We start from the raw sequence: 144,179 nt of genomic DNA on the forward strand, positions 1-144,179 counted from the left end.
AAAGAAGAAAAATCACATGAAAATTTCCAGAGAAGCAGTGAAAAAGCATTGCAGAAAATCAACAATCATTCAGGATTTTAAAAAACTTTGAAAAACTTGAAAATAAAAAATGAATAAGAAAAACTATACTAACACCAAAAGAATGGACAGCCCTTCTCATCCAATTAAAGCTTTACTTTTAACATCAGCAATGCCCACTCTCACCACTGCTCTTAAGACAGGAAAAGAAAAAAAGTGTAAGTGATGAAAATAAACAAAATTGTCATGATTTTCAGATGATATGCTTGTCCTAAAAGAATTTCTGCACAATTTATTGGAATAAGACTTTATTACAGAAAAAAAAAATCATGCCCTCCCCTTTCCACTCTCTGTCCTTTTAATCACATTTTGGTTTTCTTCACAGCACCTACGGGTAGCTGAAGCATCATGTGTGCAGGACAGTCCACCTTCCCCGCTGAGAGTAAACTCCTGCAAGCACTGGGCCGGGTCTGGTCCCCAGGCTGCTCCAGTGCCCGCACAGTGGCCAGGGCACAGGGTATTCATGTTTGTTCAATAAGCTAACCTGCAGTCTCATTATGGTTTAAAATATAATCATTTACCATCCCCTCCCCTCAAAACACCCACACATCATTTGCCCATAGCAACTCTACCCCTGTGTACCCAAGAGAAGTGAAAATATATGTCTACCTAAGAACTTAGAGATGAATGTATACTGCAGAATCATTCACAACAGACAACAGACAAAAACTGGAGACATTCCAAAAGTCCATAATCCAGTGAAGCCATCCAAGTAATTACTGTTTGATGACAAAAGGCAACATAAGTACTTCTCCTGGTAATAACATGGATGAATCTCAAAATACTATATGAAAACACTAGGTAAAAAATTTTTTGGAATGATGAAAATGTTCTAAAATGGGACTGTGGTGATGACTGCACAACTCTGTAAATCTGCAGTGAACTGAACATTTAAATTTTATACTATGTTGATATAGTCGTTTTAAAGTAGAAAACAAGGGACAGCCTCCTGTTGCTTGCTGTTTGGTCAATTTTTAAAAAACCAGTATGGTATAAAGAGTGGGATGAGCATTTTAAAGGAGTTTGTTAACATGAATTAATGAAGTCCAAACTGCAAGATGTGGGACCCTGACAGCAGCAGCTGCAGTCTCAAACTCTCTCCCTAAGCCCGGCCCCTCCAGTCTGCCTTAAAGGGAATTCTCAGAGTCTGTACTGGACCCCACCACCAGCATCCCCCCAGCAGCCAGGCAGGAGGCTCTGGGAGTACTCGGGCTTGGAAATACAAATCCATCAGTGCCAGCACTAAATGCAAACTACAGCGAAAAAGTTTGAATTTGTGTAGAAGATTCTGACTGGTTGAAAAAAAAAACTTAACTTTCTGGGTTAGGATGTGCCACCAACTTTTTTATTTCTCAACCATAGTTTTACATCTTACAACAGATTATGTAATTCTTAAATAGGGGGGACAATCATATTACAGCTTCAGAGTCTCAAAATTATTTTATGGGGCATATGTAACAAAAAGAAAAGTATCTGCTAACTCCAGGAACTGCTCAGAGGTGGTTTAATCTTCATTTAATAACGATAAAAAGAATAACCCACTTTAAAAATAGGTTTGTGCATGAGCCACCTTTATCAGTTTTCCAAAGGCAGAAAAATAGGCAGTCACTTAAAATTAAATGACTTATGAATAACCTCTGAAAAAAAAGTACCTTAGACCTGTGTTTGTGATAAGTGCTATAACAAAGAGAAATAAAAGGAAACTCTTTAGAAGGAACCTAAAGCCAAGGCCTGACCAAGCCTTTTTAATCCTCTCTCCAAGCCAAGCATCCACCGACCACGAGCTGCCTCGGGACCTGGTGTTTTTTTCACTGAAGTAGCTGAACACCTAGTCTGTGTACTAGTGCACACACATACCACTTGCTGAATTAATTAGTAACTGGGAAGCCCAGGTGGAGTTAGCAGCTCTGTCCAGAATGATCTCCTATCAGTGTTTTCACAGAGTGACGCAGTAATCTATTTCCTTATCAGTCTGTCTCCAACAGGGCCTGCAGCATCCCTCAGGGAGGCCGGGAACGGGACCAGGGCCTGGCAGAGAAGATGCTCTGACTGTTAAATCTCACCAGGAGAGGGGGCTGCCCTAGACCACACAACTGTGTGACCCAAGTCTAGCAGTCTCACTTCCGCAGACTCTGCTTTGCACTCCAGGATAATGTCCAAGAGACAGGTGATGGACCCCGGCTCCGCCGGGCCAGCTCACTTCCAGGGAATGATGACCAGAGCACTAGCCCGAGGCTAAGGGCTCAGCTCACCTACGTGTTTCACCCAATCCTCCCAACCCTGAGGTGGGTATCGCTACCCTCTCTCTACAGGACAGAAAAACAAGCTCAGGTCACAGACAGGTGTCCAGAGCCCACACTCTTACCTGCTGTACTGTACAGACTCCCAGCCATGGCCTCAGATAATCTGCTCTGAACTCAGTCAGTGTGTGGTGGGTTCTTGGGTGTTTACTGTTAGGCTGCATAACTCAGATGTTACATATGTATCCAATATTCAATGAATTGTAAAGAATGCCACCCAGTTTGGCTGCCACGCCCACACTGCCAGAGACAGGAAGGCAGAAGGGCCCTAAAACCAACCCAAAGCCCCTCTCCTGCCTAAACGACTTTGCCCTCCCCTTCTTTCCTCCCCCCCCCCCCAGTGCCCAACAGCAGGCCTCGGCCCAGCACAAGAAGAGCAGGGGAAGCAGCACCAAGAACTAACCTGGTAAGTCAGAGGTCAGCGGGAGACAGCTCATGACCACCCCCACCTCACTGCGCCACCTTAGAGAGGCCCAGCCTTATCAAATGATGCCACCTGGGCCTCCGGTGCTCAGACCAGTGGTGGACACTGGCCCAAGCTGGATCAGATTCTCTCCCCCAGGAGTCAGAGTGCTCTGAAGACACATACCTCTGGGCAGCTAGGGTCAGCTCTCTTCTGCCAAGTGCATGGGGATGTGGTAAAAGAGAAGAAAACAGCTGTGCAGAGATGCAGGATGCAAGAAGATTTTGTAAATGTAAAGACGGAGGGGAGTAGCTGCCTTGGTCTAGTTTTCAGTTCCTGGTTACATCCATACCTGAAGCTTTAACTGCTCTTCCTGTCCCTGCAACACCATGAGAAATATCCCTGGATCTTAATCACAGACTCCCCGATTTCTACAGCCCATTTTCTACAAGTCGTGCCTGAAATGCTTTACCACCCTTCCCCACCTTTCACCCAGCTAGCCCCACGTCATTCTCCAGGTCCCAGCTTAAACAGTACTTCCTCCAGGAATCCCTCCCAGACTACTCTTCAATCCTTTGTTCTACCTTTGATGGGTATAAAAGGGAGCACTCTGCACCTCGTCATATTGAGTAAATGGGATTACTTTCCTGTTAGGCTCTAAACACCAAAGTGTAAAAACTACTTCAATCCTACTGCTTAGCACATACGTCAGGTACACGCTCAATAACGTTACGAAGTGAATGAAGCTCAAGAAACTGGTGGAGAACATAGGAGGAGTGAGAAGGATAAACACTGATGAACACCGTTCTGATAAAAATGAAGCTGCTTTGACCCTACCTCCCTCACCCCTTCCAAGTTTCTAGTTCCTCCCTCTTCCATCTCCACAACAGGCCCAAGTTGGTCATGACAATCATCATTTTATACTTTGGTGCCAACACATTCAGGAACCCAGGCTGGTGGAAGCACATTTCAAGGTAACTTGCTGTAATAGAGGAAAGTCTACAGTAGTTCAGGAAAAAAAAATTACATGTTTTGAGGTCTAGACAAATCTCAGTTCTGCTATACATTTACTGGCTGTGAACCTTAGACAAGGCACCTGAGACCTGGTTTCCTTATCTGTAAGGTTAAAAAAAAAAACACAAACCTCAAAGATGAGGATGAAAATGACCCTGAAACCATAGCATCTAAGGCAAGCCTGCAACTGTTAGTCAGCTGGTCTGCACCCCACCCCCAGCTCCTACCAGCCACGGCCGGCTTCAGAGCCCAGAGCCTGCCCTAAGACTGCCCATCTGAGGGACCCTGGAGAACATCTATCCTGCTGGCTTTCCAGTGTATGGGAGCCCCAAGAAGTGAAAGAGAAAAGACAAACAAAAAGGAAGACAAAGCATCTCAGGGTTAGGAGGTGGGTGGGCAGAGCGGGCTGGACACGGGGTGGGGTAGCTCGAGATGTTTCTTGGGGAATCGGTTGTTTTCTACTTAGTAGGTACATTACTGTGAGCAAAGTGAGAAATAAACTATATGTAGTTCCCGGAAAATTCAACTTGGCCGCTTTTCATAAAAATCTTTTTATTAATGCTTGAGAATTGAGAACATACAAATTAAATTCAGCAGAATGGCATATCAATTACAGCCAATTATAGCCAACCACCAGGAGTACATTACTAGGGATGTTATTAACATCAAAATGAATTTTGTTTGCATTTTACTTGTGCTCAAAACTGTTCAGAGACTCTGGATTTTCTGTTGCTCATATAAGATGGTCCTCACATCTTTGAGCTCCAAAAACCAAACAAGAGGCTTCTTTATTAAAAGTTACATTAACTGTTAAGCCAGCACAACTAGGAATCTGGTCTGGAGCGTCTGTAGAGGATTTATACTACTGCTGGTCCTGCCTTCCAAACAGGTGGTACCAAAACCCAGCAAAGTTCCAGGGAGTGGTGGGGAGAGTGCTAGAGCCGAGAGTAATAAGGACAAGGTCATGGAGGAGATGAAACTCAGAAGGAGGCAGGACCAGCCCAGGGCCCAGCCTTTCTTGAGAATGGGCTGGAGGGAAACACCACTGGCATCTTAACAGGATGCTCCTCGGGTGCAGGGACTGACTGTGTGGCATGCGCACTGCATGCGGGTCATTTGGCACGTCCACCTCCACCACATACACACCGAAGGCCAATAACACCTCCAATCAATGTAACAGCAAAAAGCAAAACAAAACCCACATACATTTTAAAATGCCCCTGGAGATAGGGAAAAAAATCACACCCACTGTGTACCCTTAAATAAACAGAAAGAAGAGAGAACAAGCACGGTAGGTAGGAAGTCAATGAGAGATGAGGGAAACACAAAATTTGATGAGGAACCAGCAGAAAAAAGGCATCCTTCAATGACCTTCACCTACCAGGTCAAGTCCCAGCTGCTTAGAAAACAAAGTCCTTCAGAACTCAGCCCGGCCCATCCCAGCTGCCTCCCCTCCAGCCCTCTCCCCAAGGTGCCCACCCACACCCTCCCTTCCCAGACAACTCTTGGTTTCCCTGACCGGATGTGCCGCACTCAGACCTCCGTGCCTTGTCATGTGCATTCTCCTCTACCTGGTGTGCACTTCTTAAGGCAAACTCCCAGTCATACATCCACACCCAGCGCCAAGGTTTGCGAAGCCAGACACAGGCAGCCCCACACCAGCCCAGCCTTTTGTCCCCAAAGCACTCCCCACGGGCCTTCTGTGCTCCCACCCAACTGCACCCCACTGTCTGTAGCAGGAGCTACTGAAGGGCAGGCGCCCCTTGAGTCCTCGCAGGGAACTGGCGCTCAATGAATTCTAAGTGAATGACCCTGCATGAAAGGTTCTTGTAAAAGGCTAACAAAGCAAATCACACAGAAAGCAGACAATAGATATTTTCTACTATTGAAAGCATGTATTTTCTAAACTCTGATCTTTGGTTGAGTATCACTCAGGAACCAGACAGAGATGCTCTACCACTTCCTAGCTTGGTATCTGTGGGCAAATGAAGTAACCTCACTGTGTCTCAAATTTCCACTTAGTGAAAGGAAACATCCCTGCAGTGTGGGTAAGAGGACTAATTGACATGCTTAAAAAAAAAAAAAAAGAGGAAGTGTGCGCTAAATGGCAGTTCTGACTAGCCTGCCGCAATCACAGACACCTTAACAGGACTGGATACTCTACCAGGAATGTGAGTACAACGAAATTTTGGTTAAAACTATGTTTTTAGGAGAGCTGAAAGTCAACAAATCCAACAGCTTGTCCTCCAGCTGCGCTGTGCTCTCTACAGTTCTCAGTACAGATCCCTAGTGACCACTATGTCCCCTGGCTCCACTGACAATGTGGACTCCCGGGTCTCTGGTCTCTGACCACACCTCCTCCTCTAGCTTGCCCATCATGGACACCTGAAGTCAGGCATTCCTTCGGCTCAGCTCACACATTTTTTCTCATCTTGTGCCCTCTCAAGGCTTCAATTAAGATCTCTATGGAGATGACCCCACGACTTCTCAGTCACAGTCAGAAAATGTTTCAAGCTGAATTTATCCAACATACTTACCTTAATTAGGTCATGAAGCATACAGCTTCAGCTTCTCTCATACCATTTTTTTTCCTTTTCTCCTGAGTCTTATACATCACACCAGTCCTCAGCTTCCTCTTCTTTGCCCACCTCTTAAAACTACTTGCTTGTCATGGTTCCTCCTTTGCTCTTTCTGTTCTGTCTCCCTGGTTCTTAAACTCTCTGGGATAATGAATGCTTTGAAAATCTACTAAATGCTATGGATTATTTACTAAAAAGATAAACACACAGAATATATGCATGCAATTTCACCTAACCAATGACCTCAAATAAGAATCTGTGTTCATCCACATGAGACTACCACTTACACAGATTTTCATCTAGATGCTATATCCCTTTCATTTTCAGGATACTTCTAGATATAGCCTAAAGGGCCTCATAAACTAGCATCATAAACTTAACGAGTCCAAACCAGAACGCAGTATTTCTCCTTAACAAACCTCCTCTGCCTACAGTATTCCTTCCACCATGCCCCCAAGCTAGAAGCCTTGGAATTAACAACCTTCCTCATACCACACAACCACGTCCTGTCTCAGGATCTCTCCCAAATCCAAATCCCACCTCTTCAGCCTCTTACCCTGTAAGACCTCATCATCCTTTGCTTCATCCCATACCTGCCATGATGAAAAGTCCACCACTCCTCTGATAGCCCCTCACTGACTCTAACATCTCCATTTCCCATGCCACTACATCACTTCACCTCTAGAAGGTCACACAGTCTGATTCTTCACCTCAGTTTTCTCATTTCCACCAGTGTTTATCTAGATTCTCCAAATATCTCAAAACTGATCGTGTGCCTGCCTCTTTTCAAATACTCTGATGCTTCTCCATTGCACAAATATAAAATTGAACTCTGTTCTGCCTACAGAGTCCTCCACAATTTGCCACCTAATGCCTTTTCCAGGATTGGATTCCACAGCTTAGACTGTCACTTGCACCTGTCTTCATATCAAAACCACACCCACTGGTAAAGGCTCAATTCAAACTCCACTCTTTATATCCTCTATGTAACGATTAGGAAAGGACTTTGCACAGAAAAGGCAAAATTCCTAATGAAAAGGTTCAGAAAATGAAAAAAAAATTCTTCCTTAAAATCGTTAAGTCTTTCGAGAAACATTAAGCTTTAAAAAATATCAGCTCCAGAAGTCTCCATAAGCACAAAATACCACAGGTAGCTGGTTCTAGTAAAAACAAAAAACAAAAAACAACACCCTCCCCGCATTCCATGAACTTTTCTGAGGGATCTGAAGCCAGACAAGGGAGCCTGCATGCGGTTCTGCAAGAACTCCATCAAGGCTGCATACATACTAAGCACTAAAGCAGTAACTGGAAAAGTCCACAGTCACGGTGCTAAAGCGTCTGAGTGCCCTTATGCTAGTACTGGAGCTCACGTGGGGCACAAGGGGAAAAAAGTCAAATTAGGCCCAACTCCAAATGACCCCTTAAGAAATCATGACAGGAATACCAACTCATCCTTCCTGAAACGGGAATAGTACCAAAGTCCACTTTAAAACTTCAAGATTTAAACATTTCACACCAACACTGGTGCCGCTCATGCTTAGAAAGGCTGCGCAGGAGAGCAGCCCTGGCAGCACAGAAGGGGCTGAAGCAAAGCCGGCAGCGGAAAACGCAGGCGACGGGGGCAAACGAGATGATGATTTCGGGGCTGTGCACACACGCCGCTGCCGACCGCTTTCCAGACCACGGCCCCGCCCCGAGTATCTGAAGGACTTCGCAACTTCAGAGTCGGACGTCAAGGGAAGGCCGCGAGGGGAGCGCCCGGGGATTGGGGCCCTGTTACCGTTCTGGGGGTCCCTGAGTGCCCGGGTCCCGGCCTCCACCTCCCCCACTTCCCAATCCCCCACTCCCCGCGCCCAGCGACGGCCGGCCCGGGAAGTGCCGCGAGCATCGCCCCAGCGCGAGCCGCCCGGCCCCGCCCGAGACCCCCGGTGCGCGGACGGCGGGGCAGCCCTGCTGGGGTCGGCGCCGGGCTCGGGGTTGGGGTCGCGGGTCCGCGGGCCGACGCCGCAGCTGCGCCCGCCGAGGCCGGACGGGGGGCCGCGCGGGAGGGCGCGGGCGGCACGCGGGGCGCGGACACTCACCACACCACGCCGGGGGAGCCCTCGCCGGTGTAGCAGCTTGCTGGAGCGCCGCCCACGTCGAACACCTGCCCGCGGACCATCTCGGGGCCGCGCCGCTGCCGCCGCCGCGCTGAACAAGAAGCTCCGCGGCCGCCGCTCGGCCAGCGCCGCTCCTCCTGAACGGACTGCGCTGCCGCCGCTGCCGCCGCTGCAGCTGGCTGGGGGGAGAAGGGCCGGCGCCGCTCGGGAGAACCGCAGAACCGCCAGCTGCTCCGACAGCCTGCCGCCTGACTGCCTGACAAGCTGACCTTCAGGGGGTCAGAGGGAGGCGCTGGGCGGAGCGGAGGAGGGCGCCGGGGCGGGGCCTGGAAGCGTGCGCGCGGATTGGCTCTCGTGGCCTCGGGGGCGGGTCTGGTGTCCCCATAGATTTGGAGTATTTTTGCCTATCAGAAATTTTTTTTTGGAGGGGCGCTAGTGATTTGTTTTATTTTTACAGTGATCACCTATCAAATTGTTTTACTTTGATATTATAGCCCCAAACTAGAGTACAATAGTCCTAGACAGACAGTGGTCTAAGAACTGCAGTTCTTGAGTCCAACCTCCTGAAAAAGTGAAGTATAAAACTCTGGCTCCAAATGCTTGTTCCGGTACTTGTTGACAATGTCGGTGATTTTCTGTTTTCGGCAGACAAGTGGTGGACTGTAGGAGTCACTCTCCAGTCTCTTTCTTCTACAAATGTTAATTGCAGTCTGCATCACCAGAAAACCGAGTGCTCGCCTACTGACAATCATGCCATCCACAAGAGGGATGCCCATGCTAAATTTTCCAGTGGCTCCTTGAATTTTTATCCAGAATAATCCAGTGTTTAAAGGGTGGATGAAGATGACAGGAACTTCTTTTTCAACAGTAGTAGATCCAGAGAAGTGCTACCATTTGCAGTAGTTTCCACGCCAGTACTGATTTCTGTCATCAGGTCTGAGAGGGGAAAGTTTTCTGTATCATCATAGCTTTCCACCCAGACTACAGAAACTCTTGTCTCACGTCCAAGGGGAGGCACAGGGCGACCCTGAGGCAGCCTCTTCATTCTGGAACTGGGACTGAGCCTCTGTGAGGAATTATGATTTGGGAAAAGCTCAAGTGTTAGGGATGGCTGTTTCAGAATTCCTGGCATAAGATCCATATTTGAATCACTGTCTTACTCTGAGATGTTACTTTCCAATGAATCAGTTAATGACTCCACTGGAGAAGGAACCACAAAAGCTATTTTTGTAAGGGCATCACCATAATACAGCACCTTCTTCTGTCCATTGAGAATGCTAGCCCCAACATCTTCAGAGGAGATCACTTCATCTTGTTCAGATCCTTCACCATCGTCACAACTGTTAATAGACCAACTGGTAGAAACATGACCAGTCCAACCAGGGTGTCTGCCCACATCTACTGACCAGCCAAGGGAAAGCAAAAATTCTAGGAAATGTGGCAGAACATTTCTGGAAGACTCCACATTCTTTAAAATTTCCTGGTTTGTTTTCTGACCTGGCTTCATATAGAAAATAAAAACTGTGTCAAAGGGATGACATGGCAAGAGATCCAGATATCCAATGTCATCAAAAAATTCAGGTATCGTAGAATCAAGTGCAATAAAGTGAGGAGGTAGACGACTATTTGCAGGTTCCTTCAAAGCTTCCAAGGACAAAAATCCAAAATGTGAAAGAAAAAGACGTGCTGTTTGGAATTCCTGGGCAGGATGTGGGGGCTTACAGTCTGTAACTGGATCAGGAAAACTTCTCTTCTGCAATTCCTCCTCACTTTGTTGTTCAAGGTGTGTTTCATAAGCAATTTGCTGGGCCATGCCATTCCTTAATTTTTTGTAGTCTTTTTTCCTATTAGGATTAATTCTGCTGTGAACATTTGTATATAAGTTTTTTTAAAACCAAAATTGTTCATTGTAATTCTACTTGAACTTCATAGAAGAAAAAAACTAAAACAAAACTGGAGGAATTACCACATTTCAAATAAATATACCTTTGTCATGGGAAATATTTTTGCATAAAAGATCTCTATAAGGTACAAGAAGAGTTAGTGATAAATAAATAAACAAACAAATAGATAGATAAATAAGTAAATAAATGAAATTATGAAATGCATTAAGAGGTTGTGAAATAAATTAAAGACATTATGTGTTTTCTAAACTCTGTGTTTCCAATTTAGTCATTATCTATTGAGTCTGTTTTGAAAATTTACAGATTCTCTTCTACCACTGTTCTTCCCAACTCATATTTTGAATTGTTACATATATTTTAAAAACATTGTTCATGTTTACAATATTTCAAGTCTAGTTGGTGACTATAATTCCTATGGTTTCTAAAAATTTGTTTCAAGTTTAGAACACATTCACAATTTAAAGTTAAAATAACAAAATACTGTGCATTGAGAAGTTTCACTTCCACCCTTACGACACCTTAGTTCCCCTACCATCATTAGATAACTACTTCATTTCTTATATGATATTTCCAATGTTTCAGATACAAGCAAAAATGAAAATATACTTTATTTCCCACTGTTCTCACAATTATGTATTATATCATAAGGTTCTGCTGTGAACATTTGTATACAAGTTTTTGTGCAGAAATATGTTTTCATTTCTCATAGCTATATACCTGAGATTGTCACGGCTGGGTTCTGATTCTTGAAGTAGTGAGAGGGCAAGGTTTACTTATTCAAGATTGCCTCCCTGCAGGAGGAAGGCTGGCCTTCCTCAAGACTTCATGGGCACGGACCACAGCCGAGGCTCACAGCTGTCAAGGCTGGTAAGTGCTGCCCATTGACTCAGCCATGGGTCGGCTGAGCATTACAGTGGCGACCACAGCTTGTGCCAGCCCTGACCAGCAGGAGAGAGGCTGGTGCTTCCCTCATCTGGAGTGCTCATCCCGTGGAGAAGCTGGACCTGGGGCCTGCGTGTCACAGTGCTGGTTCCAGCCCCTGCCCACACTGGGCCTGGGCTTCTCTGATCATACCAAAGCGCCTGCCTGCTTCTCCAATTCTCAGGGCAGTGGTTTGCCCTGTGACCTCAGTCCTCTGATGGGTCTAGGAAGAGTTGTTTCTTTTTGGTCTGTTCATCTTTTCTTGTTTTGAGGATGGGAGGGATGACTTCCAAGCTCCTCGCACCCTAGACTAGAAACCAGAAGCCTATGATTTCTGTTAGTTTCTTCTCCCCTCCGTAGCTTGTCTGTGTTTGACTTTGGCAATGAGCACCAGCAGCTCATGCCAGGGCACCATTTGGGAGGGCAGCGAGTCCCTGAAGACAGACCTTTCAAGTCTCTCTCCCCACCAGTGACTTCAGTGACAGTCTAGGCCCCACTCCCAGGCTCACTGGCTCCTTCTGTCCCCTGCTTAGTCCTTTCCCTCCACCCCTACCTTAGTCTCTCTGTTCAGTAGTGGGCATCTGGGGTTTGCTCTTGGGACAGGTTAGAGTAAGCCTTCCCCAGGTGATGAGGGGAAGTCAGACAGGGTAACAGGCATCTGGGTACAACATGCAGGAGTGAGAAGGACAAAGACGTTCAAGTTCTCTCAAGAGAGATCAAGTTTTGAATTCCTGTTCCACTGCTTCCTACCTATGTCACCTCTGAAAAGCTACTTAAAACCTACTAGGCTTCAGTTTATCTTAAAAAAAAAAAAAAAAAAAAAAAACTAAACCAGGATAATAATACTAAGCACTAAGTTGGTTCCAGGCAATGGGGAAACTGACTGGGCTGGAGCTGAAGTTTGGTCAGTGTGTTTTGCAGATAAGATATATATTGGGATCCCTTGGTTAGAGGCTAGAGCATACAGGATGGGCAGAGAATCACCTAACTTCAGGAATAGGGTATATGAAGGCCAGGCCCCCAGTGCACAGCCAGCCCAGGTCTGCTGTGGTTGGGTGCAGAATAGGAGTTTAGGGCCAGTGGAATAGCTACTACTGCAGCTGAACTGCCTGAGCTCCCCCGATCCAGTGGAGAGCATGGGTGAACAAATGTCATCTCAGTAATTCACTGACATCCAGGGCCTGAACAACCCAGCCTGAGACCCCTATAACTGAGTTTACCACCAAGGGAGAGAATGTTTGTCTTCCCCCTTCCAGAGACACTTAGCTCTTAAGGACAGATGCTGGTGGTGGGCACATAGCTAGTCATAGTGGTACCTCAGTGGTAGAGCTCCAACTAGACAGATGGCCAGAGATAGGACTGCTGGCAATGCCTAGATGGGTGTGGACACTGGGAAACCACTTTCTTGAGGCCTCCCAAGATTATCTTGGGAAGGGGGTTCCTGTGCACATTCCTGCTCAAGCCGGTGAGATCCCGGTGTCAATGTGCATGTGCGTCCATTTGTGCCCACCTGCCAGTGAGGGTCTAGGACACCTGGGCAATGCCAGGACTGGAAGGAATCTGCACTGAATTGTTTGAATGTCATCTGGTCCATACTGGATATGTGCTAAATGGGGACTTTGCCACATTATCATGGTTTCTAAGGGCTGGAATGAGTGCACTGAGGCCTCCTGGGATCTTCTTTTATTGTTTGTGTATATGTATATACATACATACATACACACACACATATTATTGAAGGATAGTCAGTTCACAATGTTGTGTCAATTTCTGGTGTACAGCACAATGCTTCAGTCATATATGAACATACATATATTTGTTTTCATATTCTTTTTCATCATAAGTTACTGCAATGTATCAGATATAGTTCCCTGCGAGATACAGCATGAAATTGTTGTTTATCTATTCTATATGTATCAGTTAGTATCTGCAAATCTCTAGTTCCCAATTAATCCCTTCCCACCCCACCTCCCCCATGATAACCACGTTTGTTCTCTATGTCTGAGAGTCTGTTTCTGTTTTGCAAATAACTTCATTTGTCTTTTTTTTTTTTTTTTTAAGATTCCACATATAAGTGATATCATATGGTATTTTTCTCTTTCTGGCTTATTTCTCTTATAATGACATTCTCCGGGTCCATCCCTCTTGCTGCAAATGGCATTATTTTATCACTTTTTATGGCTGAGTAGTATTCCATTGTATAAACATACCACCTCTTCTTTATCCAGTCATCTGTCAATGGACACTTTGGTTGTTTCCATGTCATGACTATTGTAAATAGTGCTGCTATGAACATTGAGGTGAATGTATCTTTTTGAATTAAGGTTCCCTCTGGATATATGCCCCAATGATTTCTGGATCATAAGGAAAGTCTATTTTTAGTCTTTTGAGGAATCTCCATACTGTTTTCTATAAGAGCTACACCAAATGACATTCCACCAACAGCATAGGAGGGTTCCCTTTTCTCCGCAGCCTCTCCAGGATTTATCCTTTGTGTACTCCTGAATAACAGCCCTTCTGACTAGTGTGAGGTGATATCTCATTGTAGTTTTGATTTGCTTTTCTCTAATAATTAATGATGTTGAGCATTTTTTTCATGTGCCTATTGGCTATTTGTATATGTTCATTGGAGACTTGCTTGTTTAGGTCTTCTGCCCATTTTTGTATTGGGTTGTTTGTTTTTTTCTTACTAAGTTATATGAGCTGTTTATATATTCTGGAGATTAGGCCCTTGTCAGTCTCATGTTTTGCAAATATTTTCTCCCATTCTGCAGGTTGTCTTTTTGTTTTGCTTATGGTTTCCTTTGCCTTGTGAAAGCTTATAAGTTTAATCAGGTCCCATTTGTTTATTTTTGCTTTGTTTTTCTATTGCCTGGGTAGACTGCCCAAGGAGAACATTGCTGAGATTTGTGTCAGAGAATGTTTTGCCTATGTTTTCTTCTAAGAGGTTCATAGTGTCCTGTCTTATGTTTAAGTCTTTAAGCTATTTTGAGTTTATATTTGTGTATGGCATGGGGGAATGTTCTAACTTCATTGATGTGCATACAGCTGTCCAGTTTTCCCAACACCATTTGCTGAAGAGACTGTCTTTACGCCACTGTATGTATTTGACTCATTTGTCAAAGATTAATTGACCAAAAATTTGTGGATTTATTTCTGGGCTCTCTCTTCTGTTCCACTGATCCATATGTCTGGTTTTGTACCAATACCATGCTGTTTTGATGACTGTAGCTCTATAGTATTTTCTGAAGTCTGGGAGTTATTCCTACAGCTTCGTTCTTTTTCTTCAGTATTGCTTTGGCAATTCTGGGTCTTTTGTGATTCCATTTAAATTTTAGGATAAATTATTCTAGTTCTGTGAAAAGTGTCCTGGGTAATTTAATATGAATGGCATTAAAACTGTAGATTGCTTTGTGTAGTATGGCCATCTTAACAATATTAATCCTTCCAATCTAAGAACATGGGATACTGTTCCATTTCTTTAAGTCATATTTAATTTCCTTAGTCAGTGTTTTGTACTTCTCCACATATGTCTTTCACTTCCTTGGTCAGATTTATTGCTAAATTTTTTTTTTTTGAATGCAATTTTAAAAGGGATTGTTTCTTTACTTTCCTTTTCTGATATTTCATTGTTAGTGTAAAGAAATATCACTGATTTCTGTATGTTACTCTTGTATCCTGCTACTTTGCTGAATTCTTTCATCAGCTCTAGTAGTTTTTGTGTGGAGCCTTGAGGGTTTTCTCTATATAGTATCATGTCATCTGCATATAATGACAATTTTACCCATCTCTTCCAATTTGGATCCCTTTCATCCTTTCATTGCTTTCTTTCTCTCTCTCTCTTTTTTTTTTTTTTTTTTTTGTCTAATTGCTGTGGCCAGGACTTGCAATACTATATTGAATAGAAGTGGTGAGAGTGGGCATCCTTGTCTTCTTCCAGATGTTAGCAGGAAGGCGTTCAGCTTTTCACCATGGAGTGTTATGCTGGCAGTAGGTTTGTCATGAATAGCTTTCATTATGTTGAGATATGTTCCCTCTATACCCACTTTGGTTAGTTTTTTAATCATAAGTGGGTGTTCAATTTTATCAAATGGCTTTTCTGCACCTATTGAGATGCTCATGTGATTTTTGTCCTTTCTCTGTGGTGTTCACATTGATTCATTCGCGTATTTTGAACTATCCTTGTGTCCCGGGGATGCACCCAACTTGATCATGGTGTATGACCTTCTTTGTGTGTTGTTGGATTCTGTCTGCTAATTTTTCATTGAGGATTTCTGCATCTATGTACATCAATGATATTGGCCTATAGCTTTCTTTTTAGGTAGTGTCTTGGTCTGGCTTTGGTATCAGGGTGATGGTGGCTTCACAGAATGAGCTTGGAAGCATTCCCTCCTTTTCAACCTTTTGGAAGAGTTTGGGAAGGATTGGTATGAGCTCTTCTTGGTATGTTTGTTAAAATTCCCCAGTGAAGCCATCTGGTCCTGGACTTTTGTTTGCAGGGAGGTGTTTTATTGTTGATTCTATTTCACTTCTAGTGATCAGTCTGTTCAAATGATCTATATGTCCTTGGTTCAGTTTTGGTGGACAGTTTGTTTCTAGAAACTTGTCCATTTCTTCTAAGTTGTCCAGTTTTTTTTAATTGCCATACAGGTGTTCATCTGGGATCCTTCTGGCTGCACAAGGACTGTGTGTCAGGCAGATGGGCAGGGAGAATGAGAACATTGCTTCAAGGCTTATTGCCAGGTTGCTAAGTTCTGAGTCAGCTAAGTAGAAAAGGAGAAATGAGGCTCCAACTCCTGGAGGTGTGTGAACAACTTGGGGGAGGATGACTTGGGTCCTTGGACAGAAGGGAGAAGGGTCAGGTGGGGCTGGGAGCTAGGAAGGTGGGCAGTGAGTTGGGCCCCTTCAGACAGGGGAGAGCAGGGCCATGAGGGCAGGTGAGGAAGGTGCTAGGAGTCAACTCTAGGAGCAGAGGTCTGAGGACTGCCAGCCTGAACCCCAGCTCACAGCCTGGCCTTGGGCCTCCGCTGTCTGTTCCCACGCCATCTCCCAGACCCCTTCCATTCAAGAGCCCTCTACGCTGCAGGGTGGAGCCCTCTTCCTCACGGGCCGGGTCACGCACTCCAGTCCAGCTCAGTGGTCCTGCACCCTGGGAATCTCCCTCTACCTCTACAGGCAGTTGTTCTTACCTTTGCTAAACACCAGGGGTAATGTTTCTTTACTGTGAGAAAGCTGTTACTCCCCTGCACTGTAGTCACCTGGCAAAATGTCCAACTTCCTGTTATGGGCTGAATTGTGTCCCCCTAAATTCATATTCTGAAGTCCTAACCCCCAGTACTTCAGAATGTGACTTTATTTGGAGTAGAGCTTTTAAAGAGATAACTGAGTTAAAATGAGGTCGCTTGGGTGGGCCCTAATCCATTATGACTGGTGTCCTTATAAAAGGGGGTAATTTGGACACAGATATGCACAGAGGGAAAATGATGTGAGGACACGGGGGAAGATGACTGTCTATAAGCCAAGGAGCGAGGCCTCAGGGGGAATCATCCCTGCCTGCACCTTAATCTCAGACTTCTGGGCCCCATCTGGAACTATGAGATGATAAATTCCTGTTGTTTAAGCCACATTGCCCGTGGTATTTGTTATAGTGGCTGGAGCTGACTGATACACTTCCTCTGAAGGCCTGTGCATTCCCATGGTAGGAGTGGAGTCTGCAAATGAACACATCATTCTCCTTCCCCAGCTGAACTCCTTCAGCATCCTCACCCCTGTCTTCCTCCTGGGACAGTCTCTCTGCCAAGTCCTGCTTCTTTGTCCAGGGAGCCAGACAACAGACCTCAAGGGAAGGGGTGAGTGCTGAGGATCGGGGGGGCAGCAGGGCCAAAAGACAGGAGCAGGATAAGTCTTTCATTTGTTTTTATTTGATTTTTCAGGCTTGGTTTGGGGAGTGGCAGCTGTTGGACTGGAAAGCCAAGAAGGATCCACTGAAAGCTGATGGGGCTGGGGGAGGGGAGGGGTGGAAAATTCCAGCAAGGAGACTGGGGTCTGAGACAGAAGGAAGGAGCAGAGGGGCTTAGTGGGTCACCACAGGGCCTGCCGCGGGGCCTGGAGCAGGAACAGCAGCAGGGGCCAGGGCTGTGGGGGCACAAAGCCTGTGCCAGGCCCCAGTGAGCCAGCAGCTTGCAGAGGCTGGTGTGGAAACTGGGTCTGAGGAGGAGCAGACATGGTATCAGGGAGCGGTGTGAGCCTCTGGATCTCATCGATCCAGTCAATGAAGTAGGAGACATTGGTGAAGACGCTGGGGTAGATGGGATGTCGGCAGTCCAAGCCCCAGCTGGCCAGCCCCACCAGAACCCAGACGTCGGTGAGGTCACAGACAAGGGGTCCCCCGGAATCACCCTAGGAAAGAGAGGGGAGTCAGTGTGGGCGGCTGGGCCAGCGCTGAGAAGACCAGGTAGCAAGGCCGGGCTCATGAGTGTGTGGCATCCAGGCTCACTGAGGTGGACCTCTTTGAAAGTCCAAACACCAGTGTCCCCCTGCAGCCATAGTCATGCAGGCAGGCGCTGGCATCACACTTCAGGAAGCTCCTGACTGACCCCCAGGATGGCTGTGGATTGAAATCTACAACACGTGGACACTTGCACCTAGGGAGGCCACTGTGGTCCAGGACAAGGCCGAGAAGGGACAGCTGCCCCAACAGGGCCCAGGAGGACTGGTCTGTGAGTGGAGCCTGGTCAGGTCAAGCCACTTCAGACCCCAGTTCTTGCAAAACCCTGTCCTGCAGCAACACATCCCCACCTGGATCCTCCCCCTTTTCATTCATTTAGGCCTTTGGCTTTCTCTCAACCTCTTGAGAGAAAAGAGAGATGCTCTTTCTGAGCAGCCTCAGAAAATGCTCGCACCCAGGCCTGGCGGGGGCAGCCTGCATTGCTCAGGGAGTGGGAGGGGGTCCCCAGAAATCTGCTGGGAATCACTGGAGTCCCAAAATACTGTCAGGGCAGGACCATCTGGTTGAAAATCCTCTCATGTCATCACCCAAAGGGAGGGTCTCACCCTTGGGCATGGGGGGAGTGGAGCGGGGCCACAGCCATGCCTGCCACTCTTCCGCTCACCTGTCCACATGCACGTCAAGCATCCAGGGCAGCCTCTGCCCCCGGGCATGGGGGTGAAAGGACAAGGCCCCTCCCCCATGGCACTTCTGTCACTAAGCCAGCTAGCCTGCTGTGGTCAGATGTGACGTGTAGAAATAAGCCATGGAAGGGACAGGACAGGCAGGGTGGGGGCACAAAGACTTCCTGAGCTGAGACTCTAAACAGGAAACAACCTACTGTCTGATGCAGGAGCAGAGGGACCGGTAAGTGCAGGCAAGGAGAAGAGGGATGGGCCAGATGGCAGATGCGGGGAGCGGGCTGTGGGGCTGGGAAGGTGGATGGCTCTCATCTGACTGCTCGCTTTGATGTTCTCAGTGAAATAAGAAGCAAGACCTCTAGCTGAGAGGGAGGGTGGGGGAAGCAGTGGCTTGAAGGAGAGAGAGGGGTACATCACGTGGCCAGCCGAAAATAACCCTCAGAGATGCCCATCTCTAGAGCCTGTGGTTATGTCACTTTATGTGGCAAAGGGACTCTGCAGATGTGGTGGGGTTGGGCATCTTGAAGTAGGAAGCTCATCTTGGATTACCTGGGTGGGCCCAAGGTAGTCCCAAGGGTCCTCATGGGGAAGGAGGGAGGTGGGAGTCCAGAGTCACATGAGGAGATGTGATGACAGAAGCAGAGTTTGGAGCGATGTGCTTTGAGGCTGGAGGAAGGGGCCATGAACCAAGGAATGTGGGCGGCCCCTAAAAAGCCAGAAGAAAGGACACATTCTCCCCTAGAGCCTCCAGAAGAAACGTGCCTGGCCAGCACCTATGCTTTAGACCTTTGACCACCAGAAACCTAAGATAACAAATTACTGTCATTTTAACCACCCACTTTGAGGTGGTTTGTCTCAGCAGCCCCAAGAAGTCATACATGGGGCTCCTTGGAGACAGGGAATGTGTTGTCATCCTCTCAGCTCCTCCCCCTGTCGTCCCTGCCTGGAGTGCCCTCGGCCTCCCCACCGTGTACCCACTCCTAGTTGCTCAAGGTCAGAAGAAGGCCTGGTCCTTGTCCACTGCAGGCCTTGAGGATTCACGCAGATGAGCCATGTGGTTGCCAATATTATGATGGGTTCTGGGCCAGTCTAGAGGAGATGAGAAGGGCTCCAATAGCCTCCTGGCCCTTAGGGAGCTCTCAGAAGGCAGAGGGAACCCCAACACTAGTATTTCCCATGAGAAGTGAGCTGTGGTTTGCACTGCTGTAAAGACAGAGCCAACTGTGTGTGTGTGTGTGCATGCACAGACACACCTGCACGTGTGTGTTGAGTGGGGCCAGGCAGTGGAATCCACCTTGAGAGGAAGGTCTAAGACAGGCCCAGAACAGGTACAATTAAGATAGAGGTGGGCAGACCAGGCCAGGAGAATGAAAGCCAGCACTTGTCAAGCACCTACTGAGTGCCAGACACAGCTCTCAAATTGTTATAGGAACCTTATTAAGTGGAGGCTGTTAGCGACCCCATTTCATGGGTGAGGAAACTGAGCTGAGGCCACAATCCCCGTAAACAACAGATTAATGCCTGGAACCAGGTCTGTCCTGCCCCACAGTCTGAGTGCTGAGTGCCCCTGTGGCCCTTCTCTCCTCAGACCTGTTTCTGGGGGCCCTGTGCAGGGGGAGGGACACTTTAGGGGAGAGAAGAGAGCCCCCTGTTGGAGGGTGGGGGCCAGAGCAGGTGACATGGCAGAAGATGAATCTAGATGGAATCTCTCAGATGGGCTTGGGTGACTGAAAGGCTGAGAGAGGCAGGAGGGGGTCATCTGCTGGGACTCCTGGGTGTCCAGCTCAGTGGTGTCCTCAAGCTGGGGGGAGGGGGACTAGAGGTCAAGGGCACTGTGCATGTCCGGTGGGCAAGCAAAGGGCTCCAGCCCTGTGCTCAATGGGCATGACCTCTGCAGGGGAGGGCAGGTGGAGAACAAGGCTGGAAGTGGGGTCGAGTGACAGCCAGATGGGGACTTGGGAGGATGTGGGCTGAGCCCTTTGTTTCACCTCTGGGTGCAGCTGACTCTGTGAGAAGGACGGGCCAGGCCAGACAGTCAGAAAGTCCACACCATTGATTAGGGCCTGGGAACCGGGAAACCTGGGTCCACCTCCTACCAAGGGGGCAGGTGGCCAAGCTTCCCCCCTCGGGCTCAGCAGCTCACTGGGCCGTCATGGAACCTGCCATCAGCGCGGCCCTCCCATGGGCCAGGCGCACCTCACCCCTCCCGTGCAGGTCTCCTGGGGCACCACAGCATATCACCCCAAACTGAGTGACTCTGCAAACAACAGAAATGTGTCCCCTCACGGTTCCAGGAGCCAGAAGTCTGACATCGAGCATCTCTGTGTCTGTCTCTGTTCCTATAAGGACACAAGTCATTGGATTCAGGGCCCACGGTAAATTCAGAATGGTGTCATCTTGAGATTCTTATCTAGTCACATCTGCAAAGCCTCTATTCCCAATTAAGGTCATATTCTGAGATTCCAAGTGGATACAAATTTAGGGGACACTATCCAACCCACTACACCATCCTTTCCACAACGCCATGAAGGAGGCCTCAGAGTCCCACACTGCAAATGAGGACACAGGCTCAGGGGGTGAAAAGACCGCCAGAGGTCACAGGGCAGGGACACGTGGCAGAGCAGTGTCTCTAACTCGAGCCCAACACTCTCCCCTCCACCCCACGGTGCCATCTGTGTGAAAGATGTGATGTCTGCTTGGGAGGCTGGGCCCTGCGGGGGAGGCAGTGGGTTTGGAGTCAGGTTGTACTGCCTTATATTAGGGTACAGCTTTCCCTCTCCGGGCCTGTCTGCCCACTTACAACATGGGGCACGACAAAGAGCAGAAAGAGAGCTCCACACTCCATATACCCAACAGCGGCCTCATATCTGGAATATAGAAAAATATACAAATATACCAAGAGCCCCTCAAGGAAAAGACAGACAACCCAAGAGGAAGATGAGAGGGGAAAGAACTGGGAGGGAAGCTTTACAGAAGAAGAGATCCAATGACAATAAACATATGAAAATACATTTAATTTGTCATCAGGAAAATGAAGATTAAAACCACAATAAGACATCAAAATGAGAAAAGATGGAAAGTGCCAAGTGTGGGCGAGGACACAGAGCCTCACCCACGACTTGAACGGGGGCGTGTGGTGAGCAGTTTGGGGGCGTCTGGTAGCATCTGCGAGAGCTGAACACACACATAACTTTTAATCCAACAGTTCTCCTCATGGGCTTGTATGAAATAGACTATGAAACATTTGGAAGCGAAATGAAACAGAAAGCTTGGGAACTGCTATAATACCCATCAAAAGCAGAATGGACCACAGAACTCAGTGCCTCCAGCAGAGTCCTGGGAGGCGACGAGGATGAACAAACTCACTACAGGCGGCAGCAGGGATGCAGCTCACACACAGAAAGCGAGGCCACAGACTGACAACTGGAAATAAATTCTACTTACAGAAAACCCATGATCTAAACTGAGGGGTTGCAAGTGAAGGTGGCGGTTTCCCCTGAGTGCTGGTGATGGGAAAGGGACACGAGTGGGGCCCCGGGGTGTTGGTCACATGTTGTGTCACTATGTGAAGATTCGTCCACCCCACACCTATGAAAACACTATGAATATACTTTTTTGTAAGTATGTTACACCTCAATCAAAACTGTAAAATATGCCTCAAAAACAGACGCTGTCTGAGGTCCTGCCAGTAAGGCTCTCAGGGACAATGGGCTTAGGAAGGGGCAGCTGGGGGGACGCTGCCAAGGGCTGGAGTCCGGGAAGACACAGAGAGGGAGGAAGCAGGACATCCCAGGGGTCTCCACAAGGAGAGCAGAGGCAACACCCCCGCCCCCCCCAGGAAGCTGAGGCCCTGAAAACACACAAGGGAGGAACAGAAATGGCCTCACTCACGTGGCAGATGGCCTTTCCTGTCGAGAAGTCCCCAGCACACAGCATCTCATCGTGCACAGAGTAGTTCCTGCCTTGGCCAACTCTTTGTTCATATAACATATTGCAGAACTTGTTCTCAATGAGGCCCACCTTTCCCTCCTGGAGACGGAAGGGCTCGAGCAGAGGCCCTGCGAGGACGAGGAGGACACGAGTGAAGTGCACTGCAGCTCAGCCCCGGGCCGCTCCGCGCTCCCCGCTCCTCTGCCCTGCTCGCCGCTGCTCCCCGAGCCCGGGGTTGTCTCGGCACAGCTGCACTGCAGCGCTGTTCCAGTTCTACCTCTGCCTAAGAAGCCCCCTCCTGTTTGCTGAACTCCTCCAAACTCATCCTATTCCCTCCACCTCTCTCATGGCAACAGACCACACCTCTTTTATTCCGCAAATCCCACTGGCACATACCCTACACGGGTGCTCAGCAACCATCCACCAGCCTGCCTGCCCTTTCACTAACCATCCCATCCATTCTCCACTTGTCTATCATTAACCTTTCCTTCCACCCACCAATCCTCCCTCCGTCTACCTAGCTCTCCTTTTGTCCTATTCACCCACTCACCCTTCCATCCATTTGCCCATCCACCCATCTTTTGACCCATCTCTCCATTCTCCCCTCCACCTACTGATGTGTCCACTCACTCCCATCTGTCTGCCCACCATCCTCTCACCTACGCACCCCCATCTTCCCTTCCCCTCACTCATCCTTCCCCTCCCCAATCGATCCTCTCATCTGCTCACTTACTTATTCATCTGTCCTTGTGTTTAGTGTCTTTTAGACACTAGTGATACAGGGAACATACTCAGTTGGGGGAGACAGGGAAGTGAAGTGAATAGTAGAATGATTTTAGATCTAGTAAGTGGTGTAAAGGCAACAGGGAGCTGTGGTGTTAGGGGTTGTCTGTTTTAGCTCATGTGATCCAGTAAAACTTCTCAGAGGAGGAGCTGAATTGTTCATGTAAAGAAATGAGACCTGCCAAGATGAGCAAGTCGTGCCCAGGAGAGCAGGCAGAGCAAGCAAGGCCGGGAGCCCAGCCACAGCGGCCGGCGGCCCGAGGCGGGTGGGGGTGCAGCACATTCACAGCAGGAAGGAGGCCGGTGGCTGGGCAGGCATGAGTGAGGGACGCAGCAGGAGATAAGCACAGAGGGATGGAGGCTGTTATGCAGAGCCGAGGTAGGGCATCTGGACTTTTTTCAAAGCATAAGTGAGAAGGCACTGAGGGTAGTGAGCAGGGGACTGGCACTACCTCTGCTCTGAAGCACACATCCAGCTGTGTGGGGACTAAAGCAGAGCACACAGGGTGGAGCTGGGAGACCGGTCTGCAGGTGCAGGCAAGAAGTGACGGGCTCCAGGACCTGGGGGCAGCAGCAGAGCACCTGCCAGGGGCCAGGCCCTGGGCACAGGCTGGGATATTAAACCAGCAAGACAGGGTCCCTGCCCTCAAGGAGAAAGCAGTCTCTGTGTGTGTATCTGCGGGTGTGAGTGTGGTGTGTTGTGTCAGTGTGAGTAATTCCTCTGTGTGTGTGTGAGTGTGTGTGGGGGGTGTGGGAATACTGGGGACCTGGTTGTCCTATGACAGGGAGACTAACTGACACACTAGCAGGTGCATCCTACCCAGTGAAGATAGGGTCCATCCAAAATGCCTGCAGCACCTCTGCTGAGAAACACTGTACCAAATAATTACAAATATATATGCTTCTTCCACCTAATTTTGCACCATAAGCATTTCCCCAAACCATAAACATTCATTTCTTTAATAAAGACTTTTGCTCATAAGTCTTTGCCTACACTTCTCCTTTTTCAATCCTAAAAAACACAAACTTTTTCCCGTATTATTCAGTTCACAGAATAAGCCTACAAAGTAGATAGTTGACCTTGGTGGGGAGAAGAGCACAGTGAGCTCAGAGAGGTCAAACACTCTCAAGTCATAATTATTCTAACTTGATCCTGCAGGCTCAAAGGTCAGAGGTCAGAGTTCATAAATGTGTTTTCTCTCCACTTTTCCCAAGTTCCTCCCATGGCAATGGGAAATGGGGTTATTTGTCAGTGGCCTGGAATGGACCAGGCCCCAACCATGACTTCTGAGTTGAATCAAGTCATCTGACATCCATGGTTGATTAAAATCCTGGAGTCAAGCCTTAGAAAGACTCCAAGAACCCAATTCTTGAGTCCAAAAGTCAAAGATTCCCAGACTTGCGGAGATCTGTACTCAGGGAGCACTGAAACTTTAGGATCACACACTTTCAGAACTAGAACTAGACTAGCCCAGTCCTCTGGAAACGAGGCACAGCTAGCCAAGGTCCAGCGGCCACTTTGCCTGGGGACCCCTCTGTCCTCCTCCCCTCCCTGCCCCTCCTCCCTGCCCTCATCCACCCTCCAGGTTCTCCCGTGCCCTCTTACTTTCCTCACTGATCATCCCCCAGCCCGTTATCCAGCAGGACGAGTTACTGGGCAGCTGCATGCCAGGAGCTGGGAGGCAGGCGGGGATGATGTAGGAGGTGAAGTTCACAGGAAAGAGCAGCTGCAACATGGCTATGTCATTCCCAAAGGGATGAAATTTATCAAAGTCTGGGTACATGATAATCCGGCTCACAGGTATCTTCTGGGTGTGCCTGGTGTGCTGGTACAGCTGGGTGTTTCCTAACAAAACCCGGTAGTTCTCCAGGACGTGAGATTTTCTGGAGGAGGAAGGAGGCGTAGTCACCATCATCTCTGAGTGTGAGCCAGCTCTCTTTCCCTGTATCCTCATCTTACTGCCCACACCCCTCTGGACCCCTCTGCCCACCATGATGCCAGGCAGCTTTTGTCTCCCCATTTCTAATGGTCAGGAGCCCTTCTTTCTTGAGGCTAATTGATACTCTACTTACAATGTCAGCATATGGCTTCTCCATCACACCCATGAATTGGAGGCGCATTGAATCCTAGTGCTGGATGGTGGGGTAGGGGGGTCATCAAATGAAGGCCTTGTGATTGTACACAGGAGGAGTTCTGGTTCAGTCCCAGCTCTAACTTGACCCTTCCCAAGGCTCCCTGCAGCCCACCTTCTGGCCCCCGCACCTTTCCCGACCCCTCTTTAAGCATCTTCCTGCCCGAGGGCTGCTTATCCACTAGTTATAAGCGCTCACAAAAGACTGTTAAATGAGCAAATGAGTGCAGGGAATGGAACCTTGCCTTGTTCCCTGAGTATGGGTGGTGAAACTTCCCACCTCCCTGACCTTGAGTGGATGGCTCATCCACCCGGACACCCTCCCCCTCCCCCCCCTCCAGCAAGCCCCTCCCTCTCCACGCCCACTGGAGCACGGAGCTTCTCACTTGCCCCCCCACCATGTGGTCTGCTCTTCTTACCCAGGTTGGGCTTTCTCTTTGGACAAGATAGAGACACGGTGAGGTGGGGTCTTACCACCCCTGATGCCACAGAGGGGCGTGCATACAGCGTGGCACAGAGTAGGTGCCGACAGGACTCTGGGTTCTCAAAGCTCCAGCTCCTGGCCCTGGGCTGTGATGCCCCTGCTCCCTGGAGACCCCTCCTCATGTGTTCAGAAGCTGGGAACTGGGCCAGGCCCAGGAGGGGCAGTGAGTTAGACTCCTCCACAGTCATGTCACTCTCCCAGGGAGCCCCATCTCCCACCTATGCAGCCTGGCAGCAGGGGTCCCCCCGCTCACACCAGTGACCACAGCTCCTCCTGGGAACTCAGTTTTGCACAAGTGAGCAGAATGGCCCAACTGATGGCCATACACACAGTTCTAGTTCCTGCCTAGAGTCTGACACCCAGGAATGTGGGGACACTGAGAAAAAGCTCTGGTCTGAGGTTGGTCCACACCACATGGCAGCCAGGACCAACACTGCCACTCTCCTGGGGCACATCTGTGTTAGGGGACAGGCACAAGGGCTGAGGGCAGAGCATGAGGATCAGACAGGTGAACAAGGAGGACAGTCCAGGTGGAGGGTACGCAGGTCAAAGGCAGGGATGACATGCGTTTGAAGGCCACAGACCGCCCCAGAGAAAAGCCCAGAGGACTGCTGTGGGATACCCATCACCCCTTTTCTCCCTCTCTCCTGCACCCCCCTCCCCAGCCAGCACCTCTGCTGGCAGCCAAGGCAGGAGGACTCACTTGAGAAAGCAGTGGGCAGCAGAAACCAGCCAACGGGAGTTGATGAGGGTGGCTCCACAGACATGCGTGCCCTGGTACAGCAGGCTGGCTTGCCATGGCCACTGGCCTGCCACCACGTCCCGGCCACCGTAGATCTTCCCTATCACCTTGGGTTTCCCACATACAGTGGAGACGCCCCTGCCTCCTATGACAGAGACACAGGTAGTGCCCAGGTGCCACTGCCAGGGAGGCCCCGTCCACTTCATAGATGGGAAAAACCAAGGCCAAGCTTCCAGAGGCCTAGCAAAATGACAGGGTGCCACTGAGAACTGGACAGCAGAGCACAACCCAGCAAGCCCTGTGGGGATGAGGGCTCAGTGGTCTGGTGGGTGGGTGGGGAGAACAAGGGCAGCCACAGCAGGTGACAGCAGCATCTCCAGGGTGACAGACATCCCTGAGTGAGCCTGCCAAGGTCTGGGCTGTCACAGCCATTACTCCCTCACTTAGCACTCCTCAGTGCCTGCTCTGCAGAGCCAAGAACTGCAGGCCTCAGAAGCTGCCAATGTTATTTTTTCACAATCATGGTTGCTAAGGGCTTGTGCCCCCTCCACGTCATCCCAGTATCTCAGGGAAATAGGTTCACAGGCAGAGCTCTGTGGTGTTGTGTGACCTGAGGAAAGTCACTCCCCCTCTCTGACAGGATCCTCCATTTCTAAAGAGGGAGTGGACTAATGAAGACAGCCCTGGCTTTAGGACCCACACTTGGGAGGGCAGGGGTGTGCCCAGGCCCCCTGAGAGTGGGGATGCCGGTCCAGGGCCTGTGCTCCCAGGGCCTCATGGAGGGAAGTGAGACCCCTGGGCCCCACACTAAGGGCCACTTATTCAGCAGTCCCGGTGCTTCCTTCCAGACAGCCTCCCAGCTGTCTGTCAGGGCCAGACCCTGCTACCTGCCCAGTTCACAGCCCCACAAAGCTCCTGGGTCGGTTCCCACCCAGAGACCCCACTGTGGGGGCCTCTGACCCACCTGTGTTGAGGTGATCTCTGGGCTGCCTGGCTGGAGGGAAGGGCAACAGAAGACGAGGCCCCCAGGCCCTGGTCACAGCCGCGCCCCCCTGAGGCCCTCCTGTGTAACCCAACCCAGCCCCGCACTGAGGCCTCAACGCACCTGCGGCCCCCGGAGCCAACGGCTGCGCGTCAGGGGTCAGAGCGCCGCCGTCCTCCGGCCGCACCGCGCCTGGGGCCCGGCCGGGCGCCACCGAGGCCCTGGCGGAGGACCCCCGCAGCTCTAGGGTGGCTGTTGGCGGCAGCAGCAGCAGCAGCCAGAGGAGGGCCGCAGGCTGGCCTCGGCCTTCGGGGAGCCACGCCCCCGTGCCCATTGTCAAGGTTGCTGACCCCCGCCTGACCCCTGTCTGACCCCCCACCTGACCCTGCCCTGACCCAGCCCTGAGTGGCCCCTGAGCCTGGGCCCTGACCCTGCCCGAGTCCATCCCTGATCCCATTCTGCCCTTATTAACTTTAAAGAGCTCTACTGAGTTGTTATTTATTTATTTATTAACACTTTTTATTGATTTATAATCATTTTACAATGTTGTATCAAATTCCAGTGTACAGCACAATTTTTCAGTTATACATGAACATATATATATTCATTGTCACATTTTTTCTCTGTGAGCTACCATAAGATTTTGTATAAATTTCCCTGTGCTATATACAGTATAATCCTGTTTACCTATTCTACAATTTTGAAATCCCAGTCTCTCTTCCCACCCCCCCACCCCCTTGGCAACCACAAGTTTGTATTCTATGTCTGTGAGTCTATTTCTGTTTTGTATTTATGCTTTGTTTGTTTTTGGTTTTGTTTTTGTTTTTAGATTCCACATATGAGCGATCTCATATGGTATTTTTCTTTCTCTTTCTGGCTAACTTCACTTAGAATGAAAGTCTCCAGGAACAACCATGTTGCTGCAAATGGCGTTATGTTGTTGGTTTTTATGGCTGAGTAGTATTCCATTGTATAAACATACCACATCTTCTTTATCCAGTCATCTGTTGATGGACATTTAGGCAGTTTCCACGTCTTGGCTATTGTAAATAATGCTGCTATGAACACTGGGGTGCAGGTGTCATCCTGAAGTAGGGTTCCTTCTGGATATATGCCCAGGATTCAGAAAGGTAGCAGATTACAAGATTAACATTCAAAAGTCAGTTGCATTTCTTTACACTAATGATGAATCAACAGAAAAAAAGTAAAGAAACAATCCCCTTTAAAATAGCACCCAAAGTAATAAAGTACCTAGGAATAAATCTAACCAAGGAGATGAAAGAATTATACACAGAAAACTATAAACCATTGATGAAGGAAATTAAAGAAGACTTTAAAAAATGGAAAGATATCCCATGCTCTTGGATTGGAAGAATCAATATTGTTAAAACGGTCACACTGCCCAAGGCAATCTACAGATTTAATGCAATCCCTATCAAATTACCCAGGACATATTTCACAGAACTAGAACAAATCACAATAAAATTTATATGGAACCATCAAAGACCTAGAATTGCCAAAGCATTACTGAAGAGAAAGAAAGAGGCTGGAGGAATAACTCTCCCAGACTTCAGAAAATACTATAGAGCTACAGTCATCAAGACAGCATGGTATTGGTACAAGAACAGGCATATAGACCAATGGAACAGAAAATAGAGCCCAGAAATGAACCCACAAACTTTTGATCAACTAATCTTTGACAAAGGAGGCAAGAATATACAATGGAATAAAGACAGTCTATTCAGCAAATGGTGTTGGGAAAACTGAACAGCAGCATGTAAAAGAATGAAGCTAGAACACTCCCTTACACCATACACAAAAAAACTCAAAATGGATCAAAGACTTAAACATAAGACAAGATACAATAAACCTCCTAGAGGAAAATACAGGCAAAACATTATCTGACATCTCAAAAATGTTCTCCTAGAACAGTCTACTCAAGCAATAGAAATAAAAGCAGGAATAAACAAATGGGACCTAATGAAACTTACAAGCTTCTACAAAGCAAAGGAAACCATAAGTAAAACAAAAAGACAACCTACAGAATGGGAGAAAATTTTTTCAAATGAAACTGACAAAGGCTTGATCTCCAGAATATATAAGCAGCTCATATGACTTAATACTGAGGTGTTATTTATATACCATGAAGCTCACTTATTACAAAGGACAATTCAGTGATTTTCAGTACATTTTTATTTCCTTCTTTATTTTTATTTAAATACACTTTTTATTTTAGAATAGTTTGAGATACATGAAAAAGTTGCAAAGACAATGCAAAGAGTTCCCATATCCCTCTCACCCAGTTTCCCCTAATGTTAAGATCTTATATTACTATAGCCCATTGGTGAGCCAATAGTGACACATTAATATTAACTGAAGTCCATTCTTCCTCTCTTTTTCATTTTTTAAGGTTTGAAGTTTACATTGATGGAGAAATCAACAGCTTCACAGATAAACAAAAACTAAAATATTTCAGCGCCACCAAACCAGCTTTACAACAAATGTTAAAGGATCTTCTCTAGTCATCAAGCCATCAAAAAAGAGAACAAAAAAAGAAAGAGTAAAAAACAAGACCTACAAAAGATTGCTTTGGCTGTTTGGGATCTTTTGTGGTTCCTTGTGAATTTTGGAATTGTTTGTTCTAGTTCTGTGAGGAATGTCGTGAGTATTTTGATGGGGGTTGCGTTGGATCTGTGGGTTGCTTTGGGTGGTGTGGCCATTATGATAGTGCTGATTCTTCCAATCCAAGAGCACAAGAAATCTTTCCATTTCTTTGTGTCATTTTGGTTTTCAGAGTACAGGTAACCTCCTTGGTTAAGTTTATTTCTAGGTATTTTGCTGTTTTCCATGTAATGGAAATGTTTATGCCGGTTATAAAATTCTGGTTTTTGAAGTGAAAAAAAAAAAGTGAAAGAAGGGCAGCAAATGGCAAAATATCCTTCTTTCTTACGGGTGAGCTGTATTCCATTACATATATGTATGCTGCATCTTCACTATCTGTTCAACTATTGACATGCACTTAGGATGCTTCCATATCTTGGCAATTATAAATAATGCTGCTGTTAATAGCAGGGTGTATGTATCTTTTTTTAATTAATTCTTATTTTGTGGTTGGCTTTATTCCTTTGATAACTATGTAAGCTTAAAAAGAGAAAGTTCTAAACGTTCTTAGAAACAGTGAACAGTACATAGATGTAAATTTAAAAAATATATATGCAGTAAAAAGAAAAAGAAATGAGCTACCAAATCATGAAAGACATGGAAGAAACTTAAAAGATGTATTACTGAATGAAAGAAGCCAGTCTGAAGAGGCTACAAACTGTACGATTCCAACCAAATGACCTTCTGGAAAAGGCACAGCTACAGGAACAATAAAAAGATCGTGGTTTCCAGGGGTTTGAGGAGAAGGAGGAAGAAATGAATAGATGGAGCACAATGGATTTTAGGGCAATGAAATTATTCTGTATGATACTATAGTGGTGGCTACATGTCATTATGCATTTGTCAAAACCCATAGAATGTACAACATCAAGAGTGAACCCTAATGTAAACTATGGACTTTGGTTGATAATAATGTGCCCATGTTGGTTCATCAGTTTTACCTAATATGCCACACTGATAAGAGATGCTGAGGGTAGGGGAGTATATATGTGTGGGAGGGGAGGGCTATGTGCAAACTCTGTATTTTCTGCTCAATTCTTCTGTGAACCTAAAACTGCTCTAAAATAATTCATCTATTAATAAATTTTTTTTAAAAGTTTAAGGTGTACAGCATAATGGGTTGACTTACATACATCATGAAATGATCATCACAATAAATTTAATGAACATCCATCAACTTGTATAGATACAAAATTAAAAAAAGAAAAGAATTCCTTGTGATAAGAACTCTTAGGATTTACTCTGACAAGTCTCATATGTAACATACAGTAGTGTTAATTATGTTTATCACATTATACATTACATCTGTAATAATTATCTTATAACTGGGGAGTGTGTACCTTTGACTGCCATCATCCAGTTCCCTGCCCCCCCAGCCCCTGCCTCTGGTAACCACAAATCTAATCTCTTTTTCTATGTATTTGTTTTTGAAGTATAATTGACCTACAATGCTATGTTAGTTCCTGTTACACAGCAGAGTGATTCGGTATTTCTGTACATTTCAAAATGGTAACTGCAGTTATCATGTGTCACCACACAAATCTATCACATAGTGATTGACTATACTCCCCACACTGTACACTTCATACTCATTTGTTTTGCAACTGGAAGTTTGTACCTCTTAATTCTTCCTCACCTGTTGCTTTCCTCCTCCCAAAACTCTCCCTTCTGGCAATCACGTGTTTGTTCTCTGTATCTATAACTCTGCTTCTGTTTTGTTATATTTGTTCATTTGTTTTATTTTTTTAGATTCTGCAAATATGTGTAATCACACAGTATGTCTTTTCTGTTTTATTTCACTTAGTGTAATATCCTCTAGGTCTAGTCATGATGTTGCAAATTACAAGATTTTATTCTTTATCAGATACGTGATTTGCAGGATTTTCTCCAAGTCTGTGGCTTGTCTTTTCATTCTTTTAACAGGGATTTTGAAGAGCAAGAGTTTTTAATTTTGATCAAGTCTAATTTACCAATTTTTTTTCTTGTATACATCATGCTTTTGATGTTATATTAAGAGGTTATGGAGATTTTCTCCTATGTTTCCTTTGAGAAATGTAAAGTTGTTTTTTACATCTGGATCTATGATCAAGTTTTAGTTCATTTTTTTCTAGTCTGATATAAGTTTCTATTTCTTTGGGGTTGTGTGTGTGTGTGTGTGTGTGTGTGTGTGTGTGTGTGTGTGTGTGTTGTTGCTTTTCTTGTGGGTGTCCATTTACTCCAGCACCTTTTCTTGATTAAAAAAAAAAGGTTAGTCTTCCCATTGAATTGTCTTGGGACCATTGTTAAAAATAAATTCATAATAAAAAGTAAGGTTCTATTTCTGGATTTTTAATTCTTCACCATTGAACTGTGCTCCTATCCTTTTCCAAGAAGCCCAATGTTTAGATTAATACGTGTTACAGTAAAATTTGAAATCAGGTAGTGAAAGTTCTCCAGCTTTATTCTTTTGCCAAACCGCTTAGACTATTATGCATCCTTTGCATTTCCATATGAATTTTAGGATCAGTGGTCAGTTTCTACCCAAAAGAAATCGGCTAGAAGTTTTATAAGGACTGCATTGAACTTTTAGATCAGTTTGAGGAAAGTTGCCTTCTTGATAATATGAAATCTCTTGATCCATGAAAATCTATTTCTCCATTTATTTAGATCTCTAATTTCTCTTAGCAATATTTTATAGTTTTTGGTATATAGATCTTACACATCTTTATTCAGTTTATTTCTAAGTATTTTATTCTTTTAAAAAGCTATTGTGAATGAAATTATTTTGGTAATTTCCTTTTCATATTTTTGTACCTAATATATAGAAATGCAATTGATTTTCATAAGAAATATTGCTTCTTATTACCTTCCTAAACTTGTTTATTAGTTCTAGTCTGTTTTGCTATCTGCCTTGCACAGGCTTTTATTCATATTTGTATACCCATGTCCAGTTTTCTATCAGTATGTACCAAATAAAGGAGACACTCTGCAAGAGTTAAAGGTTTGCACAAACTCTGGATTTTGCTGAATTTCAAACAGAAGGGATTGCCTTTGAATGTATATAGTCTGCAGACTTTTAACCAATTGAGTAATAATTCTTTGAGAGCTGGAAAAATGTCCCCTAGCCCAGTAGAAATACAATTTCTGCGGCTTCAAGGAACCGCCTATGATATATGAAAAGAAAAATACCTAAATGATGTTCATCATGGTCTTCACATGTAATAAAAAAAAAAAAACTAGCAACAGATTAAGAGTCCAACATTGAAAGTATGATTTTAAAACTATCGTACACCCAAAAAAGAACTCATCAACCTTTAACAACCATTAATGTAGAAGAATGTTTATGATGTAGTGTTAACTGAAAAAAAATTCAACAGTTCAAAAATACAGATAAAACTTTGGAAAGATAGTCCTCAAAGTATTGAAAGTGATTGTTGTTGGTATGTATTTCCTAATTCTTTTTTGTTTGTATTTTTTATTTTTCTAAAATGAACCTGGGTATTATCATATTGAGAAAACTTAACGTTAAAAAAATTATTTCACCAAAAAAGCTTGTGTGGAAGGGTAATCAGTACTATCTAGGGTAGTTGCTGACATATAAACATTCAGTAAATACTTAAGAATAAATATTTATTCAATATTGGCATTGTTAATAGAATATAACACTTACATAATATTCAGAATATTTCTTCACTCTGGAATGATAGGTAAATAAATTGGGTTCTGGTTTGGAAACCCTAAAAATATACTGAATATATAAATGGATGAATCTTAAGTCTGATAATAGTTTAAGGAAAACAATAAGTAGCAAGAAAAGCAATAAATAAAATTGCCTCCAAAATGGCAACTGTCTTTTTTAACATACACATTAATACTGTGAATGAGTCTGTCTTATGAGCATATGAAAACTGTATGAGAATCTTGTAAGGAAAATTATAGAGGAAAGACAGAGGAAAGGAGGGAGAGGAAACAGAATGTCTGAATCCACTAATCTAACAGCAGGGACAGAGAAACAGATATTGAGCAAGATCTAGAGGAGAGACAAGCTACAGAAAAGACAGGCTAGGCTGCCTGGAAACTGAGCTGTGGGGACATTAGCTGGGTTAGGCAGGGAGCAGTGCTTAAACGATGGCCAAATGACAAAGGTCTGTTCTTCAAATACTAACAGGCTAAAACAAAGAGCTAGTTCTGGAATTGATGGCATAATGTAGGATTAATGTACTGGTAAGGGAGTAAGTTGGAGAGTCAGGCAAGCCTCGTGCAGGCTCAAAAACTTACTAGTCGTGTGAATGTAGGCAAGTTATCTAACTTCTTTGAAATTAGCTTTCTCATCTTTCTGTTATTATCCCAATTTTATATTTGTGTAATGTTCTTATAATGATGCCATAAGAGTTAAATGAGACAGTGCATGTAGGGTGTTTAATACAGTGCCTGACATATAGTGAGCTCTGCGTTCATGTGTTAGGTATTCTAATCCGGAAGAATGTGCAACTAAGGTTCAGAGCCTCATTGGAGAAAGGGCAATCTAATGGCTTTTTAATAAAGAGGAGGATAAGGTGAGCAGTGTCAAGAACACACTAGAAGGAATTACCGCTTTAACCATGTTCCCAGATACACAATGCTACAATTTAAAGCCATGTTAGTGTTATGTCTCAAATATGCCAATACATACCATTTATACCTAAAATTCCCTCTGTTGGATTTGGTGTGCTAGAACAGGACATGCTATGCTGAATAGAGTGGAGAAAAGAGATGCTGCCAGAGGACAAAAGATGCCAAAGAGACAGGACTCTCTTAACATTTGGGCCTTGAATGGGGGAACGGGGTGGGAAGGGGTAAGTTGGGAGTTTGAGAGATTCGCAGATACTAACTAATATATATAAATTAGATAAACAACAAGCTTATACTGTATAGGCACAGGGAACTATATTCAATATCTTGCAGTAACTTATTGTGACAAGGAATATGAAAACAAATATATGTATGTTCATGTATAACTGAAGCACTGTGCTGTACACCAGAAATTGACACAACATTGTAAACTGACTATATACTTCAGTTAAAAAAAAAATATATATATATATATATATACACAAAAAATGAAGAGACATTTCACTGAAGAAGTTATACAGAAGGCAAATTAGCACATCAAAAGATGTTCAAAAGCATTAGCCCTTAGAGAAATAGAAGCCAAAACTATGATGAGATATCACTTCACACCTAGCAGAACGGCTAAAATAACAAATAATGATAACACCAAATGCCGGTAAAGATACAGAGAAAATATATCACCCATACATTGCTGGTGGAAATGTGGTACAGAGGAGTTTGTAGATCAAAAGCCCTGAGAATGGCTGCGTTAGGAAAGAACTATTTTCCTTGAAAAACAAAAGCACGTGCATAGTAGTTGTATTTCTCTGAAACTATTGCTCCAAAGTATATGGTTGCAATCATTTGTATTAACAGTAACTTTTAACCAAAATAGCTTTTATTTCACAAAAAACTAGAGGGTAAGTAATTGTGAATTTTATGATATACACTGACTTTTTAGCAGATGAGCAAAGTTTATGAATGCATGTAACACAACTTTCTACAGCTTCTAAGGGCTTCTCAAAGTTGCAAAAATAAGCACATTAATTAACAGACCCAAAGAAATAGCCTCTTTTTAGCATTTAAAATATAAAACAAAAGCATATAAACTGAAAAGTATGCTTAGTAACCAATGTTTCATTGTCATATCTTAGAAATGATTTAGGCATCCAATGAATACCCGAGAATTAATTTAAGTCTAAGGTTTAAGTTACCTAAATATAGTCTTCAAGCTAACAAACTATAAAATGTAACTACTCTTGGAAATCAGAATAATAATTCGATTTGGTTGAGCACAAATTTACACTTTTTATAATCGTAAACATTCAATGGAGTTAATACTAGCTTATTTGCTCAATAAGCCAGTATACATTTAGGAAGAACATTCCCAACTAGAGTGAGATACAGGCTTGCATTACTCTTAACACTGGGAAGTCAGGGCCACTAGTTCCAAGAACAGTTACCTAGGTCCACCTTTTGAGCAGGAGCCAGGATGGGAGTGGTGGATGCAAAACATTGACTGGCATCTCCAGCACATGTCTACGGTCTATTTATACAACAGAAAATAAAACTTCTCATAGTAAAATCTATAAATGTTTCCATTCAACCACCACAATCCTTTTAATTTTCAATCACACTTTAAATTTCATCAAAGGTGTCGATTCTAAGCTCAGTGGCCCTGGAAATACATTCAGCTAAACTGTATTTGAAGTATGTTTTTGTGAGAGCTGGAGGTTAATTTCACCTATTTGAAAATTAGATTCTTACTTTTTAAATTATGCAGTTATTTTTCTATAATAACTCATCATGAAAGAAGATAGGAACTTAGTATCTTATTATTTCTAAAAAAAATTCTTTTCAGTTTTTGGCTTCTCTCTGAATAGACGCTCTGTGCCAAGTGTTGACCTTATCTCTGTCTAGATTAAATGCCCCAGAGGGCACTTAAGGGGGGATAACCTGTGACTCTGTTGCTAGTCAGGAGACCTACTGAGTGGGATTTTTAAAATAGTACAACTTTTGTGTGTGCCCTAGGAAGATGGGCCACTTCAGATCTAGCTAGAGGAAAGAAGTGGGGATTTTCTAAGTCTCATATTCAGACATAAAAAAGAACGACAGAAATCAAAGGAGGCTTCCAATTACTTATTATTTTGTAAGAGAATCACGAATTAAAACACAGGGACCTGGAAATAAGAACTTTGTAAGACTTTGTAATCTTTGCAGGTCACTCCTGCTTGTGATTTTTGTTGCTCCGTAAAATCTTTTTTTAATTATTATTTTTGTGGGGGAGTGTGATTAGGTTTATTTTATTCTTTTTTTGTCTGCCTATTCTTTTTGTTTTTACTTTTTTAAATTGAGTTATAGTCATTTTATAATGTTGTGTCAAACTCCAGTGTAGAGCACAATTTTTCAGTTATACATGAACATACATATATTCATTGTCGCATTTTTTTTTACTGTGAGCTACCACAAGATCTTGTATATATTTCCCTGTGCTATACAGTATAATCTTGTTTATCTATTCTACATACACCTGCCAGTATCTACAAATATCGAACTTTCAGTCTGTCCCTTCCCACCCCACTCCCCCTTGGCAATCACAAGTTTGTATTCTATATCTATGAGTCTGTTTCTACACATATCAGTCCTGCAAACCTGAGGCAGCAGAGGCTGCCCCCAAGCCAGGCCACTGGGGAGATGGGAGTACACACAAGGACCTGCACAGGACAGCCCCACTCCTGCCACTGCTGCCCCCACCCGCTTACCACACCACGCCAGCCTCCTGGGAGCACACTGACCTAAAGACATGGGTGCACTGAACCTGGGGCAGCAGAGGCCACTCCCAGGTCAGGCCATGGGGAAGATGGGAGCAAATGACTGGCTCCCAAGGGGCAGCCCTCCTCCTCCCACCACTGCTACCTCTACCTTCGTCCCAAGCCCCCTGACCACATGAGCCCAAGTTCTTACTAAAGTGGGTAGAGATGGAACATATCTCAACATAATAAAAGCTATTTATGACAAACTTACAGCCAGCATAACACTCCTCAGCAAAAAGCTGAAAGTCTTTCCGCTAAAATTGGGAACAAGACAAGGATGGCCTCTCTCATCACTTCTATTCAACATAGAAAGTAGTGGAAGTCCTAGCCACAGCAATTAGACAACAGAAGGAAATATAAAGGGATCTAAATTGGAAGAGAAGAGGTAACATTGTCATTATATGTGGATGACATGAAACTATATATAGAAAACCCTAAAGCCTCTGCATAAAAACAACTAGAGCTAATCGAACAACTCAGCCAGGCAGCAGAAGACAGTATCAACATAAAGAAATCAGTGGCATTTCTTTACACGAAAGTAATAATCCCTTTTAAAACCGCATCCAAAAAATAAAATACTTAAGAATACATCTGGCCCAGGAAGTGAAAGAATTCTTATGTGGAGACCCACAAAACCCTGACTAAGGAAATGAAAGAGGACTTAAAGAAATGGAAAGACATCCCGTGTTCTTGCACTGGAAGAATCCATAATGTCAAAATGGCCACGCTGCCCAAAGCGACCTACAGACTTAATGCTATCCCTATCACATTACCCAGGACATTTTTTCACAGAACTACAACAAACCATCCTAAAATTTATATGGAATCACAGAAGACCTGAAGTTACCAAAGCATTATTGAAGAAAAAGAACGAAGCTGGAGGAATAACCCTCCCAGGCTTCAGACAATACTACAGAGTTATAATCAAAACAGCACGTTATTGGTACAAAAACAGACATATGGGATCAATGGAACAGGATAGAAAGTCCAGAAATAAACCCACACACGTGTGGTCAATTAACCCATGATGAAGGAGGCAAGAACACACAGTGGAGGAAAGACAGTCTCTTCAATAAGTGGTGCTGGGAAAGCCAGACAGCTACCTGTAAAAGACTGACATTAGAACATTCTCCAACATCATGTACAAAAGTAAACTCAAAATGGATTAAAGACCTCAATGTACAACCAGATACTGTAAAACTCCTAGGGGAAAACAAAGGCACAACACTCGTGGACATACATTAATGCAGTGTATTTTTTAAACCAGCTCCTGGACTACTGGAAATAAAAGCAAAAATAAGCAAGTGGGATCTAATTAAACTCAGACTTCTGTACAACTAAGGATACCATCCACGAAACGAAAAGACAACCTACAGAATGGGAGAAAACCTTTGCAAATGATGTGACTGACAGGAGACCAATTTTCAAAACATACGAACAGCTCATACACCTTCATAGCAAAGAAACAAGCAACCCAATCCAAAAATGGGCAGAAGACCTAAACAAACAATTCGCCACAGAAGACATTCAAATGGCCAATAGGGCACATGAAAAAAAATGCTCAGCATCACTCATTGTCAGAGAAATGCAGATCAAAACTACAATGCGATATCACCTTACACCAGCCAGAATGGCCACCATTGAGAAGTCTACAAGTGACAGATGCTGAAGAGGGGGTGGAGAAAAGGGAACCCTTCGACACTGTGGGTGTGAGTGTAGATTGGTGCAGCCACATTGGAGGACAGTATGGAGGTTCCTTAAAAAAATGAAAACAGACCTACCACATTATCCAGCAATCCCACTCCTGGGAACATATCCAGAGAAAAATAAAATTCAATAACACACATGCACCCCAATGTTCACAGCAGCACTATTTACGACAGCCAAGACATGGAAACAACCCAAATGTCCATCGACAGATGCCTAGATAAAGAAACCGTGGTACATATATACAATGGAACACTACTCAGCCATAAAACCATGCCACTTGCAGCAACATGGATGGACCTGAAGACTGTCATTCTAAGTGAAGTGGGCCGGAAAGAGAAAGAAAAATGCCATATGTTATTATTTATATGAGGAATCAAAACAATTATAACAATAATAATAAGGCTACAAATGGACTAGTTTTCATTTTGATTTCTTCAATATGTGTAAGCACATCTGACTGTCCTTTATGATCGTATTACCATATTCTGTTGATTCTTATTTTGAGTTGGCTTTAGTCCTTTGATAAATATGCAAGTTGAAAAACCTAATCTCTTCTTAGAAATGGTAAGTAGTACATTTATGTAAACTAAAAAAAAAAAAGTGCAGTATACTGTATATACATATCTATATGCAATATAACGTGTATGTGCAGTTGCACTGTAATAATTCTACCTAATAAAACTGGAAAAGTTGGGGGGGCGGTGAGGGAACAGACATCGGATCAAGGGAACAGAATATAGGGTCCAGAGAGAAAACCCACAAACTTCTGGTCAATTCATCTTCGATAAACAAGGCAGGAACAACATAGAGTGGAGTAAAGACAGTCTCTTCAGCAAATGACACAGGGGAAACGGGACAGCTGCATGGAAATCAATGAAATTAGGAGACTCCCTCACACCGTGCACAAAAATAAATTCAAAATCGCTTTAGGACTTAAACATAAGACAAGACATTACACGCCTCTTTCAAGAACACATACGCAAAACATCTGACACACACGTCAGCAACACTCTCCTAGGGCAGTCCACCCCAGCAAACAGACATGAAGGCACAGATACACAAACCAATGGGACCAAACTGAATTCATCAGCTTTTGCACAGCAAAGGAAACCATAAGCAACACAAAAGGACAACCTATGAGATGGGAGAAAATATTCGCAAAAGATGAGACTGACAAGGGGTTAATTTCCAGAATATATAAACAGCTCATACAACTGAATAACCAAACATCAACCCAATCCAAAAATGGTCAGAACTAAACACACCTTTCTCCAGTGAAGACATACAAATGGTCAACAGGCATATGAAAAAAAATCCTCAGTATCACTACTTATCAGAGAAATGCAAATCAAAACTACAACGAAGTACATCACCTCGCACCAGTCAGAAAGGCTGTCATTCAAAAGTCCACAAAGGAGAAATGCTGGAGAGGCTGCGGAGAAAAGGAAGCCTCTGACACTGCTGCTGGGAATGCAGTTTGGTGCAGCCATTGTGGGAAACAGTAGGGGCATTCCTCAAAAGACTAAAAATAGACTTCTCAAAAGCTTTTGATCTTGGTGGCAGGGTGACCAGCTCCCAAAGGCCCAGGCCTCACCCCTTATTCTGCCTCAGGTCAACTGTGACACAGAAGGTCCAGGGTGGCCTCCACCGGCCAGGCTGGTCCACCTACACAGGAAGGCCACAACCTGAGGGCCAGTGGGAGGTGCTCCCTGGCTGTATGGCGGCCTCTCACCTCCAGAAGTTGCACCCGCTTTCCCAAACCCGGGTATAAGTGGCAGCAAAGACTACTAATGAGGGGGCTGGGGCACCACGAACCAGGGCGGGGGACCGGACCCGCCTCAGGGTCCTAACAAGACATGCGGCCTGGATCTCACCCACACACCCCTCCCTGTGCGTCTCCCCAGCTGCACAGCCCAGGCCTCACCCGTAGGCTCCCTGACCTGCACGCCCCCACCAGCGCCCCCTTACCTGCTGGGTGAAGGCAGCAGAGGCCACAGAAAGAGGCGGCCCAGATCCGAGGCCGTGTTCCTCCATGGGTAGCTGGTCCAGGAGAACCGGGCTCCTGCCCAGTTTCCACTGCTCTGGGTGGGCTCAGACGTCCAGGCTTGCATGCCTGCCCCGCCTCTGCTGGACCACAGAGGGGAAGCTCAGGCTGGGGTTCCTGCAGTGTGGGACAAGGAGAGTGGGGCTGGGTGGGGCCGGGCGGGGAGGGCTGGTGGGGAGGGGCGACCCTGTGGCCCACCCCTCCAGGTCCCCACCAACCCTAATGCCCCCACCAGCCATCGACTGGGTCCTGATACTCAACCAGTACCACCACGGGCCCTGGACCAGACCACACCCCCAGCCGCACCCCCCTGATTGCAGTGCCCCACCCAGTGACTGCCTCCCCACCTCTGGCCAGGCCTGGTCCCTGACCTGGACCCCCAAGACAAAGCTCCTTCTCCTTACATTGAGGTCCCTGCCCTCACACTCCCCACACACCAAACTGACCCCTCATGCCCCACCCGGGGTCCCCTCCACCATCTCAAGATGGTCCCCCTCACCTTTCACCCTGGGACTACCGCCCACCCCTCAGTGGGGTCCCCTCACTCCCAGCAGCCCTTCACCTCTCAGCCTTTCCCCCCTCACCCCGAGTGCACCCCTAACCCAAGCTGACCCTCTCACCCCTCACCCCGCGCGGGCAGGGCAGTCCAGCTCCAATCACCATGGTGACAGCCACCAAACAAGGATCCTGAGCGTGTGCGCGGTGCGCAGTCAGCTGTCCCAGGCTTAGGGCGCGGGCAGGCGGGGCTGGAGGCAGCTGCAATTCCTCAGCTTGCAAAGCACTTCTCCCTGTCAGCCTGCTCCTGAGAGGCAGGCGTGGGGCGGTTTAGGGGACTTGGCAGTGGCAACAGCAGGATTGGGGCTGCCACACGCTATAGTAGGTATCTGCTCCCATTTCTCGCGTCACCGCTGCAGCCCCCAAACACTGAATGCACAGTGCCCACCCCTCAGGAGCAGCATGACCTTAGGACAAGCCTCCAGGGAACCTGGGGCAGCAGAGGCCACCACCAGGCCAGGCCCCTGGGAAGATGGGAGCAAACCCACAGGGAGGCACAGGGCAGCCCCCTTCTCCCGCCACTGAAGCTGCCGCCTCTGTCTTCCTCGCTCCCTAACCAAACTTCACAGGCCTCCAGAGAGCAGGCTGACCTATACATGTGAGTCCTGCAAACCTGGGGCAGCAGAGGCTGCCCCTAGGCCAGGCCACAGGGAAATGGCACTAAATCCAAGGGCTTGCAGGGGGAAGCCACCCTCCCACCACCCCCGTCCCCTGACCACACCATGTCAGCCTCCTAGGAGGTGACTCACCTAAAGATGAGGGTCCAGTGAACCTGGGGCAGCAGAGGCCGCACCCAGCCCCGGCCACAGGGGAGATGGGAGCAAATGACTGGCTCCCGAGGGGCAGCCCCTCTCCTCCCACTGCCGCCGTTACCTCTGCTACCATTATCCTAGCCCCCTGAACACACTGAGCCCATGGTCTTACCAAAGTGGGTATACAGGAAACATATCTCAACATAATAAAAGCTATTTATAATAAACCCACAGCCAGCATAATACTCTACCAAAATACTCAACCAAGAAAAGCTGAAAACCTTGCCACTAAAATCTGGAACAAGACAAAGATGCCCACTCTCACTACTTCTATTCAATGTAGTATTGGAAGTCCTAGCCAGAGCAATAAGACAACAATAAGAACAACAACAAAAAAGAAATAAAAGGGATCTAAATTGGAAGAGAAGAGGTAAAACTGTCATATGTGTGGATGACATGATACTATATATAGAAAACCCTAAAGGCTCCAAACAAAAATGACTAGAGCTAATAAAACAATTCAGCAAGGTAGCAGGACACAACATCAACATACAGAGACCAGTGACATTCCTTACACGAAAGAAATAATTCCTTTTAAAACTGCATTCAAAAAAAATAAAATACTTAGGAATAAATCTGGCCCAGGAAGTGAAAGACATAGGCAGAGACCTACAAACCACTAACTAAGGAAATTAAAGAAGACCTAAAGAAATGGAAAGCTACCCCATGTTCTTGCACTGGAAAAATTAATATGGTTAAAACGGCCATACTACTCGAAGCATTCTACAGATTTAATGTGATCCCTATCAAACCACCCAGGACATTTTTCACAGAATTAGAACAAATCATCCTAAAATTTATATGGATCACAAAAGACCCAGAATTACCAAAGCATAACTGAAGAAAAAGAATAAAGCTGGAGGAATAACCCTCCCAGACTTCAACAACACTACACAGCTACAATCAGAACAGCATGTACTGGTACAAAAACAGACCTACAGGATCCATGGAACAGAATAGAGAGCCCAGAAGTAAACCCACAAACTTCTGGTCAATTAATCTTTGACGAAGGAAGCAAGAATATACAATGGAGTAAAGACAGTCTCTTCAGCAAATGGTGTAGGGAAAACTGGACAGCAGCATGTAAGTAAATGAAGTTAGAATACTTCCTCCCACCTTACACAGAAATAAATTCAAAATGGCTTAAAGACTTAAACATGTAGACAACACTATAAACCTCTTAGAAGAAAACAAAGGCAAAACATTACCTCACATACTTCTCAGTAATCTTCTCCTAGGGCACTCTACTCAAGCAACAGAAACAAAAGCACAAATAAACAAACAAATGGGACCTAACTGAGCTTATTTACAAGCTTTTGCACAGCAAAGGAAACCATAAGCAAAACAAAACGACAAACTACAGAATGGGAGAAAACATTTGTAAATGATTCAACTGACAAAGACTTAATTTCCAGATTATATAATCAGCTCATAAAGCTTAATAACAAAAAACAAAGAATCCAATCCAACAATGGGCAGAAGATCTAAAAAAGCATTTCTCCAATGAAGACATACGAATGACCAATAGGCACATGAAAAAATGCTCAGTATCACTAATTATCAGAGAAATGCAAATCAAAACTACAATGAGGTATCTCCTCACATCAGTCAGAATGTCCATCACTTAAAAGTTCATGAAGATAAATGCTGGAGAGGGTGTGGAGAAAAGGGAACCCTCTTACACTGCTGGTGGGAATGTAGTTTGGTGTAGCCATTATGGGAAACAGTATGGAAATTCCTCAAAAAACTAAAAATAGACTTACCCTATGATCCAGCAATTCCATTTCTGCTATATATCCAGAGGGAACTCAAATACAAAAAGATACCTGCACCATCATATACAATAGCCAAGACATGGAAGCAACTTAACTGAATTTTCAGCAACAGATGACTGGATATAGATGTGGTATATTTATCCAATGGAATACTGCTCTGCCATAAAAAGGGATAAAATAATGCCATTTGCAGCAACATGGTTTGACCTAGAGATCATCATTCTAATTGAAGTGAGCCAGAAACAGAAAGAAAAATACTGTATGGTATCAGTTGTATGTGCAATCTAAAAAAAAGACACTATGAACTCACCTACAAAACAGAAGCAGAGTTGCAGAGTTAGTAAACAATCTTACACTTACCAGGGAAAGGGGTGGGGGGAGGATAAATGTGGAAGTTTGAGATTTACAAATGTTAGTCACAGAAACCTACGTTCAGTATCTGATAATAACCTCTAATGGAAAAGCCACTACAGCCACCAACTGAGGAAGCAAGAGAAGAAAGGTGAGTGAGCTATCCTGGGCTATAGCCCAGTACTCCTAAAGTCCTGGGCCCGCTGCTGCACTGCCCCCCGACCACACGGCGCCCTCCTCCCAGGAGCAGATTGACGTGAAGATATGCGTCCTGCCAACCTGCGGCAGCACAGCCCGCCCCCAGGAGAGATGGGAGGAAGTCCACCTGCCCCATGGGGGCAGCCCCCCTCCCCGCCGCCTCCTAACCGCACCGCCACTGCTTCCTGGGAGCCCACTGTCCTGGAAACCAGTGTCCCAGGAACCTGGGGCAGCTGCAAGGAGAGGCGCGCTACCCCTGGTGAGCTGGGCGATTTGCCCCCATCTCCCCTGCGGCATGGCCTGGGCTCAGCCTCTGCTGCCCCAGGTTCCCGGGACTCAAGTTACAGGTCATCCTGCTCCAGGAAGGCAGGCGCCCTGCCGTCAGAGGGCTACTGAAGTGATGGCGGGATTGGGGCTGCCCCGTGCAAGTGCGGGGATTTGCTCCCATTTCTCGCTGTCGCTGCTGCCGCCCCCGCACACTGACCACACCGAGCCTGCCTCCCAGGAGCAGACTGACCTGTCACCTGTGACCCGCGAACCTGGGGGAGCAGAGGCAGCCCTCAGGCCATGGGGGAGATGGGAGCAAATCCACAGGATCCCAGGGACAGACCCCTCTCCCCGCTGTTGCAGATGATGATGCCGCCCCCGCCCCCGCCCCCACCCCCAGATAGCAAGCGTCTGCCTCCCAGGGGCAGGCTGACCACCAGACGTGCACCCTGTGAACATGGGGAAGCAGAGGCCGCCCCAGTCCAGGCCGCGGGGAAATAGGGAAGAAAATCCAGGGGCTTGCACAGGGCAGCCCTCATGCCACCATGGCCACCGCCGGGACCCGCGACAGCAACGCATCCTCCTCCCAGGAGCTGGCCGTGGCCTGAAGGCCAGTCGGAGATGCTCCCTGGCCGTCCAGAGCCCTCACCTCCCGGAGCTTCACCTGCTTTCCCAAACCCGGGTGTAAGAGGCAGTGAAGACGCGGCGTTCAGGGATGACTAATGTGGGGAGGCGGGGGGGGGACACCACGAACCAGGACAGCGGCCCCTGACCCGCCTCAGGGTCCTAACGGGGCGCGTGGCCTGGGCCTCACCTCCGCACCCCTCCCTGTGCGCCTCCCCAACGGCACAGCCCAGGCCTCACCCGCTGGCTCCCCGACCTGCGCGCCCCCACCAGCGCCCCCTTACCTGCCTGGCGGCGGGAGCAGAAGTGAAGGCACGAGGCGGCCCAGACCCCAGGCCGCGTTCCTCCTCGGGGAGTTGGTCCAGGAGCACTCGGCTCCCACCCAGCTTCCCACGCTTTGGGCGCGCTCCTCCCCCTCCCGCCCGCAGCGCGGATGCTTGGCTGCGGCTCCTGCAGTAGGGACGCTGCCAGTGGGGCCGGGCGCTGGGGCGGCAGGGCGGCGGGGCTGGCCAACCTGGTGGACCAGGCCGGCTGGGTCCCCAACCCCAACGCCCCCACCCTGCCACCCACAGGGTTCGGGCACCCAACTAGAACCACCACAGGAAGCTAATAAAGTTCCAATAACGAACACCAAATAAATGAAGATCTATCAATTGTCAGGCAAAGAATTCAGAATAGGTGTCCACTTACAGAAGTTTAGTGAACTACAAGAACACACAGGCAGACAGCTAAATAAATCAGGAAAACAATGCATAAATAAAATGAGACATTCAACAAAGTAATTTTAAAAAACTACAAAGAACTATATGTAGAGTTACGTATATAACTATAGAATTTAACAAAGCAAGAAAAAGTAAACCATAGAAAGTATATTTAAAGCAATAATGGCTCAAAACTTATTGGGGAGAGAAATGGACATCTAGACCTATGAGGCCCAAATAGCTTGAACCCAGATGGGCCTACATCAAGACCTCTTACAATTAAACTGTCAAAAGTAAAAGACAAGGAAAAAAATTTGAAAGCAACAAGGAAAAACATGAGAAACAACATGTGAAGAGACCCCGTAAGACTATCAGTGGATTTCTCAAGGGAAACATTTTAGGCCAGGGGTGATATATTCAACACATTGAAAGAAAAAAATAGTGAACCAAGAATTTTACACCTGGCAAAGCAGTCCTTCAGAAATGAAAAAGTAACAAAGCCCTTGTCATTCTAAAACCATTAAAACTGAAGGAGTTTATCACAACCAGACCTGCCTTACAAAAAATGCTGAGATTTCTTTGTGTGGAGGTAAAAAGATGGTAATAAAATTTGTGAAAACGTAAGAAAGGATAAAACTTACTGTCAATAGTAAATACATATTCAAAATCAGAATCTGTAATATAGTAATGGTGATGTGCAATTCACTTACAACTCGTCTAAAAGCTAAAAACCAAACATAGTAAAACATTCATAACTACAATGTTATTAGTTATAAAATATAAAATAATTGTAACATCAATAATTAAAATGTGAGAACAAGAAGAAATAAAAGTATAAAGTTTAGTAATGCTATTGAAAAGTTAGGTTTTCATCAATTCAAAATAGAGTGTTATAATTTTAAGATATTTTATGTAATAATTAGGGGAAAACCTGTAGTAATTAAACAAAAGAAGATGATACATCAGTCAAACAACGTTAATACCAAAAAACATCAGAAGACAAAAAAGCAATAGAATACAAAATAAGTAACAATACATTTGCAAAGCAGCCAGAAATCATTTAACAAAATGACAGTAGAATGTCCTTATCTATCAATAATTCTTTTAAATGTAAATAGATTAATTGTTTCAATCAAAAGTCATAAAATAGCTGAACGGATTAAAGAAAAAAACAAGTTTTAATGATACACTCCCCATGAGAACTTGCTTTAGCCTTAAAGACATGCATAGAGTGAAAGGAAGGAAAAGATATTTTAATTAAATGACACCTCAAGAAAAGTGGAAGTAGCTATACTTAAATCAAACAAAATATATTTTAAACAAAAATGATATGAAGAGAGATGGTCACTGAATAATAACAAAGAGGTCAATCCATGAAGAAGGTATCACACTTGTACGTATTTATGCACCTAACGCTGAAGTGCTCCAACATATGCAGCAGAACTAATGGAGCTAAAAGGAGAAATAACAGCAAAACAGTACCAGCTAAGAACTCTAATACCCCACCCTCAGCAACGGACAGATCATCTGGACAGGTAATCAGTGAGAAAACAGCAGATTTCAACCAAAAAGACATATAAAGAACTTTCTATCTGACAATGGCAGAATATAAATTCTTCTTAAGCAAAATGAAACATTATCTATGACAGACCATACACTGGGTCACAAAACAACTCTTAGCAAATTCAAGAGGGTTGAAATCATACTAAGTATCTTCTCTGACTACAATGGTATGAAAGTAGAAATAAATATCTTAAGGAATTAAAAAAAGAAAAAAAACTGAGTCAAAAGTAAGGGAAGGAAGGAAATAATAAAAATTAGAGCACAAATAAGTGAAATAGAGAACAGGAAAACAATTTTAAAAGATTAACAAAACGAATAGATTCTTAAAAAGTTAAACAAAATTGACAAATCTTTAGCTAGACTAAACTAGCCAAGGAAAAAAGAGAGAGGGCCCAAATCATTTTAAATGAAGGAGATATTTCAACTGATACCATAAACATAAAAAGGATAATAAGAAGCTACTTTGAACAATGATATTCTGGACAACCTAGAAGAAGTGGAAAAATTCTTAGAAATACACATTTCAAAACTGAATCAGGAAGAAATACAGCATCTATCTGGCTAAATACTAGCAAGCAGACTGAATCAGTGATCAGAAATCTCCCAACGAAGGAAAGCCCAGGACCAAGTGATTTCACATTTTTTTATTTTACAAAACATTAAAAGAAAAAGTTAATGTCAACTCTTCGCAAAAAAGCCCAGAGGAGAGAAGACTCCAAAACTCATTCTACAAGGTCAGCATTTCCCTGATAGCAAAGCCAGAAAAGGCCATTACCAGCAAGGTAAACACAGGCCAATATTCCTGATGATGGTAGATGCAAAAATTATCAATAAAATAGAGAAAAAATGTGATGATGAATATATATATGTTCATTTATAACTGAAAAATTGCGCTCTACACTGGAATATGACACAACATAGTAAAATGATTGTAAATCAATAAAAAATGTTAAAAAAATTATCAATAAAATACTTTCAAATCAAATTCAGCAGCACATTAAAAAGATCACTTACCATGATCACGTGAGATTTATCCCAGAGAATCCAGGATGGTTCAACATATGCAAATCAATTTTGTGATAAATTACATTAATAAAATGAATTTAAAAATCGTATAATCATCTCAATAGATGCAGAAAAAGTAGCTGACAAAATTCAAAATCTGTTTAAATAAGCACTTTCAACAAACTAGGTATTGAAGGAACACACCTAACTACAATAAAGGCCATAGTGATAAGTCTACAGCTAACATCATACTTAATGGTGAAAAGTTGAAATCTCTTCTTCTAAAATCAGGAAAAAGACAAACATGTCCATTCTCACCACTCCTATTCAACACAGTACTTGAAGTTCCAGCTAGATCAATCAAGAAAGAAGAAATAAGCCCCAGAATTGGAAAGGAAGAAGTTGTAAATTGCCTGTATTTGCAGAGGGCATAATTTAATATATAGAAAACCCTAAAGACCTACCAAGAAACTTAAATCTAATCAACAAATTTAGTAAAGTTGCAGGATACAAAATTAACATTCAAAAATCAGTAGCATTCCCATACACTAACAGTGAATTATCTGAAAAACAAATAAAGAAAACAATTTCATTTATATTAGCATCAAAACAAACAAAAAGACTCAAGAACAAATTGAATCAAGGAGGTGAAATCTCTCTACACTGAAAACTATAAGACATTGATGAAATAAATGGAAAAAGACACAGATATATGCAAAAGTATTCTATGTTCATGGATTAGAAGAATTAGAGGAGTTTTAAAATGTTTATTCTGCCAAAAGTAATCTGTAGAGTCAGTGCAAACCCTATCAAGGTTCTAAAGACATCTTTACATCCTAAAATGTATATGGAACTACAAAGACCTCAAATGGTTAAAGCAACCCTGGGAAAGGATGAAGTAGAAGACATCACATTTCCTGATTCCAGGCTATTTTACAAAAATATAGTGATCAAAACAGTATGGTACTGGCATGAAAACAGACATAGTCCAATGGAACAAAATTGAAAGCCTAGAACTAAATCCATGCATACAGCCAACTAATATTTGACAAGGGAGCCAATAATACTCAATGGAGAAAAGACAGTATCTTCAATAATTGGTGTTGGGAAAAGTGGATATTTACATGCAAAGGAGTAATACTAGACTGATATCTTATACCACGACCAAAACTTAACTTGAAATGGGTTAAAACATGTAAATGTAAGATCACAAGTCCTAGAGGAAAACAGAAGAGAACAAGCTCCTTGACATGGGTTGTGGCAATTTTTTGGATGTGACACCTAAAGCATAAGCAACAAAATTTAAAATAAACAAGTAACACTATGTCAACTGAAAAAAACTCTACACAACACAACAAAAAATCAATGAAATGAAAAGACAAAATATGGGATGGGAAATATGTGCAAACCATGTATCTCATAAGGGGTTAATATCTAAAATATATAAAGAACTCATCATACAAATCAATACCAAAACATCACAAATAATCCAGTTTAAAAATGGACAAAGGACCCACAAAGGTATTTTTCTAAAGGAGTAATATGAATAGCTGACAGGTACACAAAAAATGTGCTCAACATCACTAATCGTTAGAGAAAGGCAAATTAAAACCACAGTGAGATATCACTTCATACCTGTTGAAATGGCTAGTGTCAAAAAGACATGAGATAACAAATGCTGGTGAGAACTTGAAAAAAAAAAGGAACTGCTGTGCACTGGTGGTGGGACCATATACCAGCACAACCACTATGGAAAATAGTATAAAAGTTCCTCAAAAAATTAAAAATAGAACAACCATATGATCTGGTTATTCCACTTCTGGAGTATGTATCTGAAGGAAATGAAAACACTATGTCAAAGAGATATCTGTACCCCGATGTTTATTGTAGCATTACTTACCAGAGCCAAGACATGGAAATGACCTAAGTGTCCATCAAAAGATGAAAGAATGAAGAAGTGGTGATATCCATCTATGTATCTATCATCTATCTATCTATCTATCTACCTAATGGAATATTAATCAACCATCAAAAAGGAGGAAATCCTGCATTTGTGACAACTTGGATGGACCTTGAGAGCACTGTGATAAGTGAAATAGGTCAGACAGAAAATGACAAATACTGCATTAATTTTCTTACATGTGGAATCTAAAACAAATGAATTAACTCATTAAAAAAAAAAAAAAAAAAAGAGATCATACTTGTGGTTACCAGAGGCCATGTGTGAAGGAAAGGAAGAAATGAATGAACTTGGTTAAAAATAAACTTTCAGTTATAAGATGAATAAGAACTAGGAATGTAATTTACAACATGATGAGTATAGTTAACACTTTTGTGTGGTATGTATGAAAGTTTTTAAGATCATAAATTCTGAGTTCTCATCAAAAGGAAAATTATTTTTTTTCTTCTTTGTATCTATATGAGATGAAGGACATTAAATTTGCTGTGTTATTCCATGATACATGTAAGTCAAATCATTATGTTGTAGATCTTAAGTTTATATAGTGGTGTTTGCCAATTATACCTCAATAAAACTGGGGGAAATATTTACATCAAAAAAAGAGTGAAAAGAAGCAACAAATTTGGAGTACAAAGATTTCAAACTCAGAATAAATAAAGAATTCTCATAAATCCATAAGAAAAGGACATCCAATCCAATAGAAAAAATGGCAGATGTCTATTAGTCATTGCCTTAATAATATTGCACAACAAGCAGGTGTCAGACCTCAGTGGCACACAAGAATAAGTGCTTATTTCTCACTCATGTCTGCGGGTCAGCTGGGGCAACTCTACACTATGTGTTTCATTCTAGGGTCCAAGCTGGTAAATAGTATAAAGAATGGCTACTTGGAGTTTTTAATCTCATGGCTTGGCCAAATGCTCTAGTGGGCCAGCCCAGACACACAAGCACACTTCAAGTTGTTATTCACATTACTTTCATTTATATACCACTGGCCAAAACAAATGGCTGACCAAGCCCACCAGCTAGAGGAAGTAAACCACACCCCTTCCAGCAGAATGCTGTACTCATCTAACAAGGACATCTGTAACAATATTACAGGGGAGTAAAAAAATCAGTCAGCTACATACAAGAAAAGGAATTTTACAAATTAACAAATCAAATGATGAGGAAATACATGAAAATTTGCTCAAAACCATTAGCATCAGGAAAGAGGAAATTCAAAATCAAAATAAAGTATCAACTTACATCTATTAATTTAGCAAAAAATGAAAAGTTCAATGCCAACTGCTGGCAAGGATGAAGAACAATGGAAATTCTTGTAAAGTTTTTCAACGTTAGGAAAGCAAATTGTCTTTATCTACTGAAGTTCAGGGGGCACATATTCTACATTCCAGCAGTTATACCTCTGGGTATAGAAAGTCTTGGCACATATCCCTATAAACATATACTGTAAGAAATGTTATAGTTGTGTTTATGTCATACACACACACAAACACAAAGCAAACCAGAAATACTGGGAACACACGAGGTGCTCATCATGGAAGAATAGGTGGATGGATAAATACACTATGGAAGATTCATACAACATTCCATTCAGGAAGTGAAAATGGAAAACTACTTCTACATATTCCAACATGGATGTAACTCACTAAGATAATGCTGAATAATGAAGTGATAAAATAACATAATTTCCAGCTACAGTTAAAAGATAGAAAAGTAAAGAGTCCATCATTTAGGAATATATGAAGTGAAGTGTTTCACATATTTTTTTTTACACACGGAGTAAAATATAATAAGATATATATGATACTGAATACATAGAGCAATTCTTAGTCTAGAGGTAAGAAACACAAAAACCAAGTGGGAACTGAAACACAATCAGGGAGAGGCACGTGGTGGATGTGTGGGGATGTTCATTTTCATTGATCAGGGGTATACATGCCTATCACCACTGCTATTATTGATACATTTATTTGTATCTTGTGTGTATATATGTCATAAATCTTCATTTGTGTCTTATAATTTAAAATATATAAATAATATGAAATAGTGATTAAGGATGTCTAATTCATTTGTCCCTTTAAAGGAAACCTAAAAGTTATTTTTTAAAGAGTTCTTTTGAATTCGTTTCTATTTTTACAAATTATTCCATGTAAAATCAAATAGAAGTAGATTGAAATAGAAATATACATTGAAATAAAATATAAATAGAAATATACTGATTGAAATGGAAACATACATCTAATACACTAATAATTAGAGTTAAAATTCCACTCATAAATAATCTAATGCAAGTATCAACTCAATTCATTATGTATTTCAAGTGACATGCTTCAATTCTGTAATTTAAGGAGTCCTGGTTATTCCTCTGTGCCCATTGCCACAGTCCCTGGTTACAGCCACCTCTTCCTTTCTTTGATGGGCTTTGATTTCTTTAATGGGCTCTGGGCTTTAATTTAGGCCAGATGTGTCCTTCTATCCTTTCCCAGCAGATCTTTAGTCCCGTGGGTAAGTTGCTTCTCTTGTGTGAACTACGTTTCCAGAGGCCTCAATGCTCCTTAATGGGCTTGTAGGACCAGTCATTTCATAAGAGGGCAGCAAGCCCATTAGGGAAGGAGAATCGTTCCTAGTGCTGGATTGAGGGTCGAAATTTATAGTCTGTTTTACAGGTCACAGATTCATCATCCCATACACACACTATCCTCTCTCCCAGAGTTTGATTATCCTCCAGGGCATTTCGCTCAGAGCTTCAGTCTTCCAAAGTGCACCCGTCACATCAGGCCTTGGTCTATCAGCTTCAAACCAAAATCTTGTGAGGTTTATCTAGCGTTTCCTTTTTATTCTTACTGTGTAATTACTATAAATAAACTTTCATGTGGAAAAGAAAATAATTAATGGTATAGTATTCATTGCTAAGAAAGGAAAAAAAATCTTCAAACAACACATTGGACATGCTTGTAGATGAATACCAGGCAAGCCAGAGACCAAAAAGTACTTCCAGAAAATTTCTTTCAGCATAGCTTTATATTGAAAAGAGTGAGCAATGCAAAAGTGCATTTGCTTTGCTGTGCTCAAACTTTCTTTGAAGATTTATTGTTATATAAATGAACTGGAAGTTCTTGAACATGTAAGATCTCATGAAAATGCATTAATGAACATACATGCAAAACTGTTTAAGTGAGAGTCACATTATACATTTCTAAGTTGCTCCAGGTCAACTTTTCCACTGAAACAGCAACTGGATCTTGAAAATTTGTCCAAAGATTAGTAGAGGAATAAAGCTAATTCTGTACCCTAAAGAGAAAAAACAAAGGTGCTCGTCTACTAGGAATGTTGTGAGGGACCAATAAGCACATAGCCTGTTTTATCATATTGATATTTTTAGTGATCAGCCATCATCAAGGAATCTACAATGGTTTTTCTTCTAATTAGTGAAAGTGACTACCTTTCCCTAAGCACATTCTAGAGTTTTCTCTTAGGATTCAACTAATCAGTCACAGTGCTGTGACTGTCACCCTGTCCTCAGTGTTCTCAGGAACAATATCCCACACATCCTTGGATAGAGAAGACTACAGAATGCGGTTGGGGGAAACAGTCTCTTTAGAAAAATGGTTCTGAACTTCAGTCCTGTGCTTAAAGAGGGGACACTAAGAGAGATTACAAATCCATGTTCTTCAAGTTTGACTAGCAGAGGATAAGGTCAATTTAAATTTCCCCTTGGTGGGAAGTGCACATTTAGGGAAAGCACAAATACTAAAACTGGAAAGATACATTAGCATGGCCCCTGAGCAGGATGCACACATATTCATGAAGCGATCCAGCATCAGACCTAAAATCATAAAAACTCCTACAATAAAACTTAAGCATAAACAACTTGACTTCAGTCCTGATGATGATATTTAATGTAAAACACTGCAAAGCAAAGGCAACAAAAGCAAAAATAAACAGCTGGGGTTACATCAAACTAAAAGGCTTCTGTACAGCAAAGGAGACCATCAGCAAAATAAAAGCAACCTACTGAATGGGAGAAATGATTGGCAAATCCTATTTCTGACAAGGAGTGAATATTCAAAATACATAAAGAACTCATGCAACTTCATAGGGAAAACAAGCAATCTGATTTACAAATTGATGGAAAATCTGAATACCCATTTTTCCAAAAGAGACATGCAGACAGCTAACAGGGACGTGAAAAGGGACAAAACATCACTATCATCAGAGAAATGCAAATCAGAACCACAATGAGAGATCACCTCACACATGTCAGAACGGCTGTCAGCAAAACAACAAGAAATAATAAGACTTGGCAAGGATGTGGAGAAAAGGGAACCCTGGTGCACTATTCATAGGAATGTAAATTCGTGTAGCCATGATGGAAATATGGAGAGTTCTTAAAAAATTAAAATAGATCCATGGGATCCAGCAATTCCACTTCTGAGTATTTGTCCAAAGGACATAAAAACACTATGAAGTGATAACTGCACCGCATGTTCATTGCAGCATTATTGACAATAGCCGAGATACGAAAATAACCTGAGTGTCCATCAGTGGATGAATGGATAACAAATGTGATTCTCACACAAACACACACACACACACAGAGGAATATTATTCAGCCATAATAATTCAGCCACTTTCCCAAACCCACATATGAGCTGCAGCAAGAAAGACGCAGGATTCAGTGATTACCAATCTGGGGGAGGGGGGGACCCCAACCAGAGCAGTGGCCTGGGACCTGCCTCAGGGTCCGCATGGGGACACGGGGCCTGGACCTCACCTAAGCACCACTCCCTGTGCGCCTCCCCAGCTGCACAGCCCAGGCCTCACCCGCCGGCTCCCTGACCTGCGCGCCCCCACCAGCGCCCCCTTAACTGCCCGGCAGCGGCAGCAGAAGCGACAGCAAGTGGAGGCCCAGACCCCAGGCCGCGTTCCTCCTCCGGGAGCTGGTCCAGGAGCTCCCGGCTCCCACCCAGCGTCCACATTCTCTGGGCGCGCTCCTGCGTCCTATGACAAAGGAGGCAAAAATATACAATGGAGAAGAGACAGTCTCTTCAACAAATGGTGCTGGGAAACTGGACAGCTGCCTCTAGATCAATGAAGTTAGAATACCCCTTCACGCCCTACACAGAAATAAATTGAAAATGGCTTAAAGACAAACATGGAGACAAGACACTATACACCACTTGGAAGAAAACATAGGCAAAACATTACCCGACATACATCTCAGCAATGTTCTCCCAGGGCAGTCTACCCCAGCAATAGAAATAAAAGCACAAATAAACAAGTGGGACCTAAGTGAACTTATAAGCTTTTGCATAGTAAAGGAAACCATAAGCAAAACAAAATGACACCCTGTGGAATGGGAGAAAATATGTGTAAATGTTTGACTGACAAAGGCTTAATTTCCCAAATATATAAACAGCTCATAAAATTTAATAACAAAAAACAAACAACCAAAAATGGCAGAAGATCTAAACAAGCATTTCTCCAATGAATACTACAAATGCACAATAGGCACTTGAAAAAACGCTCAGTATCACTAATTATCAAAAGAAATGGAAATCAAAACTACAAAACACCAGTCAGAATGCACATCACTCAAAAGTTCATGAATGATAAATGCTGGAGAGGGTGTGGAGGAAAGGGAACCCTCTTACCCCACTGGTGGGAAGGTAGTTTGGTGTAGCCATTATGGAAAACAGTAAGGAAATTCCTCAAAAAACTGAAAATAGATTACCCTATGATACAGCAATCCCACTCTTGGACATATATCCACATGAAACTCTAATTCAAAGAGATACATGCACCCCAGTGTTCATAGCAGCACTATTTACAATAGTCAGGACATGGAAGCAACCATCCATCGACATATCAATGGGTAAAGAAAATGCTGTATACGTACACAATGGAATATTACTCAGGCATAACATGGAATGAAATAATGCCATTTACAGCAACATAGATGGACCTAGAGATTATCATACTAAGTAAATTAACTCAGACAAAGACAAATATCATATGATATCACTTATATCTGGAATCTAAAAGAATAACACAAATAAACTCATTTGCAATACAGAAAGAGACTCAGAGATGTAGAAAACAAACACGGTTATCGGGGAGAAGGCAGAGGGAGGGTTAAATTGGCAGTTACACATAGGTGGTGTTACTAGACACAAGATAGAAATCTTAGGCACAGTGTTCTGTCAGAGAAATATTCTTATGCTCAGAGGGTCATGCATCTGCTAAATATTTAATAGATTTGTAAAAAGCTGTTTTCTTAGGTTTCTTTAAGCTTGTCTATAACCACTGTTCTAAGACAAAATAGAGAATCCCTTTCACTATGCATGTAAAGTCTTCCTTCTGTGTCAGGGACACATAAATACATATGGCTGTTGCTACTAGTTATGTGAAAGAAACTTTAAACTTTAGTCAGAGTGTTCCTGCACTCTGGAAAGGAAGTTACACTCAGTAAGTGAGGCAGGCAGTCAACTGATAAAAGGACGTGTAGAAGTAGTGTTTGTTAGGGAACTTAGACATTTTTCTGCACCTTGTATTCTAACACTTCATAGATGAGGAAGCCTGCCCAGATGCATGTAAACCCTTGTTCCCATGTAGATAGATAGATAGATGATAGATAGATAATCATACTTCTTAAACGATCTATAAAAGTAGTTTTAGACACAGTGTTTCTTTCAGTGACAGAAAGTTACACACAATAAGTGAGGCGAGGATTAAGTAGTGTAACAGACCTGTAGAGTTAGGTTTTCTCAGCCTACTTGGAAGCTGAGTCATATCAAAACCTTTTAACAGTGAATGGATGTAAAGGCCTTTCATAGTATGTATAAAAAGTCCCGTTGAAATGTTGATTATATACAGATGTTGTCTTGAGCCCCATGATAGAAATGGGAGACAGTGTTCTTTCAGAGCTATATGGCTGTACAGAATGAGTCATGCACCTGTAAATTAAGAAATCTCTGGACACTCCTTTCCAAGGCTTCTGTACGCTTTGCTATACATGGTGTTCTAAGAAGCAGAGAATGAGAGCGTCCTTCTCTCTGCATGAAAAGTCTTGTTTCCACACTAGGTATATATAAAGAGATACAGATGTATAGCTGCTGTAACTAACCATATGAAAGAACATTTAGGCACAAGGTTCTTTCAGGGAGAAGCTGTACCCAGTAAGTGATGCATGTAGTTTTAACAGTGAATGGAGACGAAAGTCTTCCTGTGTGAACGTAAAACAAGATAGACAGAAAACTTAGACACAACGAAAGTCTTCCTGTGTGAACGTAAAACAACAAGATAGACAGAAAACTTAGACACAACGTTCTTTTGGAGAAACACTGTTACACATAGTCATCCCCGAGGTGAATCACTTAACATTATTTATAGAATCTGATTTTACAGACGTCTCCAAGCTTTGCCATATGCAGTGTTCTTACGGACAATAGGTGTGAGCTCCATCACTCTGCATGCGAGGTCTGTCTTTCATGCTACATAGACAGGCACACCTGTTGTAACTAACTGTAGGAAAGAAATTTTAGGTGCAGTGTTCTTGTAGTGAATGAATCAAATAACCAGCGAGTGATACACACAGTCGAGTGAGTGAAGGACCGGCGGCTGTAGGTCTTCTCCTGCTACATAGAGGCTATGCTACATCCAGGTTGTTAAGCAGCCTTGGATGACAAAGCCCTTCATCTGCATGTAAAAAACTGTACCTGGATTAGATATGTGGCCTTAGTGGGACTTTACAGAACAAGTCTGGACATGGCGTTCCTTCAGCAGAGCTAGTGTCAGTGAGTGATGCTGGTAGTGACGTGTTTGGCAGACTTGTCCAACTACTGCTTCTCGGGTTTCCTGGAAGCTGAGTCAGAGCCAGGTTTTAACGGTGAAGATAAGCAAGAGCCTCTCAGGAAAGTCTTGCTTGAATGTACCTTATACACACATGCTGTCACTAGCTATGCAGTAAAAGTACAGGCACAGTGTCCTTTCAGAGAGACGCTGTTGTATCCAGAGTGTCTCGCATGCAGTGAGTATTTAAACAGATTTATAGAAGCTGTTTTCCTGGGTTTCTTCACACTGCTATTCTGTGTTCTAACAAAAAATAGGTGAGAGCACCTTCCAACCTGCATCTAAAATCTTACTCCCATATTAGATACAAATAGCTGTCCTTAGTGTCTCCATGACACAGACCTTAGGCAGAGTTTTCTTTCAGTGGAAGGAAGTTTGCCCAGTGAGTGAAGCATGAGGTGAGTGAATAAAGGGCCTGTGGCAGCATTTCTTTCCTTGCTACGCAGGCGCGTCCCGCTGCCCAGGGCTCTAACAGCCCTGACATGAGCAAGCCTTTCCATGTGCGTGTAAAGCCGTGCTATCACATTCAGTGTAAGTACAGAGTTGCTAATAGTCCATGAATGTAGGTTTAGACAGTCTCCTTTTGGTGAAAAAAAGGACAAAAATGCGCAGGCTGACAGCGAGTGGTTCAACAGGCCTGTGGGATCACTGATGCCCACGCTGCCTGGGCGCTGGCTCACGCCTAGAACTCTGCCCCTGGGTGGGCGGCAGGGACGGTCTGAGTCCGTGTAAACTCCCGCTCCTGTGTTCCTTATACTTAGAGGTTCTTACCTGCTGGCTTGCAGAAATCCTAGGCACAGAGTCCTTCCAGAGAACTACTGTTAACTCCAGAGTCATGAGGTAGCGAATCTTTTAACAGATTTAAATGCTGTTTTCTCAGGTTTCTTTAAGCTTCCCCGTAGCCAGGGTCCTAAAAGGAAGTAGACGAGGGGCCTTTCAGCCTGTATGGGGACGCGTGTAGTTTTTCATATTTATACACAGATGTGTGCAAACTAACAAGCTTGTGTATATCTAATAAGGGAATGAGCTTTTACACATACATGAGGAAGTTTCTCACTTGGGGGCTGGCTGAGCACAGCGAAGAGGTTTCTCTGTAGCAGGAAGAGCTCTGCTGCTCAAGGTCCTCTGTTCAGTTGAGCGTGTACATCACTCACTGGATATAAGCTCCATTCACTGGAAGAGCACGGAGCCTACCATTTCCTTCATAGCGCTGCTAACAGCTGTCTGTCTCTAACACGGAATCAGGACCTTACGTGCAGGGCGAAAGGAGCATTCATCTCTTGCCTGTAAGAAAATGGTTTATACCAAAGCTTGAAGAAGTATCAGAAATAAGCTTCTGTGAATCTGTTAAATGACTTACTACGTGCATGACTCTCTGTGTATGAAAATGTTTCTCAGAAAGAACAATGTGCCAGTGATTTCTATCCTGTGTCTAGTAACAGAATCTCTCTATATGAAATATGGGAATAAAACATTGAGGCACTTGGAAAGCTTTCACATACCTTCCCTCTTAAAACCAAGGTGTGAATCATCTTTCAGGTGGCCTTGGAAACTCGTTCTGCGGGTCTGATGCAGCGTTCACTGCCAGCTTCACTCACTGCGGGTACTTCCTGCCACTGAAAAGTCACAAAGTCAACACCCTCTTGCAGAGTAATAACAAGCGCAATGCATAACTAATAATACAACAAGCTGTTACATGCCTGTGAGAGGGATTTATTGTCCTTGAGCTGTTAGAACACTGGGTGCAGGGCAGCTTCTAAGTAGCAAGAAAAGCGCTACTTACAGGTTCTTTATTCAACTGACTACACGCACCACCCTCTGGGAATAACTTGCGCTCACTGGGAGAAATCTCTCCTAAAATGTCTTTCACACAGCTAGTAAAAACAGCTACAAACGCGTAATATGGAAGCAAGATTCCCCATACAGGCTGAACGGTTGCCTCCTCTACTTCCGTTCAGGACACTGGCTGTAGGGAAGTAAAGGAACTTGAGAAAACAGCATTTAAATCTGTTAAAAGATTCGCTACCTGATGACTCTCTGGATTTAACAATAGTTCTCTGGAAGGACTCTGTGCCTAAGATTCCTACAAGCCAGCATGTAGGAGCCTCCAACTGGACGCTGAGTCATACTGAGAGTGGTAACAGTGCATGGGTGCTGAAGCCTTTCTGACTGCGTGTCACACGGTTTCCACATTCTCTGTGTGTGCAAGTTCTTAGCAGCTACGTGGAGGGCATCGTGAACTCAGAGTTCTTTCACAGAAATGCTGTTATGCCCAGAGAGTCGTACATATAGTGAATCTCTTAACAGGTTTCTAGAAACTGTTTTCTCAAGTTTCTTCAAGCTTCACTATACCCAGGAAACATGTGAGATCCTTTCACTCTGTGTAACTTTTGCTTCCACATTAGAGTTTCTGAGCTCTTGCTCCTAGCTATATGAAAGGAACTTCAGACGCGCGTTCTTTCAGTGAACTGACATTATGCCCGAGGAGAGGTGCATGATGCCAACTGCATAAGGACCTGGATCAGCATTGCCTCTCCTGCTCCTCAGAAGCTTCCCTGTACCCCATGTCTGAGAGCCCACAGGTGAGAAAGTCTTCCCCTAGTGGAAATTCTTGCCCCCATATTAGGTATATACAGACTTGGTTAAAACTAAACTAAAGACATTTTAGACATAGTGCCCTTTCAGGAGAAAAAAGGCACCTACGGTGTGAGGCTCATGGTGAACTGTTGAACAGACCTGCCAAAGTGCTGTTCCTCAGGCCACTTGGATGCTGAGTCACATTGAGACGTTTAACACTGAATGGATGAGAAAGACTTTCCAAGTCCTCTCCCCATGTTCCCAACATACAGATGTTCTTACTGACTACGCGGTAGGAATCTGAAGCTCAGAGTTCTTTCACAGAAACGTTGATAGATTCAGAGTCATGCATGTAGTAAAAAATTTAACTATTTTCTCAGGTTTCTTCAAGCTTTGTTATACCCAGTGTTCTGACAGGAAATACAAAGGACATTTTTTCACTTTGCATGCAAAGTCTTCTGTGTTGGAAGCTGTTGTCACCACCTATAGGAGAGAAATTGTAGACATAATGTTCTTACAATGAAGAAAGTCATGCTCAGTGAGGGATGTATGTAGTCCAGTGAATACGGGCCCTGTAATCTTTCTCTAATCAGAAGCTTAGTTACAGCCTGTGTTCTAAAGGCCATGGGTGAGAAAGCCTTTTTTCTGCACGTAAAAATTTGTTCCTGTATCACACACATATAGACTTACTAGTACTCTATGGAAGAAAGTTTAGACGATTCTGTCAGTCACAAAAAGTTAGACTGTGAATGAAGCTAGCAGTGCATAGATTAACAGCCCTGGACGGTTCATTTTCTCTGGCTGCTTGGGTGCTTAGCCATACCTGATGTGTTATCAGTGAATGGATGGGAAAGCCTTTTCCAGGGCATGTAAAATCCTGTTCCTAGATTTTCAATATTTAGATGTTCTTGCTGGCTACATAATAGAAATCTCAAGCTCAGAGTTTTTTTTCACAGAAATATTGTTATTTCCAGAGTTTAAAGCATGGACTAAATCATTTAACAGGTGGAAAGAAGCTGTTTTCTCAGAATTCTGAAAGGTTCCCTTGTCTACCTCACCATGCCCAGTGCCCTTACGGGGAACAGATGAGACCGCCTTCCGCACGGCTTCGAAGCCTTGCTTTCATGGTGAGCAGAGCGCTGCTGTCACCAGCTGGGATGCAGGACCTCTTAGGCACAGTGTCTTTCAGGGGAAGCGTTGCACCCAGTGAGTGACGCACACAGCTAACTAAATGAAAGACCTGAGGCAGCAGAGCTCTTGCTAATGAGAAGTTGTTACAACCAATGGTTTCACAGCCAATAAATGACAAAGCCAATCCCTCCTCATTTAAAAGAATGTCCCCACATTAGATATATGGAGACTTTTGAATAGCACTAGGAAAGAATGTTTAGACACTGTTCTTTCCTTGAAAAAAGTGACATGCAGTGAGTGAAGCTTGTGGTGAGTAGTGCAAGGGACGTGTAGAACTGCTGATTCCCAGGCTACTTGGATGCTGGATCACAGCCAGTGTTTTAAGAGTGAATGTTTAGCAAATGCTTTCCTAGTGCTGTAATAGAGAACAAATCTGACTCTACATTGGATCTGTTCCTTTAATTTTAACCAGTGTGCCTGCCCTGTTTTCCAGGTTTAGTCTTCCCAGCTCTGGACATTTTGTGAAACAATGTTGCCTTTAGCCTGAAGTCTACAGGAGAGCCTATTCTCGGGGCTCTGACCTTTATGCATGGTAGCTCTTCTGCACTTACATTGAGAGAGCAAGTTGCAAACCTCAGAATAAGCTTTGTTTTGTTGGAGGTTTACAAGGACAGCATCACCTGACCCACATGGATGGCTGAAAGAACAAAGAATGCCTGCAGCAAGAAGTTTGCAACAACCAACCACACCCTCTCCCCTGTTTTGTGAATAACATGAGCCTGTATTCTGACTGGAGCAGGATGGCTATCCAAGACATTATTCTGTCATCCTCTGGGTCTGCCGGCCTTTGCAAATAAACTCACTATTCCTTGCCCAAACACCTCGGCTGTCGTGCGGCGAGCAGAACGAGTTCCGATTGGGTAACTCTCCCCTGTTTGTTGCAGCATCAACAAAGCTGATCCCAGTGGAGTCCCTTCTATCCTGAAAGGGGCAGCAGTTAATTCTGATGGGAATAGACACTTTACAGATACGAGTCTGCCCACAGGACCTCAGCCAGCATCTCTAAACAATGTTGAAACCACCAATACAGGGTCGCACATGGTATCACCTCAGACCAAGGGACCCACTTTATGTCAAAAAGAGCAGGAGTGGGCAACACGGCCAGGGGACCCACTGGGTCTGATCACATGATCTGGCACCAAGCAGCTGTTAGGACCACACCTCCACCAATGATCCAGTGTCAGCCCAGGATGAGCTGCCCTCCCCAAGGAAGCTGTGTGTATTCACGTCAGTCACATGTATGCAGCACTCCATCACCGACAGAACTCAGGGCAGAGGAGCAGAAAGGTGAAAGGAGGCCCTACCCTGACCGAGCGACCCACGTGAGGCCCTGGTGCTTCCTGTCCCTGCAGCCTCCGCTTCCCACCCTGGTTGAAAAAGGTGAGAACACTTCTACCAGGGCACATGGCACTCCAGCTGCTATCCGAGCCCTCTGGGATCTGCAGGTCAGCACCTGGACAGGGATGACTCACCGCGAGGCCTGGGAGGAGGGAGACTCGGTGTCGACAGGGAGGGCAGGGAAGGGTGCGGTCTCGGGCTCTGCGTGGCCTTCTCTTGCTGCTCTCCGGCCCTGTGTTGGTTGCGTGGAAAAGTACAGCAGGCAAGACCCAAGAAGGGGATGCTGGCCTCTCCGGGATGAAGGTCAGGGTCATACATCCAGGCAAGACACTGAGACCAGCGGAGGCGCCAAATGAGGGTTAGGGGAACCTACAAAAGACAGAACAGGAGGGGACAATGAGTCCTTAGACAGATAAACCATTGTAAGTTTATCCCAGGAAGTGAGACCCCCCGGGGCGCTGGAGTTGTTGCTCCCAGTGCACACCTGAGAAGTAGATGTGAACGGCGCCTCCAGGACCACCCTCCAGGATCCCAGAGCACATCCCTGGGCTGCAGGCAGCACAGGTACCAGGAAGCAGCTCTGAGGCCAGTCAGAAGGATCACCTCCTCTGAGGATGGTGGCTCCGCCCAGGGTCCTGCCCCCTTCAGGAGCAGCCCCACCTCCAGCGACCGATGGATGCAGGGGCTTTGGGCTCAGCCCTACTGCCCCAACTTAGGACAATTCTGGAGGGCCCTTCCAGCCCGAGAGCTTTGTCCCTTCCCGCACCGCTGCAGCTCAGACGCGACCCTGGGACCCACTGCAATACATGGGAGGCAAGAGGGCCCAAGGCTCCCAACAGCCACTCCCAGCTCAGTTCCACCAGAGATGACTAGTTTCTACATTCAGAAAAGGGGAGGGGGGAATCTAAACTTGACATAGCTTGGCTTTTTCACTCCTCATTTCATGGCAGGAGGTTATAGAGCCAAAGGTTTGTAAGAACCATCCTGTTGTCAGATGAACATGACAACATTGATGAGGAACACACAGCTGCTGCCTTGAAGCCCCCTTTTGTGAGAGAGAAGAAACGACAGTGTGAGTTCCCTCTAGCTCTGAGAATGAGATGTTAACTGGTCCTGCTGTGGAAAATTCATTCAGAAACTAGTCAGCTTTCTTGTTTCAGGGAGGGGGGGAAGGTAATTAGGTTTGTCTATCTATTTTTAATGGTGGGACTGGGGATTGAACCCAGCACATCGTGCATGCTAAGCACATGCTCTGCCACTGAGCTCTACCGTCCCCCCTAGGAAACTAGTCAGAAGTAGAAAGGGCCAAGAATAGCCAAGACAATGTTTGCAGAAGGAAAACAAGAAACAGAGCTTTTCCTACTAGACAGCAACACCTTTTTAAAGGTGCAGTAGTAATTAAGGCAGCGGGGTTCCGATGTGAGAAGAAACAGGCCAACGAATGGAAGAACCGTAAGGTGGACTCATACACACGTGGAGACGATTTACAGCAGGGGTGGTGCTTCGGGGAAGGGGGCAGAGGGCGGTCCTGTGAGTAAAGGATGCCAGGGCCACTGAATACAGACCACTTAAAAAAGAAATGGAAACAAATGTGATGCTACCTCATACAAAAGTCAACTGCTGAGAGGGGGCAAGGAAGCAGCTGGGGTTATGAAGAAGGCAACATCGAGGATCTGACTGTGACGGTGGACACACAGACCTACATAGGTGAGAAAATTGTGTAGACCCTAATTCACACACACACACAAATGAGTGCAAATGAAACTAGGGAAGAAAGCCCGTGTCAATGTCCTGGTTGTGAAGGTTTACAACATTTCCTCAAAATGTCACCATTATGTGAAGCTGGGAAAAGTGTAAAGAATCTTTCTGGATTTTTATTATTATATTTTTATTTATTACTTTATTTGGGGGGAGGTAATTGCATTTTTATTTATTGATTTTTAATGGTGGTACTAAGGATTGAACCCAGGACCTCGTGCTTGCTAGGCACACATTCTTCCACGGAGTTATCCCCTCCCCCTCTGGACTATCTCTTAAAACTGCATGGGAATCTGCAATTAACTCAATACAATTTTCTATTAAATTCAAGGTACAGGCAGACCTCAGAAATACTGCAAGTTCAGTTCCAGACCATGTGGTAAAGCAAATGTTGCAATACAGCAAGTCACACAAAGTTTTGGCTTCCCAGTGCATGTAAAAGGGACCCCTATACTTCACTGTAGTCTATAGATGTGCAAGAGAGTTGTCTAAAAAAACAACATGCACACCTTAATTTAACAGTATGTTTGGTGGGAAGAGGGCAGAGCTCAGTGGTAGAGCTCGTGCTTAGCATGCACGGGGCCTGGGTTCCATCCCAAGTCCCTCCATAAACAAACAAACAAACCTAATCCCCCCCCAAAATAAAAAAAATATTTTCTTGCTAAAAACTGCTGACCATCACCTGACAAGGCAGGATTACCACAAATCTGTAATTTGTAAACTAACACAGTATCTTCAAAGTGAAATAAAGCAAAGCACAGTAAAACACCGTACACTTGTAAGTTAAATTTTAAATGCAAAAGGCAAAACTACATGCGTGTGCCCCGGGAGACTGCTACAGACTGAGCTGTATCCCTTCCCAAAGTTCCTTTGTAGAAGCCCCACCCCCAGTGGGGTTGTACCTGGAGAGGGGGCCAAATTAAGGTTAAGCAAAGTCCTCAGGGTAGAGCCTTAATCTAATAGGACTGGTGTCCTTCTAGGATGAGACACCAGAACCGCTCTCTTCCCCACCCCTCCACTCCTCCTCCTCAGCTCATCCAAGGCCATTTGGACCCAGAGAGAAGGCAGCCATCTGCAGACCAAGGACAGAGGTCACTCCAGAAACCACCCACAGTGGCACCCTGGAACTTGAACTTCTAATCTCCAGAACCGTGAGAAAATAAACGTGTTATTCTGTTATTGTATCCTGAGCTGATAAATACAGAAACATACACAAGACTGTTCAGTGTCATATTCATTACACTAGCCCAAACTGGAGAAAACCCAAAAGCCCATCAATTTCAGGATGGATAAATGATTAGTGATATAAATGTATATATACGAGCATAAATACAGTGAAAGACTACACAACAAGGAACACAGGACTATAAACCAACTATACTTCAATTAAAAATAAAAAAAATAAAGGAAAAAAAAGACTACACAACAAGGAGATAAATGAAACACAACTACAGGCAATAAAATGGATCAATCTCATAAACCATGCTGAATAAAGTGATGGACACAACATCATCCAATATGTATTTTTCTACTTTTTCAGAAATAAAGTAAAACTTACATATAATGTGCAGGAGCGAATGCTTAGATGATGAAGCTACAAACAGAAACAAGGAAGTGATTACTATAAAAGATATTAGCATTTCTCTAACTGGTTTTAATAAACTGTTACAATGTATTTGGTATTCACTACAATGATAAAAGGGCACATGGCGTGGGACCCTGGACTCCAGTCCCAGCTGCCTGTGTGACCGTGAGCAAGTTGCTTCGTTTCTCCATGTCTGAATTTCAAGGCTGTAATCAGGGGATCTATCTCATGGGGACATTTTGAATATTGATAATATCACATATCTAAAGCTGAACAGGACCTGGTACTTAAGCTCTCAGATGTTAGCAAATATATTTTTTAAATGTTCTAGCCACTTTTAGCATTTAAGAGAATCTATCAGATTTGTGATTTAGTTAAATTGTACAAGTTTCATTCAATATATACATTCATTTAAAAATTGGAGCAAATTACACTTGTAAAAGTGTAAGTTTTGGTTTATCAGGTGTGAGAGCAGTATACAAGTATTTAACGTTTCTTCCTTAGAGAAATGTTGATTAATAGTCACAGATTAAGTAATCAGAGTTCAAGGAAGGTGTAAATAAGAGTATTCTTGGCAGTTTGGTACAGCCATTATGGAAAACAGTAGGGCAATTGCTAAAAAAGCTAAATATATACTTACCATTTGATAAAGCAATCCCACTCCTGGGCGTTTTACCCAGAGGGAACCATAATTTGAAAAGATACATGAACCCCAACGTTCATAGCAGCACTATTTACAATAGTCAAACATGGAAGCAATCTAAATGTCCATCAACAGGTGACTGGATAAAGAAGTTGTGGTATATATACAATGGAATACTACTCAGCCATAAAAAATAAAATGCCTGCAGCAACTTGGATGGACCTGGAGATCTTCATTCTAAGTGAAGTCAGAAAGAGAAAGAAAAATGCCATATTTTATCACTTATGTATTTAGTCTTTAAGGAAAGACAAATGAAGTTACTTACAAAACAGAAAGACTCACAGACATGGAAAATAAGCTTATGGTTACTGAGGGGAAAGGGGGTGGGAAGGGATAAATTGGGAGTTTGAGATTTACAGTTACTGCTACCATATATAAAATAGCGAAGGTCCTACTATATAGCACAGGGAACTGTATTTAATATCTTGTAGTAAACTATAATAAAAAGAATATGAAAAAGAATATATGTATGTATGTATGTGTATGACTGAAACATTACACTGTACACAAGAAATTGACACCACATTGTAAACTGACTATACTTCAATTAAAAAAGAGAGAGTGAGTATTTTTTCTCTTCAGGCAGAAGGAATCTCTCCACAAGGCTCCCAGAGTCCTGCCCTGTGGGCCTCCTGTTACATATGCTCCTCCTTCCAGAAGCCGGCCCCTCCTCCAGGGCCCTGGGTTTGCCTCCCTCTTGCTTTCACAGGGCTTGAGGGCCGCTATCATCCCCACCTGCCTCTCGGTTGTTAGCCTCTACCTCCGCAGCATCACACCCAGCCACCATCCAGCCCTGTTCTACAGGGGGAAATAAACTCATTGTTGACTCAGTGCCCTCTCCATCACCAGCTATTTCTCTTTTCTCCACCTCTTCAAAGATTACCCAGGTTTAACCATCCAGGAGCATCAACTTCGCTTACCAAACACATCCACTAGATATATTCCACATGCGTTTCCATTTAAATTCAATTCCCTCCAAACTGGCTTCGAAGAGCTGACAGCTGCAGCTGAACTGTTCTTGAAAAGCTAGCAGAGAGTGGGGGGGTATGCCAACCAAGGAACAGTTGTTTGCCTTCACCTGCCTGGACTGCTGGGCTGCATCCCCCCAAACAGGTATCCCCCTCCCTGATGCTCCCCCCTCTTCCTGGTGGGGACCCAGACAGGAAAGGCCACCTTGATTCCAGAGCCGGGGTACTGGGGACTCCTCAGATTCCATCACCCCCTCCCCTAACACTATGAGGAGCTGAAACCAGTTTTTGAAATTGTCTTTTTTTCTTTTCCCCATCATAACCTGGAAAGAACACTGACCAAGATGAAACCAATGGGTTGTTCTCTCCCTTGCCTTGAGACCACTGGCACTCTCTATGGAGTGTCTGTGTCTCTAAGTAAACTTGCTTTCTCTTAAACAAAACAAAAAAAGACGAAATCAATAAAGATCATTTACTATAAAACCACTGAAACTTTCCTTAAAAGCTTGAGCTTGTGATAACTTGAAGGTGACAGAATTTAGGATGGTGGTCCCTACTCCCATCGTCATCCGCATCTTTCATGGAGCCTTAGCCTCCTGGCCTCCATCTACCAGCAATGCCGCCCTGTGGTGAGGTCCGCCACCAGCCGACCTCTGGATAAGGGACTCAGGACCGGCCGCAGCCTTAAACCGAGCACCCCGAGGCCCGCGCAGATTTTAGCACCCGTCTACCCGGGCTCTGGCTGAAATAAAAAGAAAGCAGCTGGTTGGGTGCAGGCCTTGAGGAAATGACCCCAGAACTATGGTTTTCAAACTCCGGTGTTTATCAGAATTACCTGGAGGGCGTGTTAAAACACAGATTACTCGGTGCCACCCCTAGTTTCCGATTCCATGGGTCAGGGTGGGCGCCCCAGTTTGCAGCTCGAACAAGCTCCCAGGTGGTGCTGATTCTGCTGGTCCGGGGACTACTATGCTTGGAAACCCGCTGTCCTGGTTATCTAAGTGGTAGGGCAGGCCTGCAAGAGACTCCGCAGAAGACATCCCCTAAAGATGCTGCTCCGAGGACCCTCGCCCCAGAGTGCACAGATATGCTAGATTTTCACCTTTGGGTCTAGCCACCGACTCCTTCCCAAACTCTTCTCGCTCTCCCTGCTCAGGAGCCCGGACCCACACCCAGGGGGTTTTTAAGACTTGGTGGCTGTTTTCGAAACTGCCCGAGGCCCTCAGACTAAAGAACTGAAATGAGCCGCAAAGATACGGGGAGCGAAATCCACCTTCCCGGGCTCCTGGGCAGAGGAAGCATTCCCTGCTGGGGCCCCTGAAACCCCTACCTCGGTTGTCGCCGATCCGAAGCTGGAAAGACATCGCCACGATGAGGAGCATTGTAAGATACTGGTAGAAGGGCGGTCCAATAATGAAGATCAGGACTCCGCATCCTGGGACCGCGCTCACCGCGAGTGAGACCCCGAACCACCGGTGGAGCGCTGTGATCAGTTCGCCGTCCTGGCCTGCGGAGGGGAGGGGAGGGGTGCTGAGCCTCGGGGCCCAGGGTCAGGAAGGGAAGGGGCCTTCGGGGTCGGAGTCCGCCCAGACTGGCCCAAGGAGGGTCCAGGATTCTGGGGAACTTCGGGGGCACGACAGAGACCCACCCTTGAGGAGTGACGTGGGCGGCACCAGACCGGATGCGACCTGCGGGCATCCGAGGGCGCGGGCTCCCGGCTCACTCACCGAACAGCACGGGCAGCATCCACAGCTCTGCGTAGAGGATCTCTGGTTTGTGACTTGCCTGTCCTCTCGAATCTACCTCAGACTTAGGGCGCGAGGAAGCCCCAGGCACCGGAGCAGTGCCGGGAGCAGCATCTGCCGGTGGCGGGGTGCAGGGAGGGAGGGAGTTGGGGAGGGCGGCCTCCTCCTGCCCGGCCTGCCCCGCCCCTCACGCGCCCCCAGACCTGCATCCCCGGGGCCGGCCGCCGCGTCCCACCTCAGCCGCCGCTTCCCCAGGGGCCGCCGCAACTGCCGCGTCCCCCAGGGCCACCGCGTCCCACCGCAGCCGCCGCGTCCCAGCGCCTCTCTGAACCAGCGATCCCGGAGCAGGGACGCTGTCAGTCACCAACTCTGCGGGCTAAGGGGCCTGGAACAACCCCCAGGACCGCTAGGCTGGAGTTTGCCAGGGTCTCTGGCCAGCTGCACAGATGGGGCTCCTTGGGTGCCAAGTGGAGGGAATCCGGGAATGGGAGCAGGGGATGAAGCGGGGCGGCGGAAGAACGGAACCCACGCGGCCTTGGAAGACTCCACCGTCCTCAAAGCCTCCATGTCTCCTAGAAGGCCCTTCTCCCCAGGCTGAGGTCTCCCCCAGCCCGAGGAACCACACCTGCCCACCACGGGGGAACCTGCAGCCGCTCACGGAGCGGGCGGTGGGACCCTGAGCCCAGCTGAGTGCCTGCCCCCACCATTCAACACCTCTTTCCGGAAAACGAATGCTCCAATACCTGAAACAACTTGTTTGGAGAGAGGAAAACTTGCATGATGTGATGAAAATGGTCCTTGACCTCTTTGATCTTCCTGCCTAGAACCTATAATCCCACTCCAATCATGGCGAAAACCTTACACGATTTCCACGAGGGGCATCCTGTGCGCCTCAAATCTGTCAAGGTCATCAAAACCTATAGAAGCCTGGGAAAATGTCACAACCAAGAGGAGCCTAAGGAGGTGGTGATGATGACAGGCAACGTGGGGGTCCTAGAACAGATAACGAATACATGGTAAAAATTAAGGAAATGGGAATAAGTAGGCACTGCTTCATAATAATGTGTCACTATTGGTTGTTGATTTTAAAGATTATTACCAGTGTGTACAATACACTCTATAAAGGATGCAATGATAGGGAAAACTGAAGCTATAATATGGAACTCTCCTATCTGCTCAGTTTTTCTATAAATCTCACACTGCTGTAAAATGTTAAGATCTAGTAGTAAAATTAAATACAGCCGACCCTTTAACAACACGGGTTTGAAATGCACAGGTCCCCTTGTGCGTAGATTTTTTCAGTATTAAGTAAGCTTGGGAGTTGGCTGACTCCATCTGCTGAGTGGCAGGCAGGGAGGAACTTGGTATACAGAGGGGTGACTCTGAGTTATCAGTGGATTTTCCACTGTGCGGTGGGTCGGTTCTCCTAATCCTGGTGTGGTCAAGGGTCAAAGGTGATCAGGAAACATTTACAAATGAAATGGGACATCTAGACTTTGCCTCTAAACAATCTAAGTGTAGGAAATATAATACAAACAAGATTACTGGTTATTTTGAAGCTGAACAATAGATAGACTGGGCTCATTACACTGTTTCTCTACCTCCTTTTGATCTATTTTTCATAATAGAAAGTTTAATTGAAAGGAATGAGTTAAATCTATATGCCAAGATATGGGAAAGAAAAAAAAGTTTGAGTATGTTATGAAGATAAGTTAGAAAGGGGAGTATTATTTGCCATCTTATATCTTTCCATACTGTTTATATTTGTATTTGTGTGTTTAAAATACAACATTAATTGGATAACTTGGTGCACTTCCTACAAAGGAAGAAAGTCTATTTGAATGACAACGACATTTTTAGTTAATCCTCCAATCTCAAGGTATCTTTTTTAATCCCTAAACAGAGTAATAGGCTTCTGTGTAACAGGCAGGCTATAAATCCGTGAGTTTCCCCCCTTCTGTTTTAGCAGTGTGGTTGGCTTACCTAGCACATGCGGGGAACAGTGTGGCACGCACACTCACCACATTAAAAAAAAAAATCACCTCTTGTTCGAGGAAAAGTTTTGTTTTAAATAAAGTACATCCTTTTTAGGTGCAATGGGAAAGTAAATCTCCCTCCCTACCAGTCTCCTAAACTGTGATCCATGAAGATGATAATGAAATCTGGGGAAATACTTACTATTATTTAAAAAAAAAATTTAACACAGGTACCGGGGATTGAACCCAGAACCTCATGCAAGCTAAGCACGTGCTCTACCACAGAGCTGTACCCTCTCCCCTCTGGGGAGATATTTTAATAAATGAAAAAGTCCAACAAAGAGGGCCATTTACAGAGAATAAAGCTGCCCAGGATGATGAAAGTGCCAGGGAGTTTGGGGTGTTTTTTGTTGTTGGTTGTTGATGTCATTCTTTTTGCTTTGCTTTTGTCACAAACCGTAAAAGACTACCGTGGTGACTGCTGCCCTTCTGTGGAGCCAGGGTTTTAACTTCCATTAAAAAAATAAATAAGTACACTTAATTACCTCCCCCCAAGAATTTTTTTAAAAGCTTTCATTTGCTCTATTCGTGATCCTGTTGACCACTTTGTAATATTTTGTTTTGTTTTTACTTTTTTTTTGGTGGGGGAAGGTAATTAGGTTTATTTATTCATTCATTTATTTATTATTTTTTTATGGTGGTACTGGGGATTGAAGCCAGGACCTCATGCATGCTAAGCATGTGCTCTACCACTTGAGTTATACCCTCCCCGTCTCCAATTGGTAATGTTTTTATTAACACATTAAAAAAAAGCATTATCAATGCCCTCAAGTGGAGATAAACTGTTCTTATAAATGTAACCCCTGTCTCAGGAATGACAGAGAGAAGCAGTTTCCTCACTCCCTCCACCGGGATCTGTAACCAGGCTATGTCTGTGGGCTTGGCCATCGACCAGCCTCTCTTCTCAATCTACTGCTACAAAGAAGAGACAGGGCTGGACAATGGTCTCTTAGACAATTCAAGTCAATAAAGGGGCAGGGTACAGCTCGGTGGCAGAGTGCCTGCTTAGCGAGCACGAGGTCCTGGGCTCAGTACCCAGTACTGGCATTAAAAATAAATAAATAATCCCACTCCTGGGCATGTATCCAGAGAAAAGTATAATTTGAAAAGACACATGCACCCCAGTGTTCGCAGCAGCACTGTTTACAATAGCCAAGACATGCAAACAACCTGAAATATCTATTGACAGATGAATGGATAAAGATGTGATATATGTACACAATGGAATACTACTCAGCCATAAAAAGTAAATAAAATAATGCCCTTTACAGCAGCATGGGTGGACCTGGAGATCATCATTCTAAGTGAAGCAAATCAGAAAGAAAAAGAAAAAGAAAAATCCCATATGGTATCATTATATGTGGAATCAAAAAAAAAAAAAAAAAGACACAAATGAACTTACTTAGAAAACAGAAAGACTCACAGACATAGGGAACAAACTTACGGTTACCAAGGGGGAAAGGGGCAGCAGTCACCATCAGTGCTGGCATGAAGGTTTCTGCAGGGTCGGCAGGTGGGGCAGGTGGAGGGCAGGCTCACGGAGTCTACATCTTGTGTCTTCTGCAACCTGTGATCTTCTGATTCTCTGCTTTGTTACCAATTCATAATCATTCATACAGGTGTGTCAAATTTTAAAATATAAACATCAGAGTTGGTCATTCTAGAAAATGAGCTGGTGTAGACAAATCCTGTTTCCAATATCCTGAGACAACTAGTGTTGATGCACACTTCTCCCCAGTGTGCTTAATTTTAAAGTAAGGATTTAAATTACGGGGGAGGAGGCTATAGCTTAGTGGTAGAGCGCGTGCTAAGCATGCACGAGGCCCTGGGTTCAGATCCCCAGTACTTCTGTTAAGTAAATAAATAAACCAACCTAATTACCTCCCCCTGGACCCCCCACCCCCAATTTAAATTATGAAAAATTTCACACATTCAAAACAGTTGTATAACAAAGACTCATGTACCACCCCCTCCCACTTAAAATGTTAGCATTTTCCACAGTTGCCTCACTACTCTCTTCTTTAAAATAGATACCACTGAAACATCTTTCCTTTCCGTCCCCACAGGGAGTCATTGTCCTGAAGTTGGTGTGCGTCTCCCATGTATGTTCTGCTACTTTCTCCAGTGCATTTGCAGAAATATTCTTTGGCAGTTGGTTTAGAATAAATGGCATCTGATATGCAAACAGTTTTGTTCTTTAGTTATGATGTGTTTGCTTTTTTTTTTAAATCCTGTAAATGGAGAGTGTCAGTCATTTACATAAAGGGGATAATTTTAATGCGCTGAATTCCCTCATTACATCACCTAGGCTCCAACAGTTATCTGAGAGGAGATAATGAATCTAACTTTACTGAATCTTTTTGTTTCTCCAATTTAATGTTAAAAATCAACATAATAACGCGTGCAAGTTGTAAAAAAAGGTCTTGGGGTTATAAAGTAAGTCTCAGTCTCTTACTAATTTTTTTTCAACTGTATGTATTGTGAATATCTTTTAGTTTAAATTGCTTTTCACCTTCTTTAAGGTGTCTTGTTTGTTTTGGGGGAGGGAGGTAGTTAGATTTATTTATTTACTTATTTATTTATCTTTTTTTTGATTTAGAGAGATACATACTGCATGTTTCAGAAGGCTAGAGAAAGGCCATGAGATGTGGCGGTTGTGCGCTCAGGTTAAAGTAAGAGTAGATATAGACTCTGTAGACAGAGTGCGTGTTATCTGGGAAGAAAAGGGAGCGAGAGAGGGAGCGAGAGAGGCCGCGAGGCATGGTGTTGCCAGTTTTTATGGGCTCAGTAGCTTCACATGCCAACAAGTGGGATTCTTATGTATCTTTTAATGTACTGGGGCTTGAACCCAGGTCCTTGTGCATGCTGAGCACACACTGTGCCACTGAGCTACACCCTCCCCCAAGGTGTCTTTTGATGAATAAAGTTCTTAATCTTAATATAGTCAGATTCATCAGCCTTCATGGTAAGTGCACTCCTTGTCCTGCTTAAGAAATCCTTCCCTGCCTTGAGGTCTAGAGACGTTCACTCTCCTTTCCACTAAGAATGCTGGCGTTTCTATCTTAATGTTTAAATCCTTGAATCATCTGGGGTTAATTTTTTTAAATTAGGCATAATATTGGGATATAATTTCATCTTTTTATAAATTGATAGTTTTGTGCTTGAGCCATTCTCTTAAGGCTACATCTCCAACTTGCGGCCTCTTCAAATCATCTCCCTGACATTTCTCAGACTCCTACATGGAGCGTGAGTTAGCCACAAGGCTGCTTTGTGGCTGCCCAATCCCACACTCGCAGCACCCTGCCCACCCCACCCCGTTCTCTGGAGGACCATCTCCACCTTCCCATCCCCTCCCCTCCCCTCCTCCGAATGCTGGTGGGCCCAGCTCTGAATTGACAGGGGTTTCCACTGCTTTGACTCATTTCTTCTGGCACCAGAACCCCTTGGCCTTGGGAATGCGTGAGGAGAGGATGCTGTCGACTCTTCCCCTAGAAACAAGTGTTTGGGCTTGAACCCCAGAAGGCAGGAATCCAGGTTTGGGGGTGCGAGGACCACACAGGGGCCAAATCTAGTCTAAAGGAGGCTCTGTTTCCCCTTGGCATGCTGGGGCCGGACCCCAGGACTTCACTGCACCAACAACCACTGCAACTTCTGGGGACTGAGGAGTAATTCCTGCCATTTAACAAAGAGGAAAATGAGATTCTGAAATTCATTATCTTTCAGGGTCATAATGGAGGCTCTAAAGTGGCCCCACGGTTCAAGGTCCTTGAAGGCCCTAAGTCTGAACTTTCGAATCTACCCTGATTTCAAAGCTCACATCATGTGCACTGCCTGGCCACTCTGGCCCAAACTGTGTGACCCCGGCTTCCAGCTCTAAAGAAACTTGTTTAGTCATGTAAAAAAAAAAAAAACAACAACATACGGAGGAGAGGGGCAGGTATAGCTCAGGGGTAGAGCACGTGCTCAGCATGCGCAAGGTCCTGGGTTCAATCCCCAGTAGTTCCGTTAAAAAACAAAACCAAGCAAAACCACATTGCTGTAAGTAACGCACTAGAGCCACCCGATGAGGGCATGCTGTCAGTGACGCATGGCTTCAGCGGGCTTTTACGGCCACTTCACATTCAATCAAAACCTGCGGGCTGTTCTTTTGCGACCACCGGTGTATCAGGTGAGATAATGGGCAATGGCTGAAACTAGCAAATGGAAGGTTATAAACTGGATAGTCAAAACGTCTGGAAGGTCCAGCCCATAGGTGTGAAAAGTTTATAAGCAAATTTGATGTTTCCTTTTATATGTATCCTTGTGCTTAGCGTTTGATATTGTCTTTAAGAATTTGTAAATGATTACTCATTAGCTCTGTTATCAATCATAAGTAAACTATTGGAGAATAAAAAACTATGAAAATGACATCTACTATAGCGTCATGAGACAAATATAAATATAATTTAAGTAAAATTTTTTCTTTTTATTTCAGAGACAGATCACCTGGCTTGAAGATGATATTAAACCTAAAAGTACTGCCAAGGAATTTTGTATACTTCCAAGTGATACGCACCACTCATGAGCATAAGGGTCTTGGTAAGTCAAATGTTCATCAATTTCTGAGTTCTTCAATATTATAACAAATGGTTAAGTTGCTCAAGGATTTATCACAGCTACCTATTTTGTAACACGGGTCCTATGTAATAAATTCTAGAGTCAATACACCCATGTGACCCCAAACCACTATTTGTTTTCTCTGGCTGTGCAGGGATATTACAGTCAACTATGTGACTGCTAAAGATCAGCGCAGGCTGAGTGCTCCTTTACACGGCATCCACACCCAGGTCCGCACTCACAGCTGGAGAGCAGCAGCCGGCAGGGGCCCGCATCCCTGGGGAACGTGTGCAGCGGCAGGGGCGCTCTGCGTTTATGGTGAGCCTGCCAGAGAGCCAAGCATCACTGTCGTGCTCAGCCAGTGACAACCTAGCAAAGGCCCCAAGCAAAGCTGGAGCGGGCACGCCGCCACAACGTGGTGGGCAGGAGGGTTAGGGGTCACCACAGGGAGGGGCACCCTCCATGCAGGAGACTATTGGTTGTTTTTGTATTGTGTTACTTTGTTTTGCTTTTAACTATCTGAAGCAGAGAGAATTTCCATTAGTAGAATTCCTAAGTGTGTCAAGAAATAAACCCCAGTAAGAGAGGAAACATATTGAAACAAGGTGTCCTTGTGTCCCTATGTCCTTGTTTACAATCTGTTTGATGGAATTAAATCCTCCCTTCATTTTGAAAGCGATGTATTTGCCTAAATAAGTATACTGTCAAGTTAATCCACTTGCAGGGAGGATTTCCTATTTGGCCATCTCTCCCATTCGACGAGGCAGATGGTGGCTGCTCTAAATGTGCTTATTGACTCTTTCCAAGTAGGCAACCCTGGGGTCAGAGTTTCTATAAAGGACCCCAGGACCGAGCATGTCTCTATTATCATTTGCTGACGCTCACCTTCATTTCAGAGTCTTGTTTATATCCCTTTAAGACTGACGAGGAAACAGCCATTTTAAACTCCAGTTTTCTAAATGTAACTAACTCAGCAGCAGAGTTCCCTTTCCTGGCCTCTTCTGCTGTTGTTCCCAGCCTGCCAAAACTGTTATTTCCCTGAAACTTTAAAACTCTCTGACCTCCTGCTTATTTGGTTATGAATCTGTACCTTTGTGCTGTGGATACTTGTTTCCCATATGAGTTACAGATCCTCCTTACTGCCACAAATCACCTGCAGTTAAAAGTTCATGAGCCTGTACGCGGGGGGAGGGAGGTGTGCTTGGAAGCTGCTGGTGGTGTTCGCTGAGCCAGGAGGGCACAGGGCCGTTATCCGAGGTGTTGGAAAATCACCTTCCGCTGAGGCATGCTGAATTTGAAATGCTGCTTTCAAGAGGCGATATCCCACGGGCAGGTGGCTCCAAGAATCTGGTGCCTAGAAGGGAAGTTCAGGGTTAGAAATAACATGTGGGAATCCTCGGCATGGATATGGCTTTTTAAGGTCCTGGGAACAGATGAGCTAAGCCAGCGGGGAAGTGGAAACTGGGTAAAGTGATGGGGAAGCCCTGAGGCAAAAGGAGCAGAATGAGGAGAGGCCGCATCAAGAGCAGGGCAGGAGGTGCAGGAAGGAGCTATGATGCTGCAAAGTCAGTGAGAGACAGACACCCTTAGAACAGAGAGGACTCGGATGTGGGAGGGCAGGGTCCAGAGGGCACTGTCCTGACCCCAGTGCAGGATGGGCAGAGAGACTGGCTTAGGCGCAGGGTACTCTGTGGTATGTACTTTTACATAGTTGAGTAATTCTCCACAAATCCCATGTTTATCCTTTCCACTGAGTTTCCATTTAAAGAAACCTTCTGAGACAGGGAATTCAATTGACCAGACCCAGCCTTTTCCTGACTCATCTGCTCACTCATCATCACTTTGTTGCACTATGTCAGGCCTGGCAAGCCACTCAAGACCCAGAACTGTGCCAACAGGAGAGCTCCTGCCTTCGAGGACCTCATGCTCCAGGCAGGGATAATGGGCCTTGAACTAACAATGAAGGTGAAAACCCGCCATGTCTGATCCGTTGACTGCTACTGACTGGACAAGACAGTAATGCGTGGCTCTTCCAGTGAAAGCTGAGAGGACCAAGGTACCTGCACTTAAGAGAAAGAGTAAGAGTGGGAGGAAAGCAAAGGGCCGGGCAGAGGCGGTGGTGTGCAAAATTAAAGGCATGGCATGGATCTCAGAATTATTTTGACACAAGGTCTGTGAACATGCTCACGTGAGACTGGCCTAGGAGGTAAGAGGCTGGCTAGGTTTTTGGAGAGCTCTACTGCCACTAGGACCTCAAGTCAGGAAGGAAAGTCTGTGACTATTTGAGACATAGATGTACGTTTGCATTCTTATCTGTAACGGGCAGATAGTGACCTGGAAAAGATGATGGGACCACAAAGGAGGCTTACTCTCCAGCGCCAACTTTCCCACCGTCAGAAGAGTTAGTGGAAAAGGAAAACTCCTGGACAAGGGCGTCGAGAGCCAGGGAGAGAGGCCTCTGGGAGCAGAATTAACGCTTAATCAGACGCTCTCCTCTCAGGGAGCACAGCCCACCCAGGCTCTGCCTACCGGGACCTCAGAATGGCTGCAAACCAGCGGGCTGATGGTGACTTTCCTGGCCCTTCTCTGTGCTTGTAGCCTTACTGTACATGGGGCAGGGATTAGGCAGCTTTCCTTTTTAGTTTATTAGAGGATGCTGGATCAGGGAAAGCCATGTTCAAACTTGATACGGAGAGCAGCACACATACAGGTCACCTTGACATTCGGGATGGGACTGGTGGACTTTTGTGTTGCCTCAACTGAAGAAAGGAGGAGTGTGTCTTTCCAGATGAGCAAGAGACAAAGTATTTGGCAGCTAGATCCAGGTCATGGTGACCATTGGTGCTGTTCACCAAACACTGCAGCATCCCTCCCTGTGGGCACGTGGTTCATTCACACGCCCCCTCCCCAGGTCCCGAGAGGCTGTGAAGCAGAGGCCCTTCTGAACACTGTGTGGGTGCAAAAGGTGGAAAGGAGAGTGGAACACAGTGTTGAGGGCTGCAGTGCTCACAGAGAAGGTGACTTAGAGCCAAGACCTCAGTGAGTGCAGAGTGAGCCACGCAGACAGAGGTGCCCCTTGCGGGAGCCCGGGGCAAAGGCAGCAGCAAGGTCAGAGGCATTCCTGATGAGACAGGAGCAATGCACGGTGCAGAACCAACCGGTGGGGCAGGGGAGCAGGCCCCGTACCTCCTTGATGGTAGGCTTCTAGCCAGTGATGGTTTCTGATTACGTAACAGGCCGTGTTTGCACAAAGATGAGAACACACTCAAAACCTTAAATAAAATTCAGGATGTGAGCCTGGCTGGTGTGGCACATGCAGGTGCCCATGGGGATTAGTTCCCCCTTCCCTTTAACACTGGTTTATTGGGCAAAGGACTGAGGAGAGAAGGATGAAGCTGTGCTCCCCAGCAGGGCCAAGGCCCCCCGGTGATGCGGGCAATGATACCCAATAGAGAATGTTCTCTGTAAAGGCCCCAACTGTATTTTGGAAAGAACCTAAAAGCATCCAGGTATTTTTCAATCCCAATATTGTAATGGGGATATTGAAACTCAAACAACTTGAAGAAATTTACCAAAGTTCCTCAATGTGTAGTTTGAATTCCGGGACCCCAAGGAAAAATTTCCAAGTGGATCTGTTTATTGTGTGAAAATGGTAAAATAAAAAGTCTCTTGCTAAACAAATAATTCTCTTTCATGCCCTTTCTCCCCTTATCTTCTCTGCTTTCCATCCCCATTAATGTACAGATTATGTCCCTTCACGGTACATTTTAAAATGCAGATTCTAATAGGTAAGCCATAGAGTCAGAGAGGCCGCGTTACTTGAAGCCCCTCCTGCGAGGCCCAGATGCCCTGCCCCTCCCAGGCGCTGATCACTGGGGTGGAGACAATAATGACTTTCTGCCCCGGGTGGATGGGAAACCAAGGCCGAAGAGATTAAGTAACTTTTATGAAGTCACACACCTGCTAAGGGCCAGTAGTTCCAAACTGTAGTCAAACTTTGCTTCCCTGGACGTGATGGAGCCCCGCTGCAGCAGCTGCAGGCTGGCGGCCAGACGTGGGGGCCGCCGTGACACGCTGCAGAGAGAACCCCAGCGCAGAAGCCACTCCACTGGTGCCCCGTTTACAAACTGTGCAAAGTGATTCCCTTCCTGGGCCTTTGATTCCTCCTCTGTAAAATGGGAGAGTTGGGTTAGATGAAATGTAAAAACTCTTCTGACTCGAACATTTCATATTTCCAAATCCCGGCCTGGAGTTAGCTTTTCAGTGTTGGAAGTAATTTTTCTTTAGGAAACTGTTTTCCTGTAAGGAAAGGGATCATACCAGGATGCTCTGGGGTGGGGCCTGCAGGATTTGGGGGCCTTCTTTTTATCTGGAACTCCTGCCACAAACTCCAGCTCAGGAGGGCGTAATGCACATGGCCTGCCTGGTGCCTGGTCTGGATGTTTTATTGTGTCTACATTTGCCGAACGGTTGAAGAAACAACTTCCCACCCACAAAGAAATACTTTTCTGTCTCTCATAAACATCTTTGTAACTGCATTAATCATCTTTCCTTCCTGCAGAGGAAAAAAAACATCCTTACAATGTCATCTAAAACACCATTTTACATAATTCAGAAATAGCTGGGAAATTAATGTGTGTGAAATACCAGTAAATGTAACAGGTGAGAAATATATAAAGTCCCCAAATTTAAACCTCCATGCTTGTGAAGCACCTGTGCTCATAATTTGTTTTAATAATTTGGAGCATTTAATGATTCCTATATAGGCCATTAGTGCCTGCAGCACGTGGAACATTTTAACAAAACACAAGAAAAAGCATGATGCTTAATGTTATCTACCTGTAACTTCTAAAACACTAGAATGTTATTTCTAATGCTTTTCTCCTTTCCTTTACCAGAGAAGAGGGCCAAATGGAAAAATGACAGATTAATGAAGGAGAGGGACTTGGTGACAGGAAGGGGCGGGAGTCACCCACTCCTGGGCACAGGCTCGCTCCCTCAGTCCCAGCAGGTCAGGACATCGCCTGGAACGGGACAGAGAAATACATCAGTCCTGGAAGTCACCGGCAGTTTTCTTTATAAAATGGTAATCACAGGCCCCTGCCAATTAAAGGTTGTTCAAATGTCTCATCTCAAAATATATAATATGCAGTGCTGATTAGAATAAAGCCATCTTTATTTCTTCCTTATCAGGTTTGGGCACATTCCAAAAAAAAAAATATATATATTTTTGATGTTACTTCCTCCAGGTCGCCCTGGGAAACTAGGCTTTGCAGCTGGCCTCTGCTTCTCCCCGGGCATCTGCCTTCACGTCCGTGGCCTCCACGGGCCACGCCTGCCCTGCGTGCAACCCTGGGTTCCTGAACATTCTCCCGCCTACCCCAGGCCTTCCAGCTTTGGGAAGCTGTTCACCCACTCCACAATGTGAGTCCTACTCTGTGCTGGGCATGGTGCTAGGTTTATATAAGGACAGATGCAACGCCCTGCCTTCAGGAGTGCAGGCCTGCAGTGTGGAGAGCATGCGATGCCCCACTCAGAGCCCAGGCGAGGGGAGGGCAGGCTCCAGGAAGCCAGAGAGGAGGAGCTCCTCCACTCTGGAGGAGCAGGCAGCTCTGCACAGACGGCCCCCCATCTGGTCCTCGGACCACCAGGCAGCAAGTGGACAGGTGAAGGGGTTACCAGTCAGGGAGGACTGTATCACAGCAGAGGAGTGAGACCATTTCAGGCATGGCAGATTGTGAAAAGTATTCGTTACAGGGATCTCCTGGTAAAAGCAGCAGGGGACGTGACCTCAAGATGCAACAGGGGAGCACAGCGCTCTCCTGAGCAGGTCCAGGACTTGTCACCTGATTCCTGATATTAATCAACCTAGGGCCCTTTTTAGGAAAAGGATATAAAAATATAAAAACAACATTAAATGCAAATATATATATGTGTGTGTATATATATACACACTTATTTTGCATGAGAAAAAACAAATACTTAACAATTGCAAATGCCACAAAAAGTCACAAAATTTGGGAAAAAACAGATTTTATTTTCATTTGCTAGCTGGCCTGTCGTCATCATTCTCATGTGTCCTACCTCTTTTTTTTTCCCCCTGAAGGATGCAGGTGGTCTCTAGAAGCTGGAAAAGGCAAGGAAACGGATTGTCTCCTCTGGCCCCAGAAGGAATGCAGCCCTGGGGGCACCTTGATTTCAAGCAGCAAGATAATAAACTTGTGCTGCCTCAAGTCACTGAGTTTGCACTCACTTGTTAGAGCAGCAATGGGAAACTCTTACTGTTGTGAATTCTGCACCTGACACGTTAGTTATTCCCTGTGAAAGAACGCCTTCAGCCTCCCTCCAGCTGCGTTTTCCTGGTGGGCTTGCGAACAGCTTGTCCACTTAATCCTACCTTGAGGATTAGAAGAGAAAAGAAGAAAACACAGTGAGAGCTCAGTGCTAGTTATCTTCGTTCTTAGGGCAGCGTGCTGGTTATTGTGCCAATATCTGACACTACATCTAACACCAGTGTGTGTGTGTTTTCCAACATCATTCAGTCCTCTGACACTGACTGGATGTCCAGCAGTTCGATTCAGCTTAGGAGCTGTCTGAACTTGGTGCAGACTCCATGGGCTAAGGACTCGGTCTCACCACGCTACCCCCCTGCAGACACCAGCTGCAAAGGGGGTGCCCGGGATGCTGGTGGTTCTTCCTGGCCAACCACGAACTAGTGGATTCCCATGACCTTCCCCTGTAGGTTCAATACTTGTTGATAATGACTCACGGAACTCAGGTGAACACTTTATTTGTTTACATTATAAAGACTGTCTCAGGAACAGCAGGTTGTCTCCAGTTGAGTTCCCCTAGCAGGCCTTGGAGCGCCACTAAACTGGATGCTCTGGCAAGGGTGACGGTGGGGCATTTGAACTTTTCGGCAAGCTCCCAGCCCAGGCATTTGAATGGAGGGTCATGTTGTATGTTTCTTTTTTGGAACTTGGAAGCCCCAGGAATTAAGGGTAGCAATTAGGTCCTGTGGCTTCCCTCATTTTGGCTAGCCAGCAGGGTATCACCCATGCAGGCCAGCACAATGCGCTGAGGGTGCAGTTCCCGCCAGGGGTCAAGGATGGTTGCCAGGGCCTTTTGGCACCCTTCTGAAGAGAAAGCCATGCCCTGGAGAAACACAGTCCATGGGGAGCGTGGGGCTGGACCCTCGCAGTTGGCCGTGGGAACCATAAATGCAAGAGAAGGCCTGTACCCCTTTTTCACGGGGACTGTGAAAAAGGCGACCTTGCTGTCTAGTATTGAGACATGTGGGTGGGTCATAGGGGGTCTCCCCAGCCAAGGGATGCCCTCTTGGGACTGGCCAGGTTGTGGCAAGCAATGTTCCAACCAAGGAGTGTTCCATGGTGAGTCTGAGGGCTCAGTTTGGCCTGCCCCCCATTTTTCTGTGACTAAGTTCTTAATGGTGGCCAGACACTCCCTACTTAAGGGCCATTGGGGAATTTTTGGTCCTGCCTTGGTGGTGTCCAGGGGCTTAGCAATAGGCTCCAGCCAATGTTGTTTAAGATGATTCTCAGGCGACCGGGCAGGGTCAGGGGATCACCCTGAGTCAGCTTCAGTGGGTCCCCCACTCGTTTCCCACCTCCAGGATTTTGATCTTAATGCCCCATTTTGCTAGGACATCCCAGCCGATGATGACTTGGAGCAGGTCTGGGACAATTATGGGGTCCTATGTCTCTTCCTTTATTTGATAGTCTGGGAGGGCCATGGTGACAGGCGCTCAAAATTTTTGTAGTTGTCCCATGAGGCCCCCAATTCCCCACACTGCCCCCTCTACTGGATCCAGTGGCTTGCCAGTACCATGAGCCAAGTCCTTCCCGACCACCGACCTGTCGGCGCCTGTATTGAGGTGGCCTCAGACTTCCTGGCCTGCAACTCATACTCTGATTACAGGTCGATGATCCACGTCCAGGACCGGGAATGTCTGGGCTTGACCCCATCAGATGGGGGAAGTGCCAAGTACTGCAAGTTGGGCAGTGATCCCTGGTGCGCATGTCCCAGTCCAGATTATTGTAATTTTTTTATTGGAGAATCACCTCAGTCCGAATCCCTGGGAGTAGCCAATTGTTTCCTGTGTCAAAATTATATCATTTTGGCCACCTGACATCAACGCAGCCAATAAGCCCTGGTGGGATATCCAGACTGGCCCCCAGGGGGACTGGGGTGACCACCCCAGCTCCTGGCAGTCTCTGATCATGGCTGTGAAGAGATCAAAGCAGTCGGCACCATCCATAATGGGCCACAGGGCTTGGGCGCCAGGTCGCAGGGCTTGACATTTGAGGGCTACGGCAGGGGTGTCCCCATGGCAGATGACGACTTCTCCCTCTGAGTCATCTGGGGGAGGGCCATGGGGACTTACTGGCCCTCCTGCTATCCGTTTTTTGCCGGCCTCTCGGGGCACAAGGCTGCCCAGTGACCAGGTTTTTGGCACATGGGGCAGGGTGTTTTTGGCCTGACAGTGGGGTCAGGCATAGGTTTTCTGCCTGTGCCTTGGTGCCTACAAAGGCATTCACTTTTCCAGTGCCCACCTTGCCCACAATAAAAACAAGGCCTTTTTGGTTGAGGGCCTCTGGGCCCAGGACACCTTGCCTGGCCACTGTGGCTGTTCGGGCCTCCGCGAGGGCCACAGCCTCGGGATGGATCTCATTTGCTACCCAAATTTTGTCAGGTAGGCTCCCTTTTTTTTGCCCTCGAGCAGTAAAGGTGTTGTGAATGGGTTTGATGGCGTTGGTAACTGAGAGTTCCTCTATGAGAATCTCTTGGGTCCCTGAGTTGAAGGTGACCTGGTCCGCCGCCTTTTGCAGCCTATCCAGGAAGGTTGAATACTCCTCCATGGGGCCTCACAGGACCTTGGCCAGAGCCTCCCGGAGACCCCCCTGGGGCCAGCGCTCCATGGCCTCAATAACCCGGTCCTGATAACATCGGCGAAGAGCTGTACTGGGGAGGGAGTGCACACGCTGGTCATTTCCCCCAACTGTGCTGCCTTTCATGGTTGAGTGTTGGCTGGACTAGCAACCCATTGCTCGATTTGCTCCTGGATCAGACTGGTGGCCATCGCCATTTGCACTGGCGTGAGAACTCCCCTGAGCAGGTGCCTTAGATCCAGGCCGGTGGGATTGGTGGCATCTGTGATGCCCCGGAGGACTTGTACACACCCTGGGCTGCCTGGACCATATTCCTTGGTTTCCCTCAGGTCTTTATAGGCCTGGGTATTCCAAGGTACCCACTGTGGGAGGCCTTGGGCATCTTGGATGACTGGAAAGGCCTGAGTGGCAAGGACCTTCCAGAAGGGACTGGGGTTATTATTCCAAATATCCCCATCCCATTCCTCTGGATCTATGGCTCTTGGGGGGGCTCCCTGGGTTCCCTCCTTTGGCGTGGAGCTGGGAGGTCCAGCTTCCCAGGTTCTCTCGCAGCCTCTAGCCGGCACCAGGTTGGCTCTGGGGTTTGTCTCCTCCCACATGGTCTTGGCCAGAGCCAGTAGTGGGAGATCTTTACGCCTTCCCATTATTAAGTATTTGGGTTGTTCTATGGCAGTCGGAGGGTTCCAGGGCACCCTCACTGGGGAAACACTCCTTGTATTTAATGTTTTCATCCAGGACTCAGCTGTTCCCTTTCCATAATTCCCATATCCCAAGCGGTCCTTGTTGGCTATCACGTTTTCCAGCAAACCCCATGTCGTGCATGCCCCCCTAGATCGGGGTGTGGACTGAGCTTTCCCGAGGGTGAGCTGAAGAAAGTGCCTCAGTTCCTCAGGCTGGTCTGGAGGGCAGTGCAGGGCCTGTGGATGGGGCTCGGGCCTTAGACGCCGGGTGGACTGCCAGGGAGGCTGAATGACGGGCTGGGGCTGTTGTGGGGAGCAGGATGGCTTAGTGTTTTCCCCACAGCACCGGTAACCGCACAGCCGCCGTTTCCCAGGCAGCAAACTAAGAGAATGGTTGTAACAGGGCTACTGGCCGCCCGGAAGTCACATTTCCCATTTTTAGGGTCGATTTCAGTTGCGTTGGTTGCATTGTTGTTTGTGCAACCCCGTAATTTGGTCAAATTGTAACTGGCTAGTGTCCGGACACCAAGGGCGTCAGGACTAACTTGGCGCCACCACAGGCAAGCCCAGTGGGCCAGGCCAGAGTTATCAGAAAAAGGCAAAGGGAAGGGAAGAAACGGGCCATTCTCATAAGGAAAGAAGCCACAAGATCGCGAGATGCCGGAAAGATGCTCCTCACGTGGGGCACCACTTGTCAGGCTCAGGTGTCTCTGCTGGGCTGAGGGTGATCAAGCCTTTCCCGGGTTCTGAGCATCTCCAGCCCGACAAACCTGGGGACCCTAAAAAACCTGTCAGCTATCTTTTTTTCTGACGACCACCATGCGTGGGTTCCCTGGACTTTGCATCCCCAGTTGCTTGTGTGCGGAGTGAAGAAAGAGCCGAGAGCCAAGTGTTCAGGCGCAAGGCAGACGGGCTCAGGACGGGAGGGGACCGGGCCCGCGCTTCTACCAGCCTATCCGAGGCCAGGAGTGCACTGGACCCAGATAGCCCCCCAACTCCTGACAACCTCGGCATTTTGTTGAATTATCAACCAGTCAAGCAAAAGGGCTAGGGTGGGGGTCGCAGGCATGGGGGGAGACGGGTGGTGGTTAGTTTTGATTGGTGACCTTTAACGCATTGGGGGGCCTTTAGCGCTTAGAAGGTGTGGGGCCACTGTCCATTTGCTCGTCTGCCTGGCCCACGGTCACTGTGCTACTGCGCTCGGCCAGGTGTTGTCTTTTGCAAGCCAGCAGCTGCCGTTCTTGCTGGCCTGATCCTACAGTGATGACTTACTTTTTGTTTCCCTTGTGATTTTTGTTTTGTTTCAGAGCCAGCTCGCCTGCTTAAGCCTTACACATCACACCTGAGTGATCACTTGACCACCCCCCGAGTGACCAGTTGACCCCACTGTGTGACCCAGTCATCAGTTTGGCTCTTCAGTTGGCTCAGAGCTCAGGACGTTCTCAACCGACGTGGCTGCTCTGCCAAGGGTTCTTCCCTGCAACTGACAGACCCTGGATGAGCAGTTAACGTGCATTCCCTGGGGAGGTGGCCGTCTGGGCTGCTGTTTGCGTGGCTTAGTTAATTAAGTCTGTGACACTCAGCGTCTCACTAACTTGTGATCTGATCACCTGATCGAGTAGCCTGGACAAAGGCTGGTCAGAAAATGGGCAGGAGTTCAAGTCTCTCTTCACCAAAACCGAGGCTCTATTCTATAAACTCCTCATCCTTCTCTAGACCGGGGAGCGACAGGGACAGAGAACCATGGCCTGTGATAGGGTGCCCTCCATGACCTCAGCCGGAAGACCCCACCCCGGGACTCTGGGGATCAACAGACAGACTCTCCCACTGACCTCATGTAACTGTCCCTTCTCACCATGCTCCCAGGCAACACTCAAGCTGACAGTGGCCCTGTCTTCATCAACCCATGGAAATCCTGCCTGGGAATTCCAGTCTCTTCCCTTTTAAAAAACTTCTGCATTTAGGCCTCTCCTATTTGCTTTCAGGTTTGCCCACGTACATTCAGAAGAGCTGAGCTGTGAGTCCCCTTTCCTGTACCGTCTTTGCGAGGGTGGCATCTCCTGCTTCAGTGAAAGCGGTGTGGTGTGTTTGCTGTGCCTGCTCTCTGGAGGAGTGTGTATAAACCTGACATTAGGAAATAGTACACTTTTCTAAATTTAGGAAAATATTTGAAGCAGCTGGCTTGACAGAAGATTCAAAAATATACATTAAGTTTGTCATCATTAAAAAAGTCCACAAATACTAAACGCTAGAGAGGCTGTGGAGAAGAGAACCCTCTTACACGGCTGCTGGGAACGTAGTTTGGTGCAGCCGTTATGGAAAACAGTAAGGAGATTCCTCCAAAAACTAAAAATAGACCGTGTCTGATCCAGCAATCCCACCCTGGGTGTATATCCAGAGGGAACTCTAATTCAAAGACATACATGCACCCCAATGTTCACAGCAGCACTATATACAACAGCCAAGACACAAAAGCAACTTAAACGTCCATTGACAGATGACTGGATAAAGAAGTTGTGATATATTTCTATAATGGAATACTACTCAGGCATAAAAAATAAAACAATGCCATTTGCAACAACATGGATGGATCCAGAGATGGTCATTCTACGTGAAGCCAGAAAAAGAAATATACCATGATATCACTCATATATAGAATCTAAAAAAAGAAATAAAGAGGACACTAATGAACTCGTTTACAAAACAGAAACAGACTTGCAGACATATTAAAAATCTTATGGTTACTGGGGGAAAGGGAGTGGCAAGGGATAAATTTGGGAGTTTGAGATTTGCAAATATTAGCCACTATATATAAAAATAGATTTAAAAAAACAAATTTCTTCTGTATAGCACAGGGAATTAGATTCAATATCTTATAATAACCTTTAATGAAAATGAATATCAAAATGAGTATTATGTATATATATGCAACGCTGGGACATCTGGCACATTGTAACTGACTGTACTTCAACAAAAATTAAAAAAAAGTGCACTACAAGTATTTGTTAGGATAAGATAATCCTGATAAACTGCTGCTGGGAATGTAAACTGAAATAGTCCTTACGGAAAACAGTATGGAGTCTCCTCAAAAAAATTAAAACAAGAACTAATTTGGGATCCAGCAGTTCCACCTCTGGGTGTACAGCCATAGGAAATGAAAACAGGGTATCAAAGAGGTGTCTGCACAGCCATGTCCATGCAGCATTATACCCAACAGCCAAGACACGGAAACAAACTCAATGACCGTCCAAGGATGAGCGAATAAAGAAGTCACAAACACACATACTCAGTGGGCTATTACTCAGTCGTCTTGTGGCAACTTGGGGGCATTAATCAAAATAAGCCAGACCCCACGGTATCACATATATGTAGAATCTTTATTAAAAAAGAAAAGTCAAATTCATAGAAACAAAGAGAAGAAAAATGATTACCAAGGTTGGAGGGTGGAGAAATCATGAGTGTTTGGTAAAACGATAGAAACGTTCAGCTATAATATGAGTAAGGTTTCAGGAGCTGAAGTAAAACATGGTGTCTAGCGTTGGTAACACCGTATTGTATAACTGAGATTGTTAAGGGCAGAAACTATGTGTTCACACTGAGAAAAAAAGGATAAATATTTGAGGTGATGGATGTGTTAACTAGATGGAAAGAATTATTTTACTGTGTATATGTACTTCAAAGCATCATATTAATATTCTACAATTAGAGGTCAATTATGCCTTAATAAAGCTGAAATTAAAATGTAAAGATAAAGAAATAAAACAAAGAGATTTTACAATCTTTTTGCCTTCTTTTTTCAGTTAGTCACTAGCCTAGTCATTTTTTATTCTCTCTGTACTCAGCCAACCCTATAAATCCACTTCAATCCAACATACTTAACTGAGACCAGTTTGATACAGGCTCTCAGGTGGAACTGGGGTGGAAAACAAAATGGAAAATCAAACACTTTATGGTGAATGGACACAAATTTGAATACTAGCTCTTTAGTAGCGGTTAATTGTGAAAAACTGGACAAGCCATGAATCTCAATATTCACACATGTATATTGGAAATAACAACTAGAAACAATGTTATCAACATTGAATTTGGGGGGAAAATTTTGTAAGCTGGTAAAAACTCTATAGAAAGTAAATATATTACTTGGTTTGCATAAAACAAATAATCCTTATCATTTTGTTATTTATTAGAGAGACATATGTGGAGGCTGATAAATATGTTTCGCACAGAAATAAGATATACTCAGATGGCATTCACTGATACCTGTTTCAGAGGAATGTATTACCAGTTCACATTAACTGTATCTTAAGCCTAATCCATTATTTATGAATATATACTCTGTCTAAGGTATTTTAGACACGTCAAGATTTTCATTTACTTTTGTCTTATCCTGTGGGGCTTTCCAGGGTCAGACCCCTTGCCCGTGTCCTCTGCTGTGGCTCCTCTCTGAGTTACCCAGATAGCAGATGCAGTGTCTCATGTAGATCTCCTGAGTTTCTCAGATGCTCAAAACCATCACCAAAGGGAAGAAGTTAACTACTTGGTGATCAAGAGCACGTGGCCCCCAGACATCCTGGCACCTAGGGGTTGACAGTTTTGACTGCCCTGTTACCTCAACACCAACCAACCAGAGAATTATGCGTGAGCTGATTGAGTACCCTGTGACCCCCCTCCACTACCAGCCTTTAATGCTCCTGCTTTGCTGGAACATTTCTGCGAGTCTGGGCTTTTCTTGGGCATGAGCCACCCGTGGTATATATACACAAACACGATGCATGTGACTCAGCAGTGAGATAGTAAAATTCTGCCGTTTGCAGCACTGTGGATGGATGTATCATGCTCAGGGAAATAAGTCAGGTAGAGAAATACAGGTACAGCGTGACATTACATACATGTAAAATCTAAAAAATAAAACTAAGGAATGTATATGGCAAAACAGAAACAGATTCACGAAAAAGAAAACAAGCTAGTGGTTACCAGTAGGGAGAGGGAAGGCAAAAGGGAGGGCAAGATATGGGTATGAAATTAAGAGATATAGTCAACTACGTACAAAACACACAAGCAACAAGGGTGTACTGTACAGCACAGGGACTTACACCCATTACTTTATAGTAACTTTTAATGGAGTATAAATTATAAAAATACTGAGCTGGACACCTGAATCCTGCTGAATATCATGAATCAACTGTATCTCAAATAAACAAACAAAATAAAAATGGCATATTCCTAACTGAAGACAAGTTTTCAGTTTACCAAGTAATTCATACAGAACGTTCAGTCTTCTGCTTAGAAAGACTTGTTAAGTATAAAAATGCATAATGTTATTGGAGACAAACATATTGGTGACAAACATACATAAACTCAATCATCAAGCCTTTGAAAAGACCACAGGAATAATCTTCAACCAAACAAAAGTAAACTACATGTTGGAAAATTACTCTGTGGGACAGGATCTTCTAAGCATCAACAAATTCATGTAAACTGCAGGAACTCTGGAGACCTCCTCTTTGCACTTAAGAAAAAGGACGTACTAGAATTTCACTTTCCTTTAAGTAAAAGTGAGATAAGGATTATTCAAAGCCTCAAATATTTGTTAAATGAAACCGCACAGAAATGAAACATTGAAAAAGTGATAAGCGATGAGAATTGTAACTTACAAAAAACTTTAGTTGGTCATATTCAAGATTTGATAAATGAATTTGATAGGAACTGCACAAGGAAATGTTTATAGTTTGATTTTTAACCTTGAGATAGAAGTTTTATTCATTTAACATCTATCAATTTAATATTTCCTATTATTGGGCAAGATTCAGGATACAAAAAGAGAATGAGATTCGTAATATTTCTTACAGCATTTATTAGAAGTCAGGAGAAAGCGAAAGAAAACTGCGGGCCAACTACGCGCTCCCTTGCCTTCCCCCCAAATTCCTCCAGGACAGAAGCTGAGGCTGAGTCAGAAGAACAGGAGCCTCAGGAACACTGAAGACGTTCAGGGCTGTGGGGGTCACAGGGCAGAGTGACGTGTAACACACCATGACGGGGAAACAACAAACAAAGCCACGGCATTTGCGCAACTGACGAGAGCAAGTAGCAGGCGAAGCTGGCTGCTCAAACCTGATGCCCCGAGAAGTGGAAAAGTGCCTCACGAGATGCCAAACGTCAATGACAAAAACGTAGCTGAACACAGACAGGGCTTGTAACTTTGTCAGTGTAACTTTGGCAAAAAGGCATCAGACTGAAGAACAAGCCAACAAAACACTTCAAACAAGGTGGTACCCATATGTGATGGAAATTTATTCAGCCATATGTGAGAATGAAATCTTGCCACTTGCTACAACACAGATCCACCTAGAAGGTACTATGCTAAGTGACATAAGCCAGAGAAAGACAAACATCGTGTGATGTCACTTACATGTGGAATCTAAGAAGCAAAACTAATGACCAAACATAAAAAGGCAGTAACAGACTCTTCGATACAGAAAACAGACAGGTGGCTGGCAGAGGGGGGAAGGGGGGAGTCATGAACAGGTGGGGCAGATCAGGGGTCACAAACTTTCTGTAACAGAATAAAGGAGTCCAGCATCTGAAACGTACAAAATAGGGAATATAAATAGTCACTGACACTGTGGCGACTTTGCACGACGACAGACGGTGACTAGTCTTACTGTGGCGATCACTTTCTAATGTGCAGAAATATCGAACTAGAACTGTTCACCTAAAGCCGTCAGTGTTGTGGGTCAAATACACTTACAAGAAAGAAGGAAAAGAAAGAAAAGCAAGCCCTAAACGAATGTTTAGCAACTTCTCCACGGGAGTGACCGTTCTCTTTTCATGCATGATGACATGACTGGTAGTAAAGACTGAAGGTTGGAAAAAAAAGGGAAGAAAGAAAATGATAAAAGAATGAAAGGATAACATAGATCAGAATTTTAAAAACTTAGAAACAAAGGCCTGGGAACTCAGAAAAGAATAAGATAATACTGAAAAATCACTTTTAAATGAAATTTAAGCTAAAACAAAGTGATAAGTAATGTTTTGTAGAACAAGCAAATGAAAAGGAGGAAACTATTAAACACTACTGAGAAGTTCTCCTGGAAAAGAAACTAAACAAGAAATTGTAAAATATTTGATGGATGTGTCAAAAGCAGAGGATAATCTAATATATGAATGACTGAGGGACCTGAAAGAGAAGCAAACAAAAAAAGAAGCAAGATGCAAAGCAAATTTTAAATACTATGATGCAGAATTTCTGAAATTTTGTTAAAACCTTTGAAAACTAACGTGAGAGAACAAGGAGCACGGCCCTGCACTGCCTGACGGCACAGCGCCTCGCGCCGCCTGCGGTGACAACCACCCTCCTCTGTCGCCACGTCCCGGCTCACGCTCAGCAGCAGCCGCCCCAGTGCTTCCACTGCTTGCTCCCCCTGCCGGCCACCAAGTCAGTGAGGGACGCGGCGAGAACACAAGCACGTGGGTGCCTTACCTTTCTTCCCCAGCCTCCATGTTCACATTGCCTCCTCCTGGTCCTCTTCACCACCAGCTGCTCCCTGAGAGCTTCTCTTAACAAGAACAGGAGAGAAGGTGCTGCCATCTGGGGGGAAGAGAGGAGTTGCACGTGTCCAGAGCCGCCCGGGGCAGGAAAACAGCCACATGGGGGGTCCGGGGAGGAGCCAGATTCTTGGGGTCCCTCCGGCAGGGTGGGTCCAGCCCTTCTGACTCCCAACCTGCCCCCTCCTCAGGCCACTCGGAGGGGCGTAGGCAGATTCAGCGGTGCACAAGGGGGTCAGGAGCCAGGGCAATGCTGAGAGAGCAGTGGGGGGGTGGGCTACAAGATTTTCTACAAGGTCCCGGCACCCCAAGTACCTGCACGGGACCAGCTCCTAAAGGAGAAGAATTATCAGAAAGGGGAAAGAGGAGCTAAGGAAGAGCTACAAAGAGGAGTTTATGAATTAGAAATAGAAAATGAAAAAGAGATGAATGAGAAATCAATTACATGGAGATTAAGGCTCTGCGGATCAGAATCTGCTTTGTCTGCGAAGCAGTGTTCAGTGTCCAAGGGCAGCAACGCCGGGATGCTGGGGTGATGCCAGGAGAGGGGAGCAGACGGTGAGTCACAATGAGAATGTGGGGCCCTGACCCTCCTGGGATGGTGCAGCCCCACCTGAGGACCCCTGTGTCTTCATCTCCATGGTCCTCCCAGGCCCTCAGTTGCTCCACCTCTGCAGGGAGTGAGTGGGTCTCTGTCTCTCCTATACTTTTCCAGCCATCACATTCCCTATGCGTAACCAGGAATGAAGGCCTGTGTCCTCCCGCCCCTCCTACGGCAGCCATGCATTTCTGTGCATGACCTGGCCGCCCTCCCTCTCTGTTCCGCTGCACACTGCTTCCCTTCCTCACTTCTCTCCTGATTCGTGCTCACTTCCTTTCTCCTGGCCTCCCTCCACCAAGCGTGCAGCTCTCCCATGTGTGCGCACTACAGGGACGGCCATGGGTGTCCTGCCACCCTCTTCAGTCAGTCTACTGACCAATTCTCAGCATCCGCCCTAACCAGGGAGCCCCAGGCATGAACCTGATATTGTTTTGTCCCTGGAGGAGGGAGGGCAACCATCTTCACACAACAAGTGACTGTCCTGTGCCTGGGGTGACCTAAGGTGACTGGGAGATACTTCATTCCACACCAATCCCATAAATCTCCTATTCCCTTAGGGAGGATGACAGCAAACTTAGATAAAGTAACTTGTGTCAATTCCCTTATTATGAAAATGATTCAACACGGGACCTCTTAAATACACAACACCTGCCAGGGTTTGCCCTGAGCCTCGGAAGGACGGGGAGGGGTGAGACAGGGCAGGCCGGAGGACAGGCCACAGGCTGGGCGTGACTAGGGTGTGTGGATCAGGGAAGGCTGTCTGGGGAGAGCAGTGGGATCTGAGAGGGGCAGTGACCTCCTGACCGGGCCACCTGGAGGCTGTGTCTTGGGCCCAGGCAATCACAGGAGACCAGGTCAGCAGGGCCCTGACGGCAAGCGTGTGAAGCAAGCCGAGCAGCCCTTCCCACAGTCCTCCAGACGGCCCGTTGCCCAGCTGGGCACGGCCCTCCCTCAGGTGGAGGCACGTTCTGCACAACAGCCTCGGGTGCAAAAGCAGGAGAGCCGGCTTCGCCCTCACCTGCTCCCCACGTGCAGCCACAGCCCCGCTGAGGCGCTGCACCAGGCTGAGTGTGGGAGACCCCAAGGCGGACATGGCGGGCCACGTGGCCACCAGCACCACTGAACGCCCTCGCTGGCTCTCAAATATGACCTGAACCTCACTTGCCCCAATCCTAGAACTGGGGGTCCTGGGGTGCTCGGGGCCTGTGGCCTGCTGCCTCCCCTGCCCACATGCCCTCACCCAGCTCCCCTGCTGGGTACTGGGTCTCCTTCCTCCTCCCAGCCTTCCCCAGTAGCCCCTCTGCCTCTGAAGGCAGCCAGCCCCCACCATCACTTCACTCCCCCCAGGCCTTCGTCTTCTGTGGGCTCTGAACCTACCACCCACTCCCAGGCACTTCCTGATGGGGAGTTGTTCCTTCCAGGGTAAAGGAGGGGCTGGGAGGGAGAGCTCTGCCTTTTCTGTGGGCACCACCTTTCTAGCCCTTGACTTGGCTCTGGAGTTGTTTCCATGGTAATGGCCTGATGAATTTTTTTATACGTATTAGAAATAAAGCACCTGTAGCTAAAAAGGAACCTGTATTTCAAATATTTTGTAAACAAAGTAGTGGAGCTGTACCTTGTTTATTGCCTCCATGTCTGCATGGCGGGGCAGCAGCTCTGCTGCAATGCCTTCGCAAGGGCTGCCGCGCACTGGGGCGCAGTGCTCCCACTGACGTCTGCAGCGCTGACGTTGGCATCACTTTTGACGAGGATGGCCACGCACTCCCCCGCCTCGCACTGTGCGGCCTGTCGGCATCATGCCAAGAAACAGAGTGTAAGCGCTAGGAATTCCAAGCCAACATGCCACAAGTCCCACCAGTTCATTATACTTAAAACAGATCAATTCATTTTTTATTTAAGTCGTTACATGGAATCCATCTCACGTGGACACGGCTGGCTGCTACACACCTTCATGATGGCCGTCTTGTTCCTGCTGTCCTGTGCACTGAGCTGGCATCCTCACTCCACCAGGAGAGTCACCACGCCTGCATGGCCACTGGCACACGCCAAAAGGAGAGCAGTCCTGTGAACGGGAGAGGACTTTTTAGGACATTAGAGCGCACTAGTTCAAACATACCATTACTCACATAATTGGGAACATTCAATAGCGTGCTATTCCTACCCCTTTAAAAGAAATATTTCATTTTCTTACGGAGAAAGAACACTACAAGCTCTCACTACTCACATTAATGGAAGAACAACCTGTTTGAATAGAAAGAGCATGACCTTGAGATTCAGCCCAACTTGGGTCGGACTTCTACTTAAACTGTCACTTATTAGCTGTCACTTCGCCTTTCTGTGCCTCAGTTTCCTCATCAGCAAAACAGGGATGAAGGAGGAGTTATCTCACAGGACACCACCGTGAGGCTTCAGTGAAAATCTGTGCGAAGTGTTTAGCACAGCTCCTTGCACAAACAACAGCTCGCCTGCTGGCAGACAATATGACTGTGACACTTACTGCTGCTTTACAAGGACAACATTTCAATTAAGTAAAATGGTATCAGACCCACTATGCTGCTGTGAGGATCAGAGAGAACACTGGGCTTCCCAGGCGCTCTCTTCCCACGGGGCCATCAAGAGGGCGCCAGCCTCGTCCCTCCTGCCAGTCGGCTGTAACCTCCCCAAGCAACCCTCAAGTCTGTCATCCACGGTTCCTTGTGAACAGAAGGAGTTTCCATGACCGTCTTCACAGAAGTGCGTTTTACCCCGGCTGGGAGCAGTCACAACAGTAAAATCAAAATTCACGCCACTGAAGTTCCTATTACAGATGTGAACCGCGCTCTCCACCGCGATGGTCACACTTTTATAGTCAACCAGCACCACAGTAGTATTTCCATTACTGGCAAATGAGACATCCTTGGACGAGGCCTCGATTCCTTGTGATTTTGAATAATTTTGTCATGAATCAAAAACATGTTCAATTTGAAAGTGCCTATAAAATAAAAAAAGCTCACTGATACTTAACACAAAAAGAACATAATCATATTTTTAAATTTGTAAAGAAACTAAGCACAAAAAGAGGATTTTTTTTAAAGATCTTTGAGAGTGTTTTCATAAACAATAACATTGAGGTCTAAGAAGACGATCATTAACAAGACAGTAGCAGAGTTAGTTGCATGGCTAAGGGCTGGCAGGGCCAAGGTGGTGGGGGGCACCCACTCCTGTTCTCAGATGCACCAAATTGCAAGTTAGGGAACAGAGACACTGAGTCAGACAGACACCAGCATCTGGCTCCAGAACTTGCTTGCTGGTTGACCTCGGGCAATTAACCTTCCTGAACTTCAATTCCCTCTGCTGTAGGAAGGATGCACTCAAATGGCAACTGCCCAAGTCCCTTCCTAACTTTTATTTCTAACAGGGTTGAATATGAACTCCTTCAGCCAACAAAGGCAATTAGAGTTATGGTGCATATTATCATCTCCAAGTAAAACCGCTAATAAAGCCACCCACAATATATGAAGAGTATTCCTATTGAAATCTAAACTCACCATACTACTTTCCACAGCATCTAAAAATACACGAAGACTCTTTAAATGCCAGATTAACGTTATAAATAATAATCTAAGGTATAACCGTATTTTCCTCCAGAGAAAAATCATTCCTAGAGCTCTTCCGAGCAAGACAGACAGTAACAAAGCATCAGCCAAGTGCAAAATAAGACAAGCTTTACTGCAAGAAGGTCTAAACAGCAGCATAAAACTACAGAGGAATGCGAAATCATTCTACAGAAGAACGGGGGCTGCGGGGGGCTGACCCTACCGCCACAGAAAACTTACACAGACATTAAATTGCCTTTCATTTTTACATTATGAGGGAGACAATGACTCAAATTAATATGCAATGCTGTGTAATACTGGGCTATCCGTGACAGTAATTTTTTAAGTCAACATCAGTCAGCACTATCACTAAATGCTATTATATTATCAGAAAAGAATGAAATGAAGTCCATCCGTACCTGTCTGAATGACGATTCCCTGACCACTGGTTAAGCAGGCCTTTCCTTTCCACCCAGACAACTAGAAACAATAGGTGAGAGTGTGAATAGTTTCCACACAATTATTAAAGGTTTTTATCTTGCTAAAATACAAAAATAGGTGATTCCAATGCCACCTATAGATATTTTTACTTTCCTCAAATGAAAACAAATAGGCTGGGAAGAAATTTTCTAAAAGTAGACAGACAACGCACATCCATCTAATCCTCCAGAAACTTCACCCCTGGATTTTTTCACAATTCAAAAGCTGCTTCCTATCCTAGTTTTAGCCAAAATACTCAAAACTATATTCAAATGTCTAACTGTTGTTTGAGTTATTTTATAAACACAACCCAGTAAACTATGCTGGTTTACAACAGCGCTTGGCGATGTTCTCCTTCTCAGCGGTAAAGGCAGGCTACAGAGGGCTACTCAGGGAAACTTCTCATGTGATGGGGTATTTGTTTCCACTCAAAGCTCCAATGGATTATTAAGTTCTGAGCTGTAAGAGGCGTATGGTAATTTATTCTTACAGGTAGATGAATGTGAATGAAAACGAGCCCCCCTCTAAAGGCCCATACACCTTGATCAAGTGGGATTTATCCCAGGAATGCAGGGGGTTTTCAATACCTGCAGATCAATCAATGTGATACACCACATTAACAAACCGAAGACTAAAAACCACATGATACTCTCAGTAGATGCAGAAAAGGCTTTTGATACAATTCAACATCCATTTATGATCAAAACTCTCCAGAAGGTGGGAATAGACAGAACACACCTCAACATAATAAAGGCCGTTTATGACAAAGCCACAGCTCACATCATACTTAATGGGGAAAGGCTGAAAGCATTCCCTCTAAGATCGGGTACAAGACAAGGATGCCCACTCCCACCACTTCTATTCAACATAGTTTGGGAAGTCTTAGCCATACCAATCAGATAAGAAAAAAATTAAAGGAATCCAAATTGGAAATGAAGAAATAAAACTGTCACTGTTTGCAGATGACATGATACTATACATAGGAAACCCTAAAGAAGCGACCAGAAAACTACTAGAACTCATCAATGAATTTGGTAAAGTTACAGGATATGAAATTAATATACAGAAGTCATTTGCATTTCTACACACTAACAATGAAATAGCAGAAAAGGAAATTAAGGAAACGATACCATTTACCATCATGCCAAAAAGAATAAAGTATCGAGGAATAAACCTACCCAAGGGGGCAAAAGACCTGTATGCTGAAAACTGTAAGACACTGATGAAGGAAATTGAAGACAACATAAACAAATGGAAAGATATACCATGTTCTTGGATTGGAAGAATCAATATTGTTAAATGACCATAATGCCCAAGGCAATTTACACATTCAGCGCAGTCCCTATCAAATTACCAACGACATTCTTCACAGAGCTGCAACAGAAAATGTTAAAAATTTGTATGGAAACACAAAAGACCCTAAATAGCCAAAACAATCTTGAAAAAGAAGAATGGAGCTGAAGGAATCATGCTCCCTGACTTCAGGCTATACTACAAAGCTACAGTAATCAAAACAGTATGGTACTGGCACAAAAACAGACACAGAGATCAATGGAACAGGACAGAAAGTCCAGAAATAAACCCACACACTTATGTTCTATTCATCCGTGACAAAGGAGGGAAGAAGATACAATGGAGGAAAGACAGTCTCTTCAATAAGTGGTGCTGGGAAAACTGGACAGCTACCAGTAAAAGATTGACATTAGAACATTCTCTAACACCATGTACAAAAATAAAATCAAAATGAATTAAAGACCTCAATATAAGGCCAGACACCATAAAACTCCTAGAGAGAAACATAGGCACAACACTCATGGGCATACATTACAGCAATATATTTTTTTCAACCCGCTCCTGGAGTATTGGAAATAAAAGCAAAAATAGACAAACAGGATCTAATTAAACTTTAAAGCTTTTGCACAACTAAGGACACCATCAACAAAATGAAAAGACAACCTACACAATGGGAGAAAATATTTGCAAATAACGTGACTGACAAGGGACTAATTTCCAAAATATATAAGTGGCTCATACACCTTAATATCAAAGAAGCAAGCAATCCAATCCAAACACAGGCACAAGACCTAGGCAAGCAATTCTCTAATGAAGACACACAAATGGCCAATAGGCACATGAAAAAATGCTCCGCATCACTAATTGTCAGAGAAATGCAGATCAAAACTACAGTGAAATATCACCTCACAGCAGCCAGAATGGCCATCATTGAAAAGTCTACAAACGATGCTGGAGGGGGTGTGGAGAGAAAGAAACCCTCCTACAGTGTTGGTGGGAGTGCAGATTGGTGCAGCCACTTTTGGAGGACAGTATGAAGATTTCTCAAAAGACTAAAAATAGGTTTATCCTATGACCCAGCAATCCCACTCCTGGGCATATATCCAGAGGAAATCCTAATTCAAAAAGACACCTGCACCCCAATGTTCACAGCAGCAGTATTTACGACAGCCAAGATACGGAAACAACCCCAAACGCCCATCAACAGGTGACTGGATAAAGAAGATGTGGTGTATTTATACAATGGAATACTACTCAGCCACAAGCACCAACATAATGGCATCTGCAGCAACATGGATGTCCCTGGAGAATGTCATGCTAAGTGAAGTAAGCCAGAAAGCGAAAGAAAAATACCATATGAGATCACTCATATGTGGGATCCAAAAAAAAAAAAAAAAAAAGAACATAACTACAAAACAGAAACAGACTCACAGACACAGAGTACACACTTGTGGTTGCCAAGGGGGAGAGGGGTGGGAAGGGATAGACTGGGGGTTCAAAATTTGTAGATACTGACAGGCATATGTAGAATAGATAAACAAGATTATACTGTATAGCACAGGGAAATATATACAAGATCTTGTGATAGCTCACAGCGAAAATAAAATGTGACGATGAATATATGTACGTTCATGTATAAATGAAAAATTGTGCTCTACACTGGAATTTGACACAACATTGTAAAAGGACTATACCTCAATAAAAAAATGTTTATAAGAAACCAAAAACTTAGTGTTCTTATAGTTTGACCAATATTTTCATCTAATTCAAACAAACCATAAACACTTCTAATTTTACATCTGAAGTAGATGCTTTACAACTTATTTTCAGAACCTTTCAAGATTATACCCAGAAGTTTCTCCAAAGACACTCCAAAGATACTTCTGGCCGTGATACACAGCCGCTGTGTCACTATGCAGTATCTTTCATGGTTTGGCATCTTTGAGTAAGAAATGCAAGCAGTCCCTCCCTGACTTTGGTTGCATCCATTCTAGAAGGCATTGCCCCTGCTCCTCGGTCCACAGTTGTCAACACTATGGAGGCAGCAGTAACCTGAACAGCAGGCTCTATGCTTTACGCAGAATCATTTTAAGACGGCCCCCAAGAACACATCTCATTTAGAAAACAGGGACCCGCTACAACAGCCAGTCTCAGCTTTGTAGTAGTGAAGCTCAGACTGCACGTAGCTGACTTGGCAGTTGTCTACATCAGGGCCTATAAACTACGAGCCAGACCCAACCGGCCTCCAGTTTTGACGTCTAAGGTTTTACTAGCACACAGTCACCTTCATTCACTGCACATTGACTGTGGCTGCATTCGCACCACAAGAGCAGAACTGAATCGTCATGACAGAACCATGCATGTGGTCCACAAAATCTAAAATATTTACTAATTGGCCCTCTGCCAAAAAAAAGTTTGCTAACCCCTCCTCTGCAGGAGATGTCGGAGGCAACACAAGACTTCTCCAAGAACCATCTCCAACGCACGTGAATTGGGCCGCTGCTAGCCTACGTGTGGGCTGCGGGGTCACCTGGTGTCAAAACACAGACACAAACGCACACCGCTAAGGCTCTTTATCATCCCATATCAACCCCGAAGCTGCCAGGGCAAAGCACGAGCGGTTACCACTCCCAACCACCAGAGCCCCACCTTTCCCGCTGTCTTTACTGGTAAATTATGTTAACACGAAAAGGCTGCCCTTTAAAGTTCATCAAAACATGATTTCACTTGCATAAAAAAAAGTTTGGAAAACAGAGGGTGAGGAAGGCAGGCACCCACATGGCATGTGTTCCTGAACCACCTTATTCTAGCTCCCCGTGTAAACCGCTCTTCCCCAGAAGGCCCTGCCGTGTGAACTGTCACTCCTAAGAGGCCAAAAAACTACTAGGGAGGCAGTGAGTTCAAATTAAGGAGCACAAGGCGGTGTGGGTGTGCAGACTCCCTGCCTCACAGGCCTCACTCCTTGCTGGAATCAACACCAAATTCCAGGCTTCACCACAAAAATTCAAAAATTGTTTTAAATTAAAAAAAAAAAAATCAGTCTTCTAGCATTTCATGCCTCAAAGATGTCAGGATTTTTTAAGTGCCAAGTTGGGTTTTGTTTGTTTGTATTTTAATAAAAAGAGTTTTAAAGGCATTGTCAGCACTGCTGTGCCAGCACGGGGCTCTGCCCTCCGCTGTGTACGGGACACAAGGACAGAGGCCACCTGCCGCAGGGGGCGCGGCCTTCCCTGCCAGCTATTTGAGCCCCACTTCGCCACGTTAGAGACTAAGCTCAGGACGATAATGAAGGGCGAAGTTTAAAAACTTCAATCTGGTGAGACAGACCTGTCCTTTTATGTGTAAGCTCCTTAACAGTGAAATCCTACACATTCTTCTGAACTTAACCTCGTGGGGCTTACGCAGCCTACAAAAAGCTTGTTAGCAGTTTCAAAAATAACCATATGTCCTGAGGCTGGCTGTTCCTCCCTTTTCAACTTCAGCACTTACTCACTTTTAAAACACCTATTTTAGGGAGAGTTCCATCCATCTCTGTTCTTTCTTCATCTTTGCTAATAACAGAGTCCCCTGCCCCCAAGTAAAAATACCCACTTTCCAGCTCTTGACTCTCCATCAGCCTCTCGAGAAACCTTAATATTTTGATAATGACTCTCAATTCTTCATTTTCAGCACGTTACTCTTTATTTTACTGTCTTGAGATTTCATCGGTATCCAACTTTAACCCTAAAATGTAATGTCCAAAACCAAGCCCACTGCCCCATTTCTGAATGACTTGTTATAAGAAACCACGAGCACGACACTAAGATATTGGAAGCACCTTCCTTTTCACCCCTCCATCTGCGTCACTCTTCAGTGACCCTGGTATAAAAATGTCGGTTCCCTAGAAAAACAAACTCCTAACCCAGGTATAATGCCTCCTGGCTTAAAATACAGTTTCTCCTCAATGGTCATAACCACCCTCTCAGGAACATGGTTCTCAGCTGGCTCTTTGAGCTGTAAACACGTACCCACACAAACACAAACTGACCCCAAGCCTACTCAACGACTTCCCTCTGAATTCCCATCAAGCTAACTTCCTAATTACATTTGCTCCTCACATACTCCAGTTCCAAAAGTCTTAAACATCTCTCCCAGCCTTTTTCTTCCTAAAAGACACCTTCCGCTGGCTCAGACACTCCAATATGTTCTGTGTAGTCCAATATCAACATTTCCCCAATGAAAAATGTACAAATATTTACATCTATAAGGTATCAAACACTTTCAGTCATATAGTGATCATGGATTAAAAACTGGTCCATTCCCCCTTTCCTACAGTTTTGTGCAACCTGTGTGTCATTGCCTCTGCCATTCATACGTAAAAGCATCTCAAAGACAGGGACCGCCAAATACTTTGTTGTTTCTTTGCTGCCCAAATATGCAATAAAACATTGCCATGATTTTTAACCAATCTATAGTCAAAGCAATAAAATTCTGAAAGTTAGTAAGCAACTCTGACGGAGTATAATTTACTCTCAAACGAGTTGGTTGGTTTGTCTGTTCCTCCCCCAAAAAACAGCCTAGCAAGACTGGATTTCTCTTCCTATCTTTGTGAAACATGGGCTACATGACTTCCTCAAGGTAGGATTTAGCATTATTTGTCTTTGGTTCCACGTCTAACATTACATCCACTACAAAAATACTTTTAATGTCAGCACCTATTTTAAAAAGAATTTAAGGTTCTTAACAAAAGCATAACAAGAACAAGACATATAAAGAACAAGACACCTGGAGAAGTTCCAGAGGAGGGCAAAGTGATCAAAGGGATGGAAGAAATTATTTTAAACCAGACACAGAGTCAGGGAAGATGATAGTAAAGAGGAACAATGAGAATCTACAAAACCAGGAAAAGGCAAACTCCAGCTCATTCTAGCATTTCTCAAAACACAAGCTCAGGATGCGTCCTGGAACTTTAAAGAGGCTGATTTGAGGAAAATAAATGAATTGTTAATAAACAAATGGGCCAATAAATTTGTAGAATTCATTACTTCAGAAGAAAAAAGTACAGAATAAAAAGTGTTTGAGAAAGTTTTAAATAAGTGTAATCAAGATCGGGAATGGGAAATTTAGCACAGATAACCCGACTTAAATTTATTCCACAAAGCCTCTTTCAGCAGTGGCTTAAGAACGTGAGCCCACACGTCACCCAGAGGGCCTGTAATTCTCAGTATAGTACTGTCTATGTTGTTATACAAAATGCCACCCTATGCTTAATCCTTAAGGTCTGTATAAATATACGAAATGTTCATTATTTTCCTGCACCGTAATTTGGCACTCTGAGAGGATACCTAAAATACAAATCAAAGATTCTACAACTTCTTAAAATAACACAAGGCGAAAAAAATCATCCTCATTTGATAGAGAAGACAACCCAAATAAGCAAAGTCACAAGTCATCCCACCAATAAAAATGTGCTATCGATTAGGAACATGCTACTCAAAAAAAAAAAAAGCATTTGGGTAAGGAAAAAGTCTAATAACTTTTTAATAAACTGGTTAAAGTGCTAAATGCTCTCCCCCAAATCAGTTGTGATTCCTAAGAACTCTGAATTTCCCGAGTAATTGATCTCAGTTACCGTGTCCTCCTGATAACGCAGGAACTGCACCCAGGAAACAAGAGGGTAAGAATCTCCTGTACTGAAAGAAAAACTCTCAAGGAAGACTGCAGAGAAGGGGAGGAATTTTAATTTCAGAGGCTCCCATTTGGGAGCCCAAGTAAGAGTTTCCCAGAAACAAAAACTACAGCGCTGTTTCCCACCCGGTGTACCAGGAAAAGCTACATACACAGGGATGTCCTCTGTGCGCACACACGCTCTGGCTTCCTCAGTTTCCTTCTGCCAATTACTGTCCAGAAACCTACCAGTGTCCACTCTGGGGAAAGACAGAACTCCTCGAAAAGTAACCTGCAGGCTGGCACATGACACGCACAGAGAGCTAAAAGGTTACGAAACACAGGACTGCCTGATGCCTTCTGCCCGCAGCGAGGACTCGGTTCCCCGCTCACCTATACACTCCCCACACTCCGGGAAAACGTCGGCAAAACTCCGCGGGATGCGCGGGCCTCCTCCCCCTCCCTTCACCCCCAATTCCCCTTCCCGGGGCCACTCACACGTTAGAGAAGAGCGGAGCGCTGGAAGTGGGCTGGTTCCCTTCCTCCTCCGGGCGAGGCGGCAGCTGCGGCAGGCCCGCGCGTTACCGAGGAAGCAGCGGGGCTGGTACCGCTAAGCCGGGCGGCCACCCGGGTGTCTTCCGCGCCCGCGGAGCAGAGGAGGCGGCGGCCCCAATTACCTCCTCTCTTCCTCTTCCTGGATCTCTTCAGGCTGGGTCTTCGGCCCGTCCCTGGCCACTTGTTCCCGGACAGTCACGTTTGGGAGGCTCCGGATTTCGTTTCCGTAGTTTCCTCTGGGCAGAAGCCGCGGGTCCCCCGGGTGCCCCAACCCGGCCCGCCGCCCTCGGGGCTGGGGCGGGGGAGGGCGCTCTCAGACCTGCCCCGCAGTCCTGCCGCGGAGCTGGGGGCCGGCCACTGGCCGAGGGAGAAGTCCCCGAGGGGGCGGAGGGGCGGGGGGAGGGAAGGAAAGGACGGCGGCGCGGGGCCTGCTGTCCCCGCCGCCCCGGCTGCCGCTTCACATCAGCCCCCCCAACACCGGGGGCCGGGGTCGGGGTAGCCGAGCTGGGGGTCCCGGCTCATATTCCCCAGGGCGAGATGCTAAGGCCGTGGGCGGGTGGCCGAGGTGCCGCCCCGCTCGGCACCGCCCCCGCTCCCGACTCCCGCACGTGTAGCTACGGCTGCGACCCCCTCCCTCCACCTTGTGGGGGGTCCCTCGCCCCGCGCCTCTGGACGAGACAGAAGCTGCCGCCCCTCCGCGGCGTCCTCTCACCGCGGAGTGGCTGACTAGTCCCGCCCGAGGCAGCCGCTCCTGCCCCCCCGCCGCGGGGCGCGGGCTCCGGCGTGTGCAGCCTGCTCCCTACGCCGCCGCTGCCGCCGGGAAGGTGGGGGCGGAGGGGCGGCCGCGGCTCCCGCTGGCCGCAGGTAGGTCCGAGGTCTCCGCGGCGGCCAGTGCCCGGAGCTGGGTCCTCGGGTGTCCTCGCTCTCCTGGCGGCGGCGGCGGCGGCGGCTCAGCTCGCTGTGCTGCTCGCTCAGGGCGGGGCTCCCCCCTCTCTCCAGAGAGAGGGGCGCGAGGAAAGCGGTGCAGACTGATGACTCCTTATAAGGACACTAGTCCCATTCAGGAGGGCTCCACGTTCATGACCTCATCTAATCCTAATCACCTCCCAAAGGCCCCACCTCTTAGCACCTCGCAAGGAGGAGAAGGAAGGGGGGTGGCGGGACAGAATAGGATTTCACTTGTGAACATTCAGAACATTCATAACACCCTTAAAGATGTTTTTCTTAAGAAGCCCATCTACCCTAGAGATGAAATGCCAATGTTATAAAACAGAGAAATTGCTACTATGGTTTTTGTTTTGAATAGCAATTTCCCTAATGCTTGGCATGCAAATATCGGTAATACATAGAATTTTCCTTTTGGCTTCTTGTAGTTTAAAAATTAAAGCAATGTAATTTCAGGATCATTTTTAATAAATGAATTGGTGATCTCCAGATGGTTGGCTTTTACTCTCTTACATCATTGCAAAACACATCTTATTAGTGACATTTTAAATTTTTTAGACCCATGTGTAAGAATGGTTATTCATTTCCCTTTTAAAACCACAAATAAGTATTATTTTTTTTAGTTTAAAGCCATCTGAAACTTACAGAATTCCAAGTACAATATAAAGAACTTTTTTTTATCAACTCCCATTTGGGATTGAGTTACCAACTTAATGCCCCATCACCCCCAAAGGCTTAATGGGGTGCTTCGGTCATCTTCCTACATAATCACAACACAACCATCAAAATCAGGAACTAAACATAGATCATTCATATTACCCAATCCTGAGACCTTTATTAGATTTCATCAATCATCCCAGTAATATCCTTTATAGTAAAAAAAAAAAAAAGATACACTTCAGAATGTGTTGTTCAGCAGTAAACTGGGTGCTTAGTGTCCACAAGGTCCTGGGTTCAATCCCCAGTACCTCCAATAAAAAATAAATTAATTTTAAAATACATAAAGAAACCTAATTACCTCCCCCCCAAAACAAACAAAAAACAAAACAAAACAAACAAAAAAGAATGTGTATTGCATTTGTCACATTTCTTTAGTGTCCTTTAGTCAGAAATGTTTCTTCAGTCTTCCTTTGACTTTCATGACCTTGATACTTTTGAAGATTGCAGCCAGTTACTTTGTGGAATAGCCTTCAGTTTGGCAGGAACATCACCAAAAGTGATGCCACGTTCTTCGTGCTCCTCAACAGGTGACACTCAGCTTCAGGAGCACAACCAACCATCCCGTGCCTTCCATCTTAAAGTTTTAACACAGTCTGTGATCCTTTTCTTCTTGTGTATTGTCTCAGTTTTCTCCAGGTTAATTTTCTTTTTTGCTTTCATCTTAGACTTCTGTCAAATGTCTGGTGATCCTGGGCTGTCCATACAGGAGAAAAAGCCTGGTTTCCACTTTGCCCTGTGCCCATGCCTTTGGGGGCGACTAGTGACTTCATTTCTGACCTTTTCTAGGGTTTCACATCAGGGGTTGGCTGGGCATTGCTGGACGGTGCCGCAGGAACTTAGGTTTTGCTCCATTTTTCCTTAGTTACTCCTTGTCTATCTACGTTCTATCTTCTAGAATTTCCTGACATCTCCTCTCTGTAGTCACTTCATCTCCTGTTCTCTTTGTACTTTTTATTCCTTTGTTATTTTAAGGGTTTTTGAGAGGAAGTGGAGGCAAACAGTTTTTTTAAACTGTAGTCTACTTTTTTTAATGAACATTTATTTTCATTTATTTTTAATTTATGTAAATGGTTGTTAACACTCTCATTTTTAGGTGGGGAGATTTAGTCTTTTTTATTTTTACATTTCTAATTTTGGTAGCTGTTAAAAGGTAGAAACTACTGTGTATAAAATAAATGTTACAAGGATTTGTTGTACAGCACAGGAATATAGCCAGCATTTTATAATAACTTTAAATGGAGTATAATCTACAAAAATATAGAACCACTATGTTGTACTCCTGAAACTAATATAATCTTGTACATTAACCATGCTTCAATACAAAAAAAATACCCATCATGTCATGGACCGTTCATTCTTACGGGAGGCAGAAAATCGAGCTGAAAAAGTCAAACAGTGAGTGGTTCCAAGGGCTGCATAGAGAATGAAGGACACAGTGTACTAAGAAGTGACTTGGTTACTCTTCTACTGGATCAACAGAAAATAACCTCTCTCAGGTAGTGATTTTTAAAGAGAAATATTCACCTACCAGGTAAAGAACAGGGAAACAAACAGCATTATTGGCAGAGGGAACAGTTAGTTCAAAGCTCCTAACATGAAATGAGCTTGGCATGTCTAGGGGAGAAGAAAGGCCACTGTAGCACAAGTGGACAAGGGGGAAGAGTGGTATAAAGTCAGCGAGTTGGATGCTTGCAAACCCATCCAGGGCTTTATAAACCGCAAGGAGTCTGGATTTTATTCTCATGTGATGGGAGGCCAACAGAGTGTTCTATATCAGGGAGGAACACAGTCTGATTTATGTCACAGACCAGGCTGGCTGCACTGTGGTGAAGGAACACTGGGACAGTACTTGGGAACTGTCTCAGTGGCCTAGGTGAGATGACGGTGTCCTAGGTTAGGATGGTGGCAGTAAAGAGGGAGAGAACTAGAGGGATGACAGATATATTCCTGAGACAGAGGTGACAGAGCTTGGTGACAGACTGACTGTATCTTGCAGATGAAAGCAAGAACTGAAGGAGTTGCTTATGAGACAAACTTACAGTATAGTTTTTTAAGTTGAAGTACAGTCAGTTTACAATGTGTGTCAATTTCTGGTGCACAGCACAACGTTCCAGCCATACACATACATACGTATACTGGTGGGAAGGGATACATTGGGAGTTTGAGATTTGCAGATACTACCTACTACATATAAAATAGATAAACAGCAAATTTCTTCTATATAGCACAGGAAATTATATTCAATATCTTGTAGTAACCTATAATGAAAAAAATGTGATTACAATATAGCTTTTAGAAATAGAAACTTACCTATTTCATGAACTATTCAAAGTCTTTATCCAGCTATTCTTTCGAATAGTGCGCCATTATCAATCGTTGTCACTACCCAAAGTAAACATTCCAAGGTATTTACAACATTGGAAACACTAAATGACAAGAGATAACAAATAGCCTTGAAGGAAATCCACATCATTCAAGGAATATCACATCATAAAAACAGCCAGTCACGAACTTTAGAAATTTCTCCTTTGATTTAGCTCATCTGCACAATTATTGGCCAGTAAGCCCAGGACAAGAAATTTTTAATTCATTAATAAAACTGGGGACAGTGGGTAGTGTCTTTTCACCTCTCCAGGTGCAGGTTGGTGTGGTCGCAGTTTCCCAGGATAATCTGGCAGGTGGGAGCAGTCACTGCTGCACTGCTGGGGACTCCACGGCCTTCTTCTCTGCGCTCCTGGGAGTCATGCATGGATGTCCTGGGAGTCATGCATGGATGACAGAGTTGCAGGAGCCAGACAGACGTGATAGGTGTGGTGGGCCCACCGCCGTGGCTTCCTGGGTAGTGTAGCTTAGCTCTGCTAGTCCGTGTATTCCCACATTTCTCATCCCTTCTCATCTCCTCTTCCTAACCTTCCCCCTCGTGTCATTTCAGCTTTCTGCTTTCCAAGGGGAAGGCTGTAAAAAATTTTTTTAATGTATTGGATGATTTCCAATTTGCAGTTTCAGGTATGAAGCCCAGTGTGGGCTTTGTGAGAGAACCGCAAACCTGTGAGAAAGAACTCTGCTGTCAGGATAAGGGACCCTGTTCCTCCATCCAGCGGAAAAGAAATTGAAAATAGGTCTTCCTTTTCCCTTGTCTAGAAAAACAAGTGTCCCCAAAGCGCGCAGCCTGGGCTGAGGCTCCAGCCTTTGGCAGCGAGTAACCAAAAGCTATGACTGGGGCCCAGATTGGGTCCTTACCTCCTGGATGTGCTCCCTGGCCCCCTGAAGCTCTTCTCTGTAGCCCTTCTGCTGCAGCTCGCTAAGGCTTTCATAATACCCCTCTGGGTCACGGGTCTCTGTGAAGAGCACCTGGGAGAGGATCTTCCAGCTGGAGGTGTCCAGTGCGTGGCCCAGGGAGACCTGGAGCTGGTAACGCAGAATGGGGACCTCCTGCTCAGTCATCTCTGGGGCGCCCCCGGACAGCACTGTCCACACGCCCCAGAGCCCCGCGGGGAGTACCGGCAGGCATGGCTCCAGCTGCGAGCGCACGGAGCTGGGGTGCTGGTGCGCCGCGCAGATGCTGAAGGAAGCGCCCAGCCCAGCTCCTCGCCAGGGACTCCAGCTCCCTGCCATGTGGCAGCTGCTCCGCCACCAAGAGCCCAGCGATGCCCGGTCCGCCTCGCCCTCCCTCACCATTTCTAGCATCTCAGTCTCCTCGGTGACCGTCACGCAGGCGCTCACTACCCGCACTGACAACACCGGGGCCTCCTAGGGCGCCATCGCGGCTGGCCCCCGCCCCACCTCTGCCTCCAGATGCACTCCGGGCCGGGCTGGACGTGGCCCGCACTGGGCTCTGGAGAGGACTCTCCGCCTCCTTTCCTGCCAAACTCCATGGCAGCGGGCACCCTGGAAGGCTGCACATGCTCCGAGGAGAGCTGCCCTCCGCCCAGGCCGGGAGCCTCCGGGGGCCCCAGGCTCCTGCCCGGTGTTACCGAGGCAGTGGCCTCGGGCCGGCCCCTGCTCACTGGGCAGCTCGGCCTGCAGGTCCTGTCGGATGTGGGTGCGCCAGGCTCGGCGCCCCCTTGCACACCCGCCTGATGCTGGATGCTGCTCCTCTGCCTCTGGGCCGGCTGGTTGTGGCAGCTTATGGCAAACTTAGCCTCAGTCTCATTCCGGGAGACGACAGAGACAAACCTGTGCTTCTCCTGCTCCTCCAGCCCATGCGGCCTCATGGCCACCCAGTCAAACTCGACTATCTCCTCGAGGGCCAACGACATGGTGGCTCTGGTGCCAGGCCACAGGGAAGGTGCCACCGGCCCTGCCGGCCAGGGGACTCACCGGCCGGCTGAGCCGCACCCGGCCCCCCACCACTCACCCTCGCTGGGTGCCTTCAGCCATCCTGGCGTGCTGGCAGCTCTGCCCCCTCGCTCGCCTGCTGCTCCGTGCTCAGAGCCTCGCGCTCCTTTGTGGCTCGGCTGGCAGGAAAGACAATACGTGCCCCAGGAGCAGGTACAGATACACACTACTATCTATAAAATACAGAAACATCAACTCCCAGGTCCTTAATAGCAACAGACAAAAGATGTCACTAAAGAAGATGAGATAAGAGCAGGTCCCCATCATCCAGAGTCCCTCCCAAAGAGTCCACAGAAGTAAAGAGGAGATGAACAAGATAAAGAGTTTACTTATACACACGCAGGAGCCAACCAGAAAAGTAACTACATGTTACATGGTGCAAGTTAAAGGCTTTTTTATCAACCTAACTTAATAGGGCAAAGGGAGAGGAAAGAACTGGCTTCCATGACAGGTTTCCTTCTGCATCTATCGAATCTCAGGCATCTTCAGCTTAAAGTGCCTTTGTATCAGCCATGGGTTCCATCTGACTTTCCATTCCTCGAACTTTGTTCTTCTTTTTCAAGATTCACTCATCTATTATGAGCCCCTGGATTTTCCACGTGAATTTCAGATTGATTGTCAATTCCTGCAAAACACCACCTGGGATTTGGGCAGGCATTCTTTGAATCCTTAGATCTATTCATGGACAATTGTCATCTTAGTAGTCCGCTCCATGAATTTGGGGTTATTTTCTGTGAATGTAGGTCTTAATTTCTCTCAACAAAATCTCTCACCTATTGCAGCCTTCAGTGGCCAAGCCTGGTACTTCCTCACCTCTGTGGGATGCTGATGCAGAACGGACACGACATCCTGGAGAACCTCTACTGCCATGGAGCTGACTTGGAACTGAGTCCTGAGAAGGCTTTATTCTTTACAGATTCTTAACTCCTGTAGAATTCATATTTTACTCTCATAAATGCTTATTGTCCTCATAATAAATCTTTTAAATATAGGATTAATGTACTTCAATTACTCCATAGATGAGTAATGGATGGGTCACATTCACATAGGATTTTAATCCTTTTAGAATTAGTAGAGCAATACACATAACAAAAAATTGAAACATTGCCTAAAAGAGAAGAGAAGAGATTTGTAAATCCCACCCACAGAGGTGACTGTCATGAATGATTTGGTGCTTATCTATCAGTCTCTGTGTCTCTCAGTATGTATCTCTCTATCTCTGTCTCTCACACACTCACAATCAGATTCATTTACATCTATGTTGATTTCACACATATGTGGTCGTGCAGATGGGACCCAGGATGCAGAGAGTGGGTCTGCATACTTCCACCTTGAGGCCTCCCTTGACATCGGGTAGAAACCCGACATCCACTTTTCCAACTGCACACCATTCATTCATCCACGTGAACCAGAACTGATGGAAACCATTCCCTCTCCATCAACCTAGTGTTGCTTTAATTCCCACTGTTTCAACCAGTGCTGTGATGAACACCCTTGAAAAGACATCTTTGAACAGCTGTGCAAGGACTTTACTGGGATGACGTCTAGAGGATCAGCACTTTTGGGGCAGGGATGCACCTGTGGCCCTTTGATGTGTCCTGTACCCTTTTCCCCCGGAGAGGAGCATCTGTTTGCTCTTCCCTCCAGGAGACCTGCTGGGGCCTCTGCCTCCTCACATTGTCACCAGGGCTGGTTGTCAGCAGGCTAAAGACCTGCCAGCATGATGGTGACCAGTGCTGCCCATACTGTGTCCGTCTGCCCGTGTTCTCACCCGAGAGGTCGAGCATCTCTAGCACACACTGGCCACCTGCGCTGCCTCTCGTTGAAACTGCCCGTGTGTGTGCGGTTTCTGTTGAGAACACTGGGTTTCGAGAGGTTTTTGGACCACAGGGACATGAAACCTTTCTCCAACCTTGGGTTATGAGGAACGCTTTTTCCAGGTTGTGGTGTGTCTTTCCAGCTGTTTTTCTGGGCTTTGGCTTGTTTTTTGATTTGTTTGGTTTTGTTTTTGCCACAGGAAGAGCTAAGCGTCTCCCTTCTGTCCTCTGGCTGTGGTGTCACAGGGAGAACAGCAGTGTCTACCCCGAGATTATGCACAGTGTTACTAAAAGGGCTTCATTTTGTGCATCACATCTTTAATTCCCCTGGATTTCCCTTTCAAATAATAAAAATGCTACTTCAAGTAAAAACAAAAGAAAATCACCAGCCCCAGCTTAAAACATGTGGGCAGGCACAAAAAGCCACCTTTCATATGGTTTCATTGACAGGGAACACCCAGGAGAGGTACAGACCCCCAGAGACGAAGAGGACTCGGGGCTGAGAGGGGCTGGGGAGGGAGGGAGGGGAGTGCGCGCTCTGGATCCAGGGTTGTACTTTGAGGAAAGAAATAGTGTGAAATTAGATGGTAGTGATGGTCGCACAGCATTGTGAATGCACTTAACGCTCCTGAATTGCACAATTTAAAAGGGGAAAAAATCTATATTTTATTAAAGAAAACTTAAAACAGCAAAATAAAAGATGCCATAATCGATGTGAAACAAAAAAAGGAAAGTAAAGAAAAACCAAACACAAACATCTTCAGGGGAAGGGAAGTCAAGTTCGGGTAGGGGAGGGGACTGATGGTAGGATTTTGGAGAAGAAGGTGTGGGTGGGCACAGAGGGGGCTCAGGCCCAGGGGCTGGTGATGCCTGGACTGGTTCTCCGTGGCCCAGCGGTCCAGGTGCAGGTGCAGGAGCTTCAGGAGCAGCACGAGCTGCAGGAGCAGCAGGAGGGAGCTCGGGGTCTCCTGCTGGATCCTGATGGTCCTGGTTTTGGTCTCTGGCATCTTCCCCTGCCCCCGCCTGCTGCGGACCTGTAACTGTTGGAAGTGGAGAGAGCTTTCAGCCTTGTGGAGGTGCTCATGCTGTGAGAGAGGAAAAATTTACCCACGTGCCTCCCTTTCCATGTGCCTCTTCAAGGACAGACATCTTCCCAGAGCTTTCCAGACAGCTCCCACCCAGCAAGTACCCACAGGATGTGTTCTGTGACTGAATTCTTCCAGACAGATGGTCTGAGGCCAGTCTTTGCTCTGGTGCCAGCAGCAGCCTCTGGGGACGCCTCCCTGTGTGGCCCAGCCCTCGGCCCTCCCTCACCTACGCACATGCACCAGCCCCGCCCTTCTCACCTTCGGGCTCTGCCTCGGTGGGCTCCCGGTCCTCCACCTGACTCCCAGGGAGGTGCTCCAGGTCAGAGCCGGGTCTGCCGAGCTGCCTGTCACCCACGGGCAGGACCCTGGCGTGACGCCTGGGCGGTTTCGGGGTAGGAGGCCGTCGTGGTGGCGGGGACCCCTCCTTGTGCAGACTCACCCAGAGCTCATGCTGGCCCTGAGAAGCGTGCAGCGGCCCCTCGCTCGGGGAGGCGGCGTGGGTGTCCTCACGCAGCGGCTCCTGCGGTGTCCGGCTCTGCAATGACAGTGACCGGCAGCCAGCCCGGCCTGGAGGTCTCAGAGCCCTGCCCGGCCAGGACCACGCCTGCTTCTGCCCGCTCGACCCTCTGCTGCCAGATCGGACTGGGACCTTGGTCAGCTCAGACGGCCACCCGGGAGGGAAGAGACCCAGCCAGAGGGCACGGGCTTCGACTCGGGCAGCAGGGCCCTGCCAGGCTCGCCACAGCCCAGCCCGCCAGCTGGGACCCGGGGTGCGGACGTGACCGGCCCCCCAGGCCTCTGACCTGCTCGTGCTTGAGGCAGGGCCCCCCTACCCCACCCCAACATGACTGCCCACCTCCAGCAGCGAGGAAGGGGATGTGGGGCTACCCAGGTGGGGTCTGAGTGGTGGACCGGCCTGGGCGGGCCTGCCCCGGGCCTCCCTGGGTTACCTTTGGGTCCCTGTGGCCGAAAGGCCAGAGGCACCTGGGGTGAGACTGGACTCAGCGCCGGCACCGCTGGCCCAGCCCCTCGCCGCGGGCCTTCCAGGGGCTGCGGCCTCGGGGTTTTGGGACGCAGCAGAACATGACTGAGTTGAGCTGAGTTCACCAACCAAGTGAGCTGAGTAGGGGCTTCTCGACAGAGTGGGTGCCTGGTGACCTCGGTTCTAAGTTCTGTTGGGTTCTGTTGCCAGGGAAGCGAGGTCACTTCCTGGGGTCCCCTTCCCCAAGCCTCCTCCTTACACAAAGCTCCCCAAGGGCCTCTCTGGGCTGCCAACGGCTCACCTCCCAGCCCATGCCATGTCCACACACAGTGACACCAACCCAGCCCCCCTCCCCAGAACCCTGCGGAGGCCTGGATGCAGCCAGGGCCCCAGCTCTGAGGACACAGCTGGGTTCAGGCCCGGCTCCCCCCACAGCAGTGCTGTCACCCTGGACAAGCCACCTGCCTCTCAGGGTCTCCCCAGTACCCCATCGGCACAGTGGGGATCATTCTGTCCCCTGTTTCCTGGAGAAGCCATCATGCCTTAGACACATAAACACCTACAGTCACCCCCCACAGGCTGGCATCACGGGGAGCTCGTGCACAGATTCAGCAAAGGAAGGGCCCCACATAAGGCTGGCAGAGCACAGAGCGCACCCCACACAGGCCATGGTCCGCCCTGAGCTCTGGGGAAAGTTGCCCTCCTTGCCGTCTTCTTCCCAGCTCCCTGTCGGGGGGTTGAAATTGAACACAACTCTGACACCGTCCGCTCGGGCATACAACCTCCTAGGTCATTCTGTCTTGTTCAGATTCAGGCCCAGTGTCCCATCTCGGCCTCTGGGGTGGGCTGCCCCACAATGGCTCCCTGCTTTTTTGCCTTCTAGACACATGTCCTTGTGTGATCTCCACACTCTCCCCTGCAGGGTCGATGGACATTGGGTCCAGGTTCTGACATGTAGACTGACTTACGAAAATGTGCGTGACTTCCACTCATTCCCAGCTCCAGCATTCATTTTCTCTGTCTGTCTCTCAGTGCCTCTCTCTCTGTCTTGTCTCTCTCTCTCTCTCTCTCTGTTTCTGTCTCTCCCTCTGCCTCTCTTTGTTTCAGTCTGTCTGTTTCCTGTATGTATGTGTGTATATTTATGTGTATTTGTTTGTATTTATGTGTGTGTATTGTTAGGACCCAGGGAAGGTCACTTCTGAAAATGCCTTGATGACATATTATTTTGAATTCATCTGACTGAAGGAAAAACCTCCATGAAAGCTGTGCAAGCACTTTGGTGGGATCAGCGCTAAGGACCAGTGCTGCTGGGGAATGGGTGCGCCTGTGGCCCTTTGATGCGTCCTGCACCCTGTTCCCCTGGAGAGGAGCGTCCGTTTGCTCTTCCCTCCAGGGGACCTGCTGGGGCCTCTGCCTCCTCACATTGTCACCAGGGATGGTTGTCACCAGGCTAAAGTCCTGACAGTGTGATGGTGACCAGTGCTGTCCCACAGTGTGTCCGTCTGCCCGTGTCCTCACCCGACAGGTCAAGCATATCTAGCACACACTGGCCACCTGCGCTGCCTCTTGTTGAAACTGCCCGTGTGTGTTCAGTTTCTGTTGAGAACACTGGGTTTCGAGAGGTTTTTGGACCACAGGGATGTGAAACCTTTCTCCAACCTTGGGTCATGATGAACGCTTTTTCCAGGTTGTGGTTTGTCTTTCCAGCTGTTTTTCTGGGCTTTTACTTATTTTTTGATCTGCTTGGCTTTGGTTTTGCCACAGGAAGAGCTAAGCATCCCCCCTCTGTCTCCTGGCTGTGGTGTCACAGGGGGAACAGCAGCGTCTATCCCGAGATCATGCGCAGAGTTACTAAAAGGGCTTCATTTTGCACATCACATCTTTAATTCCCCTGGATTTCCCTTTCAAATAATAAAAATGCTGTTTTAATTAAAATAAAATATTCATCAGTCAGAAAAGACATTTGGAATTATTTCAATGTTTTTCAATTTGTTAAGACTTGTTTTGCAGACTGTAAGGTGATTTCCGCTGGAGAGTCCACGTGTGCCTGAGGGGCACGTGCGCCCTGCTGCTGTTGCATGCTCGGGGTACCGCTGTCTGGGCCGTTGGTTTGCAGTGCTGTTCTCCTCTGCTGCTGCCTTACTGATTTTCCTTTGGTTGCCCCATCCATTATTGAAAGGGGAATATTCAAGTCTCCTCCTATTATTGTATGGCTTTCTATTTATCCCATTAGATCTGCTTTATATATTTGGGAGCTCTGGTGTTGGGTGCGTATATATTTCTTGTATTAAAAATATTTTATATAATTTTAAAGGTTCTTTTCCATTTACAGTTAGTAAAAAATATTGGCCATGTTCCGCATGTTGTTCAATACATCCTTGAACCTGTCTTAAAACCAGGTGTTTGTTCCTCCTGCTCTCCCATTGCAAAATTTCCCCTCCCGTCCCCTGATAACCATTTATTTGTTCTCTATATTTGTGAGTGTACTTCATTTTTGTTATATTCAGTAGTTTGTTTGTTTTTTAGGTTCCATATATAAGTGACACCATACAGCACTTGTCTCTGTCTGACTTAGTTCACTTAGCATGACGCCCTCCACGTCCATCCATGTTGCTGCAAATGGCAACAGTTCTGCATATTTTATGACTGAGTAGTGATTTATTTATACACACACACACACACACACACACGCACAATTCACACAGTATCTTCTTTCCCTATTTATCTGTTGATGGACCCTCAGATTGCTTCCGTATCTTGATTATTATAAATACTGTTGCTGTGGACATTGGGATTTTTAAATTAGTGGTTTCTTTTTTTTTTTTTTCAGATATATACCAAAGAATGGAATGGGTGTTTGTATATTTATAATTGTTATATCTTCCTTTTAAATAAACCCTTTTATCTTTATATAATTATCTTCTTTATCTCCTGTAGCATTTTCTTAAGTTTATTTTTTCCCCTAGAAGTATAGCCACCCCTGCTCTCTTGCGGTTACCATTTGCATGACTACCTTTTTCTATCCCTTTACGTGCAAACTTTGGGTGTTCTTAAAGCCAAGGTGAGTCTCTTATGCACAGTGTACACGTGCAGCTTTTTGTTTTATCCATTCAGTCACTCATTTTCTTTTAATTTGTGAGTTTAATCCATTTAAATTTAAAGTAATTATTAGTTGATTATTGTACTTATAGTTATTCTTAATACAGTTGTCAACTAGGGTTAAAAGTGTTTACTGCACTACCATGACAGTGTTGCACTGTTCTGTATTTCTTGATATATTTACCTTTTCCAGTACAATTTATACTTCCTTCTGCTTTTGTGTTGTTGCTTAGTGTCCTTTTGTTTGAGCTTGACAACCCACCCCCTTAGCACTGCTTGTACAGCAGGTCTAGTGGTAAGAAACACTCACGTTTTGTTTGTCTGGGAAAGTCTCTCTCTCCTTCACTGCACAGGACAGTCTTGCCAGGTGTAGTATGCTTGGTTGGCAGATTATTTCTTTCAGCATTTTTAAATATATCATCCCGCTCTCTCCTGGCCTTCAGGATTCTGCTAAAAAGTCTGCTGATGGTCTTAATGGAGTTTCATTGCATTTGATGAGTCATTTTTCTTTTGCTGTTCTGAAAATTCTCTTTTTAACTTTTGACAATTTAATTTTAATGTGCCTCGGTGTAGACCTCTTTTACATTCAAATTATTTGGAGTCTTTCGGGATCTATAAATCTAGAAGTAACTTTCCTACCCCTGATTTGGGAAAAATTTAGCCATTATTTCTTTAAATAAGCTTTCTTCTCCTTTCCCTTCTTCTTCTGAAACTCCCATTACCTATTGTTTATCGTGGCTGTGCCCTGTAAGTCCTGTAGGCTTTGTTCACTCTTTTTCATTCCCTTTTACTTTTGCTCCTGTGAACAGAGCACTTCAGACAACCTGTCTTCAAGTCTACTTGATTCTTCTGCTTGGTCACATCTGCTGTTGAAGCTCTCTACTGAATTTTTTGGTGAAGTCATTGCATTCTTTGCTCCAGAATTTGTGTTTGGGTTATTTTGTATGATTTCTGTTTCTTTGTTGAAATGTGCATTATGATCATGTATGAATTTTCTGTTTTGTCTGGTTGTCTATCTGCATTCTTTTATAGCTCAGTGAGCTTTTTTTTAAGATGGTTATTTTGAAATCTTCATCAGGCAATTAATAGATCTCTGTTTTGGGGGCTCTGATACTGGAACTTTGTTTTGTTTCTTTGGTGATACCATGTCCCCCTGACCCTGCATGATCCTTTCTCCTGTGCCGACGTCTGCACACTTGAAGAAGCAATCACCCCCCCCAGGCTTCACACACTGCCACTGGAAGGGGAAGACCTTCACCAGACAAGCCGGCTAGAAATTCTGGGGATTGATCAAACTTTTTCTATAGATATGTCCACTCTGCTCCCTTCACTTCTTTCTTGGGGAGATAGTTTTAGGACTGTATGCCTTGTCTTAATCCTACAGAGCTGTGTAAGGTGCTGAGAACTACCTGCTCCTTTTCCCTAGGGGAGTGCCCTGCTAGGCCAGGGCTTTATGTGCAAGCACCACTTCCCTCCCTCCCTTCTGATGGGTATGTCTTAGAATTTTGTGTCCTTTCTCTATTCTACAGAGCTATGTTGAATGCCAAGAGTCACCTGCCCCTTTTCACATGGCAGTACACTGAGATGCCCAGACAATGGGTTCACCCCCACTCCATCCCTCCCTCCTGAAGGGGCAGTCTCAGGGCTGTGCACCTTCTGCCGATCCTGCACAGTCAAGTTGTTGCTGAGAACTTCACTGGCTGCTGAGGCCTGTGTGTCTCTCTAGGAGTGTGGATATAATGGCCTGTGGGAAATTGTGGCTCTAGGGGTGTGTATGCTGGCTGCTATTAGCCTCCACCCGTTTCTTTGTTCCTAGATACCTACCTCTTGGATGATCAAATTGAAAAAAAAAAAAAAAAAAAAGGAGAATCACATCTCACCTAAGAACACTTCCTTAACAAACACAAGGACAGAAATCAGATTCAGAGCAAAAATCAAAACCCATTTACACCATCAACCCTGCCACACGTATGTAAACCACCCCCTTGCAGCCCTCCAGACGGCCGCCTGGAGAAAATCCTCACCAAGAGCACAAATGGCCAGAGCCTTTGCCAGGACTTCGTGCTCATTTTCAGAACTTGGTCCAGTTGGTGACTGATATCCACGGCTTAAGACAAGGTATTTTTGAGGCTTCCTCTGCTAAGAGCAACTGGGCTAAAAGGGAACTATGGGCTCTGAAAGAGAGAGAGAGCACGCAGAGCCTCTGTGGGTGGATGTTTGAGAACACCCCAAAGGCACACACAGGTCTAAATACGGACACAGGGATCTGCTGATTGGCATCTTCATTGGAAATCTCCTCCATGATAGAAAGAAGCAAATTCAAGACGTTGAGGTTGGATGGGCAGGTCGGCCTCTTGAACTTATCATTGAGGAGGATTTGTAATTCTCTGAAGAATTCAAAACAACCATTCTTGCTTTACTAACCTCATCTATAGATAAACAGAAACATGGCTCTAGGGGGGTGATTCAAAGCCCACCCACCCTTCTTACGGACCTCAACACCTCCACCTGCTTCTCCTGCCAGGGCATTGGGGAAAGAACTCTCCTACACTCAAGAAAGAAGAAAACACTTAAATAGTAACTGCCCTACACCTCTGACACTAGGAAATATGCCCCAGAATTTCTCCCTTAAAAGGCTTACATCCTTCCTCAGGCCCTTGTGATAGCAAGAGCTGTGCTCTCCAGGTCCTGAGAAGCAGGCCTTTAAGCAAGAACATCCAAGGAAACATCTGTAACTTGAGGGTGCCTTGCTTTTAATTGTGCTTCATACCTCCTGTCATAAAATGGGAGACATTTCTTTCTTCACCCGGTAAGTGCAATGAAAATCTCCTTCCCCATCACTCCCTCAACATCACAATGCTTTCTTCCTTTACACACCTGGCCATTGAAATAACTTAGTCCACTAAAATCACCACCTGAGACTGGAGAGGGAAAGGCTAATTATAGACTAACTGGATATTTTATCCACTCAGATTGGCTTTTAAGAAACATCAGGATGGCCACATGTTATTTCCAAAAAATCCTTTGTTTAGAATTTAGTCTGCAGCCTCCATAAATATTCACATACCAGGGCAAATCTCAATCTTGGGTCTTCTCCACAAAAATTAGTACAAACCTGTAGCTCTCACTAAGCAAGTAATCTTTCCTATTCTGTCTGCCAGAAACACAATTCAGAGCCCACTATTTTATATAAACAGATGATTTTGTATGACTCAGTTTTACTGACTCATGGTTGAAATTTGGAAAGAAAGCTATTATATGTATTTGCATTTGTCTGTAAGATTATGTATGTCTTTTATTTCAGGGGGAAGGGGGGAGTCCACAATTAAGAACATAGAAGGGTAGGGGAAAGCCATTTTTCTTCCCCTACACATGCAATGAAATACTACTCAGAAATAGAAAGGAATAAGCCATCACTCAATGCAACAACCATAGATGAACAGCACATGTATACTGCTGAGTGACAGGATTCAGTCTGCAGAGACCACACGCTGTATGGCTCAATTCATATGGTATTCTGGAACAGGCAAAACAGAGATGGTGAACAGTTCATGGGGTGGGGGCTGGAAATATTCCAGATGATACTGTAGATATGGACACCTGCCACTATGCATTGGTCTAAACATATTTTTTTTTACCCAACAAGTAAATCATAATGTATTCAAATTTAGTTCTTTTTTTTTTTTTTTTTTACGATATCAGAGTGTCACAGGATGGAACAGAGAATGTGACAAAGAGTCTAATTCATTTAGGAAGTACAAAAGAGATGTATGAAAAAACTCACTCTTGGTGGTGGGGCAGAATGCACTTGACCTAATTATCTATGGAAATGGACAAAATCTGTAGAATAAATGCAAATTGTGCCATTTATAAATACTGGACTCTTAAGTTCTTTCCCACGGTGGTGGTAGCTGGCAATACGGAAACTACTCCATCTGTAGGCTGGAATGGAGCAAGCAATGAATTCCGTAAAGTATGAAAAGTTTGTAACAACTGGAAGGCCCAGAAGTTACAGGGTTATGACCTGCTGTATGGTCGTCATGGCCCTCAACATCTGGAGGGCCAGTGCCCTTCTCGGCAGGTTAAGAGGCTGTTAGGGAGGAGACTCTTTTCTCAACCACATGGATGTTGGTCATGTAAACATGCCACGGGACTGTCTGTACTGCCTGGGTCATTGTTCAATTGCCCCGCAGCATGGTCAGCTCAGTAATCGGCCATGAGGCTTGACAGGGCCCAGGCTGGCCTGAGCTGGGAAACCACAAGTGCCTGCCTAGATGGTCAGAGGTTAAGGGCTTCCTGTCTGAGACTTGATTTTCTATTGATGCCCACTCAGATGGGACAAATGATTCATCAGGTCCCAGGAGGGTCCCATAAGTCCTCAAGAAGGCAGCCCCTGAGGGCCAAGTGGTCCCTGCACCCAGTCCTCAATACACCCGCACATGTCTTCTGAGTGCCCTGTGTCAGAGCTGTGCTGGACACTGGGATCCCTCGAGCAGAGTGGGGCCAGCAGCACCCTTTCCAGGTGGGAGGGAGGACAGAGAAACACCCTGCATGACTTCTGACACCCTTCAGAAACAGTCAGAAGGACAGACATTTCATTTTTCTCTCTGAGACCAGGACTTGGCGGGTTAGGGGAGAAAAACAATGACACAGCTCACTTATCTGATTCATGTGTGACCCTGGGAGAACGCTGTGCATCCTGGAGGCCTCAGAGAGGTGGACAGGGGGAAGGGGCATGCGGGTGGGTTATGCTTAGACCTAACCCTAACCCAACCCCATAACCAAAACCCTAACCACCTAAACCTAACAACTTGGACTTTTGACCTCAACTCTGACACCTAAACTCTAATCCCTGACCCTGACCCTTTGTAACCATCACCCTCTACCCTGACTCACCAATCCTGACCATATCCTTAAACCCTGACCCCTAAACCCTGCCACGGACTAGGATCACAGACCTAAACCCTAGCAAATTGGCTACTGAGGGACGATTCCACAATCTCTAAAGTAAACTCAGTGAATGAGTCTTCACGACCAAAGCACAGGCATGAAAGAAAAAAAGAAAGAAAAAACCAAACAGATACATTGGATTTTCTCAGAGTTAAAAACTTTATTGCATCAAAAATATTATCCAGAATGTGAAAAGACAGCCTACATATTGTAAAAAAATATTTGTACATTATATATCTAATGAGTCTGTTATCCAGAATGTATCAAGAAACTCATCAACAAAAACACAGAAGACACAATTTTTCAGATGCACAAGGGACTTGACCAGACTCTTCTCCAGACAAGGCATACAGTGGTCAACAGGACATGAAAAGATGTCAAACATCAGTAGTCATGATGGAGATGCAAATTAGTACAATACAATTCCCATTCAAACACACTACAATTGTTGTAATGAAGAATAATTTAAAAAGAATGAATATTGGCAACAATGTAGAGCAAAAGGAACCTTTAAATACTGCTTGTGGAAATAAATGTAAAATGGTGCAGCCTACAGGTACAATACTTTGACATTCCCTCAAAAAGATAAATGTACAGTACTACATGGTTCAACAACTCCGCATCGAGTGATAGATGGCACAGAATTGGAAACAAGTGTTCAAGCAAAAAGTTGTACATGAGTATTCATAGCAGCGCTGTTCACAATAGCCAACAGGTAGAAACAATTGAAATGTCCATCAATGGGTAAATAAATGAGCAAAATGCAGGACATCCGTGAACTGCCATATTATTCTGTAATATGAATGAACAAAGTAAAATAATGTAGATGCTGGAGTCAACAATATGGCAGCTCCTCAAAAAGTTTAGCACAGAGTTCACATATGAGCTGTCAATTCCATTTAAGGCACGCACTCAAAATATTGGAAAGGAGGGGCTGGAACAGATGCATGTCCTCGCATCATTCACAGTAACAAAGGTGGAAGCAACCCAAGTGTCCACTGATGAAGAAATGAATAAATGGAATGCGGTATTTATACACAAGGGAATGCCATTCAGCCTTGAAAACTAAGGCGATTCTGACACTTGCTACAAGGTGCATGAACTTACTGAAGTAACTGTGCTAAGCGAAATCAGTCAGTCATAGAAAGACATGTTCTATGATTCCGCGTACATAAGGCTGCAGATGAGTCAGACAGAAAGAATGTGGTTGTGAGGAACTGAGAGGAGTCAGTGTTGAATGGATACAATTTCAGTTGGGGAAAATGAAAAAGTTTGGGAGGTGGGCAATGAGAACTTTATTTTATAACACGGTAGGTGTAGTTAATGCCACAGAACTGTATATATAAGAAGGTTGAAGTGGTAAGTGTCATGTGTTTTTAATCAAAGTAGAAAAAAATAAAGTCCTGTTACTTGTTACAAGGTGATGAACACTGACCACCTCCTCAGGGAAAGACGCCATTCAGGAAAGGCCACCCAGGTCACATGCTCCTCTTTTGCTTGAAATCCATCAAAGGTATGACTTGAGGGAAAGTCCCAGTCAGGGTTTCAGAGAAAGAACACTGGATCAGAATGGAAAGAGACATTTCCATAGATTTGGGGCAGCTGATGATAGAAGAAATGGACCTGTGGGGTGGATTATTGTAAGAAATTAGAAGAATCATCACTTAGGGGTTATGTGCTGGTTCCCTGGGAGAGTGTCCCTCTTTGGGGTAAAACACACCAGAGTACTTTGCATGAGGTGGCCAACGTGAGTACTGTGCACCGCTATTGAAAACTGTCTATAGATTTGAAATTACTGGAAAATAAATTCCTTTTCCAAACAGCCATATCAATAAAAGGACAGAAAAGTAGAAAAGATATGAACTTGGTTACAGAGGCCAAGCCCTACCCAGCCTCTGCTCACCCAGTCTGGTGATGCTCATCACCCTTGAAGGAATCCACGTGGTTTTGAAGAGGCCCTGTGGGAAGATTGTACCAACAGCCACTATGTCTTGGGTGTTGTGGATGACCTGGGTGTGGTAGAAACAGTGGTGTTTCTAATTCCTGGTTGTTTTTTGTTTGTTTGTTTGTTTGTTTGTTTGTTTTGCATCAAACCACCAAAAAAAGATTGTTAGGACTAATAAATGAATTCAGTCAAGCTGCAGGATACAAAATCAATACACAAATTCACTTGTGTTCGTATACGCTAATAATGAGCCATCAGGGAGAGAAATTAAGAAAACAGTTCCATTTACAATAACATCGAATCCCTGGCGAGTCTGGAGGAGACCAGGCTCCTGGCAGCTGAGCAGGGAGCCAAGTCTGAGGGCAGAAGAGGCAGGTGCTGCCCTGGTCAGAGAGGCGGGTGCATCACCCTCTGCTGGCCAACAGGGAAATGCAGCTGCACCCACTCCCAGTCCAGTGCAGGCTGCGGCCCCTGCTGGCAGTCCTGCTGAATACAGTACATTTTGGAAATGCAAACTGATGGAAGCAAGTATCCTATGATTTCTCAAAAAATAGTGATGGAGCAGTTAGAAATCATATGCAGTGAAATGGAGACAGACACAAACTTTATAAGTTACACCAAAAATCACTCAAAAGTATCCTTAGATAAATTCTAAAAGCAAAACTGTAAAGGTTGTAGAAGCAAGCATAGAAGAAAACCTACAGGACGGTGCATTTGTCATGTGGATGATGATCTTTGACTTTCAACAACACAAAAAGCCAAGACCCAAAGGAAAAAAAATTAATAACATGTACTTCATCAACTTAAAAATTTCTACTTGGTGAAATAGCTTATTCAGAAAGTCAAAAGACAAGCAACAAGCTGGGAGAAAAATGCTTGAAAAATACATATCTGATAAAAGATTTGTACTCAAACTATACAAACAGCTATAAAACAAACAACCCCATTGAAAATGGGTAAAGATCTGGACAGATGTCTGGCAAAGAAGATATACAAATAATAAACAAGTGGACAAAAATATGATCAACACCATGTACTATTAGGGAATTACTAATTAAAACAACAAGACAGCACTACACACCTATTAGAATTGCTACCCTCCCTGCAAGGTGACCATACCCACTACTGGAGGACAGGGAACAAATGCAACTTTCCTTCATTGCTGATTGGAACTCAAAGACCGCCTCCTAGAACACAGTTTGGAAGTAATTTCCAAAGCTGAACAAGTCTCACACCTTGAGATGCATCAATCATGCCTCCAGCTTTTACACAATTACTTTGAAAAACTATTCCTAACAAAAACAAGGACGCTTTTGTGCACGGAAGCCCCACTCCTAGTGCCTAAGCCTTAAAGGAATCAGGATGTCTTCAGTAGGTGACTGTGTAAGCAGATTGGGGTACGTCCATGTGAAGGGGAGCAGAATAGGATACCCCACGGTATGGAATTTCAAAAGACCCCAAAGAGCTAAAACTATTTGAAAAGAGAAACTCAAAGTTGGAAGCTCACACTTCTGATGCTGAGGGATGACCATGTAAACTCTCCAATAAAACACGGGGAGGCATTGTCATAACCTTGGGTTTAGCAATGATTTCTTACTTCTGACGGCAAAGCACAGGCAGCAAAAGGGAAAAAATGAATTGAAAATTGAAAATCCTTGTGCATCAAAAGATGCAATCCAGAAAGTGAAAAGACAGCCCACACATCGGAAGAAAGTATTTCCACATGACATATCTGATGAGTCTTTATCCAGTGTGTATCAAGAACTTTTACGCATCCTGGACAGAAAGAAACAACCCAATTTTAAATACGACCAAAGGACTTAAACAGACCTTTCTCCACCCAAGACATGCAAATGGCCCATAAGCAGGTGAAAAGATACGATGGAAATGCAAATTAAAGCCACGAGGCAGTCAGTCTTTCTCACACTCTCAAATGGTTGTCGGCAAGAAAATCAAAGGCAACAAATGTTGGCAACAATGCAGAGAACTTGGAACCTTTAAACATTACTTGTGGAAAGGCAAAAGGGTGCAAACTATGTTAACCATATGAAGAAAGACAATTACCACATCACTCGGTGACTCCACTCCTAGATATAACCCCCCAGGAATTGAAAGCAGGCGTGCGTAATATTGAGAGCAGCTCTGTTCGCAACAGCCAAAAGGCAGAAACAAGGCAGATGTCCCTCAATGGGTAACTGGAACCAAGAAAGTGAGGTTGGCTCATAAGCCACCATATTAGTCTGTCGTGAAAGGAGTAAAGGGAAAAATGCAGCCTCTGTGGGAAACAGGGCAGCAGCTCCTCAAAACCTTTAACAGCATTTGCAGGTGAGCCATCAAATCCACATCTGGGTGTACACCCAGGAGACCGAAGGCGGGGACTGGCACGTATACGGGCACATCCCTATTCACAGCAGCACTAGTCACAGCGGCAAAATGTGGGAGCGACCCAGTGCCCATCTACGGACGGGCGGACAGGCCGAATGCGTATACACACAAAGGACCGGAATTCCGCCTTAAAAGTTACAGAAGTTCTGACACGTGCTGCAACATATATGAACCTTGAAGACATGATGATAAGTGAAATAACCCTGTCATAAAAGGACAAAAATGACGTGATTCCACTTAGATGATGTATCCAGAGAAGTCAAATTCAAAGGCAGAAAGTGCCACGTGGTTTGCAGGGGCTGAGGGGGAGTTAGTGTTTAATGGTTACGGAGTTTCACCAGCGAAAATGGGAAAGTTCTGAACACGGATGACGAGGATAGTTGTACAATGGTGTGAAGGTGGCTACTGCCATAGAACCGTGTGTTTAAGATGGTTTAAGTGGTACATGTTATTGACATTTAATGACAAAAACAAAAATGAGTAAGGTACTGCTACACGTTACAATCCAGCAACGGCCACCCAGGTCAAACTCAGCTGTGTTTTCAATCCATCAAGCTTGTGAAAATGAGGGCAAGTGTCAGTAAGAATTCCAGAAAGAAAACTGGATCAGAATAAAAAAAGGCATTTCCCTAGAGCTGGGGCAGCTGGTGAAAGCTGAGGTGGGCCTGTGCATTGGATTCTAATGTGGAAACCATAGTGATTTCCACATTTGGAGGTTATGTGTTGGTTCCCTGGGAGGGAGTCCCCGTTTTGGGTAAAAGACACTGGAGTGTTTTGTGGGAAGTGCAGGTGCAGTAAAGCAAAGACAGCTGGGGAGTCTGAGTGTAGAGACAAGAGGTGTTCTGTTCCACTATGGCGAGTCTTCTGTATGTTTGAAATGACTGGAAAGTAAGTAACTTTCCAAAACAGTGTGTCAATACCAGAAAGGCAGAGAAAACACCAAACTTCCTCACAGGCCAAGTCTTAACCAGATCTAGCTCACTGAAAGTTGCAAAGCTAATCACACTTGTAGGAGTCAGACTAATTTAGAAGAATCGTGGGAAGGCAATATTAGGAGCCACTATGGTCTCCGTGCTGCAGATGACCTGGATGGGATAAAAGAGTGGGGTTTCTGAGTTCCAATTTTTTACATTATTCCACAAAAAAGTGATTAGAACTAATGAATTAATTCAGTAAAGTGACACAATTAATACACAAAAATCAATTGCATGTGTAGACACTAATAATGAACCAAGAGAAAGAGAAAGAAAAAAATCCAATTTACATTGCATCAAGAAAAACCCAACAAAATAACTAGAAATAACTTTAATCAAGGACTTGAAAAATTTGCACACTGAAAACTTCAGAACACTGGTGAAGAAACTGAAAATGAGACAGATAAATGGAAAGATATCTATCCCACGCTTATGGATGGAAGAATTAATACTGTAAAAATGTCCATTCTACCCAAAGCCATGTACATGTGAATACATCCCTACCAAAATGCCAATAAGTCCATCGACAGACGACTGGATAAAGAAGTTGTGGTATATTTATACAGTGGAATACTACTCAGTCATAAAAAAGAATAAAATAATGCCACTTGCAGCAACATGGATAGACCTGGAGATCATCATTCTAAGTGAAGTGAACCAGAAAGAGAAAGAATAATGCCATGGTATCAGTCATATGTGGAATCTAAAAAAAGACCCAACTTATTTACAAAACAGAAACAGACTCATAGACACAGAAAACAAACTTATGATTACCAAGATGGGAAAGGGGTGGGAAGGGATAAATTGGGAGTTTGAGATTTGCAGATACTAATTTATATAAAATAGATAAACAGCCAAGTTTATACTGTATAGCACAGGGAACCATATTCGATATCTTATAGTAACTTATGGTGAAGAAGAATATGAGAATGAATATATGTGTGTTCCCCTATGACTGAAGCATTGTGCTGTACACCAGAAATTGACACAACATTGTAAACTGACTGTACTTCAATAAAAACGTATTTTAAAAAACAACAAAAAGAACCCTTTTGTTTGGCTTCAAGGTAGAAAACTTAGACCCACCCACTCTGTTCTTCTTAGCAGAACAGGTCGATTTCATTATAATGTGTACTTTCACAACATTTCTGATTTTAGGAGCATTTCACCATCTCTAAGTGCCAGAATTATGAACAGCCAATTTCATCATGAAAACACTCCTCCTAACAGCCTGCTTTAATGAATTTGAATATCCTACCCACAGTTTGGATACAATCAATTTATTCATCTCTTGGGAAAAAAAAAATTTTTTTATCACTAACATTAACTCTATGTGTATGACAGCTTTCACTGACCACCACCACATCAGGCACCACACCAAGAACATAATATGCCAGATAGAGAGTTACTATGACAGAGTAAATAATAAAGGTTTAAACACTCTTATTCATTGAGTCAGAAAAATTGGACCTGCCCTTAAGAATTTTAAATTCTTCATGCTACCATATTATACCATATATTAAATATAAGGTTCATACTCCCAAAATATTTTTGTGTAATCTTTTTGTACCAATAAACACTCTTGTTGTTACTATCATTCTCCTGACCATTATTTCAGAAATCCTAATTATACTAACAAGCTCATTAATGTTATCTTCATTTTAATTGAAAAAAAAACCCATGACCTATGGAAGCACCCCAAAAATATTCCTAACACAATCTACCATATCAATAATGCTTCTAATATCAATAAGACATCTTGAAGGACTCATGACTAACATCCTATGCTCATACATACATATACTAATTCAGGGAGTGCTACATCTCAATTATGACCATCAGAGGCCTTAACATAGTCAAGCCACTTGTAGCTCAGCTTAAATTGAGTCTTATTTACCAACATAATTAACCATGATGTGTGATTGACTCCAAGCCCTCAGGACATAGAACCATTAAAATTACATACCCTTGCATATCAGGTACACAGCTTGCTTAATCAAAACCTCCTACCTCCCAGTATTTCTCATATTTTATAAGCCATTATTGCCCTACCAGCCCCACAAAAGGCAAAGCATGTAACTATATAATATTCAACTAACTCATCTAACAAACAGACTGCCCTTACTTTACCAGGGCAAAGTTAGGATAACTACAAACTACTTGACTAATGATACCAGTCAATTACTTAGATATGTGAGTTTCATATAGGCAGACATTCCTCCAGTTCAGCCATTTACATTAAACAAAATTTAAAAAATATTAAGTGCATGTTAATAATCTCCAAAAAAATTCTATAATAATTGCAACCTAATCCAAACTACAAGCTCAATAGCAATGTATCACTTAAATGTATGTCTTATACATACAAAATCCTACTCACATTGTTGACCTAGCTTAATAATTTAAGCAAAGGGCTGAAAATGCCAAGATGTGTCCTAATTTCATAAATACATAGGTGTGAACCCAGCCTTTCTATTAATGTTTAATAAAATTACACATGCAAGTATCTGCAGCTCATTGAGACTGCCCTCTGTATCGCAAAGACTAATAGAAACAAACTAAAACATCGCACTAAAAAGTAGCTCACCAAAGCTGAACTATTCCTTAAAGGAAATGGCAGGGATAAAAATTAAGCCATGAATGAACATTTGACTATGTTATATTAAAACATTATAATTGGTAAAATTTAAGCTAGCCACTCTGAACATAAGAATAACCCTTATTTACAGAAATCCAGCAGAAAGTGTATTAAATAATAGCTTAAAATAAGATCTGAGCAAAAATGAAAAAAGCTGATTAAAAAATCATAAGCTGTAAAAGAGACTTTAATAATTTCTGATTACACAACAGTGAAGATCCACCTGGGATTACATAGCCCACAATGCTTAGGCCTAAATTCAAATAATTATAACGGCTAAACTAACTATTCACCAGAATATGCCCAGAATCAGCCTGAAGACAAAGCACTTGGTGGTGATTCATACTCCTCTTTTTTTTTAATTAAAAAAAAATTTTTTTGACCAGACTATGTGAAGTGGGCAAGACCATGACAAACACTATGTGATGGATCACTGCTATGCGGAACCTGTCAAATAGTACACGTGAATGTATTTGCAGCTCAGAACACACTCACCGACACAGAAAACACACACACTATGGTTAGTAAAGGGGAGGTGGGGAGGAGTAATTTACGAGTTTGGGATTAGCAGATATAAACTTCTGTGTCTAAATTAGATAAATAGGAAGAATTGTATCTCACATAAATAATATTCAGTAACTTGTAATAAACTAATACAAGAAAGAATCTGAAAAGGGATATATATATACAAATTTAGATAGATATATGTATATAAAATTATTCTGATGTACATTAAAAATTAACACAACACACTAAATCAAGTATGCCTCAATTTGGTAGAAACTTTGATTCAAAATCTAAAGTATAGAAGATTGAAATTCAAATCTGGTGCTCTAGAGAATGCACCATACGGGAATGATGAAAGAAACATTAAAAGGACCAAAACCCAAAGCTGATTTCTTTTACATTTTGCATAATTATTTATCTAGATGACTAATGAGGAGAAACTAAGAAAATTAACCTGAAACCAGATGACCTTCTTATGAACAGATTACATAACAAACTCATCTATCTGGCAGAAGAGTGAGAAGATTAATGCATAAACATAACCCTCCTCACAAGCCACGTGATACCTGGTTGTCCAGAAATGAGTTTTAGTTCAACTGTAAATATTACTTACCAACATAACTTTTAACATAATTTTAAATGCCATTCTAAAAAGGTCAGCTTTTTTGATAAGGAAACACCTTCCCTAAAGACATTAGAATCACCATTGTTGGCTTAAAAGTAGCCACCATTTAAGAAAGTGTTCAAGTCAAGAACACATTCACCTCAATACCAGTAGTCAATAATTCAACTTCTAATTTAATGCTGAACTAATCTATGAATTAACAGAAGCAATACTGTTCCTACAGATAACAATGAATATTTTTCCTTGCATAAGCTTATATCAAAATAGATAACCCACTGATATTAACAGGAAAATAATCCTGAACCAATACCTAATTGTTATTTAAAGCAATTGTTAACCCAACACAGGCGAGAATTTAAGGAAAGATCTAAAAGAGTAAAAGAATTAAGCAATCACAAATTCTGCCTGTTTATACATAAAAAAGAAATAACCTCCAGCACTTCTAGGGTTAATGGCACTACTACCCAGGGACATCTGTTGAATGGTCATGGCATCCTAGCCGGGGAAGGGTGGCATTGTCCATGCTTCTCTACATAAGGACTTGTGTGAATGGCCACCCTAGGGTTTTACTGCCTCTTTTAATCAGTGAAACTGACCTTCCCTTGAAGAGACAGGGATAAGAGAAGACAAGAATACTCTGAGGCTTAGTTATACCATTCAAAAACTAAACAGTAACTGAATTTTAAGGGAGACTATAGCTTTTAATGGATTAATAATTTTGGTTGGAGTGATCACAGACAACAAATGAAACACCAAGTGTTTAAAATTTAGACCAACTATTCAGAATGTTTTATCACTTACTGAACTGAAATATTGATCAGTGAAGCAGGTTACTCTAGGAAAACAACACAATTATATTCTGGAGTTCTTATCAGTACTAGGGTTTATTACCTTGATGTTGGATCAGTACATTCCAGTCTGGTAACTCCAATGAATGATGTTCAATGATTAAAGTTCTGTGTTGTCTAAGTTCAGACCGGAGTAACTCAGGGCAGTTTATATCTATTAAGTATTTTTCCTAGCATGAAAGGACAAGAGAAATCATGTCAACTTTACAAAATGACTTCAAATGGATGATCTCTTTGCAATTCAATTAATTTATACATAATCTGTATGCTCACAGGCTTTGTTGGGTGGCAGAGCCTGGGAATTGAGTAAAACATAAAGCATTACCCACAGAAGTTCATGCCCTCTTCCCTATGATAGTGGTTCCAATCAGAATTCTTTCACTAACAATTCCAATTTTACTTGACCTACCAGTCCTCACATTAGTTGAAGATAAAGCCCTGGGCTATGTACGGATCCAGAAAAGGTGAAACACTCTCAGACCCTACGGGCAATTACAACCCATTGCTGATGCAGATTATTGATTAAAGAACCACTGTGCTCAGCAGTCTAATCAATTGATACATTTATTATTGCATCAATTCTAGCCTCCACCCTGGCTTTCACATATAAATTCTGCTTCTCATTTCTTATACACTAATTAATAGCAACCTAGGTGTACTATGTACAATAGCTATATCAAGACTAAGATGTTTATCCCATCCTCTGATCTGGAGAAGCTACAGATCCATAGATGAACTAATCAGAGCTCTGTGGGCAAGAGCACAGACCACGTACCATGAAGTAATACTAGGAACTCTTCCATGTCCTACTGATAAATGGATCACATACGCTTTCAACGGGAATTATCCCACAAGAACACCTATGACTGTTTTTCTGAACTTGATCCGTAACTATAATTTGAGTTATCTCTATGTTAGCAGAAACTAACCGAGTCCCACTGATTTTATAGAAGGAGAATCAAAACTTATATTGGGCTTCAAGGTAGAAATGTAGCAGGTCCCACCACCCTGTTCTTCCTAGCAGAAAATGTCAACATCATTGTAATGAATATTTTCACAAGGATCCCATATTTAAGAACATTTAACAACCTCTACATGGCAGAATTCTAAACAGCCAATGTCATCATTAATACATTCCTGCAAGTAGTTTCATTGCTATGAATTAGAACATCCTACCCACCATTTTGATATTATCTACTTATACATCTCTTGTGAGATATTTCTTACCACTACTGTTAGCTGTATGTCTATGACAAGTTTAACTACCCATACCCATCATCACATCAGGCACCCCATCACAAACATAAGAAATATATCTGACAGGAGAGTTACTCTGACAGAATGTATAACACATGTTTAAACACTCTCATTCCTCAAATCATAAAAATTGAAACTACCCTTAAGAATTTTAAATTCTCCATGCAAGCACATTACACCATATATTTTACAGTAAGGCCCACTAAATAAGTGTTAAAGCCTACCCCACCCCCCAAATGTTGTATAATCTCTGTTCAATAAACACTTGTTTTCGCTGTCAGTCTTCTGACCATTATCTCAAAACTCATAATTGTAGTAACAAGCACACACTGCTTATTGCTATCTTTATTGCAGCAAAGAGTTTAACCCAGGAGCTATAGAGACACCCAACAAATATTTCTAAAACAATGTACTGCACTGTCTTATAGACACCGCGATGCACTTATCTCTAATAATACTACTTTCACACACAACTTGCTTAATGCATTTGTTTTTTTTTTTTTTAATTTTGGGGGGATACTATGACTCAGTATGGCCTGCAGAGGACTTAGCACAGTCAAACCCCTTGTACCTCAACTTAAACTGAATATTATTTACCAATATATTCAACCATAGTGTTACTGACTCAGTGTTCACAGGACATAGGACCATTGCAGTTCCATACACATGCATATCAGAAACATAACCTGCTTAATTGACAGCTCCTTCCTCCCACCAAGTCTTGTATTTCATAAGCTATCATTGACTTCCAATCCCCTCAAACAAGGAAAAGTATTTAAGTATGTAAGATGCGACGAACTCATCTGACAAACAGACACCCATCCTTCACCAACACAAAGTTAGGATAACTAACAACCTGATCAATTTCTTGGCTGATAAGAATTAGCACATACACACTATCACCTATAAAGTAGATAGTCAATGCGGAAGTATTGTAGAGAACAGGGAACTATATATAATAACTCGTAATAAATTTTAATGGAAAAGAATCTGAAAAGCTGATACAGACAGATAAGTTGATGTATACATATATAACAGATGTATAGCAGATACTTCGCTGTAAATCAGAAATTAACCCAACCCACTAAATCAACTATACTTCAATTAAAAAAAATACTTTCATTCAACATCTGAACTATAGAAAACTGAAATTTAAGTCTGGTGCATACCAGAAGGGAATGATGAAAATAAAACCAATAAAATTACTGAAAAGCAAAGCTTATACTTTTTATCTCTTGCATAGTAATTGAACCAGATGAGTAATATAGAGAAATTACAAATTTTTGCCCTGTGTAGATACTGACAGGCATATGCAGACTAGATAAACAACATTATACTGTATAATAAAGGGAAATATATATAAGATCTTGTGGTAGCTCACAGCAAAAAAAAAAAAAGTGACAATATATGTATGTTCATGTATAACTGAAAAATTGTGCTCTACACTAGAATTTGACACAACATTGTAAAATGTCTGTAACTCAATAAAAATCATTTTAAAAAACCCCTGAATCCAGATGACCGTCTTACGAACAGTTTATGAAAACACATGCAACTATATCGCAAAATAGTTAGAAGACTCATGAGTAAACGTGACCTTCCTCACAGGCCAGCTGACACATGGTTGCCCAGAAATGGATTGGAGTTCAACTTAAACATTACTTAAAAACATAGCTTTTCCAAGTCTGCACCTCTTGGGGAATGAGGGAAATGTTAGCTGCTATCTTGACTGTGGTGATGGTATCATGGGTGTAGACATCTATCAAAATTCAGCAAGTTGTACATCTGGAATATGTGTAGTTCGCTGTACAAGAATCATACCATAATAAGGTGTTAAAAAAATAGAGAGCAGGAAAAAAGCATAACTTTTAATGTAATTTTAAGTGTTATTTTTTAAAGTTACAGCTTTTTGGATACATTATACACTCTCCCTAGAGCATAAGCCTCAAATTCACCATTGTTAGCTTAATAGCAGCCATCAATTAAGAAAGTGTTCAAGGTCAGGAACACAGACATCAATGCCAATAGCCAATAAACCATCTCCTATTTTAATACTCTGCTTATCTATGTATTTATAGAAATAATACTGTTCATATGCATCACAAGCAATATTTCTCCTTGCGTGAGCCTACATCACAACAGATAACCTACTGATAGTTAACAGGAAAATAAACCTAAACTAGTACCTAATTATTTATGAAAGCAATTGTTAACCCCAGACAAGTGAGCAGTTAATGAAAGATTTTAATATGTAAAAGGAAATCAGCAATCACAAACCTTCACGTTAAAAAAAAAAAAAAAAAAAAAACCAGAAAGAATGAAAAAGAGAAATGCTCTCCAGCATTTCTAGTTTTAAAGGCACTGTGTGCCCAGGGACATCAGCTCAGTGGTGATGGTACCCTGACTGTGGGGATGTTCCATAGTCATTTGGCTCTAAATAAGGACTTGTATGATGGCCACACAAGGGTCTTCCTGTCTCTTTTAATCAGTGAAATTGACTTTCATGTGATGAGGTGGGGATCATAGAAGATGTGAAGAACCTACAGGGCTTAAATGAATCCATAGAGAGAGTAAACAATAACTGAAATTTAAGAGATAATATAAATTTTAACTGATTAACATATTTTTTGTTGGTGTGACAATGGAGAATAAAACAACCACTGAGGGATTGAAATTTAGACCAAGTGTTCAGAATAGTTTATTGCATATTGATATGAAATACCGATCAGTGGAGCAGGTTACTGTAAGGACATTAGGTCCTATCAACTCTAGGGTTTAAGACGTTGGATCAGTACATCCAGTACATTGCAGGCATGTAACTGTGATGAGTGGTTTGTTCAAGGCTTAAACTTCTGTGTCATCTAAATTCATTATGGAGTAATTCTGGTCAGTTTCTATCCATTACACATTTCTCCCAATATATAAATACAAGAGAAGTAAGGTCTACATTACAAAATGACTTCCAACCAATGATATCATTGCAATTCAATTAATTTCTACATACTCTACTGCATGGCAGTTTTTTGGTTGGTTGGTTGTTTAGTGTGGCAGGAACTGATAATTGAGTAAAATTTAAAGCTTTATCCACAGAATTTCAAGTCCTCTTCTTACAAAAATGATAACCAGCAGAATTCTTTCACAGATGATTCCAATTTTACTGAACATAGCATTCCTCAGATTAACGTCCAAGACTATATACAAATTCAAAAATCGTGAAACAGTGTCAGTCCCTGTGGGTGATTACAAGCCATTGCTGATGCAGTCAAATCATTTATTAATGGACCACTAAGGTCATTAATCTTATCATTCTACCCAACATTATAAGAATTGATACCAAGACTTCTCAAACTCTTCCAAAGATAGAAGAGAAGCAAACACTCCCAAACCCATTCTATGAAGCCAGCATCACCCTGATACTGAAATAAGACAAAGACCCTACAAAAAAAGAAAATTATAGGCCATATCTTTGATGAATATTGCTCCAAACTTTCTCAGCAAAAAATTAGCAAACTGAAGCCAACAAAATGAAAAGCAGATCTTGCATGATGATCAAGTTGTATTCATCACAAGGATGGTACAAAATATGCAAGTCAATCAAAGTGATAAACCACATCAACAAAAGAAAGGGCAAAAAGTACATGATCATCTCAATAGACGCAAAAGAAGCATTTGATAAAATTCAACATCTTTTCATAACAAAAACTTACCAAAGTTATCTCAACATAATAAAAACTATTTAGGACAAACACAAGGCCAACGTAAAACTCAGTGGTGAAAAGTTGAAAGCCTTCCTGCTAAAATCTAGAACAAGACTAGGATGTCCGCTATCATCACTTCTATTCAACACAGGGTTAGCAATCCTAGGCATACAATCACATAAGGAAAAGAAATAAAAGGGATCCTAATTGGAAGCAAAGAAGTAAAACTGTCACTAGATTCAGATGACAAGATACTACATATAGAAAACCTTAAGTCCACACAAAAACTGCTAGAGCTGTTGCACAGATTCAGTGAAGTAGCAGGATACAATATTAACACAGAAATCTGTTGCATTTTTTACACTAAAAGTGAAATTTCAAAAAAGGACTCTTAGAAAACAATTCCTTTTAAAATTGCATCAACAAAATAAAATACTTAGAACTAACCCTGGCCAAGGAAGGGAAAGACTTATAAGCTGAGAACCATAAAACATTAATAAAGGAAATTAAGGAAGATTTAAAGAAATGAAAAGACATCTGATGCTCTTGGAAGAATTAATATTGTTAAAATGGCCATACTGCCCATAGCAATCTACAGATTTAATGCAATTCCTATCAAATTGCACAGGACATTTTTCACAGAAGTAGAATAAATACTAAATAAATACTAAAATTTATATGAAATCACAGAAGACCCTGAATTTCCAAATACTGAAGAAAAAGGACAAAACTGTAGGCATAATCCTCTTAGACTTCAGACATTACTACAAAGATACAGAAATAAAAATAGTGTGGTACTGGTACAAAAACTGACATTTGGATCAATGGAACAGAACAGAGAGCCCAGAGATAAACCCAGACACCTACTATCCAATAACCTTCAACAAAGGAGTCAAAAATATACCATGGAGTAAGAACAGTCTCTTTAGCAAGTGGTGCTGGGAAAGGTGGACAGCTGAATGGAAATCAATGAAGCTAGAACACTCCCTTATACCATACACAAAAATAAACTCAAAGCAGTTTAAAGGCTTAAACATGTACAGCACACCATAAATCTCTTAGGAGAGAACATAGGCAATACATTCTCTGACATAAATTGTAGCAATTTTCTCCTAGGTTAGTCTACTGAGGCAATGGAAATAAAAGCAAAATAAACAAATGACACTTTATTAAACATATAAGGTTTTCTTGCACAAAACCATAAATGAAATGAAAAGACAACCTAAGAAATACGTTTTGACTGACAAGGACATAATTAGTAAATAATGCGTCTGATAAGGGCTTAATTTCCAAACTATAAAAACAGCCCACAGAACTCAGTAACAAATGATGCAACTGACAAGGGTTTAATTTCCAAGAATTTCCAAAGAGCTCATACAACTAGCAACAGAAGGAAAAAAGCCATCCAGTCAAAAAATAAGCAGAGGACTTAAAGAGACATTTCTCCAAAGAAAACATACAGGTGGCCAATAGGCTCATAAAAAGATGCTCAATATCTCTAATTATTAGAGGAAAAAAAAAGAAAACTACAGTGAGGTCTGATCTGTTGTTGGTCAGGATGGTTATCATTAAAATGTCCACAAATGATAAGTGCTGGAGAGGGTATGGAGAAAAGGGCAAACTCCTACACTACTGGTGGGAACGTTATTTTGGTGCAGCCACTATAAAAAACAGTATGAAGATTCCTTAAAAAAAATTAAAGTGAGACTTAAAATATGATTCAGCCATCCCACTCCTGAGCATGTATCTGGAGGAAACTCTAATTCAAAAAGACACCTGCACCCCAATATTCACAGCAGCACTATTTACAAAAGCCAAGACATGAAAGTAACCTAAATGTCCATGGTCAGATTATGAGATGAAGTTTTTTTAGATAGACAGGCAGACAGACAGAAAGATAACAGAATACAACTCAAATGTAAAACAGAATAAAATAATGCCATTTGCAGCAACATGGATGGACTTAGAGATTATCACACCAAGTGAAGTAAGACAGAGGAAAAAAATATTGTATGATATCACTTATATGAGGGATCTAAAAAACGTGGCACAAATTAATTTACTTACAAAGCAGAAACAGGGTCAGACAGACATAGAAAACAAATAAATGGTTCCCGGAGTAGGGGGACTAGGAAGGGAGGGATCAATTGGGAGTTCAAGATTTCCAGATACTAACTACTATATCTACAAGAGATAAACAACAAGGTCCTACTGCACAGCACAGGGAACTATGTACAGTATCATGTAATAACCTGTAATGGTAATGAATATGGTGAATAATATATGTGTATATCTGAATCAGTATGCTGTACACCAGAAACTAACAAAACGTGGTGAACCAACTATAATTCAATATGAAAAAGAGAGGATTGGAAGGAGGAGTCAGGTTATTACTGGCTGTCTTTCAAGTCTGCCTGGGGCTTAAAGAGTAAACAGAGTTTTTTTCTCTTTTCCTTATTCCCCTACTCTCCTGATGAGAAAACTTTCCTACCTGACACCCATCAACCCTAATTCCACCTTGGAATGAGCCAGTTCCTCAGTGGAAGAAGTGAAACAGACCAAAAGGGGCCAGACTTCAGGAAGGAAGCATGCTAGGAGCAAGCAGTGGCATGCAGCATGAGCAAACTGTATTCTGCCATCCTCAGCCTCTGTGTCCTTTGCTACAAGCCAGACACTTGCTGTGGGAAGCATCCTTCAAAATTCGCTGCTTCATCCCAGGTCTCACCTTCCCCAACAATACTGCCCTTTGAAAGAAACAGGAGGCCACAGCATTGGGGCACCTTTAGCACCTTTCTATTTGCTGCAGGAGAACCAGGGAAAAGGGCATGAGAGCTAGGACATCACTGTGCTTCTTAGACATGTTCATCTCTTTGCTGAGCTCTAAGCACCCTTAGAGACTAAGGACTGTACTACACACGTGTATTTACAGAGCCCAATGTCGGACCTAGGCTGGAGCAGGCGTGCAGTGCATGATGAAAGGCTTGGTTTTTTCACTGATCTAAAGTAAGAGAGGAGCAGAAGGAACATGCGTCTGAGTTAACAGCCCTGGTTCTACCACAAATGGGTCCATTGCTCCAGCGCTAGTTACTTCCTTTTTCTCAACCCTGGGTCGCTCATCTGCAAAATGAGAAGACTCAAGTAGATAGTGTGGAAAGACCCTTCGGTCCCTGGACATCTTACATCCTATGGGCTCCTCTAAGCTGCATCCCACCGATTTGGTCCTTGATTATGGGCCATTTGAAGGTTCCTCAATGACAGCATTTTAGATTTAGAAGTTGTTTTAATAGTATCAATTGCTCATATCGTATCAGGTGCTTCCTAGACAAGGATTCAAGCTCTTCCCAGGTGTTCATTCACGTCAGATTCTAAGCAACCCTGTGCACTTTGCACTATTACCCTTACCTTGCAGTTCAGGAAACTGAAGCAGAGAGGTGAAGTTACTTGCCCAAGGTCGCATGACCGGGGACTGGCAGCAGCCAGACCCAAACCCAGGCACTCTGGCCCCGAGCCTGGGCGCTAAACCACCATGCTATGCTGCCTCCCTAGTCTACGACTGTGAAGGGTTATTAAGTCCACATACTTGTCGACAGCCCTCCCCTATCAGGAGTCCTGCATAAAGTGGGCAGATCCCTGAGGAGCTGACAGGGGAAGTGCCAGTGTTTAAGAAGGAGATGTCCTGCTGAAACACCCGTGTGTTCCGCCCCCACTCTAGATTCCTACGTCCTAACTCCCAGTGTCTCAGCATGTGACCGCATCTGGATCCAGGGGCATTGCCGATGTCATTAGCTGAGTTATAATTAGGTCATACCAGAGTGGAATGAGCCCCTAATCCAAAAAGGCTTCTGATATTATTTTTAAAAAACAGAGACAGATGCACACAAGAACACCCTGGGAAGGTAAAGATGGAGATCAGATTGTGGCTTCTTCAAGCCAAGAAACCACAGAGATTGCCTGCAAATCACCAGAAGCCAGGAAAGAGGCATGAATCTACCTGTGCACACCTCATCCATGGATTCAACTCACTGCAGGTCAAAAATATTGGAAAAGAAATTCCAGAAATGTCCAAAAAGTGCATAACATTTACATTCTAAGTAACCTGTGGGTGATTTAAAGTATATGGGAGGGTGTGTGTAGCGTATGTGAAGGTACTATATGCCCTTTTATAGAAGGAACTTGACCATCCATGGATTTTGGTATCTGTGCAGTCCTGGAACCAGCCCCCGTGGGCACCGAGGGAAGACAGTATGCAATAAAGAACTGTTTTCCAAAATGTATCAAGAACCCTTAAAACTCTGCGATAAGGAAACAAACAGACTGATTAATAAAATGGGCCACAGCCCTGAAAACACATCTTACTAAAGAAGGAATTCAGCTGCAAAAGATGCTCAACGTCATATGTCATTAAGAAATCACGTGAAATGTCACTTGACACTATATAGAATGTCCAAAGTCTAAGCCTGACATGCACCAAATGCTGATGACGATGTGGTGGTGAAAGGGCTTTCATTCGTTGCTGATGGGAATGCAAAATGGCACACACATGACAGTTGGAGATAGGTTGGCAGTTTCTTCCAAAAATGAAACGTTCCTGTGTAATACAATCCAGCAATGACGCTTCTTGGTACTCACACAAGGGAG

The 144,179-nt window shown here is 44.4% G+C and overlaps 1 long non-coding RNA gene and 1 pseudogene across 32 annotated transcripts; both read right to left on the reverse strand.

Annotated features, from left to right (window-relative positions):
• Positions 1–8,920: 8,920 nt before the first annotated feature.
• LOC105074770 (ral GTPase-activating protein subunit beta pseudogene) lies at positions 8,921–10,122 on the reverse strand (annotated as a pseudogene).
• A 7,075-nt stretch (positions 10,123–17,197) lies between these two features.
• On the reverse strand, positions 17,198–107,718 carry LOC105064761 (putative serine protease 47). Of its 32 annotated transcripts, XR_012511272.1 has the most exons (23): positions 106,669–107,718; positions 97,124–97,238; positions 96,792–96,961; positions 94,511–94,618; positions 81,402–81,609; positions 80,628–80,713; positions 78,714–78,795; positions 74,290–74,433; positions 70,792–71,802; positions 70,395–70,571; positions 69,900–70,089; positions 67,367–69,806; positions 64,185–64,419; positions 61,681–62,004; positions 60,447–60,560; positions 59,985–60,228; positions 59,716–59,854; positions 41,904–42,078; positions 41,201–41,393; positions 26,459–26,642; positions 24,746–25,023; positions 22,318–22,484; positions 17,198–17,697 (listed from the first exon to the last, which is right to left on the reverse strand). It is a non-coding gene; the product is annotated as a putative serine protease 47 (long non-coding RNA). The 32 variants fall into 32 exon arrangements; XR_012511269.1 differs by lacking the exon at positions 80,628–80,713 and having other exon boundaries at positions 74,290–74,430; XR_012511266.1 differs by lacking the exon at positions 80,628–80,713.
• Positions 107,719–144,179: the final 36,461 nt, after the last annotated feature.

Source organism: Camelus bactrianus, chromosome 2 (assembly GCF_048773025.1).
Source record: "Camelus bactrianus isolate YW-2024 breed Bactrian camel chromosome 2, ASM4877302v1, whole genome shotgun sequence".
Classification (NCBI taxonomy): Eukaryota; Metazoa; Chordata; class Mammalia; order Artiodactyla; family Camelidae; genus Camelus; species Camelus bactrianus.